Consider the following 121,896-nt stretch of genomic DNA (forward strand, 5'->3'; position numbering starts at 1 on the left):
CTGTCACCGGGGCCGAGGCTCCCCGAGGGGCCGGTTACCTCGCAGTTGAACTCCATCTCGGCGTCCATGGTGACGATCCGCACCGTGAACGTCTTGGGCTGCTTCCTCTTGAGCGAGCTGAAGCTCATGCGGGAAGCGATGGCCCCGGCCATGGCGGGGCTCCGGCCGGGGACCCCTCGCCCGAGGCCTGCGCTCCGGACCCGTTAGCCCCCCTGGAGGCGCGGCACAGGCCTCGGGGCCACCATGGTGGTCGGCGGGCCGGCCCGGGAGCTGTCGGGGCGGTGTGAGTCCCCAGCGGCCAGCATGGGCCGCGAGGACCCTGGCCCCAGGGCGGAAAGGGGAGCCGGGGGCAGGCCCTGACGGCGGCGGGGAGGGGGCGCTAGCCGGCGCCGGCACCGCGGGGCTCCGACCGGGGACGCCGGGGGCCAGGAGCCCTGGACGGCAGCCGCGCGGACCCGGCGCGCCTCTCTGCGCCGGACGGGAGCGGCGGGGCCGCGCGGGAGCCGTGCGCGCGCGCGCGCGTGCCTGTCAGTGGTCCACGACCCGCGCGCGCGCCCGCGGGGAGCGCCCCCGCCGGCTTCCCAGAAAGCTACCCACGTCGCAATCTAACCCGTCAGCTGTTGCCCGGGAACCGTGATTGGCTGGAAATTCCGAGGGAGGCGGTACTTTGTCTTTACCCGCCTCCCTCAGGAAGACTCCACCAATGGGAAGTTCCGCGCTCGCTGGGGGGCGCGGGTCTGCGCTGGGCGCTGAGTGGCTACAGCTGCTGTCGCTCGGAACGCTTTTGTTCGGAAAGGGTCGGCCCACTCCAGCAAGCCTGGTTGCGGCGGCGCCTCGCGGCGCGCCCTTCCCGGGAAACTACGTAAAGGTTGGTCCCGGCCGCCGACCCGTCTCAGCCGGACTGCCCTTCCGACTGAGTGGGCTCCGACGCCCCGCGGAATTTCTCTTTGACGCTCAGTTACGCTCACTGACCTCAGTTTCGCCAACTTTTAAAACACCTGTGGAGGCCTCTTGGGTTGCCTGCGCGTTCCCCGCCCATCCTTCCGCATCTCCGGAATCGCTGTTCCCAGCGCGGGTGAGGATGCGAAGCGTGTTTAGTACGCTTAAAGCTTTACAGGGACGGCTGGCACATGGCCTCCGTTTGTAGACAAAAAAGGATGAGGAGATAAAAAGCATTTCCCACGTTGTACTCTATGATTTCCGTTTTCAAACGTGTTTTTTGTTTGTTTTGTTTTGCAGGTCCAGGGATGGAACCCAGGGGCATTCTACCTCCAAGTTACACCCCCGGCCCTATTTGTTTTTTCTTTTCTTTTGCGGGTCTGGGGATGGAACCCAGGGGCATTCGACCTCCGAGCTACACCCCCTGCCCTATTTTTTATTCTTTATTTTGAAACCGGGTCTCGCTTGAGTTGCAGAGGGCCTCACTAAGTAGCTGAGGCTGTCCGCGAACCGCGATACTTCGGTCTGAGCCTCCCGAAGGCTGGGATTACAAGCGTGCGCCACCACGCCCTGCTCTATGTTATTCCTTATTTTGAAACAGTTCCACTGAGTTGCAAAGGGCCTCACTAAGTAGTAGCTGAGACTGTCCTCCTGTCTCAGCCTCCCAAATGCTGGGATTACAAGAGTGAGCCCCAACACCTGGCTACTCCTATTTTTAAATATGTATTTATGATAATGGGGATTGAAACCAGGGATCCAGGTTCACAGCAACCTAGTGAGATGCTGTTTCAAAACAAAAATTTTTTAAAAAGAGGGGCTGTGAAACCGGGCATGGTGGTGCACACTTGCAATGACAGCACTGGGAGGCTGAGGCAGGGGGATCCAGGTACTCGAACAGCCTCAGCTACTTAGTGAGGCCCTTTGCAACTCAGTGAGACCCTGTTTCAAAATGAATAATAAAAAATAGGGCTGAGGCTGTAGCTTGGAGGTAGAATGCCCCTGGGCTCCACCCCAGTACCACAAAAAGGGAGGTGGGGCCGGGCGTGGTGGCCAACGCTTGTAATCCCCGAGCTTGGGAGGCGGAGACAGGAGGATCGCGCTGGTTCAGAGCCAGCTTCGCTGGTTTAAGAGCCCCTGTTTCCAAATTAAAATATATATAAAATAGGTCTGGGAGTGTAGCCCGAAGGTAGAAGGGCTTCCAGGAACCTCAGTAGCACAAAAAAAAAAAAAAAAAGGGAGGTGGGGGCTTTGAGTGTACTTAAAGGTAGAATGTCCCTGAAGCTCAATCCCCAGTACCAAAAAAAGTTTTCTTAACTCCTTCCTTCCTTCCCTCCTTCCTTCCTTCCTTCCCACGTATCTGGACCTGTTGCCCAGACTGGCCCAGAACTCCTGATCTCAAGAGATCCTCCTGTCTCAGCCTTCAGAGGCTATGAATAAAGAGTAGGTAGAAATAAACTCCTTCAGAGTAGCTAGGAACAAAGAAAACCTGGGAGAGCCAGGCATGGTGGCGCACGCTTGTCATCCCTGCGCTTAGGAGGCTGAGACAGGAGGATCGCTCAGGTTTGAAGCCAGCCTCAGCTACTTAGTGAGGCTCTCAGCAACTTAGTGAGACCCTGTTTCAAAATCTAATTTTCAATAAAAACTAGAGCTGGGGATGTAGCTCAGAGGTGCAATGCCCCTGGGTTCCATCTCCAGTACCAAAAAAAAAGGCTAGGGTGCAGCTTATTGGTAGAACACCCCCTGGATTCAATCTCCAACATGAAAGAAAAAGGAAAGAAAGGAGGGAAAGAAAGAAAGAAAGAGGACAAGAGAGTCAGGAGGAAGAGCAGGAGGGATGAGGAGAGGAGGAGAAGGAAGGAAGGAGGAGGGGAGGGAGGAAGGGAAAAGAATAAGCAAGACAGGCCACTGAGCCATCCCGGTGAGAACCACAGTAGGTGTGTCTGACCCCTGGACTGCAGCTGGCAGGAGGACGGCTTGAGCCAGGGCTTGGGGGCTGCAGTACACCATGCCAATGAGGGTCTCCACTAACCGCAACATCAACATGAGGGCCTCCCAGGAGAGGGGAACCACCAGGTGGACTACAGACAGATAGCTGGTCCCAGGTTGGAAGTGGAGGGGGTCCTACTTGCGTGCTGATCAGAAGTGGACTCGCTCCTGTGAAAAGCTGCTGCGCTCCACCTGCCCGTCACAGTGGGAAGGGGGGGTTGGGACGCCACCATTGACCAAAGATGTCGCTGAAATGTCCACAGCATCACTGTGGCTTTTCTTTCTCTGGATCCTGTCCAGGATCCTCATAGCATTTACTTCTCCCTCCTGTCCTGCAGCCTGTATTAGTTCCTCGGTCTCTCATGAATTTGACACAGTTTTGAAGAGTGTCAGCTAAGTATTTGTCAAATCCTTCTTACTGCGGGGTTGTCTTCTGTTTGCTCGTGGTTAGATTGATGACCTGGGTGTATTTTGTAAGCTGTACCACATTGTTTTTGGAATGGACCTCTAGAAGCCAAGGGAACTGAAGTTCTTGCCCACCTGCAGCCTGAGGCTCAGACAGGTAATCTGGTTTGTCAGATGTCCCCTGGCAATCCTCCTGTAGCAAGACCCTCTTTCAAAATAAAAAATAGTGTACATGTATGTACACACTAGTTTTTTACCCCAATATGATGTATGAATATAATGCACCAATAAAAAATTTTTAAAATAAATAAAATTGCAATTAGTACAACTGAAAATAAATAAATAAAATCAGAGCTTGACATAGCGGCGCACATTTGTAATCCCAGCATTTGGGAGGCTGAGACAGGAGGATCACTGTTCAAGAACAGCCTCAACTACTTAGTGAGACCCTTTGCAACTCAGTGAGACCCTGTTTTAAAATAAAGAATAATGCCGGGCATGGTGGCACATGCTTGTAATCCCAGCATTCGGGAGGCTGAGACTGGTGGATTGCAGTTTGTGGACAGCCTCAGCTACTTAGTGAGGCCCTCTGCAACTCAGTAAAACCCGGTTTCAAAATAAAGAATAAAAAATAGGGGAGGGAGTGTAGCTCGGATGTCAAATGTCCCTGGGTTCCATCTCCAGACCCGCAAAAAATAAATAAATAAATAAATTAAATTAAAGAAAGAAAGAATAAAACATAAGGCACAGGGTGGTGTCCCAAGCTTGTAATCCCAGCATTCGGGAGACTGAGAACGGAGGATCATGGATTCATGGATCACGGAAAGCCTCGGCTACCTAATGAGGCCCTCTGCAACTTAGTGAGACCCTGTATCAAAAATAAAGAATAAAGGCCTTTGTGGTGAATAAAGAATAAAGGGTGTGGTGGTGCACGCTTGTAATCCCCGCGCTTGGGAGGCAGAGACAGGAGGATCGCGCAGGTTCGAAGCCAGCCACGAGCACTGGCTTAGGAGACCCTGTTTCCAAATAAAAATGTAAAAATAGGTCTGGGAGTGTAGCCCGGAGGTAGAAGAGCTTCCAGGAACCCCAGTACCACCAAAAAAATAAATAAAAAATAAAGAATAAGCCGGGCATGGTGGTGCACGCTTGTAATCCCAGCATTTGGGAGGCTGAGACAGAAGGATCACGGTTCGTAGACAGCCTCAGCTACTTAGTGAGGCCCTCCGCAACTCAGTGAGACCGTTTCAAAATAAAGGATAGAAAATTGGCAGGTGCTGTATGTAGCTCGAAGGTCAAATGCCTCTGGGTTCTATCCCCAGACCCACAAAAAATAAAATAAAATAAAAAGAATAAAAAAATAGGACTGGGTGTGTAGCTCGGAGGTAGAATGCCCCTGGGTTCTTTAACCAGTACTGCAAAAATAAAAAAATAAAACATTGAGCTGGAGGTATAGCTAAGAGGTAGAATGCCCCTGGATTCCATCCCCAGTGCCGCAAATAATAAATAAATAAATAAAATCGGAGGCAGGCATGGTGGCACATGCTTATAATCCCAGCATTCAGGAGGCTGAGACAGGAGGATCGTGGTTCGCAGCCAGCTTCAGCTACTTAGTGAGGCCCTCTGCAACTCGGTGAGACCCGGTTTCAAAATAAAGAATAAAAAAGAGGGCAGGGGGTGTAGCTCAGAGGTCGAATGCCCCTGGGGTCCATCCCCAACCCGCAAATAAATAAATAAAAATCAGCTGGCAAGCTGGGCATGGAGGCGCATGCCTGTAATCCCAGTACTTGAGAGGCTGAACCAGGAGGATTGTAGGTTTAATGCCAGCCCCAGCAATTTAGCGAGACCCTGTTTCAAATAAAATAGGACTAGGGATGTAGTTCAGAGATAAAATATTCCTGGTTCAATCTCCTGTCACACACATACACACACGTATTAGAAATTTATCATCTGACAGCCCCGGAGGCCATACATCCAAGAGCAAGGTATGAGAAGGGCAGCATGCCCTCTGAACCTTTAGGAGAAGGATTTCCCCTTGCCTTTTCCATCTCTAACCCCAGATATCCTTGGCCTTATAGCCACATACCGCCAATCTTTACACGGTCTTCTCTCTCTCTTTTTTTTTTTTTTTTTTGTACTGGGGATTGAATCCAGGGGCATTCCACCTCCAAGCCACACTCCCAGCCCTATTTTATTTTACTTTATATTGTATTTTGAAATAGGGTCTCCCTAGGTTGATGAGTCTCACTACTTGCGGAGGCTGTTGTCCACCTGCGATCCTCCCTTCTCAGCCTCCCAAGCACTGGGACTACAGGAGTGAGCCACCACACCCAGCATCAGCATCATCCTTTTTTTGGGACATCCTCCAAATGTCAACTTTGTAGCAGGAGACCAACCATATTGGATCAGAGGTCATCCTAATGACTTCATTTCACCTCATTACCTCTACTAAGGCCCAATTTCCAAATAAGGTCACATGTAGCCGGGCGTGGTGGCGCACGCTTGTCATCCCCACGCTTGGGAAGTGGAGACAAGAAGGACCTCGCAGGTTCGAAGCCAGCCGTGCTGGCTTAAGAGACCCTGTTTCTAAAAAAAAAAAGTATAAAATAGAGCCGGGTGTGGTGGCGCACGCTTGTAATCCCCGCACTTGGGAGGCTGAGACAGGAGGATCACGCAGGTTCGAAGCCAGCCTCAGCTACTTAGTGAGGCTCTCAGTAACTTAGTGAGACCCTGTTTCCAAAAATAGGTCTGGGAGTATAGTCCGGAGGTAGAAAGCCTCTCGGTCCCACCCCCAGTACCACAAAAAAAAAAAAAAAAGTATAAAATAGGTCTGGGAGTGTGGCCCAGAGGTAGAAGGGCTTCCAAGGAACCCCAGTACCACCAAAAAAAATTTAAAAATAAAAAATAAAAAATAAGTAAGATAATAAGTAAGTTAAGACATCTCTTTTTGGAGACATAAATCAACCCACAGCACCCCTTTTCCAGCACCTATATTTATGTCAAGATAGCTGTGGATATTCAGGGAAGTCATATTTTACAAGAAAGATGCTCTCTGTAAGTTTCACATGATTCAAAATTTGGTATTTCAAGATATGTCTTCCTCCATAGAAATAAATGTAAAGGAGAAGATAAAATGTGCTCACATAGCTCATAAATCTGCACAACCATCTTACCGCATTTTTGCCTTTGTTTCTTCGCAGCAGTCTCTCTGCCTGCGGACACTCTCCTAAATTAACAGCATCGCCAGTCCAGAGGGGGTTTCGTCTCCTTCTTTTTTTCTGCTTTATCAGGCCCACTATCTCCTCCAAAGGTATTGGTTTGGGGATGCGCTTTTTAGCCTTAACACCTCTACTTCCCTAATGCTTAAATGGACATTGTTCTGTCGTTTTATACTAACGTGGAACGGCTAAATAACAGCTCAGTTGTCACAAGAGGCAGTTTCTACAGACCAAGTCATGCCAACCAACAGCAGTGTCACTTGCTCAATCCAGACAAGATGTGGGAGCTGGGCGTGGTGGGCACGCTCGTCATCCCAGCATTCGGGAGGCTGAGACCGGAGGATCGCGGTTCACGGACAGCCTCAGTTACTTAGCACATGCTTGTAATCCTAGTATTTGGGAGGCTAATACAAGAGGATTGCAGGTATGAACACAGCCTCATTAATTTAGTGAGGCTCTCAGAAACCCAGTGAGACCTTGTCATCAAATAAGAAATAAGACTGGTCTGGAGATGTAGCTTAGAAGGTAGAATGCCTCTGGGTTCCATTTCCAGTACCACACACACACACACACACACACACACACACACACACACAAATATATATGTGTGTGTGTGTATGTGTATATATATATATATATATATATATATATATATATATATAGTAGGGACATAAAAATAGATAAAAATAGTAATCTGAGTACATGGGAGACTGAGACAAGGAGGATCGCAGGTTCCAGGCCTGCCTTAGCAAGTAGTGAGACTCATTAACCTAGCAAGACCCTGTCAGAGGTGGAATGCCCTTGGATTCAATCCCTAATACCACAGACACACACACACACACACACACACACACACACACACACAAACACAAATTGAAGCAGGGCATGGTAGCATACACATTTCCTTCCTTCCTTCCTTCCTTCCTTCCTTTATTTCTTTTGCCCTGGGGACTGAACCCAGGGGCATTCTACCTCTGATCTATACCTCGAGCCTTTTTTTTTTTTTTTTTTTTTTTTTTTTTTTTTGGTGGTACTGGGGTTCCTGGAAGCCCTTCTACCTCGGGGCTACACTCCCAGACCTATTTTTACATTTTCATTTTGGAAACAGGGTCTCCTAAACCAGCACGCAGCTGGCTTCGAACCTGCGCGATCCTCCTGTCTCCGCCTCCCAAGCGCGGGGATTACAAGCGTGCGCCACCACGCCCGGCAAGCCTTTTTTTTTTTTTTTTTTTTTTTAATTTATTTTGAGCCGGGCGTGGTAGCGCACGCTTGTAATCCCCGCGCTTGGGAGGCGGAGACAGGAGGATCGCGCAGGTTCGAAGCCAGCCGCGCTGGCTTAAGAGAACCTGTTTCAAAATAAAAAAAAAAAAAAAAAAAATAGGTCTGGGAGTGTAGCCCGGAGGTAGAAGGGCTTCCAGGTACCCCAGTACCGCCAAAAATAAAATAAAATAAAATTTATTTTGAAACAGGGTTTTCCTAGGTCGATGAGAGTCTCACTACTTGCTAAGATTGTCCTCAAACCTGCAATCCTCCTGTCTCAGCCTCCCAAGTACTGGGATTACAAATGTGAACCACCATACCTAGCTAGGGAAACCCTGTTTAAAAACAACAACAATAAACTGGGTGTGGTGGCACATAACTACAATCCTAGTATTTGGGAGGCTGAGGCAGGAGGATTGCATGTTCAAGGACAGCTTCAGCAACTTAGGGAAACCCTAAAACAAAAAATAGGGCTGGATGTGTAGCTCAGAGGTAGAATGTCTCTGGTTTCAATTCTCAGCAGCATACAAATAAAATAATAACAATAATAATAATGATAAAGGACTGGGTGTATAGCTCAGAGGTAGAATGCCCTTGGGTTCAATCCCTGTAACACACACATACGCACGCACACACACACACACACATACACAAGTTGGTGTGGTGGTGCACACCTGTAATCCCAGTGCTTGGGAGGCTGAGACAGGAGGATCCCAGTTTCAAAGCCAACCTCAACAACTTAACTCGGCACTCAGCAATTTAGTGAGACCCTATTTTCAAATTAAAAATAGAGCCGGGCATGGTGGCGCATGCTTGTAATCCCAGCATTCAGGAGGCTGAGACTGAAGTATCGCTGTTCACGGACAGCCTTCCCTACTTAGTGAGGCCCTCTGCAACTCAGTGAGATCCGGTTTCAAAATAAAGAAAAAAAAGAGGGCAGGGGGTGTAGCTCAGAGGTCAAATGCCCCTGGATTTCATCCCCAGACTCGCAAAAATAAAATAAAATAAGGCTTTGGTATAGTTCAGAGGTAGAATGTCCTTTGGTTTGATCCCCATCACCACAGAAACAGACAGACAGACAGACAGACAGACAGACAGACAGACAGACAGGATGTATAGCTAGCTTTGAGGTGGAATGCCCCAAGGTTCACTCCCCATTACCAAAAAAAAAAAAAAAAAAAAAAAAAAAAGACAGACTTTGGATGCTAGTTTTCTGGCTAAAGCTGCGCCGCCTTGTGGCAAAGGCATGAACAGTTTGTAATTCATTCCACACCAACAGCTTTGAAATGGCTCAGTACTTGCAATAATTTTTCTTGGCATTTGCGTTATTTATCCTTTATACGTGAATAACACTTGGTTAATGTTTTTATGTGGCGCGGAGTCAAAATCACATAATTCACATCTGCATGCGGTGCACGGCACAGAATGGCTGGGACTTGCTTTTGCAGCTCAGCCCCAGCAGACAGCTAACAGCTTTTTTAGCGCTGGCCCTTCTGGCTGGGCCCCTAGGAGCTGCAGGGCGCAGTTCTCAGAGAGCAGTTGGGCCTGAGCATTAAGGGCCATCAATAAGAAGCAGGTGACATCGCCACAGCTGGGTCATTTGTCTGTCGGCTCCTCTGCAGCTAGTCGGTGATGATCTATTTGTCCCAGGGAATAGATGGTGGCAGGTTTGTCCATATTTTACACTTATGAACCTGCCTGCTCCTCTCTGCCCGGCGCTGCTCATCTGTCTCTGTCTCTGGCTCCTCTCATTTTATTGCAGGAGTGGACAGCAGACTTTGGCAAAGAGTTATGGGGGTGGATTCCAGGAGGGCAGCTTGGGGAGGGAAGAGGGAAGGCATGGGCCGGCTTCCTGCAGAGTGGGAAGGAACTGGCAGAAGACTCAGCCAGGAGAAAGAGATGTCACAGACCTGGTGGTGGGCAGGAAGGGACTTCAGACAGGAAGGGGATGGGGAGGCTGAGGGAGAGGTCCTGAGACAGAGGAAAATGATGATCCTTCTGTCTCAGCCTCTGAAATGGTGGGATTATAAGCATGTGCCACCATGCCTGGCTCTCTTTCTTTCTTTCTTTCTTTCTTTCTTTCTTTCTTTCTTTCTTTCTGTTGTTGTTTTGCAGCAGTGGGGATGGAACCCAGGGGAATTCTACCTCTGACCTATACCTCCAGCCCTGATTTTTATTCTTTATTTTGATACAGGGTCTCACTGAGTTGTAAAGGGCCTCACTAAATAGCTGGGGCTGTCCTCGCGAACCATGATCCTCCTGTCTCAGCCTCCCGAATGCTGGGATTACGAGCTTGCGCCACCACGCCTGGCTTCTATTTTTTATTCTTTATTTTGAAACAGGGTCTCACTAAGTTGCAGAGGGCCTCACTAAGTAGCTGAGGCTATCTGTGAACTGCAATCCTCAATCCTCCTTCTCAGCCTCCTGAAAGCTGGGATTACAAACTTGCGCCACCATGTCTGATTTATTCTCTATTTTGAAACAGTATCTCACTGATTTGCAAAGGGCCTCACTAAGTAGCTGAGGCTGGCTGCAAACAGCAATCCTGTCTCAGCCTCCCAAATGCTGGGATTACAAGCGTGCGCCACCATGCCCAGCTTGGGACCCTGTTTCAAAATAATAAAGGTTTTAAAAATAGGCTGGGAGTGTAGCTCAGAGGTAGAATGCCCCTAGGTTCAATCCCTAGTACCTCCCTGCAAAACAAGGCTGAAAGTTCAGCTTAGCAGTAGAATACTCCTGGGTTCAATCCACAGTACTGCAAAAATAAGAGAGAAAAGGAAAGGGTGGGGGAGAAAGGGCTCTCCCTTGGGAAGAAAATGATGACTGTGCTGAATGTGCAGACTTTTTTCTTGTCTTCATTCCCCAAAAACAATACCATATGGCAGTTCTCCGCAGAGCATTTACCTTGTCTTAGGTGCTTTAAGTAACCTAGAGATGGATGATTTAAAGCATGCAGAGGGCCGGGCATGGTGGGCGCACTTGGAATCCCCGCGCTTGGGAGGCTGAGACAGGAGGATCGCACGGGTTCGAAGCCAGCCTCAGCTACTTAGTGAGGCTCTCGGCAACTCAGTGAGACCCTGTTTCCAAATAAAATATAAAATGGGTCTGGGAGTATAGCCCGGAGGTAGAAAGCCTCTGGGTTCCACCCCCAGTACCACCAAATAAATAAATAAATAAAGTATACAGAGGATGTGTGTAGGCTATAAATAAATATTATGCCATGCTATGTTACCGACTTGAACATCCATGGCTTTTTGAATCCATGGGGGTTCCTGGAACCATTCCTCTAGGGATTCCACAGGCAACTGCACCATGTACACATTGCTCCTCCTCCTCTCTTTTTCTTTCTTCCTTCCTTCCTTCCTTCCTTCCTTCCTTTCTTTCTCCTTCCTTCCTTCCTTCGTTCTTTTTGTGGTACTGGGGGTGGAACCCAGGGGCTTGTCTACATCCGGGCTATACTCCCAGACCTATTTTATACTTTATTTGGAAACAGGGTATCACTAAGTTGCTGAGAGCCTCACTAAGTAGCTGAGGCTGGCTTCGAACCCGTGCGATCCTCCTGTCTCAGCCTCCCAAGCGTGGGGATTACAAGCGTGCGCCACCACGCCTGGCTGATTGGTGTCTGGGGATGGAATCCAGAGGCAGTCTACCTCAGAGCTACACCCCCTGCCCTATTTATTCTTTTTTGTTTTGTTTGGGTTTTTTGTTTGTTTGTTTGTTTGTTTGTTTTGGTGGTCCTGGGAGTGGAACCCAGAGCCTTTCTACCTCCGGGATCTCCTCCCAGACCTATTTTATATTTTATTTGGAAACAGGGTCTCACTAAGTTGCTGAGAGCCTCACTAAGTAGCTGAGGCTGGCTTTGAACCTGTGCGATCCTCCTGTCTCAGCCTCCTAAGCACAGGGATTACAAGCATGTGCCACCACACCCGGCTTTATTCTTTATTTTGAACCAGGGTCTCACTAAGTTGCAGAGGGCCTCAATAAGTAATTGAGGCTGTCCTCAAACCACAATCCTCCAGTCTCCCGAATGCTGGCTTCTACCTCTGGGCTACACTCCCAGACCTAATTTATATTTTTATTTGGAAACAGGGTCTCTTAAGCCAGCGAGGGTGGCTTCTAACCTGCGTGACCCTCCTGTCTCTGTTGGCTACGCGCGGGGATTACAAGCATGCGCCACAACTGGCTGGTATATATATATGTGGTACTGGGGTTCCTGGAAGCCCTTCTACCTCCAGGCTACACTCCCAGACCTATTTCTATATTTTTATTTTGAAACAGGGTCTCTTAAGCCAGTGAGGTTGGCTTTGAACCTGCGCGATCCTCCTAGTTTTTATTTTTGAAGCAGGGTGTGGTGGTGCACACTTGTAATTCCAGTACTTGGGAGGCTGAGACAGGAGGATTGCAGATTCACAGACAATCTCAGTTACTTAGTGAGGCCCTCTATAATTTATGAGACCCTGTTTCAAAATTAAAAATATAATAGGGCAGGGGAGTGGTGAGTTGGCCCGGGCCACCCTCCCTCCTCATGCCATTTTGGCATGGGGCTGTAACTGTTTTCTCTATTTCTATTTTCTGTATTTCTATCTTTTTAATAAACTTCGTTAAATCTTCAAAAAAATAAAATAAAAATAAAAATATAATAGGGCTTGGGGATGTAACTCAGAGGTAGAATGCCCTTGGGTTCAATCCTCAGTATCACAAAGAGAGAGAGAGAGAGAGAGAGAGAGAGAGAGAGAGAGAGAGAGAGAGAGAGAGGAAGAAAATGGGCCTCTGTTTCAAAATAAAGAATAAAAAAATAGGGCAGGGAGTGGAATGCCCCTGGGTTTCATCCCCAGTACTACAAGGAGAAGAAGAAGAAGAAGAAGAAGAAGAAGAAGAAGAAGAAGAAGAAGAAGAAGAAGAGGAGGAGGAGGAGGAGGAGGAGGAGGAGGAGGAGGAGGAGGAGGAGGAGGAGGAGGAGGAGGAGGAGGAGGAAGAAACAGGGTACCACTAAGTTGCTGAAGGTCTTGCTAAATTGCTGAGGCTGGCTTTGAACCTGAGATCCCCTGCCTCAGCCTCCCAAGTACTGGGATTATAGATGCTCCCCACCACAACCAGCCACCTTGCTTCTTTCAAGGTTCCCCTTATTCTTCCCTCTGCTTGTGCTTGTGGCAAACTTGTATTTATTCTTTGAAACCTAGGTCCAAAGTCAGTTACTGTTTCAAAGTAAAAAACAGGGCTGGGATGTAGCTCAGAGGTACAGTGCCCCTGGATTCAATCCTGTCACCACCACCACCATGAAATCTAACTTCTTTGCAAAGGGTATCACAGATCTTGGAAGCCTGTATCCTTTTCTACTTCCCCTGCCTCCTCTATAAGTTTGTGTCCTCTTTCTCTCTCCCTCCCTCCCTCCCCCCCCCTCTCTTTTTCTCTCTCTCTCTCTCAAAGGGAGTACTAGGGATTGAACCCAGAGACGTTTTACCTGAGTTATACCCCCAGCCTTTTTAATTTTTTTTTTGTTTTGAAACAGAGCCTAAGTTGCTGAAGCTGTCCTCCAACCTGTGATCTTCCTGTGTCAGCCTCCCAAATACTGGGATTACAAGCATGTGCTACCATGTTCTGGCTGGTAGTATTTACTGACATATCAATATATATTAATATGTCAGGCGATGGCGAAGGCCTCTGCTCTGGGAAGGGGTTCATCTTCATGGTGGTTTGATTGTCTACCCCACCAGGCCTTGACTACCAAAAGGTATTGGGCTTGTGCCAACCTTTGGTTTCACACACAGCACAGGGCCAGGCTGGCAGGCTCCTTCGTGTGTGTGTGTGTGTGTGTGCACGCGTGTGTGTGTCTGGTACTGGGCATTTTACCCAGGGCCATTCTACCTCGGAGCTACACTTCTACCAACTCTTTCTATTTTGAAACAGGGTTTCAATAATTGTTGAGCTGGTCTCCAATTTGCAATCCTCCTGTCTCAGCCTCCCAAGTACTGAGATTATGGGTGTGTGCCACTGAGATTGGCTCAGACTCAATACTTGAAAAGTTAGGAAATTAAAGCTCCCCATCCACTCCCCACCCCAGCACAGCCGAGGGGAGCCACCAGTGAGTGTAGACCCTCTTTTGGGGGTTATGTCTCTGACCAGACCAGTCCTCCGACCAGTGGGGTCTGCATGGTTCTCTGTGATCGACCAGTGGGGTCTGCGTGGTTCTCTGTGATCCGACCAGTCTGCGTGGTTCTCTGTGATCCGACCAGTCTGCGTGGTTCTCTATGATGGGGGATCATGGGTTGAGAAGGGATTAGTTTGAAAAGCCAACAAAAGAACTGGGGAGTGGAGGGAGGAGGGCTAAGGCCCCGGAGGCTCCTGCGGAGTAGAAGGGATGGAAAGGTACAAAATGGAGATAGGTTGTGGTGCTCAGAGCTTTGCCAATCTGTCTTAATGGTAGCCTGTTTGCTAGTGTGATTAAATCTACCTACAGACGCCCCGTCCCCGAAAAACACACGGGGAAGGGGGAGAAGGAATGTAGCTCAGGGGTAGAGCGCTTGCCTAGCATGTGGGGTTCCAGCACCACAAAACAACAGAAACAGAAAACCACACGCACGTGCGCACATAGCCTTGCACGCCACTTCCGGGGGCCTACCGACCCGCTCTGGTCCATCCTCGGAATCCCGTTTTACCGAGGTGAACACCGAGGCCCGGAGTGGGGAAGGCTTGGTCAAGGCAACAGGGGGGTCAGCGGCAGCGCCGCAGGAACCAGAGGTCCGGGTCTGACCCCTGGGAGGCCGGGGGTCGCAGGGGCGCGGCGCCCACCCGGCAGCGCGCGAGGGGGCGGGGACAGGGCGGGGCGTGCGCACGCCCCGCCCCCACTGCCGGCTCCGGGGCGGGGCCTCCCTCCAGCCTGTGCCGCTCCAACATGGCTCCACGGCTGTGCAGCATCTCTGCGGCGGCGCGGCGGCTGCTCCGGAGCTCGGGACCCCGCGCCGGGGACTTCGCGGCTGCGGCTGCGGCTGCGGCTGCGGCGCGGTGAGGACCAGGCGGGGCGGGGCGGCCGCGCGTGGGATGCGGGGCGGGGGCCGGGGTCTGGGCCTCCTGGGGGAGGAGCGGGGACTGCTCGGCTCGGAACCCAGGGATCGGGGGCGGGGCCAGGACCTAGGCCCGGGGAGGGTCTGAGAGTGAATGGGGGAGGTGAGGAAGGGGTGGGCAGGGTCTTTGTCCTGGAGGGAAGCCGGGTCTGGGCAGAGGGTGAAAGATGGGGTGGGTGAGGGGGGCAGGTCCTGGGTGCTCGGGAGCGGCAGAAGGCAGCGGATTGGACGAAGCTTTGCCTGGGGGTGACTTAGCTCCTCCTGGGGGCTTCTGGGCGACGCAGCTCCTCCCTCAGCTTGGGGGCAGGGCACAGTGGGGGATCCCCAAGGGCCCTCGACGTACAGCTCCAGTGCTTCCCCACCCTGAGCTGTGCAGGTGGGTGGACTGAAGCCTTAAAGGGGATGGGAGGTGTCAAGGTCACTCTCAGGGACCCGGGGCTCCCGATGCACCGGGGCTCCCGATGCACCGTGCCCTTTGCACCATAGCTGGTGGCCTCCTGGGAGAGGGAGGCAGGCTGGGCCCAGGGCTCCGCCTGGGCTGTTGTTTGGCCCTGCTCTGGGCCTAGGCCGCCCCTGACTGGCCCTGGGCAGCTCCTCCCTCCCACCCACGGTCCCGTACTTCCCCCTCTGCACTTATCACCCTGTGTACTTATGACCCGGGGCTTACCTTACTTGGTCTCCCACTACACCATTATCTATTTTTTCTATTTCCCGGACTCCCCACCCCCGCAGTGCTCAGGACAGTGTATGCTCAAAGAACATTTGGCAAATAAGTGAGAACCCCTGCCCCCCACCTGTGGAAAGGAAGCGGGGTTCCTTCCTGCTCAGCTGCTCAGCAGCAAGGCTGCAGTGCTGTAGAGCTCCTAGGCGGCAGTGCAGTGGGGATTTGGGACAGCCCGGAGAGAGGAGCAGGAGATGAGTGAGCGCCTCTCACCTGGACTGCCTGACCAGGAGGGAGAACGCTGATCTCCTGAAATGAGCCAGGAGTTTGCCAGGCACTAGCAAATCTAACTCAGCCAGTTTTGGAGAGGTCATCTTGGGCATGTCATCTGACCCCTGCAAACCTCAGGTTCCTCATCTGTAAAAAGAGGATGGCCAGGTAGGATGTATTCACAGGAGAAGGGAAAATGCCCAGGCCTATGTCTCAAGCAATTTCTGCCCCAGATCCACATAATGTATGGCTTCAAAGGGCCTGGGGAGCTGGACGAGGTAGCATCCAGTATTTGGGAGGCCGAGACAGAAGGATTGAAGGTTTGAAGCAACTTAGGCCCTGTTTCCAGATAAAAAGTAAAGTAGGTCTCTGGGTGTGGCCTGCAGGTAGAAGGCCCCTGGGTTCCATCTCCAGTACTGCGCGCGCGCACACACACACACACGTCTGGGTCTGGAGAAGATCATCTTGTATGAACTGATGTTTTCCAGATGAAAAGATTAAGCCTGAGAGGAAGAAACAGAATTTGTTGGTGTTAGAATCACTTGTGTGGCAAATCCCCAGGGGCCAGCACAGGGTCTTGGGAGCCTTCTACTCCCACTTACTCATTTGATTACCGTGGATGAGTCACTGAGCCTCTGTGAGCCTTGGTTTCCTTTTCTGAAAAGTGGGCAAGGTGATCCCTGCTTGGTACTTTTTTTTTTTTTTTTTTTTGTAGTAGTAGTGGGGATGCAGGGGCATTGTACCTCCAAACTACACCCCTGGCCTTATTTTTTTAGTCTTTTTATTTTTGAAACAGGGTCTCACTGAGTTGCAAAGGGCCTCGCTAAGTAGCTGAGGCTGTCTGCGAACCACAATCCTCCGGTCTCAGCCTCCAGAATGCTGGGATGACAAGACTGCGCCGCCACGCCCGGCTTTGCTTGGCACTTTTCGCAGAAGTGCTGCAAAGGGACTTACATTAAAATTTATCGAGCCTCAAAGGTTGCTTGGTCCCGCCCACGTTGGTACCTAAGAATATCACCTCTTGCTTACACTAGACCTGTTACTGTTTTTAAAATTTTTTTGCTACTGGGAATTAAACCTAGTATTGAACCTATTCTGCCTCTGAGCTATACCCCAACCTTTTTTGTTTTTTATTTTGAAACAGGGTCTTGTTGAGTTGCTGAGGGGTCTGGCCTTGAACCTCCCATCCTGCTATCTCAGCCTCCCAAGTACTAGGATTACAGGTGTGCACGACCACATCTGGCTGCCTGATACCTATTTTTCTGTAGTTGTTAGTGGGGCCATGCGTAGCCCTTCAGCCTCTGACGTTGAGGGTCATTGAGGCTGCTGGGATGGGTTTAGGGGGTGACTTTGAAGTTATGTGGACCTACACAGGAATCCTCTTGGCCATTGAGTACCATCCTTGAATACGGCATGGAACACTTCTGAACCTCATTGTTTTTGCTTGTTTTGTTGTTGTTACTGGGGATGGAACTCAGGAGCATTCTACCTCCAAGCTATACCTCCAGTTCTTTTCATATATATATATATATTTATATTAGTGGTACTGGGGATGGAACCCTTCTACCTTCAGGTTACACTCCCAGACCTATTTTATATTTTATTTGGAAACAGAGTCTCTTAAACCAGCACTGCTGGCTTCGAACCTGCGCGATCCTCCTGTCTCCGCCTCCCAAGCGCGGGGATTACAAGCGTGCGCCACCACAGCCGGCTCTTTTGTTATATTTTGAAACAGGGTCTTGCTAGGTTGCAGCAAGGTAGTGAGGCTACGTTGCTGGGATTACAGAAGTGTGCCACACACCCAGTTCTGAGACTCATTGTTTTGGGGGGGGGGGAATTGAACACAGGGGCATTCTATCTCCGAGATATACCTCTAGCCCTATTTTATTCTCTATTTTGAAACAGGGTCTCATTGAGTTGCAAAGGACTTCATTAAGTAGCTGAGGCTGGCCGCGAACTACAATCTTCCTGCTTCAGCCTCCCGAATGCTGGGATTGCAAGCGTGCGCCACCCCGCCCGGCTCCCTACAGGCATTCATTCTGTCCTTTAGAAGGCTGGGGATGTAGCGCAGGGGTAGACAGAGTGTTCGCTTAGCATGCACGAGGCCCTGGGTTCCATCCCCAGTACACACGCACACACACACACACACACACACACACACAGTTTAGATACCAGGATTTTGGCATATCTGGGATAAACTGCTAAAATTATATGGAAAAAAGATGAAATTAGTACTGCCCTTGAAGCAGTGATCCTCAAACTTGAGCATGCATCTGAATTCCCTGGTAGGGTTGTGGAAACTCAGCCGGCTAGGCCCTCTAGAGTTTTTGTTGCACATGGTCTGGGTTGGGCCCTGAGAATGTCTAACAAGTTCCCTAGTAATGCAAACAGTGTAAGTTTAATAACCATGGGTATAGGAAATCCTGCCTCTTTTTCTTTTTTTTGGTGTCTGAGGATTGAACCCAGAGGGTTTCTACCTCCAAGCTACACCCTTTACCCCCTTTTATTCTTTATTTTGAAACAAAGTCTCTCTAAGTTGCCAAGGCTGGCCTTAAACCTGCTATCCTCCTGTCTCAGCCTCCCAAGTACTAAGATTACATGCTTGTACTTCCCTGCCTGGCTGAATCCCGGCTCTCTAGTTGGCAAATTTATTATTATTTTTTAATTATTTTTGTGTGTGTGTGTGGTACTGGGGGTGGAACCCAGAGGCTTTCTACCTCTGGGCTATACTCCCAGCCCTATTTTATATTTTATTTTGAAACAGGGTCTCACTAAGTTGCTGAGAGCCTCACTAAGTAGCTGAGGCTGGCTTCGAACCCGTGCGATCCTCCTGTCTCAGCCTCCCAAGCACGGGGATTACAAGCGTACCCACCATGCCCGGCTCTCTAGTTGGCAAATTTAAAAGGGAGTTGGCAGCCGAGCGTGGCGGCGCACGCTTGTAATCCAGCGTTCGGGAGGCTGAGACCTGAGGATCGCGATTCAAGGACAGCCCCAGCTACGTAGTGAGGCCCGCCGCACCTTAGTGAGACCCTATTTCAAAATAAAGAATAAAAAATTGCGCAGGGGGTGTAGCTCAGAGGTTGGTTTCCCGGGTTCCATCCCCAGACCCACACACACACACACAAAGGGCGGGGGGATTTGGCTTTGGAAAACTTGTCAGTGTAGAATTAGAGCTGGAATCCCAAGTGGAGACTTTGGGTTTTGTTTTGTGAGCGAATAGCAGAGGAATGGTGTGCTTTAGGGGGTAGGGGTATAGCTCGGTGCTAGGGCACTTCCTTAGCATACACAGGGCCCTGGGGTTCATCCCTAGCACTGCGGGGTGAGGGGTACGGGACAGTACTTTATACAATTTGTGGGAAGCCAAGCATGGTAGGTAGCACACGCCTGTAATCCCAGTACTTGGGCGTTGAGTCAGGAGGATAGCAGTTTTAAGGCCTGCCGTGGCAACTTAGATGTTTTTTTCCTTTTTTTTTTTTTTTTTCAGTACTGGGGATGGCACTCAGGGGCACTGTACCTCCAAGCTATATCCCCAGCCCTATTTTTTAGTCCTTTTATTTTTTGAAACAGGGTCTCACTGAGTTGCAAAGGGCCTTGCTAAGTAGCTGGGGCTGGCCTCCAACGGGGATCCTCTTGTCTTAACCCCCCAAGTACTGGGATTACAACTGTGTGCCACCACGCCCAGTGGCAATTTAGGGAGATTTTTGTTGAGGACAGCCTCAGCAAGTAGTGAGATTCTCATCAACTAGATAAGACCCTGTTTGAAAAAAAAAATTTTTTTTTTATGGTACTGGAAATGGAACCCAGGGTTCTTCTACCGCCGAGCTACACCCCCCAGCCCTATTTTTTAGTATTTTTATTTATTTATTTATTGTGGTACTTTTTTGTGGTATTTTCAAATAAAAAGAACTGGGTACATTAACACAAGCCTTTAAGCACTTGGGAGACTGAGAGAGGAGTATCACAGGTTGACCGACAGCCTGGGCAATTTAGCAAGATCCTCTACAATTTAGTGAGACCATGTTTCAAAATAAAAAATAAAATAAGGTGGGGGCATAGTTCAAGAGGTAGAGTGCTCCTGCATCAACCCCCAGTATCAAATAAATATGGAAATAAGCAAGCCAGGCTCTGTGCTGTTGATTTGACAGATGCAGGCGCTGAGGCCCACAGGCAGGAAGGATTGGAGAGTAGTGGGAATGGCTGGGAGTCCATGAGAGCTCCGGGACCCCACCCCGTCCCCAGCACTCCAGCTTCCCCTCGGGGTGGCCACTGGCTATCCCCATGGTCACTACTGGTGTTAATGAGTGACTGGAAGCCTGGCTCTGGAGCAAAGGTCTCCATTGACAATGGGAAAGGCCCTCTTCCCTGCCACCTCCGCTCCGGGAGGCGGCCCCTCTACCTTCAAAGCAATGTCAGGGTGGTGGCGCACGCATGCCTGTCATCCCTGTACTTGGGAAACCGAGGCAGGAGGATCACAGATTTGAGGGCAGCCTCCACAACTTAATCAGAGCCCTCAGCAACTTAGTGAGACCCTGTTTGTTTCAAAACAAAAAATAAGCCTGGCGTGGTGGCACAGGCTTGTAATCCCCCGCGCTTAGGAGGCGGAGACAGGAGGATCGCGCTGGTTCTGAACCAGCCTCGCTGGCTTAAGAGACCCTGTTTTCAAATTTAAAAAATATATAAAATAGGTCTGGGAGTGTAGCCCGGAGGTAGAAGGGCTTCCAGGAACCCCAGTACCACCAAAAAAAAAAAAAAAAAAGCAAAACAAAAAATAGGGCTGTGGATGTAGCTCAGAGGTAGAATGCCCCTGGATTTCATCCCCTTACAAAAAAGAGAGAGAGAGAGAGAGAGAGAGAGAGAGAGAGAGAGAGAGAGAGAAAGAAAGAGAAAAGCCCTGCCTTGCTGAGGTCTTGTATTTGTGTGGGAAGAGGGTTACAGCCTCTTCTGTCTGAGCCGCTATCTCATAGGCAAAGCGCATAGGCTTGTTCATGGGCTCATTTATCCTTTATTTCTTTTCTTTTCTTTTTTTTTTTTTGTAGTACCTCTGAACTACACCCCCTTTTTATTTATTTCAAATCAGAGTCTCGCTAAGTTGCTGAGGCTAACCTCCCAAGTACTGGGATGAGAAGCATGTGCCACCGCGGCCAGCTCCATCCATGCTCTCAGCGCCCTAGGTCGGCGGTCAGCGTCCGTGTTGGTTACAGGAACGAATGAATAAATACATCCTCCTTGCAGTGCCCTTTTCTTTTTCTTTTTCTTGGTACTGGAGATTGATTTTAAGGACATTTTACCTCTAGCTACACTCCTGGCCCTATTTTTTTTTTTTTTTTTTTTTGAGACAGGGTCCCACTAAATTGCTGAGGCTAGCCTCAAACCTGTAACCCCCCTGTCTCAGTCTCTCAATACTGGGATTATAGGCACACACCACCACACTGGGCTCCTCGCAATGCCCTTTACCCCGTCTGCCTGTCACATCAGCCCCGAGGTTGGTCTGGCTCCCCTCCTGGTGGCCAGCCTGCCGGAGGCAGGGTCCAGGCTTGCTCTCTGGGCTCTCCAGAGCCCCCAGCAATAATCGTCTTCTAGACCTGTTTCTTGCAGTGGGCTGTGACCTCCTCAGTGACAAGACTTATTTGACTTTGCCTCTGGGGGCTAAAGAGGGGGCCTGGGCTGAGTGCCGTGTGAGCTCCGGGGAGAAGGGGAACTGCAGGGCAGTTGGGGGCCTTTTCATCCGAGGGGACAGAGCTTGTAAAGAAATCACAGAGTAAAAGAGCCAGGTGTGTTCAGGCTAGAGCAGGCTGAGAGAGCGGAGGGCGACCAGAGGGGACAAGAAAAGCTTTGGGCATCAGGCAGGGTGGGCTTGGGGTTCATCCTCTTGGCAAGATGCTGCAGTTGTGTGGCCCTAGTGGAGGACCCCTTGGAAGGGGTGAAGTGGAGGCAGGGAGGCTGGAGGGAGAGGTTCGGATCTCTGTAGAGGGACTAAGTGTACCAGGACGGTGGCATTTCACACTCAAGCTGCCCTGGGAGTCCGTGGCCCTGTTTCCAGAAATGTAGGTCGTCGCCGGGCGTGGTGGCGCACGCTTGTAATCCCCGCGCTTGGGAGGCGGAGACAGGAGGATCGCGCAGGTTCGAAGCCAGCCGCGCTGGCATAAGAGACCCTGTTTCAAAAATATAAAATAGGTCTGGGAGCGTAGCCCGGAGGTAGAAGGGCTTCCAGGAACCCCAGTACCACCAAAAAAAAAAAAAAAAAAAAGAAATGTAGGTCGTCAGCCTGGGAGCAGGACATCAGAGCCGGTGGACGTGCTGGGGCTCCCCCACCCCGCGTGTCCCTTGAACTCTTCTGTCCCGCAGGTCCTATTCCAAGGACAGCGAAGGCAGCTGGTTCCGTTCGCTCTTTGTCCACAAGGTGGATCCCCGGAAGGACGCCCACTCCACCCTGCTGTCCAAGAAGGAGACCAGCAACCTCTACAAGATCCAGTGTGAGTGGCTGCTGCGCGGCCAGGCCTGCCTGCTCTGGGTCTCTGGGGGCCTCTGAGGCTCCAGCGCCAAGATGAATGGGTTCAGGACACACTGTGCTGTCCTGGGAGCCTTGGCTCTCACGGGCTGCGCGCACCCCCTTGCACTCACCCTCTTTCACCTCCCACTCTTTCTCCTCTGTTGCAGTTCATAACGTGAAGCCGGAGTGTCTGGATGCCTATAACAGCCTGACGTAAGCATCCTCCTTCTCCATCTGCCATTCCAGCCCTTCGGGGAGCGGGGATCCATCCCGGCACACCCTAAGGACATCTTGTCCTGTACATCTTAGAGATGCGGAGACGGAGGCTCTCCCTGGTGGCTGGTGTGAGCCCTGCCCTCTCTCTGCCAACAGGGAGGCCGTGCTGCCCAAGCTGCACCTGGACGAGGGCTATCCCTGCTCACTTGTGGGCAACTGGAACACGTGGTACGGGGAGCAGGACCAGGCAGGTGAGGTGCCCGCCTCCCCGCGACACTTCTGCCGCCCAGCCCAGGCTTCCAGCACTCACATCTGGCTGCCCTGCGCCCCTCCCACACCGTCGGGGAGAGGGCAGGGTGTTTCTAATGCACGTCTCACTGCCTCGCTCCCCTGTACTCCAGTGTGCCCAGGAGGGCCGAGTCCTTCCTGCCCAGCTGTATCTTACTGTATCTCTGTTCTCATGGTGCCATCCTGCCCAGGAGTCTGTCCATTCCCCAAGTCAGCACTCTCCCTCTCCAGCTCCAGGCTGTCAACCCGCTCTTTCCTCTACCTGAAGCATTCTTCCTCTCTGTTGTTCTTTATCTGGTTCACCTGTCTGTGATTCAGTCTTTATTTGGTATAGAAATCACCTCGAGCTGGAGGCCTCCCTGCAGGCAGCTCCCCTGGCTCTCCAGCCCCCCTGCTTGCCTCTTCATGCCTTGATCCTGCACCCCTGTGGCTGCCTGCATACTTGTCTGTCTCCCCACATAGGTGGTGAGTTGGGGGACAGGGCCCCCACCGAGTCCCTGGTGTACAGCATCTATCTATGGAGTAAGCTGGTTCCTTACAGCTTCCCAGGGCACCCCCAGCATGCCCCATTCCTCCCCAACATACCCGCCAAAGTTGGCATCAAGCTGCTAGTATCCACACACAAATTTCGTTGACACGACATCTCAGCCACCCAAAGGGGCCTTGGCATTTAGACTTGAACTGTCCAAAATGGTAGCCACTAACCACAAGTATTTTAAATTTAGATTAGTTAAGATGGGCACAGAGTGCATACTTGTAATCCTGGTACTTGGGAGAGACAGAAGGATCATAACTCAGGCTTTCAGCAACTGAGACTGGTTCTAAAAAATAAAAAGAAGCTGGACGTGGTGGCGCATGCTTGTAATCCCAGCATTTGGGAGGCTAAGACAGGAGGATCGCCGTTCGCGGACAGCCTCAGGTACTTAGTGATGCCCCTTTCAACTCAGTGAGACCCTGATTCAAAAATAAAGTATAGCCGGGCGTGGTGGCGCACGCTTATAATCCCTGCACTTGGGAGGCTGAGACAGGAGGATCGTATGGATTCGAAGCCAGCCTCAGCTACTTAGTGAGGCTTTCAGCAACTTAGTGAGACCCTGTTTCCAAATAAAATATTAAAAAAAAGGTCTGGGAGTATAGCCCGGAGATAGCCTCTGGGTTTCACCCCCAGTACCACCAAAAATAAATAAATAAATAAATATAAATAAATAAATAAATAAAGCATAAAAAATTAGGCCTGGAAGCCGGGCCTGGTGGCGCATGCTTGCAATCCCTGTGCTTGGGAGGTGGAGACAGGAGGATTGCGCAGGTTCGAAGCCAGCCTTGTTGGCTTAGGAGACCCTTTTTCCAAATAAAAAGTATAAAATATGTCTGGGTGTGTAGCCCAGAGGTAGAAGGGCTTCCAGGAACCCCAGTACCACCCCCCAAAAAAAAAACAAATTAGGGCTGGGGGGTGTGTGGCTTAGAGGTAGAATGCCCCGGGGTTCCATCCCCAGTAATGAAAAGAAAAATTTTTAAAAATACAAATTTTTTTTTTTTTTTTTTGGTGAAACTAGAGATTGAGCCCAGAGATATTCATTCTTCGACCTCCCAGCTATACCCCTGGCCCTATTTTTTTTTTTTTTTTTTTTTTTGAAACAGGATCTTACTAGGTTGAAGAGAGTCTTACTACTTGCTGAGGTTGCCCTCCAACCTGTAAGTCTCCTCTCTCAGCCGCCCAAGTATTGGGATTACAGAGGCTTACCCTCCTGCCTAGTTTAGTTTCCTTTTAAAGTTTCCTTTCGAGCTGGACATGGTGGCGCACACTTGTAATCCCAGTACATGGGAGGCTGAGGCGGGAGGATCATGGTTCGTGGCCAGCCTCAGCTACTTAGGCCCTCCACAACTTAGTGAGACCCTGTTTCAAAATAAAGAACATAAAATAGGGCTGGGGGTGGAGCTCAGAGGTAGAATGCCCCTGAGTTTTCTTTCTTTATGCTTTTTTTTTCTTTTTTTGCAGTGCTAGGGATTGAATCCAGGTCCTTGTACATGGTAAGCATATACTCTGCCATTGGAGTATATATGCCCCCTGCTCGTGGTTTCTTTATCCGTAGAAGGTAGAGTCAACTCTTTTTGTTGTTGTTTTTGTAATGGTGCTGAGGATTGAACCCAGGAAGGTGTTTTACCTCTGACCTACACCCTCTATTTTCATTTTGAACCAGGATCTCTCTAAGTTGCTAAGAGCCTGGTTGCATTGCTGAGGCTGGTCTTGAACCTGAGATCCTCCTGTGTCAGCCTCCCAGGTACTGAGATGACAGATGTGTGCCACCATGCCCAGCTGGCAGATTCACTTCCTAAGGCTGCCATAGCAAAATACCGCAAACTGGGTGACTTAAAACAACAGAAATTTATTCTCAGAGTTCTGGAGCCCAGAAGTCAGAAACCAAGGCGCTGGCAGGACGTGCTCCTCCAGGGGCTTCTAGAGGAGATTCCTGCCTGGCCTCTTCCAGTTTCTGGTGGTTGCCAGAATCCCTTGGCATTCCTTGTTCCTTGGCACATAGACACAGAACTCTGATCTCTGCTTCCCCCGCCATATACTGTTCTCCTGATTCCCAATCCTTAAGGACGCCAGACTCTGGGCTTAGGGTCCCCTGGATGAGTTCATCTCAACTTGGTTTTATCCACTCAGACCCTCTTTCCAAATTAGGTCACATTCTGAGGTTCTGGGTGGGCAGGAAGTTTGAGGTGGTACCATGCAACCCAGTACAGAGAATATGATGAAAAAAAATTCTAACAGTACAGGGAAAATAGAGTTTTCAGTAAAAAATAAGCTTCCTTCTTTCTTGAGGCCCCAGACCTCAGTCCTCTGCCCAGGGGCATCTGTCATAGGCTCTTGGCCTCCATTGAGAGGTGATACATAGTCGGCATCCTTGGGTGTGTCCTGCCCATACCTAAACACACTGCACAGCACTGGTCTACACACTGGTCTACTCTTTGGCTTCTCTCTCTTTTATTTTTTATTTGGAGGGGATGCATGTGTATGGTGCTGGGGACTGAACCCAGGGACATTCTACCTCTGAGATACACCCCCAGCCTTATTTTTTATTCTTTTTTTTTTTTTTTTTTTTTGGTGGGTCTGGGGATGGAACCCACAGGCATTCGACCTCTGAGCTATAACCCCAGCCCTGTTTTTTATTCTTTATTTTGAAACAGGGACTCACTAAGTTGCTGAGGGCCTCACTAAGTAGCTGGGGCTGTCCACAAACCGCGATCCTCCTGTCTCAGCCTCCCAAGTGCTGGGATTACAAGCGTGCGCCACCACGCTGGGCTTCCTGCCCTCTTCCATCTGTGTCTAGTGTTGGTGATTGAAGCCATGAGTGCGTGTGCTGCAGGCACCGCTCTACCACTGAGCTGCGCCCCAGCTGCCCTCACCTCATCTGAGCTTCTTGTCGCTGCTGTCTAAGGAAGGTTGGCTGGGAGCATTAGCCCATTTTCAGGGTGAGGATGTTGAGTCCTACGAGGGTCAGAGGCCACCTGTCAGAGCTGACGCTCAGACCCAAACCTTCTGGATTTGGGTCTGGGGTCATTCATTCCCACCCCAGCTGCAGAGTCCTGGCGCCACAAAAGAACGAGGTGGGACGACTCCCACTCCCACGGACACGCTTAGCCAGCCGGGGTAAGCCAGGCAGGCCCCGGGGGCCCCTGACCTGCGCCTTCCCCTTCCCAGTGCACCTGTGGCGGTTCTCCGGCGGCTACCCAGCCCTCATGGACTGCATGAACAAGCTCAAAAGCAACAAGGTACGTCCGTGCCCCCTTGCCTTTGCTGGATGTCGGTGGCAGCCAGCCCTTGCTGGGAGCTCTGCTGCCACCCCCGGGATGCCCTGCCCGTTCCGCCCTGCCCACAGGAGTATCTGGAGTTCCGTAAGGAGCGGAGCCACATGCTGCTGTCCAGGAGAAACCAGTTGCTCCTGGAGTTCAGCTTCTGGAACGAGCCTCAGCCCAGAGCCGGCCCCAACATCTACGAGCTGAGGACGTACAAGCTCAAGGTGCGGCCCTCCCGGCAGACCCCCTGCCCGGCACCCCGCCTGGGTTTTGGGCTCCCCCTCACTGGCTCAGACCGCAGTGTATGCCCTGGCGTGCACACTGACTGACCCCACTTGAGGCTAAGCCAACCCCGGAGCTGCGGACACAAGACCGTTGCCCATCCCCGCCCGCTCTGAGGTGAGGAGTCCAGGGCCGGGACTCATTCCCCACTTTGGTTCTCTTTCAGCCAGGAACCATGATTGAGTGGGGGAATAACTGGTGAGTGGCGGGACCCAGGCGGGGCGTGTGGGAACCTGACTCTCCCAGGGCCACGGCACAGGGAACCCAGCAGCCTCTGCCCCTCACGTCCCAGTGAAGGGTCCAACCTGGGGGTCAGATCTCCCAAAGGACCGTGTGCCCTGGGCCGGAGACCAGCCAGCGGCTACACCCCCATCATCCTGTCCCCTGGCCTTTGAAAGGCGTGGGCCCTCCTGGGAGGTGAGGCCAGCCACCCAGCTGGTCCCCTCAGGGGGCCTCCGCACTAACCTGGCCTCTGGCCCCCACACACTGCCGTGTCCAGGGCCCGGGCCATCAAGTACCGGCAGGAGAACCAGGAGGCGGTGGGTGGCTTCTTCTCGCAAATAGGAGAGCTCTACGTCGTGCACCATCTCTGGGGTAGGTCGCCAGCTTTCCAGGAGCCTTCTGTGCCTCTCCTCCCTCCATTGTTACTCCCTCAACAACGGGGATACAGGAGCAGGCTCAAGGAACTCGCGTTTTGAAAGAGAAAGACACTACCTCAGATGTAAGTTAGCAAATGTGGCCCTTTTCCTTACCGGGGGTGGAACTCAGGGACATTCTACCTCCAAACTATACTCCCAGTCCTGTTTTTATTTATATATATTTACTTATTTATTTTTCAGTACTAGGGATAGAACCCAGGTGCATTTTACCTCTAAACTACACTCCCAGCCCTATTTTTTATTTTATTTATTTATTTATTTATTTATTTATTTATTTATTTAGTGGTCCTGGGGATAGAACCCAGGGGCCTCTACCTCTGGACTATGCCCCTTACCTATTTTACATATTATTTGGAAACAGGGTCTCACTAAGTTGCTGAGAGCCTCACTAAGTAGCTGAGGCTGGCTTCAAACCTGTGCGATCCTCCTGTCTCAGCCTTCCAAGTGCGGGGATTATAAGCTTGTGCCACCACACCCGGCCCCCAATCCTATTTTTTATTCTTTATTTTGAAATTGGGTCTCACTGAGTTGCAAAGGGCCTCACTAAGTAGCTGAGGCTGGCTGCGAGCCAGGGTCTTCAGTCTCAGCCTCCCAAATGCCGAGATTACAAGCATGTGCCACCACGCCCAGCTTATTCTTTATTTTTATAACAGGGTCCCACTGAGTTGCATAAGGCCTCATTAAGTAGCTGAGGCTGGCTGTGAAGCACGATCCTCCTGTTTCAGCCTCCCAAATGCTGGGATTACAAGTGTGCACCACCATGCCTGGCTTTTATTCTTTATTTTGAAACAGGGTCTCACTGAGTTGCAAAGGGCCTCACTAAGTAGCTGAGGCTGTCCATGAACTGCAATCCTCCTATCTCAGCCTCCTGAATGCTGGGATTACAAATGTGTGCCTTCGCGCCCAGCTTAAAAGTGGAGAAATGAGACAGGGAAAAATGTTAGAGAAAAACATGGGCTGTAATTTGGCTCGGGTAGGCAAGGGCTCTCGGGGATGAATGTAAGCTCAGCGTAAAGGGTAAGAAGGAGAAGCTGTGTCTTGCTGGGGAAAGGCATCGTGAAAGGCGAGCACAGCATGTGCAAAGGCCCAGTGATAGAGAAAGAAAAGCCTTTGGGGTTTTGAGGTATAGAAAGGAGGCTGGTGGAGTATGAATGTGGAGATGGGATGGGGGCGGGGAGCAGATGCCAATTCAGGCTGAGCCTCATAGGCTGTGGGGATGAGTTTGGGTTTATCATAAATTCAACAGGAGGCTGCAGCAAAGTTCTTATATGATTCCTCTGGCTGCCGTGTGGCTTCCCGCATGCACAAGGGGAGTGAGCGAGGAGCGGGCTGGGCATGGTGGTGCACGCCTGTGATTCCAGCACTTGGGATCTGAGAGGAGGATCTCAGGTGCAGGGCCAGCCTCAGCATCTTAACATGGAGACCCTGTTTCAACATAAAAAACGAAATAGGGCTGGTGGTATAACTCAGTGGTGGATCACACCTGGATTCAAACCCCCCACACTACCCGGGCGTGGTGGGCACGCTTGTAATCCCCGCGCTTGGGAGGCAGAGACAGGAGGATCGCGCAGGTTCGAAGCCATCTGTGCACGCTGGCTTAGGAGACCCTGTTTCCAAATAAAAATGTAAAAATAGGTCTGGGAGTGTAGCCCGGAGGTAGAAGGGCTTCTAGGAACCCCAGTACCACCAAAAAAAAAAAAAAACCCACACTAACAAAAAAAAAAAAAAAAGAGGAGGGAGAAGCTGGGTGTCAGGAGATGCTTTTCCCAGTTCAGGTAGGGGAGTGATAAAGCCTCAGGTGCAGTGCTGGGTCCCTGAGATGTCCACATATTGGTGCCAGTGAAATTTTTTTTTTTTTTTGCGGGTCTGGGGATGGAACCCAGGGGCATTTGACCTCTGAGCTACACCCCCTGCCCTATTTTTTATTCTTTTTTTTGAAACCGGGTTTCACTCAGTTGCAGAGGGCCTCACTAAGTAGCTGAGGCTGTCCACAAACCGCGATCCTCCAGGTTTCAGCCTCCCGAATGCTGGGATTACAAGCGTGCACCACCATGCCCGGCTGAGTGAAATTTAACATGATCTTTCTTTCTTTCTTTCTTTCTTTCTTTCTTTCTTTCTTTCTTTCTTTCTTTTTGTGGTTCTGGGGATGGAACCCAGGGGCATTGTACCTTTTGTACCTTTGAGTTATGCCTCCAGCCCTTTCCTCCTTCCTTCCTTCCTTCCTTCCTTCCTTTCTTCTTTCTTTCTTTCTTTCTTCCTTTCTTTTTGGTGGTACTTGTGTTCCTGGAAACACTTCTGCCTCTGGGCTACACTCCCAGTCCCATTTTATACATTTATTTGGAAAGAGCCGTACTAAGTAGCTGAGGCTGTCCGTGAATGGCGATCCTTCTGTCTCAGCCGCCCGAATGCTGGGATTACAAGCGTGCGCCACCACGCCTGGCTGAGTGAAATTTAACGTGATTTCTTTTCTTTTCTCTCCCTTTCTTTCTTTCTTTCTTTCTTTCTTTCTTTCTTTCTTTCTTTCTGGTGGTACCTGGAAACCCTTCTGCCTCTGGGCTACACTCCCAGTTCCATTTTATACATTTATTTGGAAACAGGATCTCTTAAGCCAGCGTGGGTGGTTTTGAACCTGCGCGATCCTCCTGTCTCCGCCTCCCAAGCATGGGGATTACAAGCGTGCGCCACCACGCCCGGCTTTATTCTTTATTTTGAAACAGGGTTTCACTGAGTTGCTGAGGCTGTCCGTGAATGGAGATCCTTCTGTCTCAGCCTCCCAAATGCTGGGATTACAGTCGTGCTTGGAATTAAAGGATGAATTGTCTGTGGGGGGTCGGGGAGAAGAGGGTTCTATAACAGCTCCCATCTCCTCCCTGAGCAGCTGGGAGTTTCTTACCAAGACCAGGAGGGCTTGGAATGGAGCGAGCTGGAGGAGTCAGGAGGGCAGTGATGGCCCTGGGAAGTCATTTAAGATCCCGCACTTCCAAGTGGAGATGTCACACTGGCACTGCGTACAGTGTGCCGTTCACAGGAGAGCTGAGGCCTGGGAATGGAAACTTAGGAGTGAACATATGTGCTCACACCCTGAAGGCCTTTCCCACTGTGGGCCTTGGAGCACGCTGCTCCCTCCAGGAGGCCCTCCCGCCCAGGAACTCCCAGCCGCTCCTCCTCCTTCCCCTCAGAGCCTGCATTTTCCCCTAAGGGAGGCCTTTCCTGTCCACCTTGTTACCCAAATTGTCATCTCTCTCTGCCTCTGTTCTACACATTTATAATCATCTGAAATGAGTTTTTTATTTTTTATTTATTTTTATTTTTTATTTTATTTTATTTTTGGTGGTACTGGGGATGGAACCCTTCTACCTCCAGGCTGCACTCCCAGACCTATCATATTTTTATTTGGAAACAGGGTCTCTTAAGCCAGCTGAGGCTGGCTTCGAACCTGCGTGATCCTCCTGTCTCCGCCTCCCAAGCGCGGGGATTACAAGCGTGCGCCACCACGCCCGGCTTAATTAGTTTTTAAAAAATTTTTTGCAGTACTAGAGATTGAAGCCAGGGTCTTAGTGTACCTTCGAGCTACACCCCAGCTCTCCTTTTTATTCTTTATTTTCAAAACAGAGTCTCACTAAGTTGCAGAGGGCCTCACTGGCAGAGTCTAGCCATGAACCTGCAGTCCTCCTGTCTTAGCCTCCCACGTATAGGGATTACAAAGCGCGCACTGCCATGCTCGGCAGAATTAATCTCTTTTGTATGTCTGATCACATGAGAGTCACAAAACAGACAGCATTTGCTAACATTCTAAGGCAGGACCGGGGCAGGGAGAGATAGATGGCAGGGCAGGGTTTGGGGCAGCAGGAAGCGGGTCCTGTGCTGGAGAAGGGTCCAGGCCCTCTGTGCCTGAGGAGTGAACCTGTCCCTTTCCCACAGCTTATAAAGACCTGCAGTCTCGGGAGGAGACTCGGAACGCTGCCTGGAGGAAGAGAGGCTGGGATGAGAACGTCTACTACACAGGTGAGCGCCTCCGCCGCAGGCAGCGGGGCCTTTTGAGGTCATCTGCAGGGAGCCACGGCTGAAGAGTTTTCAAACCTCATTTACCTGAGGACCCCCCTCAAAGCCAGTATACTATCACTACAATTCTTTTTTTTTTTTTTTTTTTGCGGGTCTGGGGATGGAACCCAGGGGCGTTTGACCTCCGAGCTACCCCTTGCCCTATTTTTTTATTCTTTATTTTGAAGCCGGGTCTCACTGAGTTACGGAGGTCCTCACTAGGTAGCTGAGGCTGTCTTCGAACCGCGATCCTCCGGTCTCAGCCTCCCCATTGCTGGGATTACAAGTGTGCGCCGCCACGCCTGGCTTAATTCTTTTTTTTTCTTTTCTTATTTCTTTTTTGGTGGTACTGGTGATTAAACCCCGAGGCATTCCACTTCTGAGCTACAACCCTAGTCCTATTTTACTTTAAAATAGGGTCTTGCTAAGTTGCCAAGGGTCTCATTAAATTGCCAATTCTGGCCTGGAACCTGTGATCCTCCTGTCTCAGCCTTCCAAGTACTACATTATAGGGGTGTGCCCCATGCCCTGGCCCCCCTATTTGTTCTTTCTTCTTAGCAATATCTGTGAAATCACTTTTTTAATCTGCTAGTTTTTGTTCTAACTTGTTTTTGTGGTGCTGGGGATGGAACCTAGGGTCTTATGCATGGTAGGCAAGTGCTGCCATTAGCCTTATGCTATTTTTTTTTTTTTACATTAACCACAGAAAAATCAATTTCTAATAATATTCAGCTCAGCCAGGCACTGTGACACATGCTCGTAATCCTAGTTCTTGGGAGACTGAGACAGGAGGATCACAGGTTTCAGGCTAGCTGCAGCAATTTAGTGAGACTCTCAGCTTACCAAGACCCTGTTTCAGAAAAAAAAAAAAAATTAAAAGGCCTGGGATTTAGTCTGGAGGTAGTATGCTACTGTATTCAATCCCTTGTGTCCCCCCACATGGTGGTGCATGTTTGTAATCTCAGCACTTAGAAGGCTGAGACAGGAAGATTGCACAGGTTCAAAGCCAGCCTCAGCTACTGAGTGAGGCTCTCAGCAACTTAGTGAGACCCTGTTTCCAAATAAAGTATAAAATAGGTCTGGGGATATAGCCTGGAGGTAGAAAAGCCCCTGGGTTCCACCCCCAGTACTACAAAGGGAAAAAAAAAGTATGTATGTTTATGCGTGTGTGTGTGCATGCATGTGTATGCATGTGTGCATTTGTGTGTGTGTGTGTGTGTGTCTTGTTCATCTTATCACCACCAGAGTCCTGTCATGTCCCATGATTTGGGAGGCCCGGTACTCTCGACGGGTCCTCCTAGGAAGGCAGTGCTGCTTTTCTGTCTCAGCATCCTAGTTCTCTTCTTTCAAATGCTGTGTGTGTGTGTGGGGGGTGGTCTCAGCCCCCTGTGACCTCTGCCCCTCTCTCCACAGTCCCTCTAGTGCGACACATGGAGTCTCGGATCATGATCCCATTGAAGATATCACCTCTTCAGTGATGACGCGGCTGCCTCTACCTCCTTCCCCCTTTCCCTGGGAGCTGCCTGGGACAGAGGAGTCCTTGGTCCTGCTGTCTGGATTTTCCTCTTGTATCTGGGAGGACTCCGAAGGGTAGTGCTCAGCTCAGACAAAGGTGACAAGGTTCTGAGGACTTACAGCGCTGTCTGCCTTCCCTACACATCTCTTTCCCTCTGCTGGAAAGTTTCCAATTTCCCTGAATGAAGAATAGCAACCTTGAAGGTCTTCTCATGTATTCTTTTCTAAATTCTTTCCCTCGAGGAATCCCTAGAGATCACCGTGGAAATCCTTGGTTTTGACTTAATTGCACAAAATAGTGTGATTAGTAGGTAGAGGTGGGGTGGGAAGGGAGGAGGCCAGAGCAGGCCAGGCCCTCAGGAACTCCCCGGTCTCTACTGGACCAGCTCTCTGCTTGACAACAAAGTCTGAGTCAAGTCCCTCTGGCTGGAGAAAAGCCTGGAACTGAGATCCAGAATTCTTTGGAGTGGCTAGTTAAAAGGGCTAGGGGCAGGAGCCAGACATGGAACAGGGACCTAGAAGCAAGAACTTAGAATTCAGAACCTGGGTTTGAACGCACAGTTTGAAATACGGAATGGGGGGGAACAGAACAGAGGTGAATGGAGAATTGGGAAAATAGAACACAGGTGACAGCAGACTATTTGAGCAGTGGCTCCTAATTCTAGAAAGATGGCAAGAGGCTTATCTGTTTCTCCCTATAAAATGAGGCTGAGAACTTGAATTGTTTCTACTCTTCTGCCCTTCCCGCAAGTAAAACTATGGTCCAGGGTCTCTTGTTTTCTCCACTCGACATTCCTTTTCCCCCTCTTGACATTCTGTCAGCCCAGTCGTTATTTTGCAGGGCCACAAAGACCTGAGGACCAGGGTCAGTGACTTTGGGGGCCTTTCATTAACCCCCATACCTCATGAACCCCTGGGTAGCTTGATTCTACCTCCCCACCAGGAAAACGTGCTCGAGTTACTGATGGAACCAATTAAATATTTACTATAAATTGTAGTGTCTTTTCTCCATCTTCAAGGAACTTTAGCTAGTGCCCAAGGCAGTGCAGAGCAGAGCTGGTCGGCCTCCCACTTCCACCTGGCTGATCCGCCCCCTACCTGGGGGGCACGGAATGAGAGGGCATGGCCTCCTCACCCCAGGGCAGAACTGTCTGCACAACAACGGTTTTAGGGTGTGAGTGTTTCTAGCTTCAGATAATTGAGGTTTACACCAAACACCCTGGGCCCTCTTCTAGAATTGATACCAGGTGTAGGACACACTTGAGGCTTCCAAAAACTATTAGAGAATCTGGGCATGGTGGTGCAGCCTATAATCCCAGTATTTGGAAAGCTGAGACAGGAGGACTGCAGGTTTGAGGACAGTCTCAGTAATATAGTGACACTCTGTTTCTTCATCGTGTGTGTGTGTGTGTGTGTTACTGGGGATGGTGTGTATGTGTGTTAATGGGGATGGAACCCAGAGACCTACCTCCAGGCTATAACCCCACACCTATTTTTTATTTGGAAACAGGATCTCACTAAGTTGCTGAGGCTGGCTTTGAACCTCAGGCCTCCTGTCTCAGCCTCTCAAGTACTGGAATTACAAGTATAAACCACCACGTGCCAGCTGAGACCCTGCTTCAAAAAATAAATAAATAAATAAAAATCAGGGCGAGGGATGTAGCTCAGAGGTGCTAGGAATGTAGCTCAGAGGTAGAATGTCCCTATACACACACCACCCACACACGAAGCCATAGAGTTGTGACCACACACACACACACACACGGCCGCTGTAGAGTGTGACAATGTCCTGCACAAATTGGGCCTAAAATATAGAAATCAGGGCTGGGCATGTAGCTCAGAGGTAGAACACACACACACACACACACACAGCCATAGAATTGTGATTGTCTTGGGCAAATTTGGCCTAACATGGAGAAATGTGTGATGCTCCTGTGGAAGAAAACAACAAAACCGCATAAAATAGGATTGTGCCAGCCGGGCGTGGTGGCGCACACTTGTAATTACAGCATTTGGGAAGCTAAGACTGGAGGATCGCGCTTCGCGGGCAGCCTCGTTTCAAAATAAAGAATAAAAAATAGGGAAGGGGGTTTAGCTTGGAAGTTGAATGCCACCGTGTTCCATCCCCAGACCCGCAAAAAAAAAAAAAAAAAAAAAAAAAAAAAAAGATTGTGCTCTCCCTAACTAAAGGTTGTGCCTTCACTGGTGTGGCCTTGCTATGGTGAATTTGGCAGTGGTTAAGAAGCCTGGTTATGCAGGTAAATCCCCTACTGTCCAAACTATGTTGCTATTTGAGCATATTAATCCAACAGTTTGGGGAGCGCCCACTAGTTGTTGAGCACAGCTCGTAAGCGCTGGGTAGTCGTCTCACAGCCTCAGTTGCACAATTTTAGAGACAATGTACTGCCCCAACTGGAACTCAGCCAGTTCCAGGTTTCCCACACGGTCCTGCTAAACGGCACTCGCGCCAGAATTTAGAACTGAGAACAAAGACTGAGAGCCAGTTGTGGTGACACAGGCCCGTAATCCCAATAATCAGAAGGCTGAGACAGAAGGATCGCAGGTTCAAGGCTAGCGTGGGCAACTCGGCGAAACCCCGTTTCAAAATAAAATATAAAATAGCTCTGTAGTGTAATTGAGAGGTGGAACGCCCCGGGCTCAATCTCCTGTACAAAAACAAAAAAAAAAGTCCAGCCGGGCGTGGTGGCGCACACTTGTAATCCCAGCATTTGGGAGGCTGAGACAGGAGGATTGCGGTTCACAGACAGCCTCAGCTACTTGGTGAGGGCTTCAGCAACTTAATGAGATCTAGTTTCAAAATAAAGAATAAAAAAACAGAAGCCGGGCGTGGTGACTCACGCTTGTAATCCCCGCGCTTGGGAGGCGGAGACAGGAGGATCGCACAGGTTCAAAGCCAGCCGTACTGGCTTAAGAGACCCTGTTTCCAAATAAAAATATAAAATAGGTCTGGGAGTGTAGCTCGGAGAAGGGTTCCATTCCCAGTACCACCAAAAAAAAAAAAAATAGGGCTGCGGGTGTAGCTCGGAGAAAAAATGATAAAATGCCCCTCGATTCCATCCAGTACCTAAAAAAAAGAATAGAAAAAGTTCAGAATTGCAGTTTGAACAGCATGACTTCCGGGTGCTGCGCGCGGCGCCTGTTGTCTTACGTCACTTCCGGTCTCCGTGCGCCACTTCCGGCCAGCCGCTCTTTCTCTTTTCCGCTTCTCTATGGTGCTTCGCGGGACGCCGGAAGTAGCGGACTAGCGGTACGGGCTGCGGAGCTGTGAGGTGTGGAGCTGGCCGGCGCGGCGGGGCCGGTGGCAACGGACCTGACCGGCGCTGGGCACAGGTGCGGACCGTCCGGATCGTGCCCCTGGGCTGGGCAACACCGGGCTTCTCCGTCCGCTCCTACCCGGGTCTCCTGTCATCTGGAAGTGCTAGCCGGGCGTCCTCTGGCCGCTCGTCAGAGCCTTGCGGTGCTGATGGCGGCGTGTAGTGATGGTGGTAACAGCTTACGTTTATTGTGCGTTTGTAGGCCAGCACCCCTGTGTTGCGGAAGCTGGGAATCCCACACGTGTGGCCTTTTGGGTTCCACCTCGGTGGGTTTTCCCAGGTCGGTTGATCACTGGTACAACTGCTTAGGAAAGGCTCTTCGTGCAGTCAGTATTTCTTTGTTGGCGGCGAGGGTGTTGCTGGAGATCAAAGCCAGGGCTTCGTGCCTGTTAGGCGAGTGCTCTGTGACGGAGCTGTACTCCCAGGTCGTTTCTTTTTAAACGGAAATTTATTCTCAAAGAAAACGTGAAGTCGCTTTGCCATAAATGGAAAGCTGATTTCCTTTGCCTTATATAGAAGGTAATGATAAAAATGATTATGTTTGAAAACGAGGCCAGTGTGATGGCACATGCCTGTTATCCCAGTACTTGGGAGGCTGAGACAGGAGGATTGGAGGTTTGAGGACAGTGTCGGCAAATTACTGAGACCATATTTCCTTTTTTTTTTTTTTTTTTTTTTGGTGGTATTGAGAGTGGAACCCAGAGGCTTTCTACCTCCAGGCTATATATACTCCCAGACCTATTTTATATTTTACTTGAAAACAGGGTCTCACTAAGTTGCTGAGAACCTCACTCAGTAGCTGAGTCTGGCTTCGAACCCGTGCGATCCTCCTGTCTCAGCCTCCCAACCCCGGTATTACAAGCTGCTGCCACAGCCCAGCTAGGAGACCATGTTTCTAAAAAAAGAGTAAAAAGAGCCGGGCGTGGTGGCGCACGCTTGTAATCCCCGCGCTTGGGAGGCAGAGACAGGAGGATCGCGCAGGTTCGAAGCCAGCCGCGCGCGCTGGCTTAGGAGACCCTGTTTCCAAATAAAAATGTAAAAAGAGGTCTGGGAGTGTAGCCCGGAGGTAGAAGGGCTTCCAGGAACCCCAGTACCACCAAAAAAAAAAAAAAAAAAAAAAAAAAGAGTAAAAAGGACTAGGGGTATAGCTCAGAGGTAGACTGGCCCTGGTTTCAACCCTAGTACCAAAAATGAAAACAGAATTAATATAATAAAAATGGATCATTGTTAACAAATTCTGCCTAAGTTTAATTGTCTAAAGCTCTGAAATAGAGCCCTTTTGTTACAAAGAGCCTTGGCACTCATGAATGTCAAAGACAAAGTAGGGAACTGATATGTTTTTGAAGCAATTGGAAGTTTTAAGAAAGAATTTGAAAGGTATTAATTTTGAGCTGGTATGGTGGCTCATGCTTGTAATTGTAATACTTGGGAGGCTGAAGCAGGAGGATCTTAAGTTTGCAGCCAGCCTCAGGAACTTAGTGAGGTCCTCTGTTGTATCATAATAAACACACACACACACACACACACACACACACACACACACACACGGCTAGGGGTGTAGCTTAAAGGTAAATTGACCCTGGGTTCTATCTCCAGTATCTATCTCCCCCCACCTCACACACACACACACACACACACACACACACAATAGCTTTCTCCTTCGATTCATTATTATGTAAGATTGCCCAGGCACCTTTAAAAATGCCATTCCGCTGGGCGTGGTGATGCACGCTTGCAATCCCCGCGCTTGGGAGGCGGAGACAGGAGGATGGCGGTTCGAGGACAGCCTCAGCTATTACTTAGGCAACTCAGTGAGACCCTGTTTCAGAATAAAGAGTAAAAAGTAGGGCTGGGGGTATTGCAAAAATGAAAAAAAAATAAAAATGCCATTCCCATTTCGTGTTCATCACCTTCTCCAGTGGGGTATGCCTGTGTTGATGTTCCTTTAAGCCCTGAGATAAGTACCATTATTCTCATTTGGTTTTTAAGGATACAGACCCAGAGAAAAGCAAAGCGATCGCGGGTCTCTGACTCTGCCACACACACTTTGGGTTTCTCAGTAAGTGTGGGACAGCCGGGTGCAACAATACGTGCATGAAGTCCCATCTACTTGGGAGGCTGAGGCAGGAGGATTGCAAGCTGTCATCCAGCCTGGGCAACATCATTCTTTTCATTCTCAAAATGAAAAGGAGTGGGGTATAGCTCAGTGGAGCATGGCTCTCTGGATTCAGTGTCCAGTATCTTAAAAAAAAAAAATTGGAGCCAGTGTGGTGGCGCACGCTTATAATCCCCACGCTTGGGAGGCTGAGACAGGAGGATCGCGCAGGTTCAAAGCCAGCCTCAGGTACTTAGTGAGGCTCTCAGCAGTTTAGTGAGACCCTGTTTCCAAATAAAGTAATAAATAGGTCTGGGAGTATAGCCCGGAGGTAAAAAGCCTCTGGGTTCCACCCCCAGTACCACCAAAAAAAAATTGTTAAGGCACATTAATGTATACCTCAGGAGTTTGTGGTAATGACCATGAGAGGTGGCCAGGGAGAATGTTTTGTGACCTTGAGCCTCATGAAATGTAGGTTCTGGTTTTTTTTTTTTTTAGCTTCAGCTAGGCATCTTGCATTGCCAGACATGACGGTGGCAAGATTAGAAGGGAGCCGGGCGTGGTGGCGCACGCTTGTCATCCCCGCGCTTGGGAGGCAGAAACAGGAGGATCGCGCAGGTTCGAAGCCAGCCGCGCGCGCTGGCTTAGGAGACCCTGTTTCCAAATAAAAATGTAAAAATAGGTCTGGGAGTGTAGCCCAGAGATAGAAGGGCTTCCAGGAAACCCAGTACCACCAAAAAAAAAAAAAGATTAGAAGGGATACATCTGTAGTTGTGAAGAGTCCTGTGGCATCAGCTGGACCCATGTTTCAAGCACCAGCCATGTGAGCTGTGGCAGGTCATTAACCTGCGCCTACTCTCTCCTCTGGAAAATGTTAGTGTTCTCATCTGAGATGTTGGTGGTGATAATCAAGTGAGCTGGTACCTATAAAGTGTTTGACTCCAGGCTCACCACAAGAGGATCAGCCAGTAGCATTGGAAATGGGTTGACGTGAGACAAATTTAATTTGGACAGATTGAAGGAGGATTCCCCGCTTTGCAGAGGACAAAATTCACATTTTAGAGGGTTAAGTGGCTTTTACTGCATCTGTAAGTGGCCAGAACTGTTAGACTTCAGTATCTTAACTTCAGAAAAATCTCTAATTTTGACTCTGGAAAATCTCAAATCTCAAAAGCTTTCCTAGCCAGGCGTGGTGGCGCACGCTTGTAATCCCTGTGCTTGGGAGGCTGAGACAGGAGGATCGTGCAGGTTTGAAGCCAGCCACCCTGGCTTAGGAGACCCTGTTTCCAAATAAAAATATAAAATAGGTCTGGGAGTGTAGCCCGGAGGTAGAAGGATTTCCAGGAACCCCAGTGCCACCAAAAAAAAAGCTTTCCTTTCTCTTCTCTCTCCCTTTTTCTTTTTCTCCTTTTTTGGGGTGGTGGTGGTGGTGTACATGTGGTACTGGGGATTAAACTGAGATGTGTCCTGTCTTTGAGCTACATCCTCAGCCCTATATATTTTGTTTTATTTTTGTGGTACTGAGGGAGGAACTCAGGGGCTTTTCTACTTCTGAGCTATACTCCCAGACCTATTTTTTTATACTTTATTTGGAAACAGGGTCTCAGTAAGTTGCTGGGGGCCTCATTAAGTAGCTGAGGCTGGCTTCAAACCTGTGTGATCCTCCTGTCTCAGCCTCCCAAGCGCGGGGATTACATGCATGCGCCACCACGCCCGGCTTAGCCCTATATTATTTTGAATAATAGGGCTTCACGAAGGTGTCCAGGCTGGCCTTGAATTGCAGTCCTCCTGTCTTAGCCTCCCAGGTACTAGGATTACAGGCTTATATCACTATGCCCATCTAAGCTTTCTCCTCTTAGTAGATCTCTGCTGTTTCCTCCTGACCCTGCGGAACAACCATGTCATCAGAATCAAGCAAAAAACGGAAGCCCAAAGTGATCCGAAGTGATGGAGCTCCATCTGAAGGAAAGCGGACTCGGTCTGACACTGAGCAGGTGAGGTCAGCTACTGAGAAATTGCAGCTCTTGGCCAGGTATCAGTTTTTGGCTTTGCAGCAGCCGAGCATCATATCTTCCAAGAACCGTGTGCTCACGAAGCTCTCTGTGGCCCGCAGGTCTTGTGGTTAGCAGGCGGTTCTCTTCTGTCTTTCTCTGTCCTTGAATCTGTTAGGCTCTTTCAACAGATAAGCTTGTAACTCTTTTATATTTTTATTTTTTTCTGTCCTGAGGATTGAACCCAGGGACATTCTACCTCTGAGCTACACCCACAGCCCTATTTTTTTTTCTTTTCTGAGGGTTTTTTGGTTGTTGTTGTTGTCTTTTTTGAACTGGGGATTGAACGCAGAGCACCGCACCTGCAAGGTGGGCACTTTGTCACCGAGCTACATCTCAGCCCTGAGTTGCAGAGGGCCTCACTTAAGTAGCTGAGGCTGTCTGCAAACTATGATCCTCTGGTCTCAGCCTCCTAAATGCTGGGATTACAAGCGTGCGCCATGCACGGCTTTTATTCTTTATTTTGAAACAGGGTCTCATGAAGTTGGGAATGACCTCAACTAAGTAGCTGAGGCTGAATGCAAACCGGTGATGCATCTGTCTCGACCACCCAAGTACTGGAATAAAAAATAATAATAATAAAAAAAGACAATGTAGGCTGAGGTATAGCCTATGTTTAGCATGTACAGGGCCCTGGAGACTGAACCTCCAGCACAAGAAAACAGAAAGTAATGCTTTTAACTTGCTCTGTCTGAGCTACATCCCCAGCCGCCCCTTTTTATTTATTTATATTTGTGTGTGTGTGTGGTACTGAGAATTGAATGTAGTCATTCTACCTCTTGAGTTACATCCCCAGCCCTAAATTTTATTTTTATTTTGGTGGTACTGGGGGTGGAACCCAGAGGCTTTCTACCTCCGGGCTATACTCCCAGACCTTTTTTTTTTTTTTTTTTTGAAACAGGGTCTCACTAAGTTGCTGGAAGCCTCACTAAGTAGCTGAGGCTGGCTTTGAACCCATGCGATCCTCCTGTCTCAGTCTCTCAAATGCGGGGATTACAAGCGTGCGCCACCACGCCCGGCTAATTTTTATTTTTATTTTGAAGCAGAGTCTCACTAGATTGCCGAGACTCTTAGTACTTGTTCAGACTGTTATAGAACCTTCAATCCTCCTGTCTCAGCCACCCAGGTACTGGAACTATGGGCGTGCGCTACCACTCCTGGTTTTTGTTTTTGTTTTTTAATTTTGAAACAGCGTCTCGCTAGATTTCTGAGAGTTTGAGTAAGTTGTTAAGGCTGATCTTGAACCTGTGATCCTCTTGTTTCAGCTTGTCAAGTACTGGGGTTGTAGGTGGTGCTACCACGACTGGCTAAAATTTTTTTTAATCATATATACACACACACACACACACACACAAACACACACACACACACACACACACACTCACACTTTTGTGCATCTTTTATTTAACTTGTTGACAAAGATTTTTTTTTTTTGCAGTACTGGGGATTCTACTTCTGAGCTATACCCCCAGGCCTGCTTTTGTTTTTTGAGGGTCTGGGGATGGAACCCAAGGACATTCTACCTCTGAGCTACACCCTCTGTCCTATTTTTTATTCTTTATTTTGAAATAGAGTCTCACTGAGTTGCAGAGGGCCTCACTAAGTAGCTGAGGCTGTCTGGGAACCGCGATCTTCTGGTCTCAGCCTCCTGCATGCTGGGATTACAAGCGTGCGCCACCACACCCGGCTTTTTGTTTTTGTTTTATTTGGGTGGTACTGGGGTTCCTGGAAGCTTTTCTACCTCCGGGCTACACTCCCAGACCTATTTTATACTTTTTTATATTTGGAAACAGGGCCTCTTAAGCCAGCATGGCTGGCTTCAAACCTGCTGGCTTTGAACCTGCATGATCCTCCTGTCTCCGCCTCCCAAATGTGGGGATTATAAGCGTGCGCCACCACGCCCAGCTGTTTTGATTTTTTGTGGTCTGGCGATGGAACCCAGAGGTCTGTCTTTAAGCTACACCCCCTGCCCTATTTTTTATTGTTTATTTTGAAACAGGGTCTCACTGAGTTGCAAAAGGGCCTCACTAAGGAGCTGAGGCTGGCCTTGAATCTCAATCCTCCTGTCTCTGCCTCCCATGTGCTGGGATTACAAGCGTGCACCACCACATCCAGCTCCCTAGCCCTATTTTTAGTTCTTTATTTATTTTGCGGTACTAGGGATAGAACCCAGGAGCATTCTACCTCTGAGCTATAAGCCCAGTCCTTATTTTTATTTTTTATTTTGAAACAGGATCTCTCTAAAGCCGGGCATCACCACGCCGGTTTTAAAGAATAAAGCCGGGCGTGGTGACACAGGTTTTTAATCCCAGCGCTTGGGAGGCTGAAACAGGAGGATCACACAGGCTCAAAGCCAGCCTCGGCTACTGAGTGATGCTCTCAGCAACTTAGTGAGACTGTGCTTTAAATAAAATACAAAATAGGTCTGGGAGTATAGTCTGGAGGTAGAAAAGCCCCTGGGTTCCATCCCCAGTACCACCAAAAAGAAAAAGAAGAAGGAAAAAATTAGGGCTAGGGGTGTAGCTCAGAGGTAGAATGCCCCTGGGTTCTATCCCCAGTATGGGAAGGGGAAAAAAAGGACCTGTTTCAAAACTAAAAATAAAAAGGGGCTGGTGGTATAGTTCGGAGGTAGAATGATGTCCCTGGGTCCACTCCCCAAGTATCAAAAAAAAAAAAAAAAGAACATTGTGAAAAGAAAAAAGGTGCAAGCAAAACAAAATAGCAAAATAGCAGTGCTTTCCTTAGATTTAGGAAATCAGGATTAATGATGAGCTTTATCTTATCCTTCTGGGGCACTGACTACTGTACCATTCAATGTTGCAAAGACTGGGAGACCAATTATGAAACATTAGTATCTGCTAAAACTTGGTTTAACCATCTAAATACCCACCAGTAATAACATAGTTAAGTGACTTCTGGTTTCTTTCTGCATTGTATCATGCGGGGTTTTTTTGTTTGTTTGTTTGGTTTTTTTTTTTTTTTTTTTTTTTTTTTTGCGGTACTGGTAATAGAACATTCTACCTCCAAGCTATACCCCCAGTCTATTTTTATTCTTTAATTTTTTTTGGAGGGGGCGGGTCTGGGAATGGAACCCAGGGGCAATCGACCTCCGAGCTACACCCCCTGCCTTGTTTTTTATTCTTTATTTTTGAAACAGGGTCTCACCGAGTTGCAAAGGGCCTCACTAAGTAGCAGAGGCTGTCGGTGAACCACGATCCTCCTGTCTCAGCCTCCCAAATGCTGGGATTACAAGCAGTTGCCACCACACCTGGCTGTCATACGGCCATTTTTAAAGAGATCTATATTCATTTGGATGAGAATTTGCACTGAACAGCATGGACATTATGATCCTATCTTGCTGAAAAACAAAATGTGCGTTTAAGCCAGGTGTGGTGGCACACACTTGCAATCCTAGTGCTTGGGAGGCTGAGACAGGAGGATCGCACAGGTTCGAAGCCAGCCTCAGCTACTGAGTGAGGCTGTCAGCAACTTAGTGAGACCCTGTTTCCAAATAAAGTATAATATAGGTCTGGGAGTATAGCCCGGAGGTAGAAAAGCCCCTGGTTTTCACCTTTATTACCACACACAAAAAAATCTTCAAATTAAAATAAAATGTGCGTTTATCCACAGTATTCACAGTCGAGGTGTTTGGGTTTGGGAAGTGAAATAAGCAATTGTTTGTTTTCTTTTTTCCCTCTATTTTTTGTGATACTGAGGATTGAACTCGTGGCATTCTACCTCCAAGCTACACCCCAGGCCTATTTTTTGTTTTATTTTGAAAGGGTTTCACTAAATTGTAGAGGACCTCACGAGGTTGCTGAGGCTGGCCGAGAGCCTGCAATCCTCCTGTCTCAGCCTCCTGAGTACTGGGATTACAGGCCTGTGCTAACACCAGTGCAGTTGTTTCATTTGTTTTTGATACTTCTCTATGTTATGAATCTTTGACACCAAACATTACTTAGAATTCAGAAAGAAAAAGGTTTCCATTTTGAAACAAAAGAAAAGTAATGTCTGATTTGAGGATCATTTCCTTTAATGACCTGATTTGAGGCCTCATGGTTACATTTAAGAAATCTCAGCTGCCCGGCATGGTGGTCCATGCTTGTAATCCCTGTGCTTGGGAGACTGAGACAGGAGGATCGCACAGATTCAAAGCCAGCCTCAGCTACTTAGTGAGGCTCTCAGCAACTTAGTGAGACCCTGTTTCCAAATAAAATTTAAAATAGGTCTGGGAGTATAGTCTGGAGGTAGAAAAGCCCCTGGGTTCTACTCCCATACCACCAAAAAAGAAAGAAAGAAGGAAGGAAGGAAGGAAAGAGAGAAAGAAATCTTGAGGCTGAGACTGGAGGATCACGGTTCGCAGACAGCCTCAGCTACTTAGTGAGGCCCTCTGCAACTCAGTGAGACCTGGTTTCAAAATAAAGGATAAAAAAATAGGGCAGGGGCTGTCGCTCGGAGGTCGAATGCCCCTGGGTTCCATCCCCAAACCTACAAAAAAGAAAGAAATCTCAGCCGTGTCCCTATTCCCTCCACAGGAAGGAAAATACTACAGCGAGGAGGCAGAGGTGGACCTGCGGGACCCTGGCAGAGACTACGAACTGTACAAGTACACGTGCCAGGAGCTGCAGCGGCTGATGGCCGAGATCCAGGACCTGAAGAGCAGGGGAGGCAAGGATGTGGTAAGGCGTGGGTCAGCAGGCGAGCCTGGTGGGTCTGCACAGATGAGGCTCCCGGTGTTTTGTTTTGTTTTGTTTTGTTTTTGTGGTGCTGGGGATTGAACCCAGGGGCCCGGGGGCGTTCTGCCTCCGAGCTACACCCTCAGTCTTTTTTTGTGTGTGTGGTACTGGGGTTCCTGGAAACCCTTCTACCTCTGGGCTACACCCCCAGACCTATTTTATATTTTTATTTGGAAACAGGGTCTCTTAAGCCAGTGAGGCTGGCTTCGAACCTGCATGATCCTTCTGTCTCCGCCTCCCAAGTGCGGGGATTACAAGCATGTGCCACCACACCTGGCCCACAGTCCTATTTTATTTTATTTATTTATTTTTTTTTTTGGTGGTACTGGGGGTGGAACCCAGAGGCCTTCTACCTCCGGGATATACTCCCAGACCTATTTTCTACTTTTATTTGGAAACAGGGTCTCACTAAGTTGCTGAGAGCCTCACTATAAGTAGCTGAGGCTGGCTTCGAACCTGCGCGACCCTTCTGTCTCAGCCTCCCAAACACAGGGATTACAGGTGTGCACCTTTGGCACCTCCCAGGGCCCTTCTCATCTTGGTCTTCTTAGCCATGATCAGGAAACTGGAGCCTGGAGGCTCCAGAGCCCTGCCTGCCTATTAATTTATTGGAACCTATCATCACTATTCAGTTACCCGCTATGGTAATGAAAATATAGGATAATTACTATGTACACACACACGTGTGTGTGTGTGTGTGTGTGTGTGTGTGTGTGTGTGTGTGTGTGTATGTTTATGTATTTTGGTTGTACTGGGGATTGAATCCACGGACACTCAACCATGGAGCTATATCCCCAGCCTTCCCCATCTTTGTGTGTGTGTGTGTGTGCGCGCGCATATGCGCTACAGGGCTTAAATTCAGGGACATTCTACCTCCGAGCTACACCCCCAGCCCTATTTTTTATTCTTTATTTTGAAACAGGATCTCACTGGGTTGCAAAGCACCTCACTAAGTAGCTGATGCTGACTGCAAACCCGGATCCTCCTGTCTCAACTTGCCAATGCTGGGATTAAAAGCATGCACCACCACGCCTGGCTCCTTTTATTTATTTATTTATTTTTATTTATTTATAAATGCCCAGGGGCATTTGACCTCCGAGCTACACCCCCTGCCCAATTTTTTATTCTTTATTTTAAAGATAAAGACTCACTTGAGTTGCAGAGGGCCTCACTAAGTAGCTGAGTGTCTGCGAATCGCGATCCTCCTGTCTCAGCCTCCCAAATGCTGGGATGACAAGCGTGCACCACCACGCCCGGCTCCTTTTTATTTTTCATTCTGAAGCAGGGTCTCTCTTAAGTTACCATGTGCTTAGCATAAAATCTCCATACCACAGAAAAAGAAAAAAAGAAAATATTAAATGTCAACTATTTTTCTGGGTGTTGAGAAATGATGGTACATGTAAATTCCTTGCATCTTGTAAACATGGGTATGCATAAGTAAATCTTATAGATTTACCAGAAATAGAAATATAGAAAGCAAAAAAATGAAGTTATTAATATTCAATGAATAAACCTGGCGTTAGGGACAAAAAAATCTAAATAAGTCTGAAAACTAGATGGATAAGTTAAAAAATAATTCCATTTTTTCCAGTTGTTTTTGTGCTTATACTGGCCAATATTATTAGACTGTTACATCTTTTTTGTTGTTGTTCTTTTTTGGTACTGGGGATTGAACCCAAGGGTGTTCTACCTCTGAACCACACCCTCAGCCCTATTTATTTATTTATTTATTTATTTATTTATTTTTTTATGGTACTGGAAATGAAACCCAGGGGCATTCTTCCTCCAAGGTATACCTCAGCCTTTTTTTTTTTTTTTTTTTTTTTTGGTGGTACTGGGGGTGGAACCCTTCTACGTCCGGGCTACACTCCCAGACCTATTTTATATTTTTTTGGAAACAAGGTCTCTTAAGTCAGCGAGACTGGCTTCGAACCTGCGCAATCCTCCTGTTTCCACCTCCCAAGCGCAGGGATTACAAGCGTGCGCAACCACGCCCGGCCACCTCAGCCCTTTTTTATTCCTTTATTTTGAAACAGGGTCTCACTGAGTTGCAGATGGCCTCACTAAGTTGCTGAGGCTGGCTGTGAACCTGTGATCTTCCTGCCTCAGCCTCCCAAGTACGGGGATTACAGTTGTGCACTACCATACCCAGTGAGCTCTTTTTGTTTTGAAACAGGGCTTCACTAAATTGCTGAGGGCCTTGCTAAGTTGCTGCGGCTCACCTCAAACCTACAATCTTCCTGTCTTACCCTCTCAAGTAGTGGGATCACAAGCATACACCACCACACTCAACAATATCATATCTATTTTTTTGTTTTGTTTTTGCATTAGTAGGGATTGAACCCAGGAGCATTCTACCTTCAAGCTACCCCCCTAGCCCTGTTTTTTACTTTTTATTTTGAAATAGGGTCTCACTAAATTGCAGAGGGCCTCATTAAGTAGCTAAGGCTGTCTGTGAAACTGTGATCCTCCTGTCTCAGCTTCCCAAGTACTGGAATTCCAAGCATGAGCTACCATGCCTAGCTAATATATATATTTTATCATGGCCAAACTCGATGGCTGTAATTTAGTTAATGCTGTTTTGGGAGGAGGGCACTGAGGATTGAACCCAGAGCATTCTACTCTGACCGACACCGCCAGCCTTTTTTATTTTGAGACAGGGTCTTGCTAGGTTTCTGAGTCTCTCCATAGCTGAGGCGGCCTTGAACCTTTCATCCTCTTTCTCAGTCTCCCTAGTACGGAGATTACAGCTTGTGCCACCATGCCGGGCCTAGAGATCAAGTGTCATGGAATGGCATTACTATTGCAAAGGCCCCGGTGTAGGATCTGAAGGGACAGATATTAACTGTGCATTGGTTGCATTTGCTGCGTCTTCAGTTCCTGTGACTTCAGTCTAAGTAGAAACTGCTTTTGCCTGGCAACCTAAGTACTTCCGTGTATAGTCAACCCTGTATTCCTATTTTGCGGGTCTGGGGATGGAACCCAAGGGCATTCAACCTCCAAGCTACACCCCCTGCCCTATTTTTATTCTTCATTTTTTTTGGTGGTGGTGGTACTGGGGTTCTTGGAAGCCCTCTACTTCCGGGCTACATTCCCAGACCTATTTTATACTCTTATTTTTTGGAAACAGGGTCTCTTAAGCCAGTGCGGCTGGCTTCGAACCTGCGCGGTCCTCCTGTCTCCACCTCCCAAGCATGCGTGCAACACCACGCCCGGCTTTTTTTTTTTTTTTTTTTTTTTGGTGGCACGGGTTCCTGGAAACCCTTTTACCTCCGGGCTACACTCCCAGACCTATTTTATACTTTTCTATTTGGAAACAGGGTCTCTTAAGCCAGCGAGGCTCACTTCAAACCTGCGCGATCCTCCTGTCTCCGCCTCCCAAGCGCGGGGATGACAAGCGTGCGCCACCACGCCCGGCTTTGTATTTCCTTCTTGCCATTCCCATTATTTGGAGCTCCCTGCCTTGTCTGTCTGTGTTCCTGGATGGGAATGGGTCAGCAGTGAGCCACTGAGGGAAGTGGAGCCAGCCTCTGTTGTTAGTGGTCTTTACCCTTTTTTTGCCCACAGGCCATTGAAATCGAAGAACGAAGGATCCAGAGCTGTGTGCATTTCATGACTCTAAAGAAGCTTAACCGGTTAGCCCACATCAGGCTGAAGAAAGGAAGAGATCAGACTCACGAGGTGCGGGCCGAGAGGCTGCAGGAGCCTCCCCGCGCCCCCCCACCCACCCTCTGACTGTGCTGACGCTCGTCCAGCCGTGCCTGGCTGACCCCGCTGACTGTGCTGACGCTCGTCCAGCCGTGCCTGGCTGACCCCTGCCCTTGTCTTCCCTTCAGGCCAAGCAGAAGGTGGACGCCTACCACCTGCAGCTGCAGAACCTGCTGTATGAGGTGATGCACCTGCAGAAGGAGATCACCAAGTGCCTGGAGTTCAAGTGAGTCTGGGCTGGGCGCCTGGTCTGCGGTAACCGCCTTGACATAGCTCCGCGTGGGCGAGTTCAAGTGAGTCTGGGCTGGGCACCTGGTCTGCGGTGACCGCCTTGACATAGCTCCGCGTGAGCCCTGCCGGCCGGGAGGATTACAGGATCCAGGGAACACCGAGCAGACAGTGAGAGGATGGCAGGCAGCCGCCGGGCTGCATGAAGAACCACGGAGGCCTTTCTCACCCTCTCCAGCTCTGAGCTCTGCACTTGGTAGAAAGCAGTTCTCTGGAGGTGGAACCCAGGGGCTTTCTACCTCCAGGCTACACTCCCAGACCTATTTTATATTTTATTTGGAAACAGGGTCTCACTAAGTTGCTGAGAGCCTCACTAAGTAGCTGAGGCTGGCTTTGAACCTGCGTGATCCTCCTGTCTCAGCCTCCCAAGGGCTGGGATTACAAGCGTGCGCCACCACACCTGGCTTATTGATTTTATTTGACTCTTTTATTTTTTATTTTTTTGGTAGTTCTGGGGATGGGACCCAGGGGCCTTCTACCTCTGGGCTACACTCCCACATCTATTTTATATTTTTATTTGGAAATAGGTCTCACTAATTTGTTGAAGCTGGCTTCGAACCTGCGTGATTATCCTGTCTCAGAGTCCCAACTACTGGAATAACAAACATGTGCCACCATGCCTGGCTATTTGTCTCTTTAAGCTATTAGTTTTCTTGCTGAGCTGGGAAACCTGTGTAAATTCAAAAGCATCTCTCCAGGTCTTTTGCTGATTTATAGATAAAACACCTGGCCACCATGGGCAAAGGTCCTGTGGCGTGTCACCAATGACCTCTACCACATCTGCTGATGAACCTTTGCTGAGATTGGATTTCGGGACCTTAAGTAGTTGCAGATCAGGCCAAGTGGGCATAGACAGGGGAGCTTTGTACCTGCATAAGCCACAGTTTGGTTTCTAAGAATAGCAGCTTGACATCTGTTTTTGCTTTCTGTAGGTCAAAGCATGAAGAGATAGAGCTGGTCAGTGTAGAGGAGTTTTATCAGGAGGCTCCGCCAGACATCAGCAAGGCTGAAATCACCATGGGAGACCCTCACCAGCAGACTCTGGCACGTCTGGACTGGGAGCTGGAGCAGCGGAAAAGGTAACGCTCCTCATTCCTGACCTCGTTAACCACAGGGTGACAGTGCTTTGTCATGACCCAGGATCACGCAGCCGAGCACCGTGAAACCAGCGAGTCTCCAAGGCCAAATCTCTCCCTCTGTTTTCGTGGTACTGGGGCTTGGACCCTGGCTTTGCTCATGCTGGGCACATGTTCTGCCACTGAGCTATATCCCTAATCCTTTCTTTAAAAAAATTGTAATTTAAGCTGAGTGTGGGGGCACATGTTTGTAATCCCAGAACCTGGGAGGATGAGACAGGAGGATCATAGGGTTGAGGACAGCCTCAGCAAATAGAGATGCTCATTAACCTTGCGGGACCCTGTTTCAGAATAAAAATAAAATAGGGCTGGGGATGTAGCTCAGAGGTAGAATGCCCCTGGGTTTAATACCTAGTGGTACACACACACGCACAAAACAACCTTAGCTGGGCATGGTGGCACACACCTGTAATCCCAGTACTTGGGAGGCTGAGACTGGAGGATCACAGGTTCAAGAACAGCCTCAGCAAGCAGTGAGACTCTCATCAAACTAGCAAGATGGTTTAGCTTGGTGATAGAATGCCCTCTGGGTTTAATTTCTAGTACCACACACACACACCAAAAAAAAATTAACACTTGAGACCTAATTTTTCACACCATAAATCAGTATAATTTTGATGGCCTTTCCCGGTAATCTATTATTATTCTTTTGATATTGTAATGCTTTATAAATGTTATTTCATAAGGCTATGCAACATTCTAGTGTACTGTTTTCCTTCCACCCTGCCCTGTTCAGGCCAGTGTGTGGGCCTGAGCTTTTCTTTATTATTGTACATAGAATGCCTGCGTTACGTGGTCCATCTGTATATGGAAGTTTGGATCCACTGTCTCCAGCAGAAATGGAGCAGCAGGCGATACGGAGGCCTTCCCTAGTCACAGGCAGAGCCTCTGGAGAGACAGGCCTGGATTCATGTGTGCTTGCTCTTAACTAGATGTCCTCGGGCAGGTTACAAGTTACACGCCTCCCAGAACATAATTTTCTTCTTTAGGGATTAGTTCTTTCAGGGTTTTTATAAGGACTAGATGTGATAGTACTTATAAAGAGCCCATATGGAGCGAGTGCTGGCACATTAGTGTTTAATCATGGCTGCTGTTATAGAAGGGGTCTAACAGTGAACAGTATGGTGAAGTGTCCCTGCAAGGCCCTGCGTGACAGTGCCCCGTCTGCCCTTCAGGCTTGCAGAGAAGTACAGAGAGAGCCTGTCCAACAAGGAGAAGATCCTCAAGGAGATCGAGGTGAAGAAGGAGTACCTGAGCAGCCTGCAGCCGCGCCTCAGCAGCATCATGCAGGTGAGGCCTGGGTCTGAGCGTGGCCATGCACGCACCCGCAGGAGCCGCGTTGCCCTTTGAGCCGTGCCAGGTCTGCCCTCCTGTTCGGAGGACATTCCAGTCCAGCTTGTTCTGTCTCAGTCTTGCCAGCTGCAAGGCAAGCTTGTGTCTGGGGTCCTGGCTAGAGCCTGGGGTGGAGCTCAGTGGCAGAGCACTTGCCTAGCGTATTGAGGCCTGGATTCAATTCCCAGCACCACAAAAAAGAAGTCGCACTGGGCACATAGGTTCAGGAACTTATCCGCACACATGTGGGTGTGTTTTCTTTTTATCCAGAGCCGCGTCCAGGTAACATACTTTCACACTGTGAAAGTTCGGTTGCCCCCTGAATGGTCCCCACCAGCCCTGCAGACTCCAGGCATCTTTTCCCCCCTGCCTTTTGGTGCTGGGGATCAACCCCAGGGTCTCACATAGGCTGGGTGAGCACTCTGCCAATGAGCTGTACCCCCAACCCTAGTCTCCAGGCCTCTAAATGTGCTTCCTGCGGGTGTTTATAAAGTCCCATTGATGATACCAGGGACAGACTGCCCAGCATATCTGCTTCCTTTGAAAGAACTTGACCCAGCCGGGCGTGGTGGCACACGCTTGTAATCCCAGCATTTGGGAGGCTGAGACTGGAGGATCGCGGTTCACGGACAGCCTCAGCTACTTAGTGAGGCCCTCTGCAACTTAGACCCTGTTTCAAAAATAAAGAATAGCCTGGTGTGGTAGCACACGCTTGTAATCCCAGCATTCGGGAGACTGAGACAGGAGGATCATGGTTCGCGGACAGCCTCAGCTACTTAGTGAGCCTCTCTGCAACTTAGTGAGACCCTGTTTTAAAATAAAGAATAAAAAACAGGGCAGGGGGTGTAGCTCTGAGGTCAAATGTTCCTAGTTTCCATCCCCAGACCTGCAAAAAAAAAAAGAAAGAAAGAAGGAAAGAAAGAAAGAAAGAAAGAAAGAAAGAAAGAACTTGATTCATATTTGAAAACCATTATGTAGCCAGACACAATGGCACACGCCTATAATCCCAGTACTTGAGAGGCTGAGACAAAAGAATTGCAGGTGTGTGGCCAGCCTTAGCAACTTAGTGAGGCCCTCCTCAACTTAGTGAAACCCTGTTTCAAATAAAAAATAAGCTCGGCTTGGTTATGCCAGCTTGTAATCCCAGTATGTGAGAGGCTGAGATAGGAGGATCTCAGGTTCTCGGCCAGCCTCAGCTACTTAGTGAGGCCCTCTACAACTTAGTGAGAGCCTGTTTCAAAATATAAAAAAATAAAATAGGACTAGGGGTGTAGCTCGGAGGTAGAATGCTCCTGGGTTCAATTCTAGTACCACAAAAATAAATAAATAAATAAATAAGATAAAAAATAAAAATAGAGCTAGGTGCAGTGGTGCGTGCTTGTAATCCCTTTACTTGGGAGACAGGAGGAATGCAAGTTCTTGACCAGCCTCAACAATTTATTGAGACCATCTGCAATGAGACCCTGTTTTACAATAAAAGAATAAAATAGGGCTGAGAATTTAGCTTAGAAGTACAATGATCCTAGCCAGGCGTGATGATGCTTGTAATCCCAGCATTCTGGAGACAGAAACTGGAGGATTACAGTTCATGGACAGCCTCAGCTACTTAGCGAGGCCCTCAGTGAGACCCTGTTTCAAAACTAAAAAAGACTAAAAAATTGGGCTGGAGGTGTAGCTCAGAGGTACAATGCCCAAGTACCAAAGGAGAAAAAAAAATGTATTCTAGTACAAAAAAAAAAAAAATAGGGCTTCAGTTTATAGCTTAGAGGCAGAATGTTTCTTGGTTCACTAGTCATACACACACACACACACACACACACACACACACACACACACACACAATATATATTTATTTATTTATTTATTTATTTATTTATTTATTTATTTATTTATTTTTGTGGTACTGGGGTTCTTGGAAGCCCTTCTACCTGCGGGCTACACTCCCAGACCTATTTTTTATATTTTTATTTGGAAACAGGGTCGCTTAAGCCAGTGCGGCTGGCTTCGAACCTGCGCGATCCTCCTGTCTCCGCCTCCCAAGTGCTGGGATTACAAACGTGCGCCACCATGCCCGGCTAAATATTTTTAAAAAGTCATGCCGGGTGTGGTGACACACGCTTGTAATCCCAGTCTTTGGGAGGCTGAGACAGGAGGATCGCGGTTCGTGGCCAGCCTCAGCCACTTAGTGAGGCCCTTTGCAACTCAACGATACCCTGTTTCAAAAGAAAGAATAAAAAATAGGCTGTGGGGGTAGCTCAGAAGTAGAATGCCCCTGGGTTCCATCCCCAGTACTGTAAAAAGAAAAGTCATTATGTACCTTAGGAGGGATGTTTTTACATCACCTATGAAGTAGGATGTCTTTCTATGTAGGTGACCTGATTTTTGTTTGCTTTGAAAAGCTAGATTTGGTCTAAATGCTTTTAGCTTTATGAAGCAAGATAACTGGCTAATATGGAGGAACTTTGTAAAAGGGCCCTAGAGAAATTATAAATTCACTTTTCTAGGACTTGGCAAGGTCTGCACTTCTCCTCTTCAACTCTGGGCCTAGAATTAGAATTGTTAGAGCTGGGCTGGTGGCGCGTGCTTGTAATCCCAGCATTTGCGAGGCTGAGGCAGGAGAATTGTGGTTCCTGGCCAGCCTCAGCTACTTAGGCCCTTTACAACTCTGTTTCAAAATGAAGAATAAAAAATAGGTCCGGGGGTGTTGCTTGGAGGCAGAATGCCCCTGGGTTCCATCCCAAAAAAAAAAAAAAAAAAAAAAGAATTGTTAATAAAAATATTCTCCAGTAGCACTTTATAATAAGAAAAAGAAAATGAGAACTGTAAGTTTTGGTTGTATTCAACATTCGTCTTTAGTAGGCCCCAGGTTAATACATTTTTATAGCCTCACAGCTCAGTGGAATATGGAGTAACATACCTCTGAGAGATAACTAGTCAGAAAGGAGATCGAGTATAGTAATAAGCAAAAATGCACATTGTTAGCTGGGCGTGGTGGCGCACGCTTACAATCCCAGCACTTGGGAGGCTGAGACAGGAAGATCACAAGTTCACGGCCAGCCTCAGCTACTTAGTGAGGCTCTCAGCAACTTAGTGAGACCCTGTTTCCAAATAAAGTTTAGATCTGGGAATATAGCCCAGGGGTAGAAAAGCCCTGGGTTCCATCCCCATTACCACACACACCCAAAAAATGCAAGTTGTTGATGCAGGTTTATATAATATGATATTTATTTATTTTAGTTTACAAAGTATCTTTGTGGATGTACTTATGTGTGTGGATGCTTAGAAAAGTCTGTGTTCACACCAAACCATTAACATTTACCTTGGGGAATGTGAACCAGGAGTTTTTGCTTTATACGCTTAAATACAGTTTTTTGTTTTATTTTGTTTTGTTTTTTAGTACTGGGGATGGAACCCAGGGGCATTGTGCCCCCGACCTATTTTTTATTCCTTATCTTTTTTTTTTCTTTTGGTGGGTCTGGGGATGGAACCCAGAAGCATTCGACATCAAGTAACACCTCCTGCCCATTATTTATTCTTTATTTTGAAACTGGGTCTCACTGAGTTGCGGAGGCCTCACTAAATAGCTGAGCCTGTCCGCGAACCGCGATCCTCCGGTCTCAGCCTCCCGAATGCTGGGATTACAAGCGTGTACCACCATGCCTGGTTTATTTTTTATCTTGAAACCGAGTCTCACTGAGTGCAAAGGGCCTCACTAAATAGTAGCTGAGGCTATCCGTGAACCATGATCCTCCAGTTTCAGCCTCCCAAATGCTGAGATTATAAGCGTGCGCCACCATACCCAGATTAAATACAGTGTTCTCATACAACACATATATTACTTTGAACAGTAGTTAGGCATGATGGTGCATGCCTGTAATCTCAGCTACTTGAAAGGCTGAGAGGAGGAGGGAGGATCACTTGAGCCCATGAATTCAAGACCAGCCTGGGCAGCACAGTGAGCCTCTCATTTCAAAAATAGTAATTTTACAGGACCAGGGGTGCACCAGTGGTAGAGTAAATGCTTAGCATTTTTGAGGTTCTAGGCTTATTCCCCAGTGCCAAAATAACAATAATTTTACATAAAGAAAAACATAGAATTCATAAATATCCAGCCAAATGAATATTCATGTGTCACTTTTGTAGAACAACAATGCCAGGTGTGGTTGTGCACACCTGTGATCCCAGTACTTGGTAAGCTAAGACAGGAGGATTGCAGGTTTGAGCAAGTAGTGAGACTCTCAACCCAGTAATACCTTGTTTCCAGATAAGAAACAAAATCAGAGCCAGGCGTGGTAGCGCACGCTTGCAATCTCAGTGCTTGGGAGGCTGAAACAGGAGGATCACACAGGTTTGAAGCCAGCCTCAGCTACTGAGTGAGGCTCTCAGCAACTTAGTGAGACCCTGTTTCCAAATAAAGTATAAAATAGGTCTGGGAATATAACCCAGAGGTAGAAAAGCCCCTGGGTTTCATCCACAGTACCACACACACACAAAAAGAAACAAAATTGGGCTAGGATTTTACCACTAAAGTACAATGCCTCTGGGTTCTATCCATAGTACCACACACACACACAAAACAAAACCAAGCAGCTGGGCATGGTGGTTCACAGGGACAGCCTCAGCCACTTAGCGAGGCCCTTCACAACTCAGTGAGACCCTGTTTCATAAAATAAAAAAAAGACCAAAAATTAGGGTTGAGGTGTAGCTTGGAGGTACAGTGCCCCTGGGTTCCATCCCCAGTACTGCAAAAAAAAAAACAGCTATAAATAGCCAGGCGTGGTGCCTCACAACTATAATCCTAGCACTCAGGACTCCGAGGCCAAGGGTTGCAAGTTTGAGGACAGCCTCAAACACACTGTTTCCAGTTAAAAAGGGCTGAGAATGTAGCTCAGTGGTAGAGAATCCCTGGGTGCAGTCCTCAGCACTGAAAAAAACAAAACTATATGTTCCTATGCGGATGGGCTAAAAGAGAGACCAGCGCTCCTCCTCTTGCTTGCAGGCTTCCCTCCCGGTGCAGGAGTACTTGTTCATGCCCTTCGACCAGGCCCACAAGCAGTACGAGACAGCCCGGCACCTGCCGCCGCCCCTCTACGTGCTCTTCGTCCAGGCCACTGCGTATGGGCAGGCCTGTGGTGAGTATGGCGCGGGGGGAGCAGAGTGCTGTGGGGAGCAGCTGTGGCCTGCCGAAGGAGTCCCGGACGCACTGTCTGCCCGGGAGAGCGCCCAGCCCTGCCCGCAAGTCCTCAGGTGACACGCTGCCTCCCCTGCACCGCTCAGCATGGCTGCTCTGACCGCTAGCCCCGGGCTAGACTAACCTGATGGGCTTTCAAAGTGGACAGCATTGTATCGCGCGCCTGGCTGGGGGGCCCGCGGTGCAGCGCCCAGGCAGCTGTCTCGGCTGCCCGTGCTCACTCTATTGAGGCGCGCCGGGCAGCGAATCGCAGCCTCCTGTCACGCTCTGCCGGGGTGGGGTGGCCCTTGCTGAAGGCAGCCCGCTCTCCTGGCTTTCACTGCGCCCAGACATGGGGTACACGTCTCTGCGGACCACCGGCTGCAGGTGTGCCCGTAGTGTAAGGCGGCTGCAGCTCTGCCAAGGCTTTGAGAAAGGGTTGCTTCTGCCCTGAGGTGCTTTCACTCGCTCCTGAGCTTTCCTTCCTCCCCGCCGCCCACCCCATGCATTAGACAGGCCTTGCTAGCGCATGCCTCCTCCCCAGCCGCGGACCAGCACATTACTGGCTCTTCTTGTGTCTTCCTGGTCCTCATCCTCTCCCTCTCCCTTCTTCTCCCTCCTGTTTCCATCATCAGCTCATATGAAATCCTCCTCCCAGCCCCCTAGACAGGGTGAGTAATTTTCTTTTCTTTTGTGTTGAAAATTCAGATTCTTTCCACTCCATTTTCCCATAGAATTCAAGAGTGAACAACCGAAAAGAATAGTCTGGGGTTGGGGGTGTAGCTCAGTGGTAGAGTGCTTGCCAACCCTACCCAAACTTTGGCTTCAATCCTGAGCACATACAAAAGAAAGAGTCTGGCATTTGCCAGCTCTTGATGAGGGATAACCATCCTGTTTGGGTGGGGTGTGATGGTTTGTGTGGTTGCCAAAGATGAGTCAGTGGTCAGCTACTTGGGGAAGTTTGCCGTTCTTCTTTAATGCAGCTGAGCAAACTGTTGCAGGCTTCTGTGACTCTGAACCCTTAAAGATGGAGGAGGAGTGGCTGGGATATAGCCCTGGGTCATAGCGCCAGCCCTGCCCAAAAAAAAAAAAGAGGGCTTGACAGCTCTAGGCCCCCAGAGTTCCATGAGGGGGGGGGATCCAGGGAGTAAGTGGGTGAGACATCAGGCCAGGTGTGTGGGGTGGGCTGTTAACTCAGTGCGGGAGAGGCCGAGCTCAAGGCAGACTGACAGGTTCTTGAATACTAGCTTACCTGCTCTGGCTGTGGCTGCTTTGCAGCTTCTCTGAACCATAAAGTTCTCCTCCCCCCCCCCCTCTCTCTCTCTCCCCCTTCCCCTCCCTCCCTCCCCCTTTTCCCCTCTCTCACTCTCCTCTCCCTCTCTCTGTCTCTTTCTTTCTTTTATGTGGTTCGGGGGCTTGAACCCAGAGAGTCTACCTCTGAGCTATACCCCCAGCCCAATTTTTTTTAATTTTGCTATTCTTTTTTTTTTTTTTTTTTTTTCCTTTTTTTTTTTTTTTTGCAGGTTTTGGGGATGGAACCCAGGGGCATTTGACCTCCGAGCTACACACTCTGCCCTATTTTTATTCTTTATTTTTGAAACAGGGTCTCACTAAGTTGCAGAGGGCCTCACTAAGTAGCTGAGGCTGTCTGTGAACCCTGATCCTCCGGTCTCAGCCTCTGGAATGCTGAGATTATAAGCGTGCACTACCACACCAGGCAATGTTTTTTTGTTTTGTTTTGTTTTGGTGGTACTGGGAATGGAATCCAGGGGCCTTCTACCTCCGGGCTACACTCCCAGACTTATTTTATATTTTTTATTTGGTAACAGGGTCTATTAAGCCAGTGAAGGCTAGCTTGGAACCTGCACAATCATCCTGTCTCAGCCTCCCAAGCGTGGGGATTACAAGCATGTGCCACCATACCCAGCCTTAAATTTTTGAAACAGGGTCTCTTGGTGAGGCTGTCCTTGAACCTCTGAACCTCCTGTTTCAACCTCCCAAGTATTAGGATTATAGGTGTGCACCACCATGCCCAGCTTGAAGTTCTCATCTCTAAATAGCTATAATAATAGCATTGTTTTCTATAAGGTTGTTGACAAAAACATTTTTGTGTATAGTACTTGGGGTGGGCCCAGAGGCATTCTACCTCCAAGCTGCACCCCCAGCCCTTTATTTTTTGTGTATGGAAACAATGTCTCAGCAGGTTGCTGAGAGCCTCACTGTGTTGCTGAGGTTTGTCCTCAAACCTGCAATCTTTCTGCTTCAGTGTCAGCTTCCCAAGTACTGGAATTACAGGCACGTGCCACCATGCCTGGCAAACTTTTTTCTTTCTGTGTGGGAATGGAACTGAAGGCCTCCTGCATGGCAGGCAGTTGTATCACTGCTATGTCCCAACACCAAAATGTGTGTGTGTGTGTGTGTGTGTGTGTGTGTGTGTGTGTGTGTGTACACTGAGGATGGAACCCAGAAGCATTCTACACCTGAGCTATATATTTTTATTTTTTATTTAAAACAATCTCAGTGCTGGGTATGGTGGCACACACTTGTAATCCCAGCATTCGGGAGACTGAGACCGGAAGATTGCAGTTCGCAGACAGCCTCAGCTACATAGTGAGGTCCTCTGCAACTCAGTGAGACCTTGTTTCAAAATATAGAATAAAAAATAGGGTGGAGAGTATAACTCAGATGTTGAATGCCCCTGGGTTCCAGACCCGCAATAAAAAAAAGTCAGTAAGTTGCAGAAGGCCTCACTAAATTGTTGAGGCTGGCTTTGAACTGTCTGAACTTCCCAAGTACTGTGATTATAAGGATGCACCATCACATCCAACTTCAAAACTTAATTTTTTAAAAACTTTGTAAGCTGGGTGTGGTGGTGCATGTTTGTAATCCCAGCATTTGGGAGTCTGAGACAGGAGGATTGTGGTTTGCGGACAGCCTCGGGTACTACTTAGTGAGGCCCTTTGCAACTCATTGAGACCCTGTTTCAGAAATCAAAAGAAATAAGCCAGGTTTGGTGGCACACACTTGTAATCCCAGCATTTGGGAGGCTGCAACAGGAGGATCCAGGTTCTTGGACAGCCTCAGCTACTCAGTGAGGCCCTTTGCAACTCAGTGAGACTCTGTTTCAAAATAAAGAATAAAATCTAGGGTTGGGGGTGTAGCTCAGAAGTAGAATGGCCCTGGGTTCCATCCCCAGCACCACAGAATAGAAATAATAATAATAATAATAATACTGGGGGTGTAGCTCAGAAGTAGAATGTGTGTGAGTATGTGCTGAGTGTGTTCCAACTCCAGTACTGCAAATAAATAAGTAAAATTAAAAATAGGGCTGGAGGTATAGCTCGGAGGTACAATGCCCAGTACCACAGACCACAGAAATAAATTTTTATACACACACACACACACACACACACACACACACACACACACACACAATGCTAGGGGTATAGATTGGAGGTAGAATGCTCCTGGATTCCACCCTTAGTACTAAAAAAAAAAAGTTGTAGCCAGGCCTGGTGGCACATACTTGTAATTCCAGCACATAGGAAGCTGAGACAGGCCTCAGAAATTTAGACCAGCCTCAGAAATTTAGAGAGACTCTCAGAAACCTAAAAAGACCCTGTTCCAAAATAAAATAGGGCTAGGGATATAGGTCAGAGGTACAGTGCCCCTGGGTTCAATCTGCAGTACCACAAAAACAAAGCAAAAGCAAAAAATAATTTAGTAATTAAAATCATAAATATCAAGCCAAATGTGGTGGCGCATGCTTGTAATCCCAGCATTTGGAAGGCTGATACAGGAGGATCATGGTTCACGGAAAGCCTCAGCTACTTAGGCCCTCTGTAACTCAATGAGACCCTGTTTCAAAATAAAGAATAAAAAATAGGGCAGGGGGTGTAACTCAGAAGTTGACTGCCCCTGTGCTCCATCCCCAGACTCAAAAAATAAAAATAAAATTAAAAAGAATAAAAATAAAATAAAGAATAAAAAATAGAGCTAGGGGTGTAGCTTGGAGGTAGAATACCCCTGGGTTCCATTCCCGGTACCACACACACAAAAAATTTATAAATACCATTCATTCTTCACCACTCAGCCAGGCAGCTAGTATTTGTTAAGTCCTTCTTTCGCATATGTGGAAACTGAGGCTCGTCGCAGTGACTTGACTTTCCACGTTCAGGAAGTTGTGGGGCAGGGACTCAGGTCTGGGACTGGACTGCGAGTTCCCAGCTACGTGAGACGATGTTGGCCAGCTTCTTGGTGTCATGTAGAACCGAGTAAGCACTTGTGAGAGCTCTTGTTCCTGGGATACAGTCAGTTGTGGATTTCTTAGGGAAAAGTTTTAGGACAGTCGGTAGAAGCGCTCTGTGACGTGTTCGACACAGGTGTGAATTTCTGTGTCTTGGCATGCACCTAAAAAGAGGGACATTCCACTAATAGTCTCAGGGATGCTTGACTGGAATCTGCATTTTGGGTTCTTTGTATTCAGTAAATGATGGGAAAGATACTGCCTTGTTCCTCTCCCTGTGGAGAAAGCTTCCGCCCTCCCACCCCAGTCAGTCAGGAGCCGGGGCAGAGGCAGGAGACACCTCCCCGACCCCCAGCGGCCGTCCCACAAACTTTTCTCTCACTTGCAGATAAGACTTTGTCTGTGGCGATCGAAGGCAGTGTGGACGAAGCCAAGGCTCTGTTCAAGCCTCCTGAGGACTCCCAAGGTAACGTGGTGATCGAAACATCTTCCCCAGGGACACCAAGGCGCCACCCAAGGGCGTCCTGGTCCTTAGCAGTGAGCTAGACTAATGGGCATTAGTGCAGCTGGTGGACTTTAACGTCATGTGTGGGGCAGATGGGAGAACACAGCTCCTGGAGCCACGCAGCGCTGCCTTAGGATCTCAGCCCTGCCACTCACTAGCTCACTGACCCTGGAGAAGCTCTGCAATATTTTTGAGTCTCAGTTTACTCATCCGTAAGAAAATACACGGTAAGACCTCATGTAGAATTGGTGTGTGGAAAGCCAGGCATGGTGGCGCAGGCTTGTAATCCCAGTACTTGGGAGGCTGTGACAGGAGGATTGAGAGTTTGTGGCCAGCCTCAGCTACTTAGTGAGACTCTGTATCTTAGTGAGATGCTGTTTCAAAATAAAGAGTAAAAGCCGGGCGTGGTGGCGCACGCTTGTAATCCCCACGCTTGGGAGGCTGAGACAGGAGGATCGCACAGGTTCGAAGCCAGCCTCAGCTACTTAGTGAGGCTCTCAGCAACTTAGTGAGACCCTGTTTCCAAATAAAATATAAAATAGGTCTGGGGGTATAGCCCAGAGGTAGAAAGCCTCTGGGTTCCACCCCTCGTGCCACCAAAAAAATATAAATAAATAAATAAAAAAGTAAAGCCGATGTGGTTGTGTACACTTGTAATCCCCGCGCTTGGGAGGCAGAGACAGGAGGATGGCATAGGTTTGAGGCCAGCCTTGCAGGCTTAAGAGACCCTGTTTCCAAATAAAAATATAAAATAGGTCTGGGAGTGTAACCCGGAGGTAGAAGGGTTCCATCCCAAGTACCACCAAAAATAAAAAATAAAAATAAAAAATAGGGCTGGGGGGTGTAGCTTGGAGATAGAATGCCCCTGGGTTCAATCCCCAGTGCCGAAAAAAAAAAAAAAAAGAATTAGTGTGTGGATTTGATGAGGGCTACGCATGAAGGGCGTGCTCCTCGGCACAGCAGCCCCTGCGATTAGTCAAGTGGCTGTGACTGTTGTTACTTGTATTTCTCTTACCATCTCACTGCCAGTGGAAGGGCTTGTGCTCCATAGAAATGACATCTAAAAAAGCCCTTAGAGAGCCGGACGTGCTGGCGCACGCTTGTAATCCCCACGCTTGGGAGGCTGAACAGGAGGATTGCACAGGTTCAAAGCCAGCCTCAGCTACTGAGTGAGGCTCTCAGCAACTTAGTGAGACCCTGTTTCCAAATAAAGTATAAAGTAGGTCTAGGAATATAGCCCAGAGGTAGAAAAGGCCCTGGGTTCCACCCCTAGTACAACAACAGCAACGGCAACAAAAATAAAATAAAAAGCCCTTAGAAAACGGAGGGTTTGGAGGTCATTCTTTTGTTCATCACATTTGGCAGCAGATTGTTAGTCGTTGTACAGAAGCACATCTGTAACAGGCAGAGTCTGGGCCTCACTGGGCCTAGGCCGGGGCGCTCCCGGCCCCGGAGCCCTCCCCTCATGCCGCCTTCTCTTAACTGCAGATGATGAGAGCGACTCGGATGCGGAGGAGGAGCAGACCACGGTAAGCACCTTTTCTCCTGGGGCACCATCCTCCCAAGAAGCAGAAGAGAGGACTGAAGAAAGGGCTGATGGGAGGGGAGCCTGGCAGCCGCGTCGCCAAGGCAGCGGTCCCACCAGGAGTGCAGAGGCCCTGGCCGGGAGGGACCGAGAAGGGAGAGAGAGTCCTGTACCCGAGCTTATTGGCTTGGCTCTCTTGTTTGTCCAGAAACGGCGGCGACCCACGCTGGGGGTTCAGTTGGATGATAAGCGGAAGGAGATGCTGAAGAGGCACCCGCTGTCCGTCGTGCTCGATCTGAAGTGTAAAGGTAGGGCTGTACTCAGCTCATCTGGGAATCCTGTAGCACAGAGGAGTCATAACCAAGCTCGGCCTGGTGGCATACACCTGCAGTCCCCGTCCTGAGAGGTTGAGGAGAGGTTTGCAGGTTCAGGGGCAGCCTCTGCAATGGAGCAAGACTCAGCAATCTAGTGAGACCCTGTTTCAAAACAAAATAAAAAAGGCTGTGGAAGCTGGGCATGGTGGCGCATACCTGTAATCCCAGTGCTTGAGCGTGAGACTCAGTAACCTAGCAAGACCCTGTTTAAAAATAGAAAGTAAAAAGGGCCAGGCCTGATGGCGCACGCTTGTAATCCCAGCATTTGGGAGACTGAGACAGGAGGATTGTGGTTCGCTGACAGCCTCAGCTACTTGGTGAGGTTCTTTGCAACTCAGCGAGACTGTTTCAAAATAATAAAAAATAGGGCTGGGGATATAGCTAGGAGTTAGACTGCCCCCAGGTTCCATCCTTAGTACCGCGTCCCCCCCCAAAAAAAAGTAAAAAAGCTTGAGGGTATATCTTGAAGGTCGGCTGCCTCTGGTTCAATCCCTGTACCAGAACACAAAAAAGTCATAACTAGCTAGACATGGTGACACACACCTGTAACCCTAATACTTGGGAGGCTGAGACAGGAGGATCACAGGTTCAAGGCCTGCCTCAGCAACTTAGCAAGACCCTGTTTTAAAATAGAAAATAAAAGCTGGGTGTGGTGGCGCACGCTGGTAATCCCAGCATTTGGGGAGGCTGAGAGAGGAGGATTGCAGTTCAAGGACAGCCTCAGCTACTACTTAGTGAAGCCCTTTGCAACTGAGTGAGAGCCTGTCTCAAAGAATAAAAATAGAGCGGGATGTGGTGGCACCCAATTGTAATCGCAGCATTTGAGGGGTTGAGACAGGATCCTGGTTCGCAGACAGCCTCAACCGCCTAGTGAAGCCCTTTGCAACTCAGTGATACTCTGTTTCAAATAAAAAATAAAAAATAGGGCTGAAAGTATAGCTTGGAGGTAGAAAGCCCCTGGGTTCCATCTCCAATACCGCAAAATAATAAATAAATAAATAAATAAATAAATAAATAAATAAATAAATAAATAAATCAGCCAAGCGGCCGGGCGTGGTGGTGCACGCCTGTAATCCCCGCGCTTGGGGAGGCTGAGACAGGAGGATCGCACGGGTTCGAAGCCAGCTTCAGCTACTTAGTGAGGCTCTCAGCAACTTAGTGAGACCGTTTCCAAATTAAAAAAAAAAAAAAAAAAAAAAGGTCTGGGAGTATAGCCCGGAGGTAGAAAGTACCACACACAAAAAAAATCAGCCAAGCCAAGCGTAGTAGTGCATTCGAGTAACACCAGTACTTGAGAGGCTGAGACAAGAGGATTGCCAAAGGTAGCTGTTGCTGCAGATTTCTCATGTATTTTCTAGAAATACTCAGTGCATCTAGAAGCTTTCATACAGCTCTGTATTTACCCTCTCTCCCTTCGGTTTTTCCATGAATAGAAGTATTCTCTACACACTGACCCTCTCGTTGCCTTTTTGTTGTCGTCTTGGTGGGAGGGAATGAACTCAGGGAGTTCTACCATTGAACCCAGAGGCATTCTGCCACCACCCCTGGCTAAGATCCATTTCTTGGCCGAAAAAAATAGCAAAAGAACTTGTGGGCCCTTTGCGTTTCTTCTCTCTCAACAGCATTGCATGTTTGTTTCCGTGGCACGAGCCTCTTTGACTTTCTTTGCGACAGCACTCCCCAACCTGCTTTGAGTGTCGACTCAGAAGTGATCTCTTTCCTCCCCTCCAGATGACAGCAAGCTCCGCTTGACTTTCTACTACCTCATGAACCTCAACATCATGACAGTGAAGGCCAGAGTCACCACCGCCACGGAGCTGATCACCCCCATCAGCGCAGGGTAGGCGGGCCTGGCGGAGGGCGGCGCCGGTGCCCTTCCTCCCTCCCTCTGGCCCGGAGGAGTTCCCCCACCACGCAGACCCCTGTCCAGGCCCCGGCCTGGGCATCCTGGCCCGTCGCTGGGATTGGTCGAGTGCTCTCTGGCCTCTATTTGTGAGTCCTCCTCCTCAGAGGGTGGTAAAATGACAGCCACGTGTTTGCAAGTTGAGCAGGTAGGGCAGAGCCACCAGCTGTTTGCTGCCGCCTGAAAGAGATTTGGCAGAGATGACAGATGGCAGGTCAGACCACTCTTCTCTTTGTATCCCAGGGTGCTGGGGTTTTTGTTCCCCAGCACTGATGGGTCCCCAGGTTTCCCCTTTGCTGGCTGGTGGTGCGGGAGGACATGGCCGTGGAGGTTTTGAGGAGTCAGCAGAGGCACGGATAGCTCAGTATCCCCAGGAAGACCTGACCATGGTAGTCTCGATTTGTAGCCAGTGGTGGGAAGAAGGGAAGATGGAGAGGGCCTGGGGGTGAACCATCCTTCGCTTAATGAGGACCCCCCACTCCTGGCCTGGCGCTTCTGGCCCTGCTCCAACCACTGAGACCTGGAGAGGCGCAGGTCTGGAGCCTGGTGGAGCAGGCTCTTCCCACCTCTGCCCCTTCTGCCTGGTAGTAGGCTGTCTCCTGGATTTTAGACTGCAGTTAGCAGTCTGCAGCCCTTTGAGGCCTCAGCAGCCCCTGCCTGAGAGTGGATGAGATTCACTCTGTGCCCAGCAGAGGGCGCCAGGGCTGGTTTCTTCTGAGTGAACAGTTAATAGTGCTCAGCAGGGGCTGTCGGCTTAGTGAGCAGTTGTTGGGCTCCAGAATCAGAGCAGAGCTTCTTTCATGAGCATTCTGCTTGCTTATTTCTATCTCTTTTCTATTTTTTTTTCCTTTTTTTTTTTCAGCCCTGGGGATGGAACCCAGGGGCATTCTACCTCCAAGCTACACCTCCAGCCCTATTTTTTATTCTTTATTTTGAAACAGGGTCTCACTGAGTTGCAAAGGGCCTCACTAAGTAGCTGAGTCTATCCATGAACCGCAATCCTCCTGTATCAGCCTCCCAAATGCTGGGATTACAAGTGTGTGCCACCACGCCCAGCTTCTTTGATCATTTTTTAAGAAAGTTAAACAGTTTTTATTTTTTCAGGGTAGTATGGCCGTAGACAAACAAATTTTTTTTTTTTTTTTTTTGTAGGTGTCTGGGGATGGAACCCAGGGGCATTTGACCTCTGAGCTATACCTCCTGCCCTATTTTTTATTCTTTATTTTGAACCCAGGTCTCACTGACTTGCAGAGGGCCTCACTAAGTAGCTGAGGCTGTCCGTGAACCACAATCCTCCGGTCTCAGCCTCCCGAATGCTGGGATTACAAGCATGAGCCACCATGCCCGGCTTCAAAATGTATTTTTGGCCCACGCTTGGGAGGCTGAGACAGGAGGATCGGCACAGGTTCGAAGCCAGCCTCAGCTACTTAGTGAGGCTCTCAGCAACTTAGTGAGACCCTATTTCCAAATAAAATATAAAATGGGTCTGGGAGTATAGCCCGAAGGTAGAAAGCCTCTGGGTTCCACCCCTAGTACCACCCAAAAAAAAAAAAATATATATATATATATATATTTGTTTTTGTACTGGGAATTAAACCTAGGGGCATTCTTGTTCTTTTTTTTTTTTTTTTTTTTTTTTTTTTTTTTTTTTTTTTTTTTTTGCAGTACTGGTGATGGAACTCAGGAGTATTCTACCTCCCAGCTACACCCTCAGCCCTATTTTTATTCTTTATTTTGAAACAGGGTTCCACTGAGTTGTAAAGGGCCTCGCTAAGTAGCTGGCTGTCCGCGAACCGTGATTCTCCTGTCTCAGCCTCCCAAATGGTGAGATTACAAGCGTGCACCACCATACTCAGCTGCTTGCTAATTTCTAAGATGTCCAGTGCGCTAATAGCAGGGCTTCAGGCAGGCCGGCTGCTGCTTTATACCAGCTCCTCGCTTAGCTGCGAGCCTGGCCTCAAGTCCACTTCCTCGCTCTGGTTGTTACGTAATATCCTCTCAAGGAGACACGTGAAGCTGCAGGTCATTTGGTTTCCTTTGTTTTTTCAGTTCTGGGGATGGAACCCCTTGCTTGGCATTCTACCTCCAACCTACAACCCACTAAGTAGCTGAGGCTGTCCGCGAACTGTGATCCTCCTGTCTCAGCCTCCCAAATGCTGGATTACAAGGGTGTGCCACCACATCTGGCTCCCAGCCTGATTTTTATTCTTTATTTTGAAACAGGGTCTCACTAAGTTATGGAGGGCCTCGTTAATTATCTGAGGGTGGCTGCAAACCCGGATCCTCCTGTCTCAGCCTCCCAAATACTGGGAGTACAAAGGTGTGCTGCCACGCCCAGCTATTAGATGTTCTGTTTTATTTTGTTGATTCAGTCTATTAGAAATAGTCACTAAACAAGCCGGAAACGGTGGTGCACACTTGTAATTCCAGTACTTGGGGGGCTGAGACAGGAGGATTGCAGTTTTGTGACCACCTCAGCTACTTAGTGAGGCCCTCTGCAATTTAGTGAGACCTTGTTTCAAAATAAAGAATAAAAAAATAGTGCTGGGGGTTTAGCTCAGAAGTAGAATTCCGCTGGGTCAAATACCCATTACCAAAAAAAAAAAAAAATATATATATATATATATATATATATATATATATATATGAGTGTCCCTGGGTTCAATCCCCAGTACTGCAAGAAAGAAGGAAAGAAAGAAAGAAAGAAAGAAAGAAAGAAAGAAAGAAAGAAAGAAAGAAAGAAAGAGAAAGAGTGTGTCATTAAACCCTGGCTATGATATTGAAAAACTATTTTGGAGTCAATTCTCCATGTGAGGCCACAAAGTGGGACAAGAGGCCCAGGGGTGTCAAGGAGACTCCGCAAGAGAACAGGGAAGAGCGAGGAGCTGCCACGTCCCTGCTGCTAAATTCCTGGAGGTGTTCCAAAGGCAAAGCGCGCCTGTGACTCTGAGCAGCAGGGTCGGCATGCCCCGCATACGTTGCTCCTCACACCATCCCTAGGAGATGAAGAAGAACCCCTGTTGATTTGGGATGGCCCTGCCGTCCTTTGTGATAAAATGACTGTTTTCCCCGCACCATCTCTTCTCTGCTTGTCACATTTATTACAGACTGCCCTAACGTCCCAGGCGAGTGGCACCTGCGACCTTTCCTCTTCTTATAGCACTGGGTCACCTTGTCTCTGGTGGATGTGATAATAACTCTTTCTGAAAACGTAAAGGAGGCCTTTTTCTGTGATTATCATGAGATTTGGCCAAAGTGAGACAGAGCACCAAAACTGTACACTTGTTCTCACGGGTGTAAAAAGGAGTCTGCTGCCTCGAGGAAAACCATAGTTATTTCCATAACAGAAATTTAGAGCCGGGCGTGGTGGCGCACGCTTACAATCCCTGCACTTGGGAGGCAGAGACAGGAGGATCGCGCAGGTTCGAAGCAAGCCGCACTGGCTTAAGAGACCCTGTTTCCAAATAAAAAAGTATAAAAGTAAGTGCTGGGAGTGTAGCCCGGAGGTAGAAGGGTTTCTAGGAACCCCAGTACCACAAAAAAAAAAAAAAGAAATTTAAAATTTTTATTTTTTATTTGGAAATGGTCTCATTAAGTTGCTGAGAGCCTCACTGAGTAGCTGAGGCTGGCTTTGAGCCTGTGCGATCGTCCTGTCTCAGCCTCCCAAGTGCGGGGATTACAAACGTGCGCCACCACACCTGGCTAAGTTTTTATGTTTTATTGATTTTTTTTGTTGTTGTTGTTGTTTTTTTTTTTTTTTTGGTGGTACTGGGGTTCCTGGAAGCCCTTCTACCTCCAGGCTACACTCCCAGACCTATTTTTACATTTTTATTTGGAAACAGGGTCTCCTAAGCCAGCGCGCGCGGCTGGCTTTGAACCTGCACAATCCTCTTGTCTGTGCCTCCCAAGCGCAGGGATTACGAGCGTGCGCCACCACACCCGGCAAGTTTTTATGTTTTAACAGAAATCATTATTAGAGAGAGGGAAATTGGGTTCTATACCCAGTACCACAGAAAAACAAAACCAAACAAAAAACCTAGTTTCACATGTAGACAAAAGAAAAATAATTGTGGTTGTCATTATTTCTGACAGGTTTTTTTTTTTTGTGTGTGTGTGTGTGTGTGTGTGTATGTGTGTGTTGCTGGGGATGAAACACAGGGGTTTCTATCCCCAGGCTATACTCCCAGACCTATTTTATACTTTATTTGGAAACAGGGTCTCACTAAGTTGCTGAGAGCCTCACTCAGTAGCTGAGGCTGGCTTTGAACCTGTGCGATCCTCCTGTCTCAGCCTTCCGAGCGCTGGGATTACAAGTGTGCGCCACCACGCCTGGCTTCTGGCAGTTTTTCTATTGCTAGTGTTGTGCAAATTTGCTCCTCATCATACAGTTCTTGAAGACATAAGTTTTTAAAAATATTGGTGGTTAGGAACACTTAGTCGGGCTTGGTGGTGCATGCCTCTAATTCCAGTACTTGGGGAGCTGAGGCAGGAGGATCACAGGTTTGAGGCCAGCCTCAGCAGCTGAATGAAACTCTGCTTTAAAATAAAAAATTGAGCTGGGCATAGTGGCACACATTTGTAATCCCTGTACTTGGGAGGCCGAGACAGGAAGGATCACAGGTTCACGGCTAGCCTCAGCTACTTAGGCCCTCCGCAACATAGTGAGACCCTGTTTCAAAATAAAGAATAAAATATAGGGCTGGGGTGTAGCTTGGAGGTAGAATGCCCCCTGGGTTCCTGGGAATGAGAATCCTCCCTACGTCACAGGGCTGTGCGAGTCAGTGACCTCATACACGTAAACGGTCTGGCCCACAGGAAGCATGCGCTAGGGGACAGCCTCGGTCATCAGCGAGCGGTGCCGCCGGCACCACAAATGCCCAGGTGTGCCTTGAGGCAAGATGTTGGCAGGCGCGCTCACTGCAGTCTCTTCTCCCTTTTTCAGGGACTTGCTGTCTCCCGACTCCGTCCTGAGCTGCTTGTATCCTGGGGATCATGGAAAGAAAACTCCAAATCCAGCCAATCAGTATCAGTTTGATAAAGTCGGGTGAGTCCCGCCCAGCCTCTTCTGAGTTTCTCGGGTGGCTCAAGCCCAGACTGGAGACTTATTAGAGCCTGAGACCACCCAGAGTACGGGGAGGACCCCAGGACAAGATGGCAAAGAGATGTCATAGAAAAGTAGAAGGATTGCAGGTTCAAAACCAGCATCAGTAACTTAGCGAGACCCTGTCTCAAATAAAGAAGGTATAGCTCAGAGGCAGAATGCCCCTGGCTCAATCCCAAAGACCAGACAAAGAAAAACCCTTGGAGATCGAGACAACACCTATGGGGTAGGGGCGCCGTTCCCCATGCTGGCCTAGCATGGGCAAGGCCCTGGGTCAGTCCCCAACACTGCAACTAAAACACAAAGCATAGCCGCTGCAGTGTCACGTGCCTGGGATTTCAGTGCTTGGGAGGCTGAGATAGGAGGATGACAAGTTCGAGGCCAGATGGGCAACTTAGTGAGACCCTGTTTCTTTTTTTGTGTGTGGTACTGGGGGTGGAACCCAGAGGCTTTCTACCTCTAGGCTATACTCCCAGACCTTTTTTATATTTTATTTGGAAACAGGGTCTCACTAAGTTGCTGAAAGCCTCACTAAGTAGCTGAAGCTGGCTTCGAACCCATGTGATCCTCCTGTCTCAGCCTCCCAAGCGCAGGGATTACAAGCGTGCGCCACCACGCCCAGCTGTGACACCGTTTCAAAGTGAATATAAGAAGGGATGGAGGAGCCATGTATGGTGATGCATGCCCTTTTTTTGAAACAGACCCGCTAAGTTGCGGAGGGTGTAAGTGGCTAAGGCTGGTGGCAAACCTATCATCCTCCTGTCTCAGCCTCCCAAGTACTGGGATTACAAGGATGTGCTACCAGACCCAGCTTGTTTGTGGTACTGGGAATTGAATACCAAGAAGTATTCCTTTGATTTATACTTCCACCCCTATTCAGAAACGGGTTCACTAAGCTGCTGGAGTTGGTTTTGAATCTGTGATAACTTCTGTCTCAGTCTGCCAAGTACTAAATTACAGGTGTGTACCACCATGCCAGCTGATTAAAATTTTAAAAAACACTTCAGAAATTGGTAGACCAAGCTAGGCATGGTGGCTCACACTCGTAATTCCAGTACTTGGGAGGCTGAGACAGAAGGATCACAGGTTCATTGCCAGCTTCAGCAACTTAGTGAGCCTCTCAGCAACTTAATGAGACCCTGTTTCCAAAAAAATAAAATAAAATAGGTTTGAGGGTATAGTGTGGAGATAGAAGGCCCGTGGGTTCCGTCCCCCTACCACATACACAAAAAGGAAAGAAAATGGTATAAAGCAGGTGTGGTGACACATACATCTAATCCTAGTTCTTGGGAGGCTGAAATAGGAAGATTGCAGGTTTGATAACAACCTCAGCAACATTAGTGAGACTCTGTACAATTTAGAGAGACCTATTTTGTTTTTGGGGGTGGGTACTGAGAATTGAACCCAGGCATCTTTTACCTCCAAGTTAAACTCCCAGCTTCATTTTTTTTGGTGGTACTGGGGTTCATGGAAACCCTTCTACCTCTGGGCTACACTCCCAGACCTATTTTTATACTTTTTTATTTGGAAACAGGGTCTCTTAAGCCAGCACGGTGGCTGGCTTCGAACCTGTGTGATCCTCATGTCTCCGCCTCCCAAACGCGGGGATTACAAGCATGCACCACCACGCCCGGCCCAGCTCCAATTTTTTACTTTGAAACAGGATCTTACTAAGATGCTGAGGGCTGGCTTCAAACTTGCAATCATTCTGTTTCAGCCTTCCAGGTACTGGGATTGCAAGCATGCACCACCACACCCAGTTGAAACCATTTATTTATTTGTTTATTTGTTTTTGTGGTACTGGGGATGGAACCCAGGGGCATTCTACCTCCGAGCTATACCCCTAACCCTATTTTTTATTCTTTATTTTGAAACAGGGTCTCACTAAGTTGTGAAGGGCCACACTAAGTAGCTGAGGCTGTCCGCGAACCGCGATCCTCCTGTCTCGGCCTCCCAAGTGCTGGGATTATAAACCTGTGCCACCATACCCAGCTGAAACTTTTTTTTTTGGTGGGTCTTGGGATGGAACCCATGGACATTTGGCCTCTGAGCTATACTCCCTGCCCTATTTTTATTCTTTATTTTGAGACAGGGCCTCACTAAGTAGCTGAGGCTGTCTGCAAACCATGATCCTCCGGTCTCAGCCTCCTGAATGCTGGGATTACAAGCATGTGCCACCACGCCCGGCTTGAAATCCTATTTTCAAAACCCCAAATGAAAAGGGCTAGAGGTATAGCTGAGAGATAGAATGCTCCTGGGTTCAATTCCCAGTACCATAAACAACAGCAAAAGTAATTGGAGAGCCGGGCGTGGTGGCCACGCTTGTAATCCCGGCATTCGGGAGGCTGAGACCCGAAGATCACGGTTCGCGGACAGCCTCAGCTACTTAGTGAGGACCTCCACAACTCAGTGAGACCCTGTTTCAAAATAAAGAATAAAAAATTGGGCAGGGGGTGTAGCTCGGAGGTCAAATGCCTCTGGGTTCCATCCTCAGACCCACAAAACAAACAAACAAACAAACAAAACAGAAGTAATTGTAGCAGTGTAGAGATGAGTGCGCTGCCATTTTGTTTGGGATTGCCCCTGCTGGAAGGCTGCGAGGTGAGGAGGAGGAACGTGACTCTGCTAGGGACCGAATTCCCAGTGGAGGCTGGCACGGCTCAGGGCTTCAGGCCGATCCTGTGCGCCTGGCCGCCTATAGGCAGGGAGGGGTGGGAGCATGCCGGATCTAGGAACTTACAGTCAGGTTTCGTCTCTTTCTGCAGCATCCTGACTTTGAGAGACTACGTACTTGACTTGGGTCACCCTTATTTGTGGGTACAGAAGTTGGGTGGCCTCCACTTCCCCAAAGAGCAACCCCAGGTGTGTATGCTGACCCTGTCCCTCCTGCCTAGATTCCAGAAAGCCTTCTGGTGGCCTTTGAGGGCATTGACCTAGCAGAGCGCCTTCCCTTGGAGCTATGGTCCGTTCTCCGTCCACATTAGGACACTGAATTGTCTGGGGTTACAAGTTTTAAGGCTCTCTTGGCCTTCTCCCCGAGCCTCGGAGCTTTCCAGACCAAGGCCACGTGGGTCCTTGATCTGGGTGCAGCACTCCATGGGCTTTGTCCCCGTGTCTTGTGTGCAGGGTAAGCCTCCAGGAGGCTGCCGCCTGAGCAGAGCCTGCCTTTTCTGAGGAGCTGGCCATTGTTCTTGAGAACTCAGCAGCTGTTATTCCTTCCTGGGTTCAGCACCTGGCCTGCCATTCCTAAATGGCACCCATTGTAGGCCGTGGTGGTCAAGGCCTGCAGGCCCCAGGAGTGCTGGCCTCCAGGGAGGGAGGGGACGCTTAGATGCATGGCTCTCACTGTCATTCACAGCACACTGTGATCGCCGACCACTCACTGAGCGCCAGCCACATGGAGACCACCATGAAACTGCTGAAGACCAGGGTGCAGTCCCGCCTGGCCCTCCACAAACAGTTTGCGTCCCTGGGTAAGCTAACGTTGGGACTGGGGTTTGGCAATCTCAGACAGTGTAGGGACAGAACGCAGCCTTTCACTCAGAACTCCCAAATCCTGATGGTAAATCAGAGACACCTGACTTTCTGCCTTTTCTGAGCATGGGTGTTGGCAGGGCCACTGGCATGACCTGCAGGCCCGTCCAAGCAGATGTCCGAGCTCCCTGCAGAGCAGACAGGGCAGTGCAGCCTCCCAGAGGAGGCCCAGAGCCTTGGGGCAGCACAGGTTCACAGGTCAGTGAGGGCAGCTCATCCTAGATCCGTACGTCACAGACTTCCACGTGTTTGGATGGGTGTTGAATGAAAGCCTGCTGGCCGCAGCGCCAGGCGCGGTGTGGGGAAGAGCAGGAGCCGCTGCCTTTAGGCACCTCGTATCAGCTTATCTGTACCGCATCAGCTTATCTGCACCGGGAGCAGCTCCGCACGTCCCTTTCCCAGAGCTGCTGAGCTGATCCTCCCGGGTGGGCCTGAGCCCCGATTTTCTACTAAGCTCCCAGATGATGCAGACGAGCCATTGATGGAGGTGGAGGCCACATGGAGCTTCTTGTAGTTTATTGATTCAGTAAGTACCTCACAAGTGTCTACCATTCCCAAGGCACTTGTGGGAGGCAGGATAGGGGTCATGGGGCCACCAGATCTCTGATCTACAAGAGTCACTGTCAGGAGAGGCATTGGGTTTTTAGAGCACGCCCCGGCAGCTTTCGTGTTCCTCGTGAGCACTGATCTCTCCTGGGCGGCACTGCCTGTCCATGCTGCCTGTCGGCCTTGCTCCCCATCAGCAGCCCTGAGCTTCTTTTCTCCCGAGGTTGGACGATTGTCATCCGGGACAGGGTTACTGTGTGGGCACATTTGCTTATTGAAACGCCAGCAGGAATTTACCCTGGAGCAGTTCCCCAGCTCCTCTCTAAGAGGAACTGACACAGAATACTTCACTCATTTCCTCCGCCAAGGTCAGCTCTCTGGCTCTTTGATCTAATTAACTGTCACTGCTGCGGAGGCACTAAAACTGGTTGTGGCCGCAGGGATTTTGCTTCGCTGGCCATCATTTGCATTAAGGATAAAGCACTGTGAATGCAGGTGCTGTGTCTGGCCACAAGCACAGAGTTCTGGGTGAAGGTCAAGTTGGTGTTCTGTTGGTATTCCTGGCATGTATTAATGCGCGCGCACGCGTGTGTGTGTGTGTGTGTGTGTGTGTGTGTGTGTGTGTGTGTGTGTGGTTACTGGGGATTGAACCCAGGGACATTCTACCTCTGAGCTACACCCCCTTCTACATTTTATTTTTATTTTGAAATAGGTTCTCTCCAAGTTACAGAGGGCCTCCTAAATTGCTGAGGGTGGTTTTGAACCTGTGATCTTCCTAAGCTTCCCAAGTACTGGGATTATAGGCATGGGTCCCTCTTGAGTGCTAGGTGAACCTGGGCAGATGGCAGGGCCAATTTAGCCCTCCAGAGAGCCTCGGGCAGATGCTAGCCACCCAGCTGTGGCACTTTTACATATGACACCACCTGTTTTTCTCTCTTTTAGAGCACGGCATTGTACCCGTTACCAGTGATTGCCAGTACCTCTTCCCTGCCAAGGTGGTCTCTCGCCTGGTGAAGTGGGTGACCATTGCCCATGAGGATTACATGGTAGGTAGAGGAGTGGCAGTCACGCGTGCCGTCCTGGGGGCTGCAGGAGCGTGTCGCCTTTCAGCTCCTGCCCCCAGCGACCCCTCCAGAAGGGCAGGGGATTTGGCTAGAGACCAGCAGCTCAGCCTTTGTCCGCGGTGCGCGTTGTAGGAGCTGCATTTCACCAAGGACATCGTGGAGGCGGGACTGGCCGGGGACACCAACCTCTACTACCTGGCGCTTGTGGAAAGGGGCACAGGTAGGTGATCGCCCTGCTGACCACAGTGGTTCTAGTCAGAGCCACCAAGAATCAAACATGCCCAGGGGTTGCCTAACGAAGCAGAAGAGCCTGCATCAGCCGCAGGGAGTGAGCAGGTTGTGGTCGTGAGAGCGCGTTCGGCAAGGACTTTTCCCCAACAGTCACGTTCATCCTTTACCTCACAGAATCCTCACGACAGGCCTGGGGTGGACGGCAGTATCATGCCCCTTCTGTGGCTGAGGTCACAGACCCAGGCTGACCTCTCCACCCTTCGCTTTATCACTGTCTAGCCTCAGACCCCCGTCTCCACTCCCGCACAGAAGCACAGAGGTGCCTGTATCAGGTTGTAAAGCGCGGGGTCACAGGCTCGCCCTCCCTCTCCTACTGTCCCTCTCCTACTCGCCCTGGACACACCGAGAGCCGAGGTTTCTCACACCTGTTGTGGCACCTGACTCTTCCAGGGCTTCCTGTGGGAGCACTCAGGTGCTGTGCTTAGGTGTGTGTTACTTCACCCCAGCCTCAGCAAGCGTGGCACTGCCCGCAGGATCTCAGCCCAGGCTCCTGCTGTGGCCACCAAGCTGAGGAAGTTGTCTGCAGTTCTGTGTTAGTCTCTTGTGAGATACTAAAGCTGAGTACTTGATAAAGAAAAGAGACTGCTGGGCGTGGTGGTGCACCCTTGTAATCCCAGTACTTGGGAGGCTGACACAGGAAGATCATCGGTTCATGGCCAGCCTCAGCTACGTAGTGAGGCCCTCTGCAACTTAGTGAGACCCTTTTTCAAAAGAATAAAATATATGGCTGGAGATGTATATCTGAGGTAGAATGCCCCTGGGTTCAATCCCCAGTACCACACGCACACATACCGCACAAATGTGTGTGTGTGTGTGGTACTGGGGATTGTGTGTGAGGTACTGGGGATTGTGTGTGAGGTCAGGCATGGTGGTACACACTTGTAATCCTAGCATTTGGGAGGCTGAGACAGGAGGATCTGGGTTCATGGACAGCCTCAGCTATTTAGTGAGGCCCTTCACAACTCAGTGAAATCCTGTTTCAAAATAAAGAATAAGCCGAGCGTGGTGGCGCACGCTTGTAATCCCCGTGCTTGAGAGGTGGAGATAGAAGGGCTTCCAGGAGCCCCAGTACCACAAAAAAAAAAAAAAAAAAAGAATAAAAGATAAGAATAAAAGATAGGCCTGGTTATAGCTTGGAAGTAGACTGCCTCTAGATTCTATCCCCAGTACTGCAAAAAAAAAAAAAAAAAAAAATTAGGGCAGAGGGTGTAGCTTAGAGGTAGATGTCCCTGGATTCAATCCCAGTAATACACGTGCACACACACACACACACACAAGAATTTCACATTATAAAATACATAAAAATAAAAGAGAATAGAAAAATGTATTTGATAAAACTGCTAATAAAGTAGTTATAGCAACAGTTTTGTTAGAAAAAAAACAGTAAGCTTTCACATGGAAGAAATTGGACTCTTGGGCAAGGCCAGGGGCCCGGGTGCCAGGGAGTCCACACCTCGGTAGCCCAGCAAAGTAGACAAGGTCCTTGGAGGGACCAGTCACCAGCCCTCACATTGTGCATCCTGGCAGTTCCACGTGCGAGGTCCTAGGGCAGGCATACCAGAGCGCACTCTGCAGCACTCAGATTAATAGGCGCCGTCCAAGCCTGGCCTCGGATCCAACAGGGAGGCTGCCGTGTGCCGGTGACATAACTCACTCTCCTCCTCCCCTCTCTTCCCAGCCAAGCTCCAGGCCGCTGTGGTGTTGAACCCTGGCTACTCCTCCATCCCGCCCATTTTCCAGCTCTGTCTGAACTGGAAAGGGGAGAAAACCAACAGCAACGATGACAACATCCGGGTAAGGCCGCAGGTGGTGCGGCAGGGGCTCAGAGGGACAGACGCTTGGCCAGCCTGCAGGATGTGCTGGAGCCTGCGTGCTGTGCAGAAGAGAGGGCCTCAGCCCCATCGCGCCTGCTTGCCTACTGCGGGGCCTACAGGTTTCCCCTTTATAAAATAGAAACACTTGCCTTGAAAAGTTGTCTTGGGCTTCTGTGATGACTTGCGTAATCTCAGAAGCCCCGTAGGAGTGCTGGAATGAGATGCCCGTGAGATCTCGACAGCTGCTGACGAGTCATGTCTGTGTGTGTGTGTGTGCGCGCTACTGCGGCTGGAACCCTGGGTGTTCTACCTCCGAGCTGTACCTCTGGCCCCCACCCCTTCTTTTGGTGGTACTGTGGATGGAACCCAGGGGTTTTTCTACCTCTAGCCTACACTCCCAGACCTATTTTATATCTTATTTGGAAACAGGGTCTCATTAAGTTGCTGAGAACCTCACTAAGTAGCTGAGGCTGGCTTCGAACCTGCACAATTCTCCTGTCTCAGCCTCCCAAGCGCGGGGATTACAAGTATGCACCACCACGCCTGGCCCTCTGGCCCTGGTCCTAGTTTTTATTCTCTTTTTTTTTTTTTTTTTTTTTTTGGGGGGGGTGGTACTGGGGTTCCTGGACCTACCACCTCCTAAGCACGGGGATTTTTTTTGTTTGTGTTTTTTTGTTTTGTGGGTCTGAGAGTGGAATCCAGGGGCATTCTACCTTCGAGCTACACCCCCTGCCCTATTTTTTTATTCTTTATTTTGAAACCGGGTCTCACTGAGTTGCAAAGGGCCTCACTAAGTATCTGAGGCTGTCCGCGAACCGCGATCCTCCGGTCTTAGCCTCCTGAATGCTGGGATTACAAGCGTGCGCCACCATGCCCGGTTTTTTTATTCTTTATTTTGAAACAGTGCCTCACTAAGTAACTGAGGCTGGATGCGAGCCTGTGATCCTCCTGTCTCTCAGCCTCCCAAGTACTGGGATTACAGGCTTGCACCACCGCGTCTAGCCATCTGTAACCCTAGTGCCTTCTGACTTCGGGCTTGTCCCGAGATTCTTTCTCTGCACACCTCTGTCTTCCTGGCTGTGGGCATTTGAAGCAGGGAAAGTTAGAAGTCAGAATCGGGAAGTTCCCGTGGTCTCGGTAGAGACAGCCGCAGGATGAGGCGGTCTGGCTTCTGTGGTCCCCAGCTTGGAGGCGCTGGTCTTGGCTCTGGTGGCCCGTGTGGTCAGCCACATGCAGGAAGGTGCTGATCCCTGGCTTTCCACCCTCACAGGCCATGGAGAGCGAGGTCAACGTGTGCTACAGGGAGCTGTGTGGCCCCCGGCCCGGCCACCAGCTCTTGACCAACCAGCTGCAGCGGCTGTGTGTGCTGCTGGATGTCTACCTGGAGACTGAGAGCCACGACGACAGTGTGGAGGGACCCAAGGAGTTCCCCCAGGAGAAGATGTGCCTGCGCCTTTTCAGGTGAGGGGAGCGCTGGAGTTCTGATGACCCTCGTGGGAATGTGGGGCGAGGCCAGCCCTGTAGGGGGCTAGGTCTCACTTGCAGGGTCTGGCCTAGGGGACATGCACCTTTCCATGTGTGTTTGCCTCTGCTCAAAGCAGGAATTAAAATCCTGCTGCTGGGGCTGGAGGCAGAGCTCAGTGATAGAGCTCTTGCCTAGCATGTGCAAGGCCCTGGGTTTCATCCCCAGCGTCGCATAAGAAAAAAATCCTGCAGCCGGGCGTGGTGGTGCACGCTTGTAATCCCCGCGCTTGGGAGGCAGAGACAGGAGGATCACGCAGATTCGAAGCCAGCCACGCTGGCTTAAGAGACCCTGTTTCCAAAAAAAGTATAAAATAGGTCTGGGAGTGTAGCCCGGAGGTAGAAGGGCTTCCAGGAACCCCAGTGCCACCATAAATAAATAAATAAGTAAATAAATAAATAAATAAATATCCTGCTTCTGGATTTCCGAGGGGAGCTTGCACCCTCCTTCCTGGAATCTCGTTCATCAACTCCCCCTGCCAGGAGCCACCCACGAGGAAACTGTGCCAGGCCAGGAACCCCGGCAGCATGGTGGTCAAGTCACCGGCATGCACCACCGCCCCTGGCCAGGGCCAGCTTGCTTTAACTCTCCAGATGAGCATTGAAGCCGTGCATCTCCGCAGAGCAGCGAGGTGCTGCCAGGTGCAGTCAGCAGCAGAGGGAGCCGGCTCCCATGTGCTCTGTGACACGGGAGCAGAGGGCGCCTGCGCTCGGCACTGTGCTGTTTCCTGAGGCGCAGGCCCGGGCCTCTGCCTTCTAGCTCGGTGAAGCTGAGACAGTTCACTCAAAGCCTCCATTACACGAGGCTCAGATGGGCCGCGGCTGCAGCAGCGGGGCCTGGTGTTGCTCGCGGCGCTCTGGCCGCTCTTCCCTTCCCTTTGCGGTTGGCTTCTTTCCCTCTCATTGCTGACTAGTTAGTGTTCTTGTTCTCAGTACTCCACAGTCCACTGCCCGGGCTCCCTTCCCTGTTGGGCACCACCACGCCTCACTCTTTAATATATATACACATATATATATGTGTGTATATATATATATGTATATATATATATTTTTTTTTTACCTTTTACAAATTATTGAAATTAAGCATGTTTACTGTTAAACGCAAAGTAGTAATCTGTGAGGTGAGGGTACCCAAGTTTTGTCCCCGAAGTGCCCGTAAGTGTCAGGGCCCTTCCAGGTTTGTGTTAACACATTTGCAAGCATAGAGACATTTTTAAAAACAGTGTCACGCCTAACTATACTTCTGCTGCTTTTCTCACGACGTCCTGTGTGGTGGTGTTCTGCTTTTTCTTTGGTTTGCCTAACACCTACCTGGTATTCCCTGCTGCGGGAGAACTGTCATGTGTTTGTGAGTCTGGAAGGCCTGGTATTAAGTGCTCGCTGTCCCCTTGTTTCTCTAGGGGCCCAAGCAGGATGAAGCCGTTTAAATATAACCACCCTCAGGGGTTCTTCAGCCATCGCTGACCGCTTGGCCGGCCGCTGCCCTCAGTACTGGACCTCTCTCTGCTCTGGCCACACGTGGCTCTTGACACTCTGAAGATGCTAGCTTATTAAAGTGTCACCTGACCACTGACCTTGTGTGCCTCCTTGGGGAGCTGGATCTGCGATCTGGGAGGGCAGGTGGGAGCCACGGCACAGGTGAGAAGCGCTTTTAAAAGTGGCCAAGGAAAGCAGCTGATGCAGAGGGGCGCCACCCTTTGTCCACACACACCTTCCTGGTCCTCGCTGAGGGCCAAGTCCTTACTATCTCCATATTTGCGACCTGTGTCCCTACCGTTAAAGAAGAAGCCAGAGTCTGCAGAGCCAAAAAGCAAAACTCACCCAGGTGAGGCAGTGCACCCCGGTAATCCCAGTCCCTGGGAGGCTGAGACAGGAGGATCGCAGGTTCAAGGATGGCCTCAGCGACTTAGTGAGGCCCTGTTTCTGATTTGAAAAAATAATAAAATAGGGCTGGGGTTATAGCTTGGAGGTAGAATACCCCTTGGCACAATCCCTAATAACACACACACACACACACACACACACACCAGAAACTCCTCCTTCTTCCCCTGCTCTTTCACTGTCCCTGACACGCACGCACGCACGCACGCACGGCCAGGTTCTTTCTGTCGAGTGTTTTAAACACCTGAAAGTGCAACATAAATAGAGACAAGACATCACAGAGAGGCATTCTGAGTCTTCGGGGTTTCATGAAGTCAGTGGGGTAACACTAGAGAATCTCACGCAGGCTGCTGGCCAGTGAGGGAATGGCGGCTGAGCCCAGATGACATTTGTGGTCATGACAGATGTCTCAAAAAACAGCGGCGTAGAGCCGGGCGTGGTGGCACACGCTTGTAATCCCAGCATTTGGGAAGCCGAGACAGGAGGATCGCAGGTTCAAAGCCTCAGCAAGTAGTGAGACTCGTCACTCTAGCAAGACCCTGTTTCCAAATAAAAATTAAATAGGGCTGGTGATATGGCTTAAAGGTAGAACGCCCCCTGGGTTCCGTCCCCTGTAACACATGCACACACACAGCCACTCCAGCCTCGTCCCACCTCAGCCTGCGTCATCTGTGAGTACCAGAGAGAGATGCTCTCTGAGCCCAAAGCCTTCTGCCCGCACCAGTGCGAGTCACCGTGGGAGCTGATCAGAAGCATTTCTGAGCCCCACTCCAGGAGTGCTGACTCATTGACCTGGCCAGAGAAGTGTATTTTTAACAAGCTCCCCAGGTACTGTTGGCCCTAGTCCCTTTTCAAAGCAGCTGTACTTTCTCCATTGTTATCCATTCCTTATTTTTCTTTTGTGTCTGTGTGTGTGTTTATTTATTTATTATTATTATTGTGTGTGTGTGTGTGTGTGTGTGTGTGTGTGTGTGTGTGGTGCTGGGGATGGAACCCAGAGGCTTTCTACCTCCGGGCTACACTCCCAGACCTATTTTATACTTTATTTGGAAACAGGGTCTCACTAACTTGCTGAGAGCCTCACTCAGTAGCTGAGGCTGGCTTCGAACCCGTGCGATCCTCCTGTCTCAGCCTCCCAATTGCGGGGATTACAATCGCGCGCCACCACGCCCGGCTCCTTCCTTATTTTTCTTGGTGACTCTAACGCAGGAGGCCAGATTTTCTCCGGAGAAGCTCCTCTCTTCTGTTTCTGCACTTGATCTCCTGACGTCTGCAGCCTGAGCCTCTGGGGCTTCTTTCTCTCCACTTAGCAAGATCTCCCTGTCTTTTTTCTGACCTACTTGCCTGGGACTTGGTCCCGCCCCTAGTCCGGCTGCCTTCAGCCTGTGTCTCACTGCTGAATGAGATTAGAAAGGACCTAAAAATAGCTCCTTTAATGCCCCTGCATTGCAGCCCTTGCACTGTTCTTGGCTGGAAGATGGCCAGACTGACTCAGCACAAAAGCTCATTTCCAAAATGAAGAAAGGACAGGACTTGAGAGGCCCTGGAAAGAGGCTCCGCTTCCTGGGCCGGGGCTGCTGCTTCTAGTCATGCTCCAGAAGACATTTTCTCCTCAGAGAAGCAGGCTGCCAGGCACAGTGGTGCCCGCCTGGAATCCCAGTACTTGGGAGGCTGAGACAAGAGGATCCAAGTTTGAAGCCAGCCTCAGCAACTTGGCAACCTAGTGAGACTCTGTTTGAAATTAAAGAATAAGCCGGGCATGGTGGTGCATGCCTGTAATCCCAACATTTGAGAGGCTGAGATAGGAGGATTGTGGTTTGAGGACAGCCTCAGCTACCTTTACAACTCAGACCCTATTTCAAAATAAAGAATAAAAAATAGGGCTGGGGTGTCACTCAGAGGTAGAATGCCCCTGGGTTCCACCCCAGTATGGCAAAAAGTAAAATAAAATAAATAAAAATAAAGAATAAAAAGTAGAACTAGAGGTATAGCTTGCAGGTAGACTGCCCCTGGGTTCCATCCCCAGTACTGCAAAAAAAGAATAAAAAATAGGCCCTGGTATGAATAAATAAATAATAAATACTAGGCTTAGAGGTAGAATGCCCCACTACCCACACACACACAAGCGCACGCACGCACTGCCCTCTGTATTCTTGGTTGCTTGGTATCTTCTATTATTTCCTTCCAAGCTCGCCCTTGCCTGTTTTCTCTAAAATCCAAAAGACCTTTTTTTTCTTTAATCCAGGGTGTTCTTGCTGATCGCTCTGGTGCAGCAAAGCTAAGAGAAACCCCATCCACGGGAAGGAGCAGAGCTGCGCGACCCCCAGGGAACTCTGTCCCCGCCTGTGCGGCCCCTGCGAGACCAGTCATTGGCATCAACTGTGGCTCAAGCCCTGAGCAAATCACGATTTCATATTCACCGTCCTATTTAATTACAACAGGCTGCCAAGCGTACACCGCATGTTCACGTCATTTTGGTTTTGTCTGGTTTGGTATTGTGGGTTAAACCCAGGGGCATTCTACCTCTGAGCTAGCCCTCTAGCCTGCCATACTTACTTACTTACTTACTTACTTACTTACTTACTTACTTACTTACTTACTTACTTTATTTAGGTACTGGGGGTGGAACCCAGGGGCTTTCTACCTCCAGGCTATACACCCAGACTTATTTTATATTTTATCTGGAAACAGGGTCTCACTAAGCTGCTGAGAGCCTCACTAAATAGCTGAGGCTGGCTTTGAAACCTGAGCGATCTTCCTGTCTCAGCCTCCCAAGCGCTGGGATTACAACTGTGCACCACCATGCCCAGCGCTACATTTTTTTTTTTTTTTTTTTTGTGGTACTAGGGGTGGAACCCAGAGGCTTTCTACCTCTGGGTTATACTCCCAGACCTATCTTACATTTTATTTTGAAACAGGGTCTCACTAAGTTGCTGAGAGCCTCACTAAGTAGCTGAGGCTGGCTTCGAACCCGTGCGCTCCTCCTGTCTCAGCCTCCCAAGCGCGGGGATTACAGCGTGCGCCACTACGCCCAGCCCGGACCTACTTTATATTTTATTTGGAAACAGGGTCTCACTAAGTTGCTGAGAGCCTCACTAAGTAGTTGAGGCTGGCTTCGAACCCGCGCGCTCCCCCTGTCTCAGCCTCCCAAGCGCGGGGATTACAAGCGTGCACCCCCACGCCGGCTTACCTACTTTATTTTTTATTTTGAAACAGGATCTAAGTTATTGAGGGTCTTGATAAGTTGCTAGGACTGTCCTCAAACTGCGATCCTCCGGTCTCGGCTCCCAAGTTTTGGGATTGCGGTGTGCATCACTGCCTGGCTTGTTCCCTTTGGTTACAGAAGTAGAAACCAGGCCTCAGATTTAAAAGATGTGTTCAAATCTGGGCGTGGTGGCGCACACTTATAATCCCAGCATTCGGGAGGCTGAGACCGGAGGATCGCCATTCACGGACAGCCTCAGCCACTTAGGCCCTCTGCAACTTAGTGAGACCCTGTTTCAAATTAAAGAATAAAAAACAGAGCAGGGGGTATAGCTCGGAAGTCAAATGCCCCAAGTTCCATTCTCAGATCCGTAAATAAAAAAGAAAAAGAAAAAAGAATATAAAATAGGGCTCGGGTGTCTCTTGGAGGTAGAATGCCCCTGGGTTCCAGCCTCAGTACCACAAAAAAATAATAAAAATAAATAAGTAATGTGTCCGTCTCATGCACACTGGTGTCCTAGACAGCCTCAGGCCCGGCCTCCTCAGGCTGGCCCTCTTGTTGGGCCTTTTACTCAGCTCAGCAACACAAGTTCTTTGCAGTACACCCAGACTAACTCTGTGCTCAGGACTCACGGCTACATGTCAAACTGGCCCATCTGGGTCTTTGTTCCACCTTTTCTACCTCCCACCCTATTTTATTTTTTATTTTGAAACAGGATATCACTAAGTTACTGAGGGTCTTGCTAAGTTGCTGAGGTTGGCCTCGAAACTGTAATCCTCCTGTCTCAGCCTCCTAAGTACTGGGATGACAGCTGTTTTCTAATTTTTTTTTTTTTTGGAGGGTCTGGGGTTGGAACCAGGGGCAACCCCAGGGCATTTGACCTCCGAGCTACACCCCCTGCCCTATTTTTTTATTCTTTATTTTGAAACGAGGTCTCACTGAGTTGGAGAGGGCCTAAGTAGCTGAGGCTGTCCACAAACTGCAATCCTCCGGTCTCAGCCTCCCAAATGCTGGGATTATAAGCGTGCGCCACCACGCCTGGCTTGTTTTCTACTTTTAAGCAGCTGCATGAGCTAGGCAGGTTGCAGGACTCAGCCTAAGCCTCGAGACCTCTCCCCTGCAGCTGAGAAAGCCACAGAACCTTCACGTGGTGGTTGAGGGATTGAATATCAACTCTTCACAATAAAATCAGCATCTGGAACTGCTCAGCAAAGGGGAGAGACCATTGGCCCTTACCTGGGTTTCAGCCTGGAGAAGGAGCCTCTTAGGTAAGGAAGGCCTGTCCTCCTGGCTCCCCTGTTCCTCTGCACAGGGATTCCCAGGCACTAAAGGCCCAGCTCCCTCTGGCCTGGTCCATCCTTGCCAGCACACATGGCCTATAATAGGGTTGAATGGCTGCTGCATTGAATCACAAGCCAGGCGATGGCAAATGCCTATAATCCCAGGACTTGGGAGGCTTAGGTAGGAGGATCGCAGGTTCATAGCCAGCCTCAGCAATAGTGAGGCCCTCTGCAACTCAGTGAGACCCTGTTAAATAAAAAGACTAAAACAAAAGGCTGGGGGTGTAGCTCAGAGGGACAATGCCCAATACTGCAAAAAAAAAAAAAGTAAAAAAATAAGACTAGGAGTGTAGCTCAGAGGTAGAATGCCCCTGGTTTAGCCCCCAGTACAAATAATAAATAAATTACCATAAAAATAATCATAGTGACTTAAAACAGATTTATTCTCTTAGAATTTGGGAGGCCACATATCCAAAACTATTTTCACTAGGCAGGACAATCAGGCATGGTGCTGTGCACCTTTAATCTTAGTACTTGGGAGACAAACAGGAGGATCGCAGGTTCAAGGACAGCCTTAGCAATATTTATCAAGACTTTCAACAACTTAGGAAAGCCCCTGTTTCAAAATGAAAAGGCCTGAGGGTGTAGCGTGGAGGTAGAATGACACTGGGTTCAATCCCTAGTAACAAAACAAAGCCCAGATCCTGGCAGGACTGATTTTATTTATTTATTTATTTATTTATTTATTTACTTATTTATTTATTTTTGCGGGTCTGGGGATGGAACCCAGGGGCATTCTACCTCCAAGCAACACCCTCAGCCCTATTTTTATTCTTTATTCTGGAACAGGGTCTCACTGAGTTGCAAAGGGCCTAAGTAGCTGAGGCTGGCCACCAATCTATCCTCCTATCAGCCTCCCAAATGCTGCGATTACAAACGTGTGCCACCATGCCCAGCTTTATTCTTTATTTTGAAACAGGATCTCACTAAGTTGCAGAGAGCCTAAGTAACTGAGGCTGGCCTTGAACCTGCAATCCTCCTGTCTCAGCCTCCCAAGGACTGGGAATACAAGCTTGAGTTACCACGCCTGGCTTCCAGCCTCCTTCTAAGACCTTCTGATGATGGTGGTCCATGCAGATAATCAAGGGCCTCTTCCGCAGTTTGAGAGCTTCAACCCAGCTGCACCTGCAAAGTCCCTTAAGGCAAAGACAGTTAACATTCACGGTTTCCAGGAGTGAGGATCTGGGTATCTTTGGGCACTATTATTGAGTCTACTGCATGGCCTAAGTAGGGAGGTTGATTTCATAAATAGAAATGAAAGATGTGATGAGAAAAATAGAACTGGAAGCTCGAAGCAAAAGCCAAGAAAAAGCCAGGCATGCTGGTGCACACCTGGAATCCCAGTACTTGGGAGGCTGAAACGGGAAGACCATGGATTTGAGGCCCAACAACTTAGCAAGGCCCAGTTTCAAAATTAAAAAGATAAGAATAGGGCTGGGAATGTAGCTCAGAGGTAGAATGTACCTGGGTTCAAGCCTCAGTACCAAAACAAACAAAAGCCAGTAGAGGCCCATGGAATTAAACACATAACCCATATAATTATCTAACGGTTCTTGTGCTAGCCTTTATAATTTGTTTTCTTGCCAGCTCTGAAAAGGGCAAAACCCACTTTACTTCTTCTCACCTCTAGAGGGTGTTACACAAGGTTGGCACACAACCAGAGACCAAAATATTTCTCAATACATAAAGCTCATAGTCTATTAAGAGATTAAAGTAATACCAAATACCAGGCTATACTCCCAGACATTGTGTGTGTGTGTGTGTGTGTGTGTGTGTGTGTGTGTGTGTGTGTGTAACGGGATTGAACCCAGGGATAGTTCTACGTCTAAGCTATACACCTAGTCCATTTCACTTTTATTTATTTATTTTTGCAGCTCTGGGGATTGAACCTGGGGCATACCTACAAATCACAGCCACAACCCTATTCTATTTTTCAGTTTGAAACAGGGTCTCACTAAGTTACAGAGAGCTTTGTTAAATTGCTGAGGCTGAGCTGGACATGGTGGCCCATACTCATAATCCTAGTACTTGGGAAGCTGAAACAGAATCACGGGTTCAGAGCCAGCCGTAGCAACTTAGGGAGGCCCTCAGCAACTTAGCGAGACACTGATTCCTAAGAAAAAATAAAAATAGACTACACGCTTATAATCCCAGCATTTGGGAGGCTGAGACCAGAGGATTGCGGTCATGGACAGCCTCAGCTACTTAGTGAGGCCCTTTGCAACTCAGTGAGACCCTGTTTCAAAATAAAAACAAAGCCGGGTGTAGTGGCGCATGTTTTGTCATCCCAGCGCTTGGGAGGCTGAGACAGGAGGATCCCATAGGTTCAAAGCCAGCCTCAGCCGGGCATGGTGGCGCATGCTTGTAATCCCCCCCTGCTTGGGAAGCTGAGACAGGAGGATTGTGCAGGTTCGAAGCTAGCCTCACTGGCTTAGACCCTGTTTCCAAATAAAATATAAAATAGGTCTGGGAGTGTAGCCCATAGGTAGAAGGGTTCCATCCCCAGTACCACCAAAAAATAAATAAATAAAAAAAAGCCAGCCTCAGCTACTTAGTGAGGCTCTCAGCAACTTAGACCCTGTTTCCAAATAAAGTATAAAATAGGTCTGGGAGTATAGCCCAGAGGTAGAAACCAGAGGTAGAAAAAAGCCCCTGGGTTCCACCCCCAGTACCACAGAAAAGATAAAAAAATAAAAATATGAAAATAGGGCAGGGGGTATAGGTCGGAGGTCAAATGCCCCTGGGTTCCATTTCCAGACCCACAAGAAATAAAATATAATAAATTAGGGCTGGGGTGTACATTGGAGACAGAATGTCTCTGGGTCCAATTCCTGGTAATACACACACACACACACACACTAAATTGCTGAGGCTGACTTCAAACCTTCCATTCTCCTGTCTCAGCCTCCCAAGTACTGGGATTACAGGTGTGTGCCACCACACCTGGCTGAAGGTGTTGTTAAATTTAATAAACTCAGGTTTGGGATAACAGGGAAGGCAAAAATATGTTTATACTCATGAATGCACTATAGAAGGCTGATATTTACACATGTAAATATTTATTGAAATGTATATGGACTTTATAATGATGTTTCTATGAAATATCTGGAATTATAAACATGCAGAGACGGGTGGATTGAGTAGTTACTGCCCAGTGTGGGGAGAGGACAGGGAATAGCTGTCCATGTGGACTGGCTTTTCTTTTCTCCGCCTCCCAAGCGCGGGGATCACAAACCTGCGCCACCACGCCCGGCTCCTTTTAAACTTTTTAACTGTGTGTGTGTGTGTGTGTGTGTGTTTGTGTGTGTGTGTGTGGCACTGGGGGTGGAACCCAGGGGCTTTCTACCTCCGGGCTATACTCTCAGACCTATTTTATATTTTATTTGGAAACGGTCTCACTAAGTTGCCGAGAGCCTCACTAAGTAGCTGAGGCTGGCTTCGAACCCATGTGATCCTCCTGTCTCAGCCTCCCAAGCACAGGGATTACAAGCGTGCGCCACCACGCCCGGCTCCCACCCCTATTTTTTATTATTTATTTTGAAACAGGGTCTCAGTGAGTTGCAGAGGGCCTCACTAAGCAGCTGAGGCTGGCTGCAAACTGGGATCCTCCTGTATCAGCCTCCCAAATGCTGGGATTACAAGTGTGTCCCACCATGCCGGGCTGGTTTCATTTTGATGAATTTTTAATTTTTTTTTTTATTTTTCATTGTACTAAGGATGGAACACAGGGGCTTTTCTACCTCCGGGCTATGCTCCCAGACTTATTTTATACTTTATTTGGAAACAGGGTTGCACTAAATTGTTGAGAGCCTCAGTAAGTAGCTGAGGCTGGCTTCGAACCTGTGCGATCCTCCTGTCTCAGCCTCCCAAGCGCAGGGATTACAAGCGTGCGCCACCACGCCTGGCCCACACCAGCCATTTTGATGAATGTTTTGGAACATTTGCACATTTCAAAAGTACTTAATGTCAATAATCGTAAATTTGAATTTTGTTATGTGGCTTGTTTGGTTTGGGTTTGGGTTTGGCAGTACTGGAGATTAAACCCAGAGGTACCCTTCCACTGAGCCACATCCCCAGCCCTTTTTGTTTTGAGACAAGCTAATTGCTGAGGCTGGTGTTGAACTTGTGATCCTTATGCCTCAACTCCTTAGTAGCTGGGATTATAGGTATGTACTACACACTCCAGTTTGTTATGTGTATTTTACCACAATAAAAGTAGTGGCGCACGCTTGTAATCCCAGCATTTGGGAGGCTGAGACCGGAGGATCGCAATTCGCAGACAGCTTCAGCTACTTAGTGAGGCCCTTTGCAACTCAGTGAGACCGTGTTTCAAAATAAAGAATAAAAAATAGGGCTGGGGGTGTAGTTCGAAGAATGCCCCTGGGCTCCATCCCCAGTTCCACAGCCAAAAAAAAATAGGGCTGGCAGTGTAGCTCAGAGGTAGAATGCCCCTGGTTTCACTCCCAGTTCCGAAAAAAAAAAAAAAATCAAAAACTATTTTGCTTTCCAGTTGGGTGTGGTGGTGCACATCAACATTTGGGAGGCTGAGAGGAAGACCCCAGGTTCGCGGACAACCTCAGCTCTTCAGGCCCTTTGCAAATCAACGAGACCCTGTTTCCAAATAAAGAATTAAAAAAAGGGCTGGGAGTGTAGCTCAGAGGTAGAATACCCCTGAGTTCCATCCCCAGTACTGCAAAAATATATTTTTTTTATTTTGGAACAGTCTGTGGAGGGGGGGAGGAGGTACTGGGGTTCCTGGAAGCCCTTCTACCTCCGGGCTACACTCCCAGACCTATTTTATACATTTTATTTGGAAACAGGGTCTCTTAAGCCAGCGCAGCTGGCTTCAAACCTGTGCACTGCTCCTGTCTCCACCTCCCCAGCGCGGGGATTACAAGCCTGCGCCACCACACCAGCTGGAACCACCAAAAAAAATTAATAAAAAATAAAAGGATAGCCGGGCGTGGTGGCGCACGCTTGTAATCCCCGCGCTTGAGAGGCAGAGACAGGAGGATCGCGCAGGTTCGAAGCCAGCCGTGAGCGCTGGCTTAGGAGACCCTGTTTCTAAATAAAAATGTAAAAATAGGTCTGGGAGTGTAGCCCGGAGGTAGAAGGGCTTCCAGGAACCCCAGTACCACAAAAAATAAATAAATAAATAAATAAAAATAAATAAATAAATAAATAAATAAAAGGATAGAATAGGGCCAAGGGTGTAGTTCAGAGGTAGAACGCTCCTGAGTTCAATTCCTAGAACCCCCCCCAAAAAAAAGGAAGGAAGAAAGGAAGGAAGGGAGAGAGAGAGAAAGAGAGAGAGAGAGAAAGAAAGAGAGAGAGAAAGAAAGAAAGAGCCTAGCACGCCCAGGAAACCCAGCAGAGAAGCCAATGCACCCAGTCTGCAGAGAGCCAGGGAACCGACACACGTTCAGTCCCGCAGACCTCCCCGCCCCAGGAGAAGGGAATAAACAAATCAACCCTGTTTTTATTTCAGAAGCACTTGGTTTTATTGCACAGAAGCAATTGAAGTGGACTCCAGCGGAAAGCGCGCCTGGCGCGGCCGCGGCCACCGTCCCCACTCTGGGGACAAGGCCTTCGGGCATAGGTTACCGTCTCAGGCGTGATGCGTTTCTAGCTGCTCATTCGTGACTGCGGCCGTCTGTGGTACACACGGGAGTGATGCTCGTATCTGGGAAGGAGGGGCGGTTCCTGAAGTCGAGGGTTTACGCGTGGCATTCGGCATACATCACATTCAGCTACGGAAGCTACCAGAACATGGCTACCATCGCCTGGGGAGGGGTGGGGGCTGGAGGACCTCTCTTGCTAACATATTGCTAACAGAAATGCCTGTTTGGTGGTGAGGGAGGGCCCAACATCGAAGCAGTTTCTTCTTACAGAAAGAGAAAGGAGGCACACAAAAACTGGACATTCCTTACCCAACCCTTGAGCTCCGGGCCCCCTGAGTTTCTTTGGCTACTCGGGAGGTTTCCTCCCTGGGCCTTACTTCTCCCCCTTGGCGGCCTGGCCCTCGGCCGCCTTCTCTGGGGGCTTGCTGTCTTTTTGGTCTGTGCTGGAAGATTTTTCGGCCTTTTCGGTCTTGGGTCTGCTGGGCGCGGGGGCCTCCTTGCTGGGCTCTTTGGAGAGGCCCTTGTCGTCTTCCTGGCCCTTGGCTTCCACCTTGGGCTTCTCCTCGGGCTTCCTGGCCTCTGTGGCCTTCTCCCCCTTGCTGTCTGTCTTCTCTGGGGCTGCCGGGGCCCTCTCCTTCTTTGGCTTCTCGGGGTCCTTCTCCGCGGCTTTGCTGGGTTCTTTGGCTTCGGCCTCCTCTGGCTCCTTGGCCACCTCAGCCTTCTCTTTGGGCTTAGCCTCTTGCTTGGCCTCCACCTTGGCCGGAGCCTCCTTCTCTGGGGCTGCGGCTTTCTTCTTACCTTCGGCGTCTTCCTTCTTGGCTTCGGCTTTGGGTTCTTTGGGCTTCTCTCCAGCAGCTTCCTTCTGGTCCTGGGCCCCGGGTTTCGGAGCCTCCTTGGGCACCTCGCCTTTCTGGCTGTCCTTCTCCATCTTTGGTGTGGCCGGAGCCGTCTCTTCTGCCGGCTTTGGGGGCTCTTTGGCTTTGGCCGCCTCCTTCGTAGGCGTAGGGGACTTCACCTCTTCCTTTGCGGGGCCCTTCTTCTCAGGCGCCTTGACCTCCTCCTTGGCAGGGCTCTTCGCCTTCTCAGGGGACTTGGCATCTGCAGGGGACCTTGCGTCCTCCTTCGCTGGAGTCTTGGCTTCTGGAGACTTTACTTCCAGAGTCTTGGCCTTCTCGGGGGACTTGGCCTCCACTGGGGACTTGGCCTCCAATGGGGACTTGGCCTCCAATGGAGACTTGACTTTGGCTGGGGACTTGATCTCTGCAGGGGACTTGGCCTCCGCTGGAGACTTGGCCTTCTCAGGAGACTTGGCCTCCGCTGGGGACTTAGCCTCTGCAGGGGACTTGGCCTCTGCTGGAGACTTGGCCTCCGCTGGGGACTTAGCCTCTGCAGGGGACTTGGCCTCTGCTGGAGACTTGGCCTCCGCTGGGGACTTAGCCTCTGCAGGGGACTTGGCCTCTGCAGGAGACTTGACATCTGCAGGGGACTTGGCCTCTGCTGGAGACTTGGCCTCTGCAGGAGACTTGGCCTCCGCTGGGGACTTGGCCTCCGCTGGAGACTTGGCCTCTGCAGGGGACTTGACATCTGCTGGAGACTTGGCCTCTGCAGGGGACTTGGCCTCCGCTGGGGACTTGGCCTCCGCTGGGGACTTGATCTCTGCAGGGGACTTGACATCTGCTGGGGACTTGGCCTCCGCTGGGGACTTGGCCTCCGCTGGGGACTTGACCTTGGCTGGGGACTTGGCCTCTTCCTTCTCGGGAGATTTGGCCTCTGCTGGGGCCTTGGCCTCCTGTTCTGGAGAGGCGGCTTCCTGTGCTGGGGGGGACTCTGCTTCTTCTCCCTGCTCTCCCGCTCCCTCCTCCCCGCCCTCTTCCTCCTCAGCCTCCTTCTCCTCCTCCTCGGTCACTTCTTCAGTCACTTGGATCTCCTCCGTCTGCTCCTCCACAATCACCGTTTCCTTCTCTGACTTTTCCACCACCTTGATCTTCTCTTCACTTTTGACTTTTATGTGCGTGGACGTGGAAGGGATTTTGGGGAGCGCCTCTGGGAGAGAGAAAGGACTCGGGCCAAAGCCAATCCGGCACTCTTCTCCTTCCAGGAGTTTTCTGCAGAAAGGAGAACGGAACCCGTTACCACTAGCCTGGAACAGGTTTCTTGGGGTGAGGTCTCCCTGGGTCTCCTGGAGCTCCTGACACCCCTGACATCAACTCTGGCGGCTGGAATGTGAATGAATGGTGTGCTTTTCCTCCCTTCCTCTGCTTTTTTTTTTTTAAGTTATTTTAATCTTTTGGTACTGAGGCTCAAACTCAGAGGCATTCTAACTCTGAGCCACTCTCCCTCTTTTTTTGGTGGTACTAAGGATTGAATCCATGGGTATTCTTCCTCTGAGCTGCACCCCCAGCCCAATTTTCTTTCTTTCTTTCTTTCTTTTTTTTTTTAAATGTTGAAACAGGTTTTTGCTAAATTACAGAGGCTGGTCTTTTTTTTTTTTTTTTTTTTTTAGTACTGGGGATTGAACACCCTCAGCTCTATTTTTTAATCCTTTATTTTTAAATGCTGTCTCACTATGTTTCAGAGAGACTCACTAAGTAGCTGAGACTGGCCTTGAACCTGAGATCCTCCTGTGTCAGCCTCCCAAGTACTGAGATTAAACATGCACCACCACACCTGGCTTATTTAATTATTCTGAAACAGGGTCTGGCTAAGTTGCTAAGGTTAGCTTCCAGGAACCGCAGTACCACCAAAAAAAAAAAAAAAAAAAGTGTAAAAGGCGGGATATAGCTCAGTGGTGGAGTGCCCATAGGTTTAATTCCTAGTACCATCCCAATGAAGAAAAGAAGGAAGGAAAGAAAGAGAGGAAAAAAGACAAGAGGTGGAAAGCCAAGGACGGCCAGTCAGCACCTGGGACAGTTCCTCACCACTGGCCCTGCTCCTGCGCCCCGCCACTGGGAGGGCTCCAGACCGTGGGACAGGCCGTCTCCTGGCTAACATTCCCTGAGTGTCGGTGACAGCCCAGTGGTGCCTGTGTTACCTGGATGAGCTTGTGAACAGCTCACCCAACAACCCATGACATGAACACTGCTCTTATCATCTCCATTTTATTTCCCAAGAAGCAAATACAGAGAGCTAAGAAACTCTAAAGGACAGAGTCATAAATGCCCTTGACAACAATGTGTGTGTGGTACTGGGGATTGGACCCAGGGGCATTCGACCTCTGAGCTACACCACCATACACCACCAGCCCTATTTTATTTTTATTTTAGTTTATTGTGGTACTGGGGATGGAAACCAGGGGCATTCTACTTCCAACCTACAATCCCAACCTTATTTTTTATTCTTTTATTTTGGATGGAACGCAGGGGTATTCGAACTCTGAGCAACACCCCCTGCTCTAATTTTTAATTCCTTAATTTGAAACAGGGTCTAAGTTACGGAAGGCTTTACTAAGTAGCTGAGGCTGTCTGCGAACCACAATCCTCTAGTCTCAGCCTCCCAAATGCTGGGATTACAAGCATGTGCCACCACGCCCATCTTTATTCTTTATTTTGTTTGTTTATTTCTTTATTTTTGTGGTACTAAAGGCAGAACCCAGGGCTTTTCTACCTCCAGGCTATACTTCCAGACCTATTTTATACTTTATTTGGAAACAGGGTCTCACTAAGTTGCTGAGAGCCTCACTCAGTAGCTGAGGCTGGCTTCGAACCCATGCGATCCTCCTGTCTCAACCTCCCAAGCGCGGGGATTCCAAGTGTGTGCCACCACACGTGCCTTGTTTGTTTTGTTTTGGTACTGGGGATGGAGCCCAGGGGCATTCTACCTCTGAGCTACACCCCCAGCCCTTTTTCTTTATTCTTTATTTTATTTATTTATTTATTTATTTTGTGGTACTGGGGATGGAACCCAGGGGCATTCTACCTCCGAGTGACACCCCCTGCCCTATTTTTTATTCTTTACTTTGAAACAGCGTCTCACTGGGTTGCAAAGGGCCTCACTAAGTAGCTGAGGCGGTCTGCGAACCGTGATCCTCCGGTCTCAACCTCCTAAGTGCTAGGACTGCAAGCGTGCGCCACCACGCACGGCTTATGTTCTATATTTTACCACAATAATAATAATAACGATAAAAGACTTCTGTCAGTGAGGCGTGGTGGCGCACGCCTGCAATCCAGTACTTGGGAGGCTGAGACAGGAAGATCGCAGGTTCAAAGTGAGCCCAAGAAACTTAGAGATGTTCTCAGCCACCTAGCAAGACCCTGTTTCCAAATAAAAAATAAAATTGGACTGGCGGTAGAGCATCTGGGTTCAATCCTAGTAACACACACACACACACACACACACACACACACACACACACACAATTTCTGTCTTTAAAACAGGCAGCTGCCTGAGCAGGGCTTGAAAGGCAAGGCCTAGAGCCCGTAAGAACACAAGCACTCTGCCGCCGCAGCTCCCGGCCACCTCACCTGTAGGCAGCGATCTCGATGTCCAGCGCCATCTTGACGTTGAGCAGGTCCTGGTACTCGCGGAGCTGGGCCGCCATCTCCCACTTGGTGTTCCGCAGCTCACCGTCCAGCTGCTGGATGGCTTCCTGAGGATGAGAGGTCACATGTGTCACCCTGCAGCCGGCCCGGCTCTCAGCACCAGGGAAGTCGGGCCTGGCTGTACCAAACCCACCCTGCCAGTGCTGAGGGGCCTCATCTCTGGACAGGGACATGTCTGGGGCAAAGGCCTCAGCCTGCGGAAAGGCCTGCTCATGGGATGGTGGGTGAGGTTGGTTTGTTGTTGTTGTTTTGGGTACTGAGGATTAAACAAGAGGCATCCTACTTCTACCTCCAAGCTACATTCCCAGATCTTTTTTTTTTTTTCCGGTACTGGGGATGGAACCCAGATGCATTCTACCTCCGAGTGACACCCCTGGCCCTAATTTTTTTCCTTCCTTCCTTCCTTCCTTCCTTCCTTCCTTCCTTCTTTCTTTCTTTCTTTCTTTCTTGGTACTGGGGGTGGAACCCAGGGGCTTTCTACCTCCAGGCTATACTCCCAGCCTTTTTTTCTATTTTATTTGGAAACAGGGTCTCACTAAGTAGCTGAGGCTGGCTTCGAACCTGTGTGATCCTCCTGTCTCAGCCTCCCAAGCGCAGGGATTACAAGCGTCCACCACCACACCCGGCTTTTATTCTTTATTTTTGAAGCAGGATCTCACTAAGTTGTAAAGGGCCTCACTAAGTAGTAGCTGAGGCGGTCCATGAACTATGATCCTCTTATCTCCCAGCTCTATTTTATTTATTTTTTTTGAAGATTTGAAGGAGCTTATTAAAAAGATAGAAATACAGAAGACAGTTACAGCCCCATGCCATTCAGGAGTGGCATGGGGGGGGGTATTTCGAATGAATTCATCCTCTATTTTATTTTTTGTTTGGAAACAGGGTTACAATAAGCTGCTGAGGGCCTTGCTAAGTTGCTGAGGCTGACCTCAAACCTGCAATTCTCCTGTCTCAGCCTTCCAAATACTGGGATTATAGGTATGCACCAACGAGCCCAGCTAAGGCCCAAGGACTTCCTTTTTTTTTTTTTTTTTGGCAATACTGGGGATTGAACCATTGAACCCAGGGGCATTCCAAGCTACACTCCCAGCCCTATTTTTTTTATTCTTTATTTTGAAACAGGGTCTCACTGAGTCCCAAAGGGCCACACTAAGTAGCTGAGGCTGTCCGCACACCGCCATCCTCCTGTTTCAGCCTCTCAAGTATTGAGATTACAGGCATGTGCCACCACATCTGGCTCAGCCCAGGGTCCTGACCACTACATACTGCTCAGAGAGGGGCAGTGATGCCCAGGACCCCAGTGAGGAGAAGCAGTCCGGCCCTCGACCCCACCCTGCCCACCTGGTAGGACGCAATGTCGGCCTGATGGCGGTCCTCCAGCTCAGAGCGCTGCCTCTCCAGCGAATCCTTGGTGCTTTTCAGCGCCTCCAGCTCAGTGGTCCTGGCCTGCAGCTGACGCCGGTACTCAGTTATCTCCTCCTGCGCTGAGCGCATGGCGTCTGTGTTCACCTTGGCTGCCTCTGATAGTCGGTCCAGCCTCACTGGGTGGAGAAGGGAGCAGGGCGTAGGGTCAGACACGTGGATTTGTGCTCCAGGGCCCAAAGCCGGGAGGTGGTACACACAGGTGGACGGCTTACTGGGTGCCATCTGGATGCCCAACTCACCCCATCCTATGACAGGCAGGTGACTCTGGCCCAAGGCTACCCAGCTAGTGAGTGGCAAAGAAGAATTCGAATCTTGTGTTCATCTGGCTCCAAAGATCAGATTCTATCTCCTTCAACCTAGAGATCCATACTGCCTGCAGGGGAGAGGAAGCCTCACTGCTAGTTCTGATGCCTGGCCCAGGTCCCCGACAAGGGGCTGGCACTGCTGGGGGTTCAAATGTAAGCTCTGGACCATGCAGCTTAACTCTGAACTGTGGACTAGAGGCTGACAAGTTAACAAGCCCCTGACCTCTGGAGGCACCAAAGGTCCAAGCAGTCACCAGGTAGCTACCAGACCTTCCTGGAAAGTTTCTATATTACTTTTTTTTTTTTTTTCTTTTTTGGTTGTACTGGGGTTCCTGGAAGCCCTTCTACCTCCAGGCTACACTCCCAGACATATTTTATATCTTTTATGTGGAGACAGGGTCTCTTAAGCCAGCGCGGCTGACTTCGAACCTGCGTGATCCTCCTGTCTCTGCCTCCCAAGCGCGGGGATTACAGGCGTGCGCCACCACGCCCGGCCTAAGTTTCTGTATTTCTGCACAGAATCCAAGGTCACTGCAGAACCGGAGGCCCATATGTCAGCCCTTCTGTCCCCTCCTCCACCTGTCTGGGCATTCTCTAGGACTCCCTCCTGGATGGCAGTCATGTCCTGGCCCTTAGCAGCAACAGCCTCCTGGTTCTCAGAAGACCTTAGGGGCCAGTGGAGGTCTGGACACTGGCTTTACATCCTGAAAGCAAACACGCTAAATACCCAGCTAGTGGCACTCAGAGCCTGAGTCCTGGTGGAGAGAAGCCAGCTGGCTGGGCCCAGAGTGAAGGACAAGTCAAAGGAACACAGAGGTCCCTCTGGGAGGGGCCTTGCTGCAGAAATGGGGGAGGGCATGGTCCTGCCACTGCAGAGGGGTGGAAAGGGAACAGGAAATCCTAGGCAATCAAATCCCAGCATTCCTGGCTTTCTATGGCAGAGATGCCAGGTTAGGAACCATCCTGGTGGGTCAGGGTTCTGACTTCTTGTGGTCGGCAGACTTATGCGGACATTCTCACACTCTCCCTCAGGACAGTGTGCAGTTTCACAGGCGGTTTCAGGAGAGATCACGGAGCTTCCTGGACGGAGGAGGCCATTTGATCCACACCTCCTTCAACCCCAAAAGAAATGAAAACGCGGAGGGCCAGTGCTGCTGAAGGTCACCCTGTGGCTGCTGGGCACGCCTTCAGGGCAGCTGCAGTCTAGCTGACTCAGGACTGCATGGGGTAGGGGGTGGGAGGAAGGGATGTGGAAGGCAAATTTAAATAGCACAGAGGCCAGGCACGGTGGTGCACAACTGTAATCCCGGTACGTGGGAGGCTGAGGGAGGTTTGCAGGTTCGCAGCCAGCCTCAACATGTAGTGAGACTCTCATCAACCTAGCAAAGTCCTGCCGCAAAATTAAAAAATAAGAAAATGGAGCCGGGCGTGATAGGGCGTGCCTGAAATCCTAGTACTTGGGAGGCTGAGATAGGAGGATCACAGGTTCAAAGACAGCCTCAGAACATAGTGAGACTTGCCTTAACCCCTGAAAACCTACTCCAAAATTAAGAAATGAAAAAATATAATTAATTAATTAATAGCTCCCAAGCCGCCTGGGCCACCGGATTGTGATGTTCCCACCTGAGAATAAAGGATGCGAAGATGCCTCGCCCTTCATCCCACACTGCAGATTAAGGGGTGGTGGGGGGACATCAAGCATGGCGCAGGAAGTGGAGAGGCGCCCGGTGGGGGTCAGAAGAGTGGGGTCCCACAGGGTGCCGGGAAGGGGGAAAGGCGTAGAGGGCAGAAGCCAGATCTAGAGGGAAACTTATTCTGAACATTCTTAATGGGAAAAGAGTCTCAGATCGGGGGTCGCCTGGTTTCGGATGGAGAGCAAAGGGGCCCCCACCCTGAAGCACAGACATAGAGACCCTGGAGGAGGGCAACCAAAGGAGAGCCCGGAGTTGGGGTCGCCCACAGGACGACCCCGGCCGGCAGGGGGCGCCCTCCCGCGCCCGCGCACCTCGGAACCACTCCTCCGACTGCAGCGTGCTCTGCGCCGCGTGGCCCTCGAGCTGCGCGCGGATGTCGCGCAGCGCCGACGTCACGTCGCACTTGAGCGCGTCGCGCGCCTCGGCCTGCGCCTGCGCCTGCGCGGCGCCGCAGCCCCGGATCTGGCCGAGCAGCTCGCCCACCTCCTCGCGGTGGTGGCGCCGCAGGTAGCCGCACTCCTCCTGCAGCGCCTGGGCCTTCTTCTGCAGCTCGGCCCGCGCCGCCGCGGCCTCCTGCGCGAAGCGGGCGAGCGCGCGCGCCGCCGCCTCGGCCTCCTCGCGCTGCCGGGCCTCGTCGTCCAGGCGCTGGCGCGCGTGCGCGATGTCCTCCAGCAGGTGCTCCTGCTCCAGGCGCAGCTGGCCGCGCGCCGCGCCCAGCCGCAGCACGGCGCCGCGCATCTCGCGCACCTCGCGCTCGTACAGCTCGCCCATGGCGGCGCGGCCCGCCTGCTGCTGCCGCAGCGCCGCCGCCTCGCCCTCCAGGCTGCGGTTGTGCGCCTCGAGCTGCCGCACCTTGTCGATGTAGCCGGCGAAGCGGTCGTTGAGCGCCTGCAGCTGCTCCTTCTCGCTGCGCGCCGCCCCGGCGCAGCCCTCGGGCCCGTTGCTCAGCGTGTCCAGCGAGTCGGTGCTGCCCGCGCCGCGGAAGCGGCCGGCCGCGGAGCTGGCCGACGTCCGCGCCCACGAGTGGAAGCCGCTGGACGAGCCGGCCGCCGAGCGCGAGCCGCCCTTGCGGCCCAGCAGCCCGCCGGGCAGCGGCGCGAACGGGGCGCCCAGCAGCGCGTCCGCGCCGCCCAAGCTCATCCTCGCGCCGGAGCGGGGGCCGGGCCGGCGGGCGGCACTGCGGCAGCCCCGGGCGCCGGCCCTTTTATAGGGCCCCTCGGCGTGGGGGCTGGGAGGCCGCCCCGCCCTCCGGCTCCGCCGCAGTGACGGGGGCGGGGCGGGGTGCCGGGGCCCGAAATAGGGGGCCGGGAGAGTCCTTGGGAGTAGGGGCAGGGCGCTTTGCGGATGGAGCGCGGGAAGACTGCAGTCATTAGGGCGAGGGGACTCCTCCTCCTGCAGGAGAGGGGACGCGGGCTTTCCTGACAGGCCCTCCGGATAGGGGGTGCAGAGGCTGCCACGGGATGCGGGAGGGGGCGAGGCATTGCGGATGGGAGCGCGTGTGCGTTTAACAGAGGATGGGGGATCCCTGGCTGGAGGTACAGTGTCCCCCAATGCTAGAGCGGCCCCCCCGGTGAGCGCGCAGAAACTCCGCTGCCGGCTCCGGAATAGGGGAGGAGGACCCGGAGCTGGGAAGGTCGCCGAGGCTACCCTGAATGGGGTACGGGAGGACCTGCGGAGGATGGAGAGAGGGAGCCCTGGGCGGCGGTGGGGACACGGTGTTCTCCAGAAAAGTCTACAGTGGCCCCCAAGTTGGAAATGAGAGACACAGCCGGTCCTAGCAAGGGGGCCTCAGTGAAGGGTCAGCGAGTCCCCTGAATAGGCTGGAGGAGCCGGGGCTGAGCGTGGGGGCAGAGGCTGCCTAGTTGGGCCAGTGACCTGCTGAGTGACCTTGGACAAGCTGCGCCCTCCCCTCGGTGCTTGGTTTCCCGTGCGCTCAGTGAGGGGGTCTTGTCCTAGGGACAAGCTGCAACTCCAGACCCCCTGCTGCCCCCGGAGCTTCTACTGTAGCGGGGTCTCAGCTCAGCTGGGGGCGAGGAGCCCACCGCTTTCCCACAAAGTTCCCATCTCCTCCCCTGCTTGTCTCTCTCCCCAGCCCCACAGCCACCGGGCTGATACCTCCCCTTCTCGCTCCCAAGGAAGCGGTGGGATGCTCTCTCTCCCGCGAGCCTTACTGGAACTTGGGTAGGAAATGGGGTCCCTTGGATCTGGGGTCCCTGCGGTGGCTTCCTAATTGTGGCTCTATCCTGATCTGGGTTCCTGTCAAAGCCTGGGGGTGCAGTGTTTGGGCTGGCACTTCAGCACCAGGGACAGCGCCGGGTCCTTGCTGGGGAGAAAGGGTTAACCTGGAGGGGGTGTGCCCGCCCTCCCCTGCTGGGTCCTGTGCTCTGCAGATGGTAGCCGAGGAGGAGGGGCGGGTGAGTAATCTTGCAAGGTAGGGCTGGGAGCCAGGGTCTCGCCCCGTTAGGGGTCCCGTTCCCTATTTTCTGACCTTCCCCACGTGAATCTGGTACCCTGACCCCCAGAGGGTACCGTGAGCCCTGATGTCCTCTAGCAGTCAGTGTAGACTCCCCTCCCAGACCTGAGCCTCTCCCAGGGAGTTAACTCAAACCCCCACCCCTGCACTTCAGTTTAACGGGTTTAACTTCATCGGATTTCCCAAAACAGGGAAAGACAGCTTCCCCCAGGAAAAGACTGCCCGGTCCCTTCCCTTTGCTTTCTGCCTGTCTCCTGCCCCCCTTTTAGGCGGACCCTGGAGAGCTGGGGAAGTGGTGGCGCTGTCCCTTTAACCACGTTTTACTGGAAGGAGAGTGCACTGGGGAGGGAGGGGGAGGGAGTTTCTGGGTCTGCATGGAGAAGCAGAACATGATGAAGCATCTTCCCCAGTAACCCGGGGCGGGGCGGTGGTGCTGGGATGATGAGGTAGGTGATGGTCTGAGGCTCTGGGAAGGGCCAGGGCAGGCAGCCGGCTCCCACTTCTTTTTCATCCTGCTTGTTACTGTGTCATTAAATCCTCCTTTCTTTGCATCTAGTCAGCCACCTGCAGGATGCAGATACCCTCTCTGGGTGTGGGAAGGCTGCCGGCCAGGAAGGCTGGTAACAGTGGGACACCACGAGGGGATGAGAGATTATTCGAGCCAGGTGTGGTGGCATAGGCCCGTAGCCCCAGTACTTGGGAGGTTGAGACAGGAAGATTGCAGGTTCAAGGCCAGCCTCAACAACTTAACAAGGCCCTCAGCAACTCACACCCTGTTTCAACATAATAGGGCCGGGAGTGTGTGGCCCAAAAACAGAATGCCTCTGGTTTCAAACCCTGGTTCCTCACTCACGAAAAACACATGGGTTGGTTGGGGCCAGGAGACAGCAACCATTGACCTGCAGCCGCCTGTGGGTTCCCAGAAGCCCAAGGCATGATTGCAGTAGCCGGGAAATTGACCTCAGGTCTGGACCCCTGAGTCAGTGCCCAGGAGACCCCAGGCTCACCTTCAGGAAGCCTTCCCGGGCCTCCTTCACCTCGTATTGGTTAGCCATCCCCTCCTGAGTGGTCCCTAGCGCTAACCCCTGTGTTGCATTGACCACGCTGGGGAGTTGTGTGAATGAATGAGTGGATTCCTTCAGTCCTCCAGCCTAACCTGCGGTCTAAGTGACTCTCCCTGAGCCCGGGCGGCTCACGTTGCCTTCCTCCCTGTGACTCACGCCGTTTGGAAGTAAGCAGAACCCACTCCTGCATCTGCCCATCGTCTACTGCTTACGAGCACCTGTGATGTGACAAGCAGACGCTAAATGCTGAGGTGAGATATCACAGAGGCTCCTAGAGATGTCTCTCTGGGACAAGGATTGTCAAGGCCTTCTCAAATCCCAGCCCATGGTGTGTGTGTGTGTGTGTGTGTGTGTGTGTGTGAGAGAGAGAGAGAGAGAGAGAGAGAGAGATTGAACCCAGGGGCATTCTTTTTTTTTTTTTTTTCCCTTGGTGGTACTGGGGTTCCTGGAAACCCTACCTCCGGGCTACACTCCCAGACCTATTTTATACTTTTTATTTGGAAACAGGGTCTCTTAAGCCAGAGCGCTGGCTTTGAACCTGCGCAATCCTCCTGTCTCTGCCTCCCAAGTGCGGGGATTACAAGTGTGGCTCCCAGGGGCGTACTATCTCTGATCTTTGCCCCCAGTCCTTCCTATCCTTCCTATCCATCTATCTGTCTATTTACAGGGTCTCATTAGGTTGCTGAGAATTTCACTATATTGCTGAGGCTGTCCTCGAACCTGCAATCCTTCAGGCTCAGCCTCCCAAGTATCCAGCCCACCATTTTCTAAGGCACCTTCAGGATGATGATAAGGTGCTGTGGTTTTGATCTTGAATATCCAAAGGCCCATGTGTTAAAGATTTGGTCCTCGGGTGCTGCTGCTGGACGTTGGTGGATGTGAGAGGGAGGTTCTAGCCAGGTGCTTTGGTGCACACCTGTCACCTCCCTACTGAGGAGGCCACACAGGAGGGTTGCAAACTCCAAGCCAGGGGTGGCAACTTAGACCCTGTTTCAAGTTTCAAAATAAAAGCCAGGCTGGGCGTGGTGGCGCACACTTGTAATCCCCGTGCTTGGGAGGCGGAGACAGGAGGATTGCGCTGGTTCTGAGCCAGCCTCGCTGGCTTAAGAGACCCTGTTTCAAAAAAAAAAAAAAAAGTACATTTATATATAGTCTGGGAGTGTAGCCCGGACATAGAAGGGCTTCCAGGAACCCCAGTACCACCAAAAAAAAAAAAAAAAAAGCCGGCGTGGTACACATGCTTGGAATCCCAGTGCTTGGGAGGCTGAGATAGGAGAATCATAGGTTCATAGCCAGCCTCAGCTATTTATTGAGACCTTCCACAACTTAGTGAGACTTTGTCTCATAAATAAAGAATAAAGCTGGGCATGGTGGCACGTGCTTATAATCCCAGTACTTGGGAGACTGAGACAGGACAGGAGGATCACAGGTTCGCAGCCAGCCTCAGGAACTTGTAAGGCCCTCAACAACTTAGTGAAACCCTGTTGGGCTGGGAGTGTAGCTCAGAGGTAGAATGCCCCTGGGTTCAGTCACCAGTACTCCAAAAATAAATAAATAAAAATAAGCCAAGCGTGCTAGCACACACTTGTAATTCCAGCATTTGGGAGGCTGAGACAGAAGGATCACGGTTCGCGGACAGCCTCAGCTACTTAGTGAGGCCTTTGCAACTCAGTGAGACCCTGTTTCAAAATAAAGAATATAAAATAGGCTAGGGATGTAACTCGGAGGTAGAATGCCCTGGGTTCCATCCATGATACCACAAAAAAATTAATTAAAAATTAAAAATAGGGGTGGGGGTGTAGCTTGGAAGTAGAATGCTTCTGGGTTCAGCCCCCAGTACATACTGCAAAAGTAGATAGATAGATAGATAGATAGATAGATAGATAGATAGATAAGGTCGGGAGCCAGGAATGGTACCACATATTTGTGCTGCCATTGTGCGATTCCAGTACTGGGGAGGCTGAGACAGGAGGATCGTGGGTTCACGGCCAGTCTCAGCTACTTAGGCCCTCCACAACTTAGTGAGACCCTGTTTCAAAATAAAGAATAAAAAATAGGGCTGGAGGTATAGCTCAGAATGCTCCTGGGCTCAATCCCCAGTGCCACAAAAAATATAAAAAAGGTCTGAACGTGTAGTTCAGTGGTAGAGGATCCGGGCCTCATCCCCAATACCAGAAAAAAAGGGGGGGAAAAAAGGTGCAGGGCCCCTGAGAGGTCTTAGACATCGCGGCATGCCCTGCAAGGGCGCTGGGCTCCCATCATGTGCTCCGCCATGGCGCGCTGCCTTGCCAAGTCCCGAAGCAACTGGGCCAGCTGGTCCTGAACCAGAATCTCCAGAACTGTGAGCCAAGATGACCTTTTTCTCTTTATAAGTTGGTTACCTCAGATGTTTGTTTTATTTATTTTTATTTTTGTGGTCTGGGGGTGGAACCCAAGGGCCTTCTACCTCCGCACTATACCCCCAGACCTATTTTTATGTTTTATTTGGAAACAGGGTCTCTCCAAGTTGCCGAGAGCCTTAAATCGCTGAGGTTGGCTTCGAACTTGTGCCATCCTCCTGCCTCAGCCTCCCAAGTACTGGGATTACAAGTACGCCCGGCCCTCAGATGTTTGTTATAGCAACAGTTAACACATTAGGCGTTCCTCCAAAAAGAAGAAGAGGCAGTGTCCTGGCCAAAGGGGCTAAACGGGTTCTCGAGTAAATCTTCCTGGAGCCAGATGACGAGCATTGGGACCCTCACGGGCCAGGGGAGTGTGCCGGTTTCCCAAGCTTACTCTCTCCTGGGTCCTTGCCAGGACGCAGTTCCAGTGGCACACACCGGAGGACCCACTGGGAACCGGGCCTGCGCCTCTGCTCTACCTGGTCTGGCGTCTGGGCTCGGGCGGGCCTGTGGCTGGGGCTCTAGGAACAGTAAGCCACGAGCGGTGTGGCCGTCCACCCGGCATCGCTGCCACACAACAGCCGCAGGATTAGACCACACAGTGAGCACTGGGACCTGGAAGAACGGGAGTCCCGTGAGAGGGATCCCTCCCCTGCCCCGTGTGGCAGGGGCGTTTCCCTCCTCAAAGCCCGCTCAGGAGGCACCGAGGGATCACTGTTCCTATTTTATGGACAAGAAAACCAAGACCAGACTGAGGGTGTGGGTTATCCGAGTTAGCAATGGAGCGGATGAAGCCACCTGCCTGAGCTGATCCGGTCACACGTGGTGGAAGACTTTCTCTTCTACAGTAGAGATCCAGAGAGTTTGAAGGTGGAAGAATAGAAAGTCTCAGGGAATGGGCAGCTTTCTGGGCTGGGGTTGAGGAAAGGGTCTGGCCTTGGACAGTTTACCCAGCTGAGTCCTTGTGACCCATGGCCCAGCATCAAGACATCCTGGTGTTTTGTTTGTTTTTTATTAGATTTGGTGCTGGTATGCATGCCAGACACACTCTGCGACTGAGCTGGGACCCAGCCCCTGACACCCTTTACCTGAGGGCCCAGCCTGGCCGCTTTGAGGAACAGGATGTGATCACTGTTTAGCCTGTGCTCAGCTTCATTCTTTTTTTACTTCTCCGGAGGCCTTGACCTTCCCTGATGTACTACTGTGTGTCTTGACCTGTGTTCTGCTCCAATGGAAGTTTCATAAGGGCAGAGAATCTTGTGTTTAATCCACTGCCGATGTCCCCAGTGCTTGACTAGCGCCTGGCATAGTAGGTGCCTGGCAGTGATCGCCTGGGTGTTTCAGCACCGGACATGTGGACAGTTCCAGTCCAGCTCAAGCCTTGGCGGGGGCACCTGGAGGATCCTGAAAGTCCCCCTGCTGATGCCACCCAGCCCCAGCTGTATGATCTCTGCTGAGGCTCCATTGCTGCCAACCTCCCCAGCTCCTAGAATTACCTCCTCAGGTTCAGCAGTCCTCTGTAAGGTGCTGAGCTGTGCATTCTTTCCTCTCTCCTCTTTCTTTTTTTGGTACTGGGTGTTGAGCCCAAGGGCGTTATTCCCCTGAGCTCCGCCCTCAGCCATTTTTATTTTTATTTATCATTTTGAAACAAGGTCCTGCTAACCAGCCGAGGCTGGCCACGAACCTGTGGTCCTCCTGTCTTGGCCTCCCAGGTACTGGGGTCACAGGCGTGCAGCACCACGCCCGGCCGCCTCTTGCCCTTTAGTGGTCCTGGCCTGCTCCATCCCCTTCCCTCCTGCTCCAGCATGAGCCCCTCTCCGTTTCTCTTGGCGTCCCTCCGTCCTGCCGCCCCCTCCTTCGCCGTGCCCTCTTTTCCCAGCTTGAATCTGATGAGTGGTGAGTGGAGAGGTGCAAAGGCTGAACTACGTGCAGCTTGGCACGAGCCAGCCCTGCTCCTGTTCTGCTCCACCCACAGACCTGGCCACCAGGGGCGGCCTGCAGCTCCTGGAGCTGTAGCGGCCTGCATGCCAGCCAGTCTGCAGCCTGGAAGGCTCAGAGCAGAAGCTAGATTCTGCCCCAGCAGCCTGGAGTTGGTGGGTGGACTCATAGGTCCAGCACCGGCACCGCTGTGGGCAGCTGTGCTTGAATGATCCTTGGCCTGTGGATGCCAAGGCTGGGAGTGAGATGGTTCATTCATTTCCTTATCTAAGGACTGAGTGGAGCTTGCTGATCACAGCTGCTCTGAGGCTGTCACTGTTCCTGTGCCAGAAGAGGCCACAGTGAGCAATAGGAATGAAACGCTCTTCTAAATAGAGGAGGAGAGGCCTCTGCGTTTACGCCTGGCAACCCTGTGAAGTAGATTCCTACTTCGTGATTTGGGGAGCGAACGCTCAGAGGTGCTGGGGACCTTGCCCCAAGTCACATATCTGGTAAGTGGTGCAGCTGGGATTCAAACCCAGTTCTGATGGGCTCTACAGCAGGTACGCTCAGCTCTAAGACTGTGCCGCCCACCTATAATCCTAGTGCTTGGGAGACGGAGACAGGAGGATCGCAAGTTCGAGGCCAGCCTCCGCAACTTAGCAAGACCCTGCTTCAAAAATAAAAAGGGCTGGGGGTTTAGCTGAAAGGCAGAAACACACACCCACACACACACACACACACACCACTGTGCCACCAGGTGTCACTTTAACAGGGAGGCCCAAAGGACCTAGCACTGTCTGGGTTCCATTAGAGCAGGATGGAGGCTTTGCTTGGTTCTTCTGACACCAGTGGAAGGAGAGGAGCCGAGAACTGGCTTTGCTTCCCAGGCTCTGACCTCTCAGTCTGTCTAGGGCCAGGAGGGAAGGAGATTTCCCAGGCTGTATGGTAAGGAGGTTGAGATCCTCGGCCGGCTGAGGGGACAGATAAGTAGAAAGCAGGCATGGGCTGCTGAGCGACATTAGCGGGGCAAACCTGAGTCAGGAGAACGGCTTTGGCAGCCGGCCTGCATACATATGGCATCTGCAGCAGCCCCGCGGGGTGCAGGGCCGTCCTCCTCTGGAGCAGAGTACTGAGGTCAGAGAAAGAAAGCCACCACCAAGGTCATAGGTAAGGTGCTGGAGGGCCTGCAGCCAGGATTCCGTGAGGCTTCACCTCTGCTGGAGGACAGGGGAGCCCACCGCCCACCTTAGAAAGATTCTATGCCAGAGTTTAGATTGGGGTGTTGGGACATGAGACAACAGCTGGATCATTCTTTTTTTTTTTTTTTGCGGGTCTGGGGGTGGAACCCAGGGGCATTCAACCTCCGAGCTATACCCCTGCCCTATTTTTTATTCTTTATTTTGAAACAAGGTCTCACTAACTTGTGGAGGGCCTCACGAAGTAACTGAAACTGTCCACAAACCGCAATCCTCGGCTCTCAGCCTCCCAAATACTGGGATTACAAGCGTGCGCCGCCACGCCCGGCTTGGATCATTCTTTATGGTGAGTCTTAACAGGTCAGTGAGGCCTGGCTGGGCTTTAAAAGAGGCCCCTGCGAAGCGCAGTGTGGTGGTGTAGACCTGTAACACCAGCACTTCGGAGACATGAGGGTGCAGGTTTGAGGCCAGCCTCAGCAACTTAGATCCTGTTTCAAAATATATATTTTGTGAGCCGGGAGTGGTGGTGCACGCTTATAATCCCAGCATTCGGGAGGCTGAGACTGGAGGATTGTGGTTCACGGACAGCCTCTGCAACTTAGTGAGGTCCTGTTTCAAAATAAAGAATACAAAATAGGGCCAGGCGTGGTGGCGCACGCTTGTTATCCCCGCGCTTGGGAGGCAGAGACAAGAGGATCGCGCAGGTTCGAAGCCAGCCGTGTGCGATGGCTTAGGAGACCCTGTTTCCAAATTTAAAAAATGTAAAAATAGGACTGGGAGTGTATCCCACAAAATAGGGCAGGGGGTGTAGCTCAGAGGTCGAATGCCCCTGAGTTTCATCCCCATTACAGGAAAAAAAAAAAAAAAAAAAAAAAAGCAGGTCTCAGGTGTGCTGGCACACGCTTGTAATCTCAGTACTTGGGAGGCTGAGACAGGAGGATCGCAGGTTCATAGCCAACCTCAGCTACTTAGTGAGACCCTCTGCAATTTAGTAAAGACCTTGTTTCAAAATTAAGAATAAAAAATAGGGAGCCGGGCATGGTGGCGCACACTTGTAATCCGGGCGTGATGGCACACACTTGTAATCCCAGCATTCAAGAGGCCGAGACAGGAGGATTGTGGTTTGCAGACAGCCTCAGCTACTAATGAGGCCCTTTGCAACTCAGTGAGACCCTGTTTCCAAATAAATTATAAAAAAAAATAGGGTTAGTGGTGTAGCCCGGAGGTAGAAAGCCCCTCGGTCGATTCCACCCCCAGTACCACAAAACAAAAACAAAATAATAGTAAAATAGAACTGGGGGTGTAGCTCAGAGGTAGAATGCCCCTGGGTTCAATCCCTAGTCTCACACACACACACACACACACACACACACACACACACACACACACGTCAGGGTCGTTTGGAAGACTCACAGAATTTGTTGTCAAAGCCACTTTCTAGAGGCAGAAACCGAGGCTCCCGAACTGCAGACCCTGTTTCTCTGCCTCCGAGGCCAATCGGGCTCTCCACTAGACAGAGCCGCTGGGCAGCAGCGCCCCTGCAGGCGGTGGCGGCACACCGAGGTCATGGTGAGTCTAGTCCCTCTTGCCAGAACAGGCCACAAGCTCCCTCCCCAGCTCAGAGACACGGGGCTCTGCGGCCGGCTGTCTTTCCTGGAGTGTCTCCTGGGGAAGGGGTCTTCCTGGGGAACTGTGCCACGAGCGAGAACGTGGGTGCAGCAAGCCCTGCCTGTGGCCTGGCGTTTGTGTGTTTGTGGGCGGCATTAAGGGGCTCTTCCAGGTTATTTCCACACCTGCAAACATCTGGATTTAGTTCCCGACCTCAGGCATCTGAGAGAACAGGTCGGAGAGCCACCTGGATGGTGGAGCACCGAGTGCTCAGCTTTCTGTGTTCTCATTTGCAGAAGTTGAGGGCCCAGAACCCTGCGGGCTGGGGAGGGGCTGTGGAGGTCAGAGGTACCAGGAGTTGCCCAAGCTGCACCCCAGGCCTGCCCAGGACACTGCTGAGAAATGCGTGCTAGAGACTGGGGCAGGAGGATCACAAGCCCAGAGACGGCCTGAACAACCTAGGCCCTCCACGACTGAGACCCTGTTTCAAAAGAAAATAGGGGTAGCGGTGTAGTTCGGAGGTAGAATGCCCCTGGATGCCCCTGGGTTCAATCCCCGTAACATACACATACAAGAAATGCCAGAGGAGAAATAGCAGGGGCCACAGAGTAAGAATAATAGGTGCCATGAATTGAGAACCCACTGCAGCCAGGTGTCGCGGCGCACGCCCATAATCTCAGTTCTTGAGAGATCTGTAATCTCAGTTCTGAGACAGGAGGATTACAGGCCATGGCCAGCCTCGGCAATTTAGTGAGACCTGTTTCAAAATAAAAAAGGCTGGCATGTGGCTCAGAGGCAGAACAGCCCTGGGTACCATCCCCAGTACCCCAAGATAAAGAGCAAGGCCCCAGTGAGTGCTGAGCACGGACCTATGGGCATTCCAGGTATCACCTGTATTCCTCACAGCCACCTGTGATGCAGAATTTATTCCCATCTTTTCTTTTTTTTTTTTTTTCATTTTGAGCCTGGAGATTGAACATTGAACCCAGGGCCATATTACCTCTGAGCTGCTGTACCCCCAGCCCCATTTTTTTTTAGGTACTGGGGTGGAACTCAGGGGCATTCTACACCCCCAGCCCCATTTTTTGTTTTATTTATTTTGTGTGTGTGTGTGGTACTGTGGGGTGGAACCCAGGGGCTTTTCTACCTCCGGGCTGTACTCTCAGACCTCTTTTATACTTTATTTGGAAACAGAGTCTAAGTTACCGAGAGCCTTACTCAGTCGCTCAGGCTGGCTTCAAACCTGTGCGATCCTCCTGTCTCAGCCTCCCAAATACTGGGACTACAAGCGTGCGCCACTGCACCAGCTTATTCTTTATTTTGAAACGAGGTCTCACTGAGTTGCAGAGGGCCTCAGTAGCTGAGACTGTCTTTGAACTGCAATCCTCCTGTCTCAGCCTCCCAAATGCTGGGATTACAAGCCTGCATCACCACACCCGGCCCCCAGCCCCATTTTTTATTTTTATTTTGAAACAGAGTCTCATTGGGTTGATTAAAAACTCACTACTTGTTGGCCGGGCATGGTGGCGCATGCTTATAATCCCAGCATTCGGGAGATGGAGACTGGAGAAGTGCAGTTCACGGACAGCCTCAGGTACTTAGTGAGGCTCTTCACAACTCAATGAGGCCCTGTTTCAAAAAATACTAAAAAAAAAACATAGGGCTGGGGGTGTAGCTCAGAGGTAGAATGCCCCTGAGTTCCACCCCAGTACCGCAAAAAAAAAAAAAAAAAAAAAAAAAATTCACTACTTGCTGAGGCTGTCCTTGAACCTGTGATGCTCCTGTCTCAACCTCACAAACACTGGGATTATGGGTGTGCACCATGCCCAGCTGTATTATTTTGGAGGGTACTAGATAGAATCCAGAGGTTTTCTACCACTGAGCTATGTCAACAGACTCATTTTCTTTCTTTCTTTTCTTTTTTTTTTTTCCAAACAGAGTCTAGAGCCGGGTGTGATGGCTCATACCTGGAACCCCAGTACTCGTGAGGCGGAGACAGGAGGATCACAGGTTCCAAGACCGTCTCAGCAAGTAGTGATATTCATCACCCTAGCAAGACCCTGTTTCAAAAATGAAAAATAAAATAGGGTTCAGGATGTATCTCAGAGGCAAAAATCCCCTGGGTTCCATGCCTAGTACCACAATAAAACAACAACAAAAAAAATAAAAATCAGGATCTTGCTAAATTGCTGAGGCTGGCCTCAAACTTGGGGTCCTACTACCTCAGCCTCCTAAGTAGTAGGATTACAAACATGCACTACTGCACCCAGCTAATTCCATCATTATTAATGATGAGGCTGAAAGATGACCTCATATACCTCAGGACACACTGTTAGTGAAAGAAAGAAAGAAAGAAAGAAAGAAAGAAAGAAAGAAAGAAAGAAAGAAAGAAAGGAAGGAAGGAAGAAAGAAAGGAAGAAAGAAAAAAAGAAAGGAGGGAGGGAGAGAGCAGCGTGTGTCTTTGGGCTTCTGGAGAGGTGCCCTCTGCTGCCCTCATGTCACTCTTAGGAAGGCCCTGCTCTTCTCAGCCGGAGTTTCTCCTGTGAGTATTTATTTACTTATTTTTGTGGTCCCAGGAATTGAACTCATGGGCGTTCTACCTCTGAGCAACATCGCCAGCCTTTCTTCTTAAAATTTATTTTGAGACAGGGTCTCAGTAGGTTGCTGAGAGCCTCACTACTTGCTAAGACTGTCCAGGAACCTGCGATCTTCCTGTCTCAGCCTCCCGAGTAGTGGGATTACAGGCATGCACCACCACACCCAGCTTATTTTTATTTTGAAACAGGGTCTAGCTAGGTTGATGAGAATCTTACTACTTGCTGAGGCTGTCCTCAAACCTGCAATCTTCCTGTCTCAGCCTCCCGAGTCATGGGATTACAGGCCTGTGCCACCACGCCTGGGTCACCGGGGTTCCTAGGTAAGGATTTCACCTGTCCTGTCCTCATTATTTCCATCTGGGAAATGGGCACATAGTGGACCTCATTCGAAAGGTTGTCGGGTATCCAGTGCCTCCATTAAACCAAATATTTAAGCAAATCTAGCGAAGTAGATTAGTATGGTTATGTAGAGCTGGGGACGAGGGGTGTGGGGGCGGTAGCTAATAAGCCTGGGAGGTTTCTCTTTGTCTTGTTCTGATTTTGCAGCACTGGGGCTGGAGCCCAGGGCCTCACACCAGCTACCCAAGCTGCACTGCCCAGCTATGACCCCAGCCCAGGTTCTTTTCCAGATAATGGAAATGTTATAAAATTCATTGTGATGATTGTACAACCATAAATCATGGAACTGTATGTTTTAATTGGGTGAATCGTGATGTGGAAATAATATCTCAATAAAGCTGTTACCAAAAAACTGTGCCAGGCACGTCGTGAGTGCACCCTAAATGTTAGCCGCCATCGGGGATATTTATTCCTGGCAGCCGGTCCCAACCTCCCCTGGGGAGGCCCGGCAGGACTGCCCCCCCCCCCCGGCTGGCTGGGGCCCCAAGCGAGGTGTGCAGCCTCCGCGGGGCTCCGTTTTCTCAGCTGTGCAGTGGGCGTGATTTTACAGACTTGGCCGCCTCGGGGACAGTGAAGTCAGGTCAGACCAGGGCTTTGCCAGCCGCTCCGATGGGCTGCAGAGAAGGGGCCAGGGGAGGGGTCAGCGTCCCTTTCATCTGCCCCAGAGTTGTGCACCCGCTCGGTGTGTCCTGAGTGTGCGTGCATTCAGTTCACGGTGTTGCACAGGGGATACACAGCGGCCACCACAGTGTCCCGGTCACCTGGGGCTCAGCGTCCATGGCCCTGGTTGTTTCATCCATAAAGTGGGGTAAGTGGGGCCTCCCCATTGGGTCGTGCCGAGATTCAGCAGCAGGCATGGTATCTGCACTTTGTGTACCGAGAACCACTATCCCTAACCGCCGTCACCAACAGGATCATCGTCCCTCCGCGCCCTGGGCACCCACCCCAGCAGCCTATCACGCATGCTGTGTGGGGGCTACTGGAGGTGAAGCCCAGGGCCATTCTCCTTCAGACTACACCCCCAGCCTTTTTTATCTTTTGCTTCGAAACAGGGTCTTGCTAGGCTGCTAAGAGTCTCACTAAATTGCTGAGGCTGGTCTTAGCCCTGCCACCCTCGGTACTAGAATTATAGGCATGGCCACCACACCCAGCATCTCCAGCCCTTTTTATTTTTTATTTTAAAACAGAGTCTCATAAAGTTGGCACACACTGGCCTCGAATTTACGATCCTCCATGAATTACACCAGGCTACGTCTCCCCTGTCTCCCCAGACGTCAGCTTCCCTGCCAAGGCCCAGACAGACCCTCCTCCTCGGCCCTTCCCTGCAGGCCCAGCCACATTGGGCCCCACCCGCTGCGCAGGGACCAGCGCCTCCCTCTGGCCGCCTTCCACGCAGCTGCAGGGGAGGCCAGGCGCCCCGGCTGGCAGCGTCCATCCGCGGGGACCAGGGCGAGAGCTGCGCCCCCTGCCGGCGAGCGCTGGGCCTGCGCTTGCCCCGCAGCCGCAGGCCTAATTCCTCCTCCCTCTGCGCGCTCTCCAACCAGGCTGCTCACATGGGGCCTGGGTCTGTCGAGTCTGGGTCCGTTTGCAGACGGTCAGGTTGTCTCAAGCCACAGCGAGCACTGGGACATCAGGGCAGGCTGTGCAGGGCGAAGCACAGGCTTCCTTTCGGCCTCGCCACGTGGGCTGCAGGACTCAATCTCCCCATCCTTCCCAATATTTCCCCGTGCCTCCCTTCTCCCAGTGAGCCTGTTGCCTTAGCACGAGTCCCCTTCCTGACCCTGACAGCCAGGACAGGCCCAGCCAAGGACTAACCCCCCAGGGCCAGGACAGGCCCAGCCAGGACAGGCCCCCCAGGGCAAGAGCTGCCAGTCGCCCTCTGAGTGGTAGGCCTGTGATCTCAGGGCTTGGGAGGCTGAGACAGGAGGATCGCAGACTCGCAGCCAGCCTCTGCGATTTAGTGAGACCTCAGCAATTTAGCGAGACTCTGTTTCAAAATAAAATAATAAGCCGGGCGTGGTGGCGCACGTTGTAATCCCAGCATTTGGGAGGCTGAGACCAGAGGATCACGGTTCTTGGACAGCCTCAGTAAGACCCTTTGCAACTCAGTAAGGCCCTGTTTCAAAATAAAAAATATAGCCAGGCATGGTGGCGCACACTTGTAATCCCAGGGCTTGGGAGGCCGAGACAGGAGGATACCGCAAGTTGGAAGCCAACCTCAGCTATTTAGTGAGGCTCTCAGCAACTTAGTGAGACCCTGTTTCCAAATAAAATATTAAAAAAAAAAATAGGGAAGGGAGAGTAGCCAGAGGCAGAAAGCCTCTGTTTCCACCCCCAGTACCACCAAAAATAAATAAATAAATAAATAAATAAATAAATAAATAAATAAATAGTAGGGCAGGGGGTGTAGCTCGGAAGTCGAATGGCCCTCCTGGGTTCCATCCCCAGCCCTACCCCCCCCAAAAAAAAAAAAAGAAAGAAAGAAAGAAAAAAGAAAAGAAAAGAAAGAGAGAAAGAAGGAATATAAAATAAAGCTGGGGGTGTTGGAGGTAGAATGCCCGTGGGTTTCAATCCCCAGTACCTCAAAAATAAATAAATAAAAATGAAAAGGGCTGGAGGTGTATCTTAGGTTCAGCCCCTAGTACCACAGAATAAATAAATATAAAATAGGGCAAGTAAGAGCTGAGTCATTGGAGGTGGATACAGATGCTGGGCTCTGTCCAGCAGCGACAAAAAATATGGGTCTCCTTCCCTCGGAGGCCACGCCCAGCATCCGGACTGTTCTCAGGGGCTGTCAGGGGCCTGCGCATGCGCTGCGGGTGGCGTTTTGTGGCTAAGGGGTGGGAGTTGGCACCCCGGGGCAGCTCCAGGTGGTCTGCCTGGTCCCAGCTCGGTGGTGCTCAGAAAGAGGGGAGGCCGGAGCAGGCCTCAGCCCTGGAGATGCATGAGGAGCGTGGGACTGGAAACAGAGAACAAATTCTTTTTTTTTTTTTTTGGTGGTACTGGGGATGGAACCCTTCTACCTCCAGGCTACACTCCAAGGCCTATTTTATATTTTATTTGGAAACAGGGTCTCTTAAGCCAGCAGAGGCTGACCTCGATCCTCCTGTCTCCGCCTCCCAAGCGCAGGGATTACAAGCGTGCACCACCACGCCGGGCTCAGAGAACAAATTCTAAGATCTGTCTCATCGAGAAGGAAACCAAGGGACGAAGGAGCTTTTCCCAAGTCACTGAGCTCGGAGGCGACGTGCTGGCATCTGCTGGGGGCCTCGGGCCTGGGGACAAGGGCCTGCAAGGTGGGGACGTCGGGGCGCCCTAGCCTGCTGCTGCTGCTAGTGATGAGGATAATGGTGACATGTAGTGTGTTAGGAGCTGTTAGGAGGGCACTTGACACTCAAGCTTCACTGATGACTCTCCCTCGTGTTGGGAAGTCAGTGTCATGATTAACCCGGCGTTAACGCAGAGGGAAAGAGGCTCGGAGACCTTGTGTGATTGCTCTAGGTCACACAGCAATGGTTTACCAAGCCAGGGTTTACAGTGTCTTTTCTTTCTTTCTTTCTTTCTTTCTTTCTTTCTTTCTTTCCTTCCTTCCTTCCTTCCTTCCTTCCTTCCTTCCTTCCTTCTTTCTTTCTTTTTTTTTTCTGATGCCAGGGATCAAAACTCACACATGGCTAGACAAGCATTCTTACCACTGAGCTACACCCCAGGCCCAGGATCTGAATTTTTTTATTTTTGTACCTCCAAGCTATGCCCCCAGCCCAATTTTATTTACTTGGAAACAAGGCCTCACACCTGGTTTCTGAGAGCTTTACTACATTGCGGAGACTGGCTTTAAACTTGTGAGCCTCCTGTCTCAGCCTCCCAAGTACTGAAATTATAAGCATGTGCCACTATGCCCAGCTTCTTTTTCTTTCTTTTCTTTCCTTCTTTCTTTCTTTCCTTCTCCTTCCTTTCTTTCTTATTTACTTTGTGGCGCAGGGGACTGAATCCAGAGGTGTTTTACATCAGAGCTACAACCCCAGCCCTATTTTATTTTGAAACTGGATCTAAGTAGCTGAGGGCCCTCCGTAGTTGCTGAGGCTGGCCTGGAACCTATGATCTGATCCTCCTGTCTCAGCCTCCCAAGTACCTGGATTACAGGTGTGTACTGCCACACCTACCTCAGGATTTGAGTATTTATTTATTTACTTTTTTTGTGTGCTAGGGGTTGAACCCAGGGCATTCTACCTGCAATCCACCCAGAGAGCTGGGATCTCAAGTGTGAGCCACCATATCCAGCCAAGATTTTTTTTTTTTACAGTACTGGGGATGTAACCCAGGGATATTCCACCTCTGAGCTACATCCCCACCCCTATGTTTTTTCTTATTTATTTATTTATTTATTTATTTATTTATTTATTTATTTTGGTGGTACTGGGGTTCCTGGAAGCCCTTTTACGTCCGGGCTACACTCCCAGACCTATTTTATATTTTTACTTGGAAACAGGGTCTCTTATGGCAGCGCGGCTGGCTTCAAACCTGCGCGATCCTCCTGTCTCCGCCTCCCAAGCGCGGGGATTACAAGCGTGCGCCACCACGCCCAGCTTCTTCTTTATTTTAAAACAGGGTAGATTGCAAAGGACCTCTAAGTAGCTGAGGCTGTCCCTGAACCTGGATCCTCCTGTTTTACCCTCCCAGTTACTGAGATTACAAGCATGCGCCACCACACCTAGCCCAGCCAAGGATTTGAATATTTAAAATTTACTTATAGAGGCAAGTGATGGCACCAGGTTCAAGCCAGCCTCGACAACTTAATGAGACTCTTAATAACCTAGAGAAAATTTGTTTCAAAATAAAAATAATAAGCCAGGCGTGGTAGTGCACGCTTGTAATCCCAGCATTCAGGAGGCTGAGACAGGAGGATCGGGGTTTGCCATAGTCTCAGCTACTTAGTGAGGCCCTTTGCAACTTAGTGAGACCCTGTTTCAAAATAAAGAATAAAAAATAGGGCAGGGGATGTAGCTCAGAGGTTAAATGCCCCTGAGTTCCATCCGCAGACCCCCCCAAAAAATAAAATTTAAAAAATTAAAAATAAAAGCCGAGTGTGGTGACATATGCTTGTAATTCCAGTATTTGGGAGGCTGAGACAGAAGAATCCTCAGCTAATTAGGCCCTTTGCAACTCAGTGAGACCCCATTTCAAAATAAGGAATAAAGCCGGGCGTGGTGGCGCACACTTGTCATCCCCGCGCTTGGGAGGCAGAGACAGGAGGATCGCGCAGGTTCGAAGCTAGCCGCGCGCGCTGGCTTAGGAGACCCTGTTTCCAAATAAAAATGTAAAAATAGGTCTGGGAGTGTAGCCCGGAGGTAGAAGGGCTTCCAGGAACCCCGGTACCACCAAAAAAAAAAAAAAAAAAAAAAAAAAGGAATAAAAATAATATCCCTGAGGTAGAACCCAGGGTCATCCTGCCTCCAAGCCACACCCCCAGCCCTATTATTTTACTTTTTATTTGAAACAGGGTCTCACTGAGTTGCAAAGGGCCTCACTAAGTAGCTGAGGCTGTCCGCAAACCACAATCCTCCTGTCTCAGCCTCCCGAATGCTGGATTACAAGTGTGCCCACCACGCCCGGCTTCAAATATGCTTTTCATCTGGGGAATCTCCCTGAGCAGGTCTCTTTCCCCGACAAGCCCGGTGTGTGCTGTTCAGGGCAGGTTTCATCCCAGGCTCAGGCCCCACCAGACCTGCCCAGGGCCTGGGTCAGAGAGCCCACCATGCCCTGGCAGAGGTGAGGAGCACTACGGCCCCCATCCCGGCTGGAGTGCCCATGGCTGTCCCTGGTCCTCATCCCCACTGCCCCCGTGACTCCCCAGCGCGGGCCCAGGCTGCCTGCCTGGCACTCTCCACCTGCCGCAGCGGAGCCTGTGCTCTGGCCCGGAGCCCTGGCCGGCTGCGCTGCTGCAGGGCTGCATCACATTGCACAGGGAGGGGACGCTCTGCGCAGTGTGACACACATTTTCATCATCCTTCAAGGATGTGACTTTGCATAGAAACAAGACCCTATAAGCCGGGCGTGGTGGCGCACGCTTGTAATCCCTGCACTTGGGAGGCTGAGACAGGAGGATCGCCAGGTTCGAAGCCAGCCTCAGCTACTTAGTGAGGCTCTCAGCAACTTAGTGAGACCCTGTTTCCAAATAAATATAAAAAAGGTCTGGGAGTGTAGCCCGGAGGTAGAAAGCCTCTGTGTTCCACCCCCAGTACCACCAAAAAAAAAAAAAAAAAAAGACCCTATGAGGGAAAGGGGCCAGGCCAAGGGGGCGCCTGGAAACAAGGCTTGACCCTGTTTTTTTTTGTTTTTTTTTTTTTTTTGGTGGTAGAAAGCCTCTGGTTTATACCCAGAGGCTTTCTACCTCCAGGCTATACTCCAAGACCCATTTTTTATATTTTATTTGGAAACAGGGTCTCACTAAGTTGCTGAGAGCCTCACTAAGTAGCTGAGGCTGGCTTCGAACCTACACAATCCTCCTGTCTCAGCCTCCCAAGCGCGGGGATTACAAGCGTGCACCACCATGCCTGGCTTTTTTTTTTTTTTTTAATAAAAAAAAAGAGGGCTGGGTTGTAGCTTGGAGGTACAATGCCCCTGGGGTCTATCCCCAATACTGCAAATAAATAAATAAATAAATAATAAAGCCAGGTTTGGCAGCCCTCACTTGTACTTAAGAGGCTGAGACAGGAAAATTCAAAGTTCGAGGACAGCCTTAGCAAGTAGTGAGGCTCTCATCAACCTAGGGAGACCCTGTTTCAAAATAAAAGTCCAAGCTGGGCGCGGTGGCGTGCGCTTGTAATCTCAACATTCAGGAGGCTGAGACAGGACAATCGCGGTTCGCGGACAGCCTCAGCTACTTAGCAAGGAAGGCCCTTTGCAACTCAGTGAGACGCTGTTTCGTAATAAATAATAAAAAGTAGGAGGTAGAATGCCTCTGGGTTCAATCCCCAGTAGTAAAAATATTAAAATGATAGAGGCTCTGGACATTCCCAGCACCCTAAGCTTCCACCTGGCTCCTGAAAATCATGGGCTCCAGACCACTGGGGCCTGTGCTCAGAGCTCTCACTTCTCTCAGGGGCAGAGGGCAGATGCCAGAGACCCAGGCCCTCCCCCACGACCTTCCCTGGGAGACACAGTAGCAGGACTGCACCCCACTGGGGCAGTGCAGCAGTGGATGTGTGCACAGGTTTGAAGGGTGTTGGAGGAGACCAGGAAGCAGAAGTGGGGTACACACAGCACAGGGCTAAGAATCCGGGCCCATCTCTATCCTTCCCTCCCTCCCTCTCTTCTTTCCTTTCTTCCTTCCTTCCTTCTTTCCTTCTACAGTAGGGAACCTCCCTATTGTAGCTTTGGGGAACTGTCTCATTCTGTGGGTGTTTTTTTTCTTTTTTTCAGGTCTGGGGATGGAACCCTGGGGCATCCGACCTCTGAGCTACACCCCCTGTCCTATTTTTTATTCTTTATTTTGAAACAGGGTCTCACTAAGTTGCAGAGGGCCTCACTTAGTAGCTGAGGCTGTCTGAGAACCGCGATCCTCCGGGTCTCAGCTTCACAAATACTGGGATTACAAACCTGTGCTGTATCCCAGCACTTAGGAGGCTGAGACAGGAGGATCACAAATTCAAGGCCAGCCATGGCAACTTAGGCCCTTAGCGACTTAAAACCTATTTCATAAAAAAAAAAAAAAACTAAAAAGGGCTGAATGAGCTGGGCGTGGTGGCGCACGCTTGTAATCCCAGCACTTGGGAGGCTGAGACAGGAGGATTGCACAGGTTCGAAGCCAGCCTCAGCTACTTAGTGAGGCTCTTGGCAACTTAGTGAGACCCTGTTTCAAAATAAAGTATTTTAAAAATAGGTCTGGGAGTATATCTGGGAAGTATAAAGCCTCTGGGTTCCACCCCCAGTACCACCAAAAAAAAAAAATTAAAATAAATAAATAAATAAATAAATAAATAAATAAATAAAAAGGGCTAAATGTCCCTGGGTTCAATCCCCAGCACAATAAATAAATTAATTAATTAATAAAGCTAGGGTGTGGCTCAGAGGTAGAATACCCTGTGTCCAATCAACAGTACAAAAAAAACCTGATAAAAATAATGCATTTTATGTGCTACATAGTTTTTATTTCTTTATTTATTTTGCGGTACTGGGGATGGAACCCAGGGGCATTCTACCTCCTGTGCGTCCCAACACACCTGGGAGGGACACAGAAGCCCCAGGAGGGTCACAGACCTGCCAGGTTATTATGAAACAGGGTCTAAGTTTCTGAGGCCCTCGCTGCATTGCCGTGGCCTGCAAACTGTGACCCTCCTGCCCCAGCCTCCCAAATACTGGGACTACGGGCTGGAAGCAGGGTTGTCATGGTTACCAAGAAGCCAGACCCAGGGATGCTGGGATGAATAGGACTGTTCTGACCCCAAGAAAAGGAGGACTCCCCAGATTCCTTCCCTGCTCCCCCCCAACCAGGACCACACACCAGCAGTCTTTGTCCTCTGTAGGAAGGCACAGGAGGAAATTCTGCTTTTCTGATGAGACAGCAATGAGGTGATGTCTGGGCTTTTTATATCCCCATTGCTGAACTGGTGCCAGACGCCAGTGCCCAGGTGATCCCTGAGCCACATTCGTCCTCGGGGCTCCTGGCACGGGGGACCCTCCGGGGGGTTCACTTTGAAACCTGCCACCTGGGGAGAAGTTGATCAGGGTAAACCACACCCGGCTTTCAGTAGCTCTTAACATGCAGAATTCTTACCTGGCAGATTCACCACAAATCTGGTAGGGAAAGTGGCTGGCAAAGTTTTGTGCAAAATTCTGTGCCATTAGCTGGGCATGGTGGCACACGCTTGTAATCCCCGCGCTTGGGAGGC

At 50.1% G+C, this 121,896-nt stretch overlaps 4 protein-coding genes across 15 annotated transcripts in view; 2 read left to right on the forward strand and 2 right to left on the reverse strand.

Moving 5' to 3' along the window:
* NF2 (NF2, moesin-ezrin-radixin like (MERLIN) tumor suppressor) overlaps positions 1 to 152 on the reverse strand; it is a gene marked incomplete at both ends in the record, with an annotated part of 103,852 nt that extends 103,700 nt beyond the window's left edge. For all 11 annotated transcript variants that reach the window (XM_080717317.1, XM_080717313.1, XM_080717316.1 and 8 more), the window contains one exon: positions 39 to 152. In XM_080717317.1, the coding sequence (XP_080573443.1) occupies positions 39 to 152 (114 nt within the window). The remainder of the gene's footprint in view (positions 1 to 38) is intronic.
* A 14,545-nt stretch (positions 153 to 14,697) lies between these two features.
* On the forward strand, positions 14,698 to 33,049 carry NIPSNAP1 (nipsnap homolog 1; the record flags this gene model as incomplete). The annotated part of the gene is made up of 10 exons (XM_080717908.1): positions 14,698 to 14,807; positions 22,143 to 22,270; positions 22,455 to 22,500; positions 22,660 to 22,754; positions 26,495 to 26,565; positions 26,673 to 26,813; positions 27,038 to 27,069; positions 27,371 to 27,465; positions 31,452 to 31,535; positions 32,985 to 33,049. 10 exons carry the CDS (start codon positions 14,698 to 14,700, stop codon positions 33,047 to 33,049), a joined length of 867 nt encoding a protein of 288 aa, XP_080574034.1.
* A 7,362-nt stretch (positions 33,050 to 40,411) lies between these two features.
* THOC5 (THO complex subunit 5) lies at positions 40,412 to 80,825 on the forward strand (the record flags this gene model as incomplete). 2 transcript variants are annotated; one of them, XM_080717737.1, is made up of 20 exons in its annotated part: positions 40,412 to 40,510; positions 45,103 to 45,246; positions 48,871 to 48,984; positions 49,140 to 49,237; positions 50,232 to 50,378; positions 51,611 to 51,725; positions 56,767 to 56,899; positions 57,573 to 57,608; positions 61,572 to 61,649; positions 63,177 to 63,217; positions 63,422 to 63,521; positions 65,319 to 65,427; positions 70,433 to 70,534; positions 73,357 to 73,453; positions 73,950 to 74,064; positions 75,614 to 75,717; positions 75,868 to 75,955; positions 77,705 to 77,820; positions 79,111 to 79,301; positions 80,762 to 80,825. In XM_080717737.1, 20 exons carry the CDS (start codon positions 40,415 to 40,417, stop codon positions 80,823 to 80,825), a joined length of 2,088 nt encoding a protein of 695 aa, XP_080573863.1. The 2 variants fall into 2 exon arrangements, with proteins under 2 accessions (XP_080573863.1, XP_080573862.1); XM_080717736.1 differs by lacking the exon at positions 57,573 to 57,608 and having other exon boundaries at positions 40,415 to 40,510.
* A 10,956-nt stretch (positions 80,826 to 91,781) lies between these two features.
* NEFH (neurofilament heavy chain) lies at positions 91,782 to 100,510 on the reverse strand (the record flags this gene model as incomplete). Its single annotated transcript, XM_080717618.1, has 4 exons — positions 91,782 to 93,513; positions 95,869 to 95,993; positions 97,288 to 97,487; positions 99,682 to 100,510. The coding sequence occupies 4 exons, from the start codon at positions 100,508 to 100,510 to the stop codon at positions 91,782 to 91,784; spliced, it is 2,886 nt and encodes a 961-aa protein (XP_080573744.1).
* Between the last annotated feature and the right edge of the window lie 21,386 nt (positions 100,511 to 121,896).

This window comes from Muscardinus avellanarius, assembly GCF_963383645.1.
Source record: "Muscardinus avellanarius genome assembly, chromosome: 21".
NCBI classification, from domain to species: domain Eukaryota; kingdom Metazoa; phylum Chordata; class Mammalia; order Rodentia; family Gliridae; genus Muscardinus; species Muscardinus avellanarius.